Source organism: Bos javanicus, chromosome 1 (assembly GCF_032452875.1).
Source record: "Bos javanicus breed banteng chromosome 1, ARS-OSU_banteng_1.0, whole genome shotgun sequence".
Lineage (NCBI taxonomy): Eukaryota > Metazoa > Chordata > Mammalia > Artiodactyla > Bovidae > Bos > Bos javanicus.
In genome coordinates this window covers 81,346,033-81,485,784 of record NC_083868.1, presented here as the reverse complement: position 1 = coordinate 81,485,784, position 139,752 = coordinate 81,346,033, and the positions used below count along the sequence as shown (strand labels likewise).

At 43.2% G+C, this 139,752-nt stretch overlaps 1 protein-coding gene across 1 annotated transcript; it reads right to left on the bottom strand.

Annotated features, from left to right (window-relative positions):
* Nucleotides 1-56,240: 56,240 nt before the first annotated feature.
* Nucleotides 56,241-115,588, bottom strand: ETV5 (ETS variant transcription factor 5). Its single transcript, XM_061413511.1, has 13 exons — nucleotides 115,429-115,588; nucleotides 112,200-112,317; nucleotides 111,991-112,078; nucleotides 111,810-111,857; nucleotides 111,665-111,715; nucleotides 87,018-87,147; nucleotides 85,832-86,122; nucleotides 74,660-74,919; nucleotides 72,300-72,356; nucleotides 67,430-67,498; nucleotides 67,106-67,275; nucleotides 62,329-62,430; nucleotides 56,241-58,718 (listed from the first exon to the last, which is right to left on the bottom strand). The coding sequence occupies exons 2-13, from the start codon at nucleotides 112,242-112,244 to the stop codon at nucleotides 58,497-58,499; spliced, it is 1,533 nt and encodes a 510-aa protein (XP_061269495.1). The 5' UTR covers nucleotides 112,245-112,317; nucleotides 115,429-115,588; the 3' UTR covers nucleotides 56,241-58,496.
* Between the last annotated feature and the right edge of the window lie 24,164 nt (nucleotides 115,589-139,752).

Sequence of the window (139,752 nt, the reverse complement as noted above, 5' to 3'; positions counted from 1 at the left end):
GATACACATGTCTCTTTCCCTTCTGGTTTCCTCAGTGTGTATGCCCAGCAGTGGGATTGCTGGATCATAAGGCAGTTCTATTTCTAGTTTTTTAAGGAATCTCCACACTGTTCTCCACAGTGGCTGTACTAGTTTGCATTCCCACCAACAGTGTAAGAGGATTCCCTTTTCTCCACACCCTCTCCAGCATTTATTGCTTGTAGACTTTTGGATCGCAGCCATTCTGACTGGCGTGAAATGGTACCTCATAGTGGTTTTGATTTGCATTTCTCTGATAATGAGTGATGTTGAGCATTTTTTCATGTGTTTGTTAGCCATCTGTATGTCTTCTTTGGAGAAATGTCTATTTAGTTCTTTGGCCCATTTTTTGATTGGGTCGTTTATTTTTCTGGAATTGAGCTGTAGGAGTTGCTTGTATATTTTTGAGATTAGTTGTTTGTCAGTTGCTTCATTTGCTATTATTTTCTCCCATTCTGAAGTCTGTCTTTTCACCTTGCTTATAGTTTCCTTTGTTGTGCAGAAGCTTTTAAGTTTAATTCGGTCCCATTTGTTTATTTTTGCTTTTATTTCCAGTATTCTGGGAGGTGGGTCATAGAGGATCCTGCTGTGATGTATGTCGGAGAGTGTCTTGCCTATGTTCTCCTCTAGGAGTTTTATAGTTTCTGGTCTTACGTTTAGATCTTTAATCCATTTTGAGTTTATTTTTGTGTATTGTGTTAGAAAGTGCTCTAGTTTCATTCTTTTACAAGTAGTTGACCAGATTTCCCAGCACCACTTGTTAAAGAGATTGTCTTTAATCCATTGTATATTCTTGCCTCCTTTGTCAAATATAAGGTGTCCATATGTGCATGGATTACTCCAGCATTCTTATCTGGAGAATTTCATGGACAGAGGAGGCTGGTTGGTTACAGTCCATGGGGTTGCAGAGTTGGATATGACTGAGTGACTAACACTCAACCTTCTTCATATAGCACTCTGAGTTCGGGGGTACCTATGGGATACTAACCTGCCATGCACTCATGGCCTCCTGGAGTACAGATTCATCTCGCTCTCCCCGCCCTCTGCTGGAGGTCTGGCCCCTGCTGCCATCTCCCTTTACTGACCACTAGATGGCAGGACGAGTCTAGCATCTAGCATGGGAAAGGGTCCCTGCAGTCTCATCGAAGCTGGCTTCTTCACCAGCATCCATTCTCCTGCCCAGGGCACACTTCCAACTCTGATGTCCCACTAAACTGCACAAGGGGCAGAGACGATTCCCCGAAAGGAATTCGGGGCACTGTTAGGAAAAGGAAGTGTCTACTGGGCCAAACACTGTGCACTCTCCAAAGCAGCTGTTCCCTGGCAAGAGTCAGCTCCTGGAGTCCTCGCAGAAGTGAGCAGGAAGGCAAGAGCATAGACTTTAAAACTCCCCAGAGTATAAGCTGTTAGACTATTTCTGAAGGGCTATTCAGCTAACGGTTACAAGAGGACTAAAAACGTGCACACCCTTTGACTTGGCAATGCTTCTAGGAAACTATTTTAGGTAAATAAACACAAATACAGATAACAATTAAATTTTCAGGATTTTATATGAAACTGTTGCTCATGAGTGAAAAAATGGAAATAAGCTAAATGTTCAGCATTAAAGGAATGGATAATTTAATTATTGAATAGTTTTAAAGTTCCCTTAAATTTTAAATTCTTAAAAGCTAGAATTTGTAAATAATTTTACTGGAAAAAACTTATTATGTTTCAAGTGAAAAATGTTGGACTTCCCTGGTGGCCCAGTGGTTAAGTGGTTAAGTGCTTAAGCAGTGGTGGCCCATCTGCTTCTAATGCAGGGGGTCCCAGGTTTGATCCCTTTTTGGCCAATTAAGATCCCATATCTGCACAGTGTGGCAAAAAAGAAAATATTGTATGTAAAATAATGTTATACCTAGCTTAATTCCAGTTGTGTAAAGTATGCAAGTATATGGTAAAATATTGAGAGGAAAACCACCAGGACATTAAAAGTGGTTTTTGTTGAACAGTGAGATTTTGGTTGGTTTCTACTTTCTCCTTTTAAGTTTTCCCTTTTTTCCAGGTTTTCGTAATTAAAATATGTTAGACATTAAAATTTTGTGTAAAAAAGTTCCTTTTAAAGTTTAACAAATATCATAGATGATCTTAATTCTTCCTTATGTTATGACAACTATAGTAATTGTTATTTACTATATACTAGCCACTTGCCTGGAAAATCCCATGGACAGAGGAGCCTGGTAGGCTGTAGTCCATGGGGTCGCTAAGAGTCAGGCACGACTAAGCAACTTCACTTTCACTTTTCACTTTCATGCATTGGAGAAGGAAATGGCAACCCACTCCAGTGTTCTTGCCTGGAGAATCCCAAGGACAGAGGAGCCTAGTGGGCTGCCGTCTATGGGGTCACACAGAGTCGGACACGACTATAGCGACTTAGCAGAAGCAGCCACTATGATAGGAGCTGTATGAACATTCTTGCACTAAATCTTTACACAAACACTATAAACAAGATTATCTTTCTCATTTTACAGATAAAGAAACATATTTTGAAGAGTTTAGGTAATTTGCCCAAAGTCACACATTACTAGGTGGCAGAGCCAGGATTTAAATTCAGGTTTGTATGTATGCAAAGTCTGTGAGCTGTCCTGCATATCAGGACTTTGATCAATGCAATTCTCAACTTAAGAAAGAACTGGGTCATCGAATTCATTCAGAATTTAGTTGTTTGGAATTTGGGGCATATTTTTCTCTTAGAAATACTGTCACAATGCTAACCCACAACACTGTATAAAGGCCAGCCTCCAAAACCGGTGAAACCACATTACTCATTTACTGTGAAACCACAACTTTTGATAAGGTGTTTCTTGCTAACCCTTTCCCCCAAATGTGCAAGCAAGTGAGTATAGGGGTGAGGACGAGGCAGTACTTGGGGATGTCATGAAAAGGCTGTCTCAAGCTGTATGTGTGAAAAAGGAGAAAGCAGACTCAAGGTGTGACCCAGGGTACAGCAGAAGCCATGACGTCTGAATGGCTGACTGTGTGAGGCATCCAGGATAGGAGGGGTGGGCCTAAGGGACAAAGCCCAGCCTAGAAACCTGGGAACCCTCAGGAGGGCTGGCTGTGTCAAATCCAAATGTTTCCTGGAGCCAGGCAGGTAAATTTATGAAGCAGCCAGATGTAACACAATAAAGGACGCTGGGAACCACAGCAGTGAGAGCCTGGGTGACCCAACTCCATGGGTTAAGAACAGAATTTAGGAGAAACAGTGTCACCAAGCATCATTGCTTCAACTGTTCCTAACATGATGGTTTTCTGACTTTAGGGTTTAATAGCTGAATCTTCCTATTTTGTAGAAGGAGAGGTACCTGGTGAGGCTGTAAGGACAGATCATGAGAGGAAGGAGCAGAAACAAGACTCTGGGGTCCCCGCTTTGTCAATGGGGAAAATGTCAAAGGCAAGGGCTGTGGGGGTCAGGGAGGAGCTTGTTGGCAGTAACTGCTCCTGTTTGTATGTCATTACAAATGAAGCTTTCTCTCATTGCTTCCAGCAAAATTTGGCCATGGGGGAAGAGAAAGAAGAAAGGAATTAACATTTGTTGAGAGCCACACAGTTTCAAAATCATCTCTTTTAAGTCTTACTATCTCCCTGAAAAGTTGGTATACGTGGCAAAGTCTAGCTAGATGTTTACCAAACCTGTTTCCTCATCTTCCTGGGCACGCAGCTGGACCTCATTTCTAAGTGTTCTCTGCAATTCATTGCAGTGATAGATGCTAGCCTGCAAGTGGAAGGGATGCAGTGTGTTTCTAGGCCCAGCAGAAAACCTTCCACTTGCCATAGTCCTACATTTTCTCCCACCTACCTTTGGCTGGACATCTACAAGGCTGGTGACCTTGAAAGCCATGCTTAGAAAATGGTGAAGTCAGATAAAGAAAGGATGCAGGCACCTATCTCCTCTCTTGGAGAAGAGCAGCCCAGAGACCAGGAAAACCTGTTGTGGACTTTATGAGCATCAGAAATCAGTTTCTATAATGTTAGAGCCAATGAACTCTAACTGTGTGTGTGTGTGTGTGTGTGTGTGTGTGTGTGTGTGTGTATCACAGCCACTAGCATTGCTTTAACCAATACAGCATTTTAAACACCCATTTTACAGATAAGTAAAATGAAGGTCAGAGAAGCCAACTAATTTGCCTAAAGTCACAAACTGAAAATGAAAGAAGTTGAACCCAGGTTTATCCTGTTCCCAAGCCCAGGCTCTTTCTATAAAAACATACTGCTTCCAAGAGAAACGATAAATGCCACAGTCATAATTTGTGATTTCATACCTTATTTTAACCAGCACACCCACCCCCCAAATCTGATGGGTGCCTCCAAAATGCAAGCGAGTGGGAAGAAATCATGTATGACTCACCAAGATCTCGCTCTACCATCAAGTTGCAGAGGGGGCAAGGCACAGGCAGGTCCCGGGTCTTTCTCCTGAGAGCCAGGCCGGCTGCTGGCAGAGCAGCATGGGGCCTGACAATCCCGGGGAGGTTTTTCCATTCCCAATAGCGCTCTCGCTTGGTCCTCTTGTTCATTAACATCTGTGTCCCCTCCAATTTGGGCTCTGGCTTGAACTCTGTGAACTGCTCAAAGAGGCTCTTGCTACCTCTTTGTTCAGACAGACAATGGTTGCAGTAACAAAGAGGAAAATCAGATGCAGGTGAAAGTTTATTTTTAACGTTTCCGAGGCCAAATGGGGATTTCACATGAAAATCAGAGCCCTCACTTCCGCCTGCTCTCTCCGAAAGTGGCTGGGGTGCTTTGGGCTGGCCAGGACTCCAACACGCTTGGATCTTTTCCAAGCAAGTGCACCATGGATGAGGTAGATGGTTCAGTCTTTCTGGGGCCTTCGTTTGGCTAGAAATAGACATTTTGTTTGAAGATGGTGTTCAGCTTTGGCTGACAGAATGTGATAAGCCTAGGAAAGCAGGCATGCTGCTCTGGCCACCCAAATACATGAGGTTTCTTTACATTTTAGTCAAGTCAGACTGAAGCCTGAAAAAAATGTGTAATAAAGTGAAAATTCTTGGAAATCAGTAGATGAAAAGCTCCCTTCGGAGTGGGCCCCTAACTCATCCCTCCTCTGTGGCTCCCCTAGAGGCCTGCAGGGAGCAGAGGCTGGGAGGCTCCTGGGAGAAACGTGAAGGGCCATCAGAAGTAGCTCTTCAGGGCACACCCACATTGTGCAAAGAGCTTGACTGTGTTGCCTCCTCATGTCATCTCGGGAGGGAAGAGTTATTGTCAGCTGTGCTTGATCGATGAGCGGACTGGCTCTGAGAGGCGATGAGCCAGCCCAGTAGTTGCAGATCACACCTGGGATTATACGACTCCAAACTCGCACACCTTTGGGCAATCGTCTACAGCAAAGGAGGCAAGAATATAGAATGACTGCAAAAACCATCTCTTCAGCAAGTGACGGTGGGAAAGCTGGATAGCTGTGTGTTAATCAACGAAATTAGAACACACCTTCACACCATCTGCAAAAATAAACTCAAAATGGTTTAAAGACCAAAATATAAGACGTGACAACATAGAAGAGAATGTAGGCAAAACATTCCCTGAGGTAAATCTTAGCAATGTTTTCTTAGATGGGTCTCCCAAGGCAAAAAAATAAAAGCAAAAATAAACAAATGGGACCTACTCAAAAGCTTTTGCACAGCAAAGAAATCATCAATAAGTTGAAAAGATGACCTACAGATTGGGAGAAAATCTTTGCAGACAATGCAGACAATAAGGGGTTAATATTCAAACATATGAACAGCTCATACAACTCAATATAAAAAAAAAAACAAAACACAAGAAAAACAAATCCCAACAACCCAATCAAAAAATGTGCCAAAGACTTAGACTTTTTCCAAAGACGACATACAGGTGGTCAATAGGCACATAAAAAGATGTTCAACATGGCTAATTATTAGAGAAATATACATTAAAACCACAATGAGGTGTCACCTCACACCAGTCAGAATGGCCATCATCAAAAAGTCTACAAATAATAAATGCTGGAAAGGGTGTGGAGAAAAGGGAACCCTTCTACATTATTGGCAGGAATGTAAATTGGTGCAGCCACTATGGAGAACAGTATGCAGCTTCCTTAAAAAACTAAAAATAGAGTTACCATATGATCCTGGGTATATATCAAAAAGACCCAAAAACATTAATTCAAAAAGATACAGGCACACCCATGTTAACAGCAGCACTATTTACAATAGCCAAAACATGGAAGCAACCCAACTGCTTATCAACAGATGATTGGCTTAAGAAGCATGCTGTGTATATGTGTGTGTATATGTGTATATATGCATACACGTGTGTGCATGCTCAGTTGTGTCCGACTCTTTGTGACCCTATGGACTGTAGCCTGCCACGGTCCTCTTCCATGGGATTCTCCAGGCAAAAATTTTCCTTCTCCAGGGGATCTTCCCGACCACGCAGGGATTGAACCTGCTTCTCTTGTATCTCCTGCATTGGCAGGTGGATTCTTTACCAACTGCGCCACCTACTGTGTGTGTGTATATATATATGTATGTATAATGTATATACACACACAATGGCATATTGCTCAGTCATTAAAAAAAGAATGAAATATTATCACTTGCAGCAACATGGATGGACCTAGAGATTGTCATACTAAGTGAAGTCGGACAGAGAAAGACAAGTACCAAATGATATCACTCATATGTGGAATCCAAAAAATAATGCCAGTGAATCTATACACAAAACAGAAACAGACTCACAGACATAGAGAAGAAATCTATGATTACCAAAGGGAAAAGGGAGGAGGTGGAGGGATAAATTAGTAGTATGGGATTAATAGATACAAATGACTATACACACAATAGATAAGCAACGAGGATCTACTGTAGAGCACAAGGAACTATAATGTATACTTTATAATAGACTATAATGGAAAATAATCTGAAAAAAAAATAACAGAATCACTTTGCTATATACTTGAAACTAACACAATACTGTAAATCAACTATACTTCAATAAAAAAAGATTATTTGACTCCAAAGTAAATTTTCCCCATTGTCCCACAGTGAGGACAAGCATTAGCTTTTTTTTTTTAATTCTTTATTCAATTTGTTACAATATTGCTTCTGTTTTTTTTTCTGTTTTTGTGTTTGGGCTGTGAGGCATGTGGGATTTTAGTTCCCCAACCAGAGATCAAACCCGAGTCCCGAGCATGTGAAGGCAAAGTCTTAACCTCTGGACTACCAGGGAAGTCCCACTTTATTTTCTTTTCCCTGATTTTTCTACCCACCAGAAAAACATGCAGAAATGGCTCTGTGCTTGCACTCTGTGGAGCCCCAGCGGTCATAGTTTTCTTGCAGAAATGAGGAAACCAGAAGTTGTGAGTTCATAGTAGCCGTGACTGTAATAGAGTGTTTCAAGAAAACAAAACAAACGCAAAACGGCTTGGTCTTCTTTTTCACTAAATTCACTTTACATTAAACTGGCCTTCGGGTACAAACTGGCTTTCCTTTCGGATGTCATTCTTTCACTGGCAGGTCTTGGGTGGGGTGTGGATTGAGGAAGAAAGGAAGAGGAGAACAAGCAGTCCCAAGGGCTAAGAGGTGCCTTCTTTTAGGACACTCAATGAATGTGCCTTCTTCTTCTTGCTTGTATTTTTTGTTTTTCTTTGTAAGCAGGGGAAAGGTGGGGTGACCACCCAAGGAAAGGGAAGAGCAAGGATGGGCATCATGAGGAGGTAGGGTGGAAGTCCAAGTTTGGGGAGGGCCAAGTGCGTGTGTGTGTGCTGTCTCTTCAGTCATATCCGACTCGATGTGACCCTAAGGACTGTAGCCTGCCAGGCTCCTCTGTCTGTAGGATTCTCCAGGCAAGAATACTGGAGTGGGTTGCCATGTCCTCCTCCAGGGGATCTTCCCGACCCAGGGATTGAACCTGTGTCTCTGCATTGTAGGCAGATTCTTTGCTGCTGAGCCACCAGGGAAGGCTGGGTAGGGGCAAGGGTTGCCTGTAAAGCCAGCTCCATGAAGTGGGTGGGGCTGCCTGAGGCAAAGCTGACAGCTGGGGAACACTGTTACATCCACGGGGGTTATTGCCATCTACCTGCTTCCTCTCTGCTCTAAGCACCCCCGACTGTCAGTCCCACCTGCCTCCTGGTGCTAGCTCCTTTCCCAGGGAAGAGGCACTCACTGAAGGTCACCAAACTGGTTCTTCCCAAATCCCCAACTCCAGCCAGTACTTTTTTACCCCATAGTGCCCCCTATTACACCATTTTCCTCACGGGCAACTTTTGTGAAGCTCAGCAAGGGCAAAGTCACTGCTGAATCTTCTCTTACAAGCTAATTTCTCCTTCTTTTTTCCCATTTTAAAAGGGCCATTGCCAGTGACCAGGAACCCTGGAATGGAGTCCACATTGACCCTTCCTTTCCCGGGAACTCCCATAGTCTCATTCACAAAATCCTATCAGTCCTGTCTCCCCCATGCCTCTTGCATTTCTTACTTCCTTTTACTCTTTCTGCCTCCATCCCGAGCCAGCATCTTGTATCTGACTCTTGCATCTGCTCCTTGGCTGGTCTCTCTATAGACTCTTTCCTCTTCAGACTATCATCCCATATCCATTTATTATTCATTCATCAAAAGTGTATTTATTGAGCACCCACAAAGGGCCAGGTAATGTATTGGACACAAGATATATCAGGGAGTAAGACAAACATGGTCCAGTTGCAATTGTCAGGCAATTACAGTGCCTGAGGGTGAGTGTGTTGATGGAGCGGGTACAAGCTGCTAGGGAATGCCTCAGGGAGTCCAAGTCCAGATGGGGAGAAGTGTTAGGGAGGTCTGCACACTGCTGCCAGACTTATTTTCATAAAATAACAATTTTATCCTGTTTTAACCACAATGGGCCTCCAATTACTTTTGCTCCTTCAGGTCTGCAAAGGGATGAATGTTTCCTAACCCTCAAATTCATGTGTGGAAACTCTAGCCCCCAGTGTGATATTATTAGGAGGTTAGGGCCTTTGGGAAGAGATTGGGTCATGAGGGCGGAGCACTCAGGAAAGGGATTAGTGCCTTTGTAACAGAGACCCCAGAAAGCTCGTTTGCCCTTTTGCTGTCGTGTGAAGACACAAAGTCTGAAGTCAGCAGTCTACAACCCAGAAGAGGGCTCTCAGCTGAAGCTGACCCCATGGGCTTGCCAATCTCAGACTTCCAGCTTCCAGAATGGGGAGAAATAAATTTCTGTTGTTTATAAGCCACCCAGTCTTTGGTACTTTATTGCAGCAGCATGAAAAAACAAGGTTCAAACTTCGCACACTGCGATCCTAAGCCCTCCCTCTTCAGCCCAGCCTTATCCCCAGGACTCTGCTGGCAGAGGCAGCAATCATAGCCGTAGCAGAATAGAGAAGCTTCCTTGTGACTATATACGCCTCAGGTCCTCTTCTAAGTGCTTCTCCCCCGCTCACTGTCACTGCATTCTCTTGGAGGGCGACACAGTTCCTATCACTAGTGTCTCCTCATTTACAGGTGAGGAAATGGAAACATGGAGAGGGGGCTAAATGGCAGAATCTGGGTTCAAATCCTGGCCACGTGGCTCCAGGTCTGACACACGACCACAATGGCCCTGCCTGTGGAACTCGGCCCCATGGATCTTAGACTTTCTATCAGTTCAGTTCAGTCGCCCAGTCGTGTCTGACTCTTTGCAACCTCATGGACTGCAGCACACCAGGCCTCCCTGTCCATCACCAACTCCTGGAGTTCACTCAGACTCACGTCCATTGAGTCGGTGATGCCATCCAACCATCTCATCCTCTGTTGTCCTCTTCTCCTCCCGCCTTCAATCTTTCCCAGCATCAGGGTCTTTTCCAATGAGTCAGTTCTTCACGTGAGGTGCCAAAGTATTGGAGCCTCAACTTCAGCATCAGTCCTTCCAAAGAATATTCAGGACTAATTTCCTTTAGGATTTACTGGTTTGATCTCCTTGCAGTCGAAGGGACTCTCAAGAGTTTTCTCCAACACCACAGTTCAAAAGCATCAATTCTTCAGCGCTCAGCTTTCTTTAAGGTCCAGCTCTCACATCCATACATGACTACTGGAAAAACCATAGCTTTGACTAGATGGACCTTTGCTGACAAAGTAATGTCTCTGCTTTTTAATATGCTGTCTAGGTTGGTCGTAGCTTCTCTTCCAAGGAGCAAGCATCTTTTAATTTCATGACTGCAGTCACCATCTGCAGTGATTTTGGAGCCCAAGAAAATAAAGTCTCTCACTGTTTCCATTGCTTTCCCATCTATTTGCCATGAAGTGATGGGACCAGATGCCGTGATCTTAGTTTTTTGAATGTTGAGTTTCAAGCCATTTTTTTCACTCTCCTCTTTCATTTTCATCAAGAGGCTCTGTAGTTTTTTTGCTTTTTGCCATAAGGGTGGTGTCATCTGCGTATCTGAGGTTATTGATATTTCTCCCAGCAATCTTGATTCCAGCCTGTGCTTCTATGATACACCCTAAATTCCCCTTGGGGGCTTTTCCCCTGGTCCTCTCTCTCCCAGGAAAGCCCTTCTCTCTCTTAGCAACCCCCCCTGGCTTTTTCAGAACCACCCTGTATAGAAAAAGAGCTAAGTCTGGACTCAGTTCTGTGTTTCAGTCCCAGTTTCCAGCCGTCAAACCCCTTCTTCTCCCTGACTCTCAGTTTCCCCTTCTCTACAAGGGGAACATTACTGTCCTCCTCCCAGGGCCTTTCTGAGCACGATGTGAGAATAACATATGTGAGTGAGCTTTGCAAACTCTGAGCCCTATGCAAATGGAAGGGAGTTGATAGCATTTTCACCTGTTTCCCAAGGTAAGACAATTTCTGTACAGCCTGTACTTCATTATAATGACATTTGATTATATATTCCCTTGGGCACATGCCTTCATCTTTCTGAACTTCAGATGCCTCATCTGTGAAATGGGCATAATATCTTCAGCCATATTGGATGATTGTGGGAATTAAATGCAACAGTGTTGGGTTTTTTTTGCAACAGTGTTTTTAAAGGATTAGACACACAAGAATGTGCAATGTTTATCTCCCAAACCTTGACTTTTCTCCAGCTGTTGGGGCTAAATTGTTTATGTCTCTAACTAGAAGAAGGCTGTCCAAAATCATTCCTTCTCTTTCCCTCCACAATTTTTTTTTTTTTTTAAATAAAGGAAAGGCACCTGTCTCCTTGGAGCTTTGGATTTAATTCAGCATCAACATTTGGAATATTTATTTACCAAAGAAAAATACTTTCCATGCTCCTTTTGACCATGTCGCCCAGATGCACCGCCACCGGCCGCCCAAAGCCCATTCTGAAGCAAGAGCATTTTGTGAGCACAGCAGTGCTCTGTGACCCTCCAAGTGCTTGTTCAGCTGAAATCACTCGTGTCTGGCACAGACCTTCTCTTTTCATTTTGGCAGAACTTCAGGGAGTGAAAAGCTGGGTTAGTGTTAGGGCTGGGATTAGAAATTGAGACTCAACAGATCATACTGTTAACACTTCTCCTCTTTGCTAACTTTATGAAGTTCGAGAAAAGCTTTCTGGGGAACGCGACACCAGCTTATTTGCCAAAAGCTGACATGGGCCAAGGAAGATGTAGTCAGCATTTGGAATCTCCTTGCCTTAGAATATAACAGCCAAGGAGGGAAGAAGGATGCTGGGGAGCTGGGAGCCGGGGGCTGAGGGGGTAGGTGTGTGGAAAGGAATTGGAAAGATTCAGGATGCTGAGCGGGCTTGGCTCCTTGTGATTCCACCCCCACAACACAACATCTCTTAAGCCATTCCTTCCTCTCTTTCTCTAGCTCAGCCCCTGTCCTGGTCCTCATCACCCTTACCAGCAACAGCAATACTTTTTAATCTACCTCCTTGTCCCTCTTGTTCATCCTAAACACAGTTGCCTGTTTTTATTCCTCTGCTTAAAAACATTCAAGGCTCCCCAGTGCTTATTAAACAGAAGCCCCACTTTTAGGTGAGTGCTCAAGCTCCCCTGTACCCCCACCTTCAAGCAGGCCCCAAACTGTCCCCTGACCTCATCTCATCCCTCATCCTCCACAGAGCCTCAAACACCAGCTAGGTAGACACGTGGTTATCCACTGACTTGCCAGTATAGTACCTTCCAACCTTCCAACCTTTTGAGCTTTTCCCTAGGCTGGTCCTTCTGCCTGGATGGCTCAATCCTAGTTCCCACCTTCACCTGGATTCCTCTGCAGGCTCCAAGACTCAGTTCAAGGACGGCTCCTTCTACAAAGCCTGTCTCAGCTTCTCCAAGCAGAGCTGACACCAGCTCCTCTCTGCTCCATGGGACAGTGTACTGCACTTGTTCACGTGCGCCACTGCGGGGCCTTGAAACTGGACTAGACCTTGTCTGTGTCTCCCCCACCCTCACCTAGTGCCTTGTTCGGCTTATACTCTGTTACTTGGGTTTATGAAAGCTGATGAGACAAACTCCCACGATGCCAACGAGAAGCCAGAGAAGCACACTGAGTTTTTGGCTGTGTCAGGCTCATGGGTTCTGCCTGTCCTAATCTCCAGAGCAGTGCAGTGTGCTAGGGAAATGCCTTCTCGTTTACTCTGGGTTACTGCTCCCTGAGAACATGTCTCCAAGACAGTGTCCCAACTGGCAATTACTCCAGCTCAGTTAAGCTCCTGGAAGTGATCCCTAGTATGTGGCAGACCCTGTGTTTGACTCTGGGGACACACAAGTGAGTGTGATTCTGTGCCTGCCATGGGGGTCCTCACAGATAGACACATACATAATTTCAAGACAAGACAGAAGCTTGATGGTATGCTCAGTCCAGTCTGGGAGCATCAGGGTAGGCTTCTTAAAGGAGGTGCTACTGGACTGAACATTAAAGAATATACAGGAGTTCAACAGGCAAAGACAGTGAGTCTAAACAACACAGCCTCAAGCTATCATGAGCATTCAGGACTGAAGGTTTATTGGTGGCGTGGGGAAGAGGGTGACAGGCAGAGAGAGACAGTGACAGAGAAGATGATGGCATTTGAGCTGGACTTACAAAGATGAGAGTTTTGGATGTATAGAGATCTGAATAGGATAGAGGTTGAAGGACAATCTGGGCAGAGGAACAGCTTGAGCCAAAGCATGGAGCACTGATGTAACTTGCTTTAAGTGGTCAACTCCAAGAAAGTTATCACTGGAAAAGACAAAAGCTCTAATTTGAAAAGATACATGCACCCCAATGTTCACAGCAGCATTATTAATAGTAGCCAAGACATAGAATGAACCTACGAGTCTATAAACAGTTGAATGGAAAAAGAAAATGTCGTGTGTGTGTATATATATATAATGGAATATTAGTCAGCCATAAAAAGAAAGAAAGGATGCCATTTTCAGCAACATGGATGGACATAGAGATTATTATACTAAGAGAAGTAAGTCAGACAGAGAAAGACAGATATTATATAATATCATTTATGTGGAATCTAAAAAATAGCACAAATGAACTTACTGGGTGGAGAGCAGATAAGGCCTTCCCCAGTGACTCAGCGGTAAAGAATCCGTCTGCAATGCCAGAGGTGCGGCTTCAATCCCTGAGTTGGGAAGATGCCCTGGAGGAAGCCATGGCAACCCGTTCCAGTATTCTTGCCTGGAGAATTGCATGGACAGAGGAGCCTGGCAGGCTATAGTCCATAGGGTCACAAAGAGTCGAACATGACTGAAGTGACTCAGCACAATAGCAGATATATTATACATATATATACTTTACATTATATTCATCTACATTATGTACAAGAGGCCAAATAAATTTGTCATAACTTATCTAACCAATCTCCTATTATTAGAGACTTTGGATGTTTTCAATTTCTTCTATGATAAACATCTCTGGATATGAAGTACTTTCGCCCACATTTTGAGTTATTTCCTTAGAATAAATTTCCAGAAGTGGAATTACAGGGTCACAGGATACAAAGTCTTTTATGGTTCTTAATACATTTTGCCAAATTTCTTTTAAAAGATTTGTACCGATTTATACTGCCACCAGCAATGTGTGAGGGTGCCAGTTTTCCCACATCTTTGGCAGTTTTGGACATTTTAATTAAAAAAAAATTTTGTTTTGCCAGTTTAATAGGGGAAGAACTTTACGTTGCTTTAATTTGCATTTTTATTACTTTGCCTAACATTACTTAATAAATGTTTCCCATGTTGCTTCAATGGTCTTAATAAGCTCTTTTATGATCACAAAACTTTTTGATGGTTGGGATTTGATGACTGAATATAAGAATAGGGCATTCCAGTTTAGTGACCACCATGAGCCAGAGCAGAAGGTCAGAAAAGCTCCCAGATAGGGGGTCCAGAGCTAAACTCATTGTTTTCAACACTCTCTTCCTTCTGGGCTCTTCATCTTGGTGAATAGCACCACCAGCCATCATGTCATTCAAGCCAAAGTCTGAGTGTCATTGTTGACCTCTCCCTGTGTTTACTGAACCATACTTGGGTCCACTCTCCTGTATGCAGTCAAGCCAATCTACTGACCCCACGATGTAGTGAAGTAAAGTGCAGTGTTTATTGCAGGGCACCAAGAAAGAAGTCCAGGGCAGCTAGTGCTCAAAATACTCAAAACTCTCCAATTGGTTTTAGCAAAGCATTTTTAAAGGCAAGATGAGAGAGGGCTCTGTGATCAGCTTGTGCATAAGTATCTGATCGGCTGATGGTGACATAACAGGGTGGTGTCACAGGGCTTAACATTATCAATCCTCAGATCCCTATAGGCTTGAGGGTTTGTGCTCATGGTCATCAAATAGTTACTGTCTTTCTTTTGGTGGGGGTTTTTGAAGCTGTAAAACAACTCAGGAAATGTATATCAGATACTGTTATTTAGGTACCTCAGAGAGGAGCTAAGGCAAAGGATATGGTGGAGGGATTTCCCCTTCCCAAGGGCCCAAGGGGGTACTGCTCAGTTTTACTTGCCCTTCATCACCTACATTTAATCAATAACCAGCTCCTCTAAATCACTCTTGAAGCACTACTGCTATAGATACTGAGTTCAGATCATATCATCTCTATCCAAAACAATTACAGAAGCCTCCTAATTGATCTTGTTTCCCTCTAAACCATGTTCCACATTGCAGGCAAAACTATCTTTCTTACACCCGAATATGACTCAAGTGTGTTAACAAGTCCTGTTACTTTTGATGAAGTCCCCAAATTATATGCTACTTAAAACTATTTTGCAGGATTCCCAAGTGGCGCTAGTGGTAAAGAACCCGCCTGCCAGTGCAGGAGACATAAGAGATGCGGGTTTGATCCCTGGGTCGGGGAGATCTCCTGGCGGAGGGCATGGCAACCCACTCTAGTATTCTTGCCTGGAGAATCCCACGGACAGAGGAGCCTGGTGGGCTACAGTCCATAGGGTCACAAAGAGTCGGACACGACTGAAGCGACTTAGCACAACACAACACAGTCCCTTTTGCAAGCCTGCCATGATCTGAGCCCTGCCCTTTCTCAGGTGGTGCAAAGAAGCCTGTGTACTTGTCTCTCCCCTGGAGCTGTACGGAGACCATGACCTAGACCTTTGAGGACCACAACCACATCCTCAAAGTGGCTGACTGGGGCTGGGGTCAAAAGATGGGAAGCAGGACCTGGTTCAGATGAGCAGCGTTACTGACATGCCCTATATCCGGACCAACCACCAGGGTGGTGCTTTACCTGGGTCTTCTTAAAGTAGCTCCAAAATTGGTCCATGAAATATTTGTTACTGGTTCATGATGGGGTGAGTATAGGAAAGAAAGCATGCATCTAGAAATTATTATGGAAATTTATAGGGTAATTTTATGTTTGGTCTTCCTTTGGTTTGGCATCTAATCATAAAAAATTGTATTTTGTTAGTCTTTTAAAAATTTCACTTGTCTATTAATTGAATTTATTGTATTTTAAAGTTACTGGCCTACAATCTGGTGAACTGGAAATTTAAAAATAAAAGCCCTTTGACTACAGACTGTGGACTTGAATTCTCTTGGAAAAGTTCAGTCTGAAACAATCTTCCCATAAGTTTGTAAATGAACTTTCTGGAGTAAAGAGATATTTGCATGCCCAGCTGGGAGACTATGTTTCAAAGATGGAAGAAAATTCACAAAGAGAAAGAAATCACAACTTTAACTTATATCTTAACTTCGTGATTTTCATAGAGAAACTGTTTAAAAATAGAAAGTTCTGGCTTTTACCAAGTCAAGTTGTAACAGTCCTGGATATATTGAACAGGATGGTAACTTGGAACGCTTAAGGACGAGAATTGGTTTCAAGCAACTCCTCATTTTCCTGGTCTATAAGATGAGGGGGTGGGATGGAAAAACACCTTTAGTGTTTCAGCTCTAAAACCTTGTGCTTTCATGATTCTACGCTTGACTATTTAGTTTAAAACTTTGCTAATAAAGGTAACCACTGCTGTGTGACATGGAGTAACAAGAGGGCTTGATAAAAGAAGCAGATGGGTAGTAGTTATTTAATCTTCATTGACTGTCTACAAATTCACCACCTTTTTAACAGAAGAAACTGCCAAGTATCGAGGCATTTAACAGAGACCTGGGTTCTCAACCACTAACTGTGTGACTGAGGACCAGGTGGCTTCACTTATATGTACCCTGTGCTTTGTAATGAGGAAACTGGACTGTAGCCAGCATCCCTAAAGTGTCAAGAGGTCTCCCAGGGGTACAGAGGAGAAGGAGCCAAGCACGTTGGGTACTTCTTGGGGTTTTCCCCACTCTCAGCCAGATCAGCTCCTGTTTAGAGATCAGGTCTTTGTGTAAGACTTTGTTAGAAGAAATACTTCACTGCTCTAAAGAGTTTGGAAAAGCAATCAGGTGATACAATTGCTAATGTCTGTTTCAGTTTTCTGTCTGCTGATAGGCATTGTACCATTTAGTGGCCAATGCCTGACTTGCTGTCATGATGTCTAGATGGAGGGACTGAAAGCTGAAATGCATAGCAGGCAAGCTATGGAAATGAAAGGAGGAGGCTTGATGTCAGCTCAGCAGGGAACCATAGAGAGCATGGTGAGCTGGAAAGTGCACGTCTTGTCTAAATGAAACCTCAGAAATTCAGCTCCTTCCCACTGTTGCCTTGTGGGGATGTGGGCTCCTCTCTAAGCACCCAGTACATATTCTGGGAGCTAAATGTGACTCATGTGCCTCCACATTGTGGCTAACCTGAGTTTCCCAGAATTTTTTTTAATACTTGTTTTTATTTATTTATTTGGCTGTGCCAGGTCTTTGTTGCAGCATGCGGGAATCTTTCAGTTGCATCATGCAAACTCCTAATTGCAACACGTGGAATCTGGTTCCTTGACCAGGTATTGAACCCATGCTCCGTACACTGGGAGTGTGGAGTCTTAGTCACTGGACCCCAGGGAAGTTCCTCCTAGAATTTTTTTTACACTAAATAGTGGCACATATGAACAATCAGTCTGGTAGGCCTAATTATCTTCCCAATTGTTTGGCACTGTATTTGGCACTTGGTCACCAGACTATGGATGTTAGCTATCATTATTATCAACATCATCATTATTACCTAATAATGATGTAGCAGACTTGGATCTGTTAATAATTGCAATTGAATTTTAACATGATTATACAATTTTGTGCTATTCAAGTTTAATTCCTTTAAAAGCCGTATCATGAAACTGCAGTGTTTTGGAGAATTACTGACAAGAAGAAAAAGGAAATAAATGATGCTTCTCTGTGAACTTGAGTCCTGTCCAAGGTGGGTTCCACGCTACCCTGCCAAGTGTGGGCCCTTCAACCTCATCAAGGCTCCTAGTGAAGTGTGTGGGTGTCCAGTGCTACTGCACACTTGGACATGTGTGCTGTGTGTGTGTCTGAAAGTCAGACCTATTGCAGTGAAGATACAACCACAGTCACACTCGGAGAGCCCAGATTGTTGACTTCTTTATTAGTGCCGTAATTACTGTAGCTTTAAAGGTAGTTATCATCTCTACGGAGATAGGCCCATTCCTTAATTTTTTTTTTCCAAAAAAGTCTTGGATTGTTTATCAATTTATTTTTCCAGATAAGCTTGCTGGCTCATGTGGGATAGAAATGTCTAGAGGCTGATTTCTGATAGCACACTGAAACCTTGCCCAGGTAATTGGGGTTCTATCTAAAAAAAAAATTGTAAAACAAAACACAAAAGAAAGAAATTTTTAAATGCTCAGTTCTACCAGCCTAACAAAATGATTGTCATTTCTCTACATTCTCCCTCACACATATTTGTACATTGTTAAGTAAATTAGATAATCATGACTTTATTGAATTTGTTGGCGGCTGGTGAAGGGGTAGGTGGTTACAAAAATATAGGATATATAGGATATAGTTTTTACCCTCAAAGGGAGGGAGATGCAGAGGTAAAAAGAATCTTAAAATGGAATAAATCAAGCAGGGGATGACAAGAGTGGGAGGTGGCTAAGGAAGAAAGAAACATAAAAGAGAAGGGTGCATTAACTCTGACTATGAAATTATCTGTCTGAATGTTCCCTAAACCGTTTTGAAACCTGTTTTAGCTGAGGTTTTTTCCATTGTGATTTCTTTATTTTTTTAATTTAAAAAAATTGGTATTGAGGTATAATTGTTTTACAGTGTTGCATTCGTTTCTGCTGTACAATGAAGTGAGCCAGGGGTGTGTATTCATATATCCCTTCCCTCTTGGATCTCCCTCCCAGTGGAGGGTTTTTAATGCTGGAGTCCTAGCTGGGTCTGGAGGCTAGAGTTATATTTATTATTATGTACAATGTTGTGTTTTTCTTTTATTAAATTTTATATTAAGAAGAAAACCATTCCTCATGTTATGACAGAGCCTTTATAATTATTTTTTGTACTCTCCTAAAACATTCCTCTTGTATTAGGTATCTACGTTATATCCAGTTTATCCCTAATGCAAATAACAGTGACAGTAATATGTAATAACAGTAGAAGTAACAGTGGCAAACATCTTTATACATACAGCTTTTTTCTTTCATTACAATTATTGTCGTAGGATAAATTCTGTGGAATTGAGAAGCTCGGTTTTAAAAATATGATATTTTGGGGGAGGGCACACCACCCAGCCTGTGGGATCTTAGTTCCCTGATCAGGGATCGAACCAAACCCCCTTTACTGGAAGCATAGAGTCTTGACCACTGGACCACCAGGGAAGTCCCTTAAAATATAATTATTATTTTGACTTGTGTCATATTGCCCACTGTCTTCCTAGAAGTTTGCATACATTTATGTTGCTACTGGATTAAGTGAATTTCAATTTTTCTGTAGACTTCTGTGAATTGGATTTTATTCATTTTTGTTTTTATTGTTTTGATTTTTGTGTCTTTGAAGACCATTAAAGTAAAGGATCTTTTAAAACTCCTATTTATTTACTCTTGCTGTTATCATGTTAATTACCTACCTTGGTCTGCTCTCATTTGTCTAATGGGGTTGAGGTGATGTTCTTATATATATTTTATCCATTTTTATACAGTGTAAATGATAGCTCTTGGAGAATTATTTTTACAAATGGTTACACTGGCCAGCTGTTTTCCTTTTTAAATCTTAGTTTAACTGCTGCTGCTAAGTCGCTTCAGTCATGTCCGACTCTGTGCGACCCCATAGACGGCAGCCCACCAGGCTCCCCCGTCCCTGGGATTCTCCAGCCAAGAACACTGGAGTGGGTTGCCATGTCCTTCTCCAATGCATGAAAGTGAAAAGTGAAAGTGAAGTCACTCAGTCGTGTCCAACTCCTAGTGACCCCATGGACTGCAGCCTACCAGGCTCCTCCGTCCATGGGATTTGCCAGGCAAGAGTACTGGAGTGGGGTGCCATTGCCTGAGTTTGTGCCAAATTTACCCTGGGCTTCCATGTACTTTGTTTCCATTTCATTCTGGTGCCTACCAAGCTAGACTGCAATTACTGGTTTGTATGTCACTCTTCTGGTGATCCATCAGTTCCTTTCTATACCCCCAACACCTTACATAGGATTTTTTATATGATATTTGCTCAAAATTGCTTGTTGAGGTTTGGAAGAAAAAGAATGCTTGAGTGAAGGAATTAAGTGAGGGAATGCTCTGTAGTGATACTGTCCTTTTGAATTTCTAGAACTAGAGGGTGTCCCGAGTCTTTCTCCTTCAGTCAGGAAGGCAGCAGGAGACCTCTGGCTGACCCAGTGCGGAGGCCTATGAGTTGGAGTTCAGGTTTTCCTCTTTTCCTTGGGGCCTTACCCAAGACTCAGGTCCTACATGGTGAGTCCCTGGGGGTCTGGTTGGGGAGCTGCTTTCCTTTGGCATCACTTTCTGGGCAAAAAGTTCCAGTGTTTGGATTTTATTAGCCAATAAAATTAAGGGGAAAATGCTGGAAAAAAATCACAGCACACTGTTGTTACTCTTGTGAATGAATCACATAACTTGCAGCTAGACTATTCATGTCTAAATGGATTTTCTGTGCTCTAAGCCAAAACATATTTCATAAAGTTACACAGAGGTGGACAGAATCCCAGTTAATAAAAACAGTCGTGGGTGAAAGATGCATGGTCTGATGGAAAGGGAGGTGATGGATGTTAGGTTGCTGGGATTGTTATATTTAACTATGATTTTATTTATTTTTAAAGAAAAATGAAACATTTTATTAAATAGTTGAACTTCAACATTATTACCAAACCCTAATCAGTAAAGGGAATTTATTGAGTGTTTGGAGATACAAATATGCTGATGGAACTTTATGAGGCGTTTTGAATAATTTTCAATATTGTATTATCAACCAGTTTAATTCAATCCTAGTTTTTCTCTAGTCATAGTAGGAAAGTTTCTTTTCCATCCACATTTATTTGTTGATGTAATATCCCTCCCAGAATTGATGCAAAGTCCTAGAAGTTTGGTCAATACTTGAAAACAAAATAAATAACTCTACAGATTCTGACAGCTATGGATATCTTAGCTCAAAAAATTATTTCTGTGATCCTTTCCCTCCACAATATTTTGTGATGATATATTTCAGAGCTTAACTTCTTCAGAGCCTCCATCATAGCCAGAGGAGAAAAGAAAAAATGCAAGTCATTGTTCTGAAAGCTTAAAAAACCCAGGACTTTGATCTGAAAAAGGTAACTTTTCATTCTATTATTAGAAATCTTCCCTGCTCCAACAAATCTCATTATTGGTGATCCTTGGCTGCTGGCTGGTGGCTGGATTTCAGCTGAAATTACAACCACCTCTTCCAACAAGGCTATTTGTAACAATGGCTAGGAAATTTGTGGCATGGACACAGACTGCTTGGCAAAAGTAGTTACAGCCTATGTCTAACATATATCATTTTCCTTTTCTCATATATATAGTGCAGATATAATGTAGAAAAGTGAAAAATATGCAAAACAAATTTGATGTATATGCAGAATTGTACCAGATGTGAACAGTGGGTTACTTCTGGGTTGCAGAATTGAGAGTGACTTATTTATTGTTTGTTTGCTTGTATTTTTTTCTTGCAATAAGCCTGCACTTTTTAATAGTAGGGAGAAAAGAAGCTATTTTTCCTTTTTTTTTTTTTTTAAGTTTTGGAACATTTTGAACAAATATAAAAATAGCAAAACTAGATTAGTAAACCTAGACCATTACTTAGATTTGTGCACTGGGTTTCAGACTTGGCTTTGGACCCGTGAGCCACTTTTCCCCTTCCTCTTTCTCCTTTTTGGACTGGAACTATCCATACCAGGCCTGTCCTGGCCCGCCACTGTGTTTTGGAAGGACGTACTTGTTTTCTGGTTTCATGGGTTCACAGATAGAGAGGAATTTTGCTCTAGGAGGTAAAATATCCATAAGTCGTAAATGATTTAGATGATGAAATTTTTGAATTGATTTTTAGATGAGATTTTGGACTTAAGAGTTGATGCTGGAATGACTCTGGGGGGTGCTGGGATCAGGTGAATATATTTTGTACATGGGACAGATATGAATTTTAGGGGGCCAGAGGGCAGATTATACTGGATTGGCTAGTGTCCCCAAAATTCATGTCTTTCCTGGAATTTCAGAATTTGAACTTATTTTGAAATAAGGTTGTTGCATATACAGTTAAAATATAAGTTAAGATAAGCTCATGTTGGAGTAGGGTGGGCCCATACTCTAATATAACTGGTGTCCTTATAAGAAAAGATGAACACAGAGACACACAGGGAAAAGACCATGTGACAAAGGAAGCAGAGATTGGAGAGATGTGTTTAGAAGCCAAAGAATGCCAAAGACCAGACACCAGAAGACACCAAAGTCACAAAATGGGTTCTCCCCTAGAGCCTTTAAAGGGCTTCCCTGGTGACTCAGAGGGTAAAGAACCCATCTGCAGTTTTTAATTATTTTTGGGTTACATTGCACCGCATTGCAGTAACTTGGTTCCCCAACCAGGAATCGAACCTATACCCCCTGCCATGGAAGCCCAGATTCTTAACCACTGGACCACCAGGGAAGTCCCCAGGTTTTTTTTTTTTTTTTGACCACACCACGTGCCATGAGGAATAGTTCCCCTACCAGGAATCAAACCTGTGCCCACCACAGTAGAAGCTCAGAGACTTTGCCACTGGGCTGCAGGGGAAGATTCCACATCCCGCCACCCCCTCGCCAACGCCAACTCCAATATTCTTGCTTGGAGAATCCCAGACAGAGGAGCATGGTAGGTTACAGTCTATAGGGATGCAAAGAGCTGGATGTGACTGAGCAACTACACATGCATGCATTAGAGACGTTAGAGAGAGCATGCCTCTGCCCACACCTTGACTTCACACTTCTAGCATTCAGAACAGACAATAAATTTTTGTCATTTTAGGCTATGTAGTTTGTGGTGCTTTGTTACAGCAACTCCAATAAACTAATATAACTCAGATATGTGTTACTGTATTGGGATATTATGCATATTATAAAATATATATAGAAATAGGTATTTAAAATGTGTAAAAATAAAAAATATTTAAATATAATTTTATCTTGTTTATTGCATGTAAAGAGTTTGAGAGCAACAATATTGAGTATTTTCTGTTTGAAAATTAATTTATTTTGGAATGATTTTACAGAAACATTGCAAAGATGGTGCACAGAGTTCTCCAGAATCTTGCCTGGTGTGGGCCAGGTAGGAAGCGCAGTGCCCTCCAGATCAACAGGCAGCCTGACACCTTACAGCACTGACCTTGGAGTAGGAGACCAACGTGAATGGTTAATGCTGCTGTCCACCATCCTCCTGCCTCAGTTTCCTCATCTGAAAACAGAGATGATAATACTTCCCTCATAAAGTTGTGCAGATGAAGTAAATCCTAGCTTGTCCTTGCTAAACGACCCTGGAGAAGACATCTGACTCTTTAAGGCACAGCTTCCTCTTCTGTAAGTGGGGCGAGTCATACCCTCCCTACAAGGTTACAATGGGGTGTGAAATCGGTCAACTCTAGGCCACCAGGTCTTTGTTCTTCCCTTTACCCCTCAGACATGTTTTCTTGGCGTTTCCTTTAAGAGAGTACTTGGTTACAGCTGCAAACATGCCAAAAGGAAGATCAAGTAACTACATGGTCTGTTAGGACCTGCAACGAAAACTCCCTGTGAAACTTAATAGCCTGTGGCACTATCGGTATTGAGGTGCGTGCACGTCGGGGCGGGGGTGGGTGGGGGGAGAATAGCGCCCCTTTAAGGACCTTCCAGTCTTGAGTTTCTTTGTACCAAGATAAGCCAAAAATCTAGGCTTGATGCTTTTATGCTGGGAGTAGTCCTCAGCTCTGTCTGGAAAATTCCAGGAGGAGGCTTCTTCAGTACATATGTCTGAGAAGAGCTGACTTGTTCTAAAAGGAGCAAGTGCGTGGGCTGCTACGCAGGGCTGCTGCTCGGCGCCTCCCCTCGCCCCCACTTCTGTCAGCGCCAGCCCTGCTCTCAGCTGAGGAACCTCTGCCATCCCTGCTCCTTTACCCCTGAGACTCCCTCAGGGGAGGGCACACTCCCCAATGTCTGGACTTCAACCCTTTTCTCCTTTTCCATAATGACTAAGACCACAGGGTACTCATTTTAGAGCAGGTTGTTCTTAGATCATTTAGTAAACGTTTCTCAATCCTGATTATACTTTAGAATCTCTTGGGGAGCTTTTAAAGCATACACACTCCTGGGTCACACCATCAGAGAGGCTGGAGAGAGCCAAGGGATTGATATTAAAAAAAAAAAAAAAGTCTCCCCAGGTGAGTCGAAAGTCCAGCCAGGACATAGAACCAAGCAAGTGTTTTGGACCATTGCTTACTGAAGGCAGAGGTCTTGTTTCTCTTGTTTACCACTGTATCCCCTAGCAACACAAATATTTGTTGAAAGAATAATTAGACTTACTCCTTGGAGTCCTGGGCAGTCTGTTGGATGCCACTGATGGTTGGGGGAGATGAGGGCCAATTTACTGGGCACTAGGTCCTCATTTTTATCTGTTAATTTTAAAATATATACTTCCAGGTAGGATATGGAAGCTTGTCATATACTGATCAAGTCTGGTTGTTTTAGACAAATGTGTGCTGTGGTCAGTTGTGCCTACTCTTTGTGACCCCATGGACTGTAACCCTCCAGGTTCTTCTGTCCATGGAATTTTCCAGGCAAGAATATTTGGAGTGGGTTGCCACACAAAAGAACAGGAAAAATTTCTCCTGATGCAGCAAGATGGCCTAAGAACAAGTAGCCTCATGATAAAATTCCAACACATATTCATTAAGAGGAATAATTTAATTATACGTTTATGGAGTTCAGTACAACACTAGAGCCATTTTTCCTACTAGACTTTATTTTTTAGAACAGTTTTGTATTTACAGAAAAGTTAAGACAGTACAGAGTTTCCCACATACCCTGTACCCAGTTTTCCCCTTCTATTAATTTCTTACATAAATATATTTGCTATAATTCGTGAGCCAGTATTGCTACATTAACTAACTAGTTAAGTCACTCAGTTGTGTCCGACTCTGCGACCCCATGGACTGCAGCCTACCAGGCTCCTCTGTCCATGGGATTTTCCAGGCAAGAGTACTGGAGTGGGTTGCCATTTCATTCACTAAAGTTCATACTTTATTCAGATTTCCTTAGTTCTGACCTAATGTCTTTCTCTGTTTCAGGATCCCGGCCAGGACACCACGTTACATTAGGTGTCATGTATCCTTAACACTCTCTGTGGTTGTGACAGTTTCTTGAATTTTCGTTCTTTTGAAGACTTTGACCAGTACTTTGAGGGGTACTGGTCAGCTCTTCTAGGATGCCCCTCTGTTGGAATTAGTTGTTTCTCTCATGGTTAGATTGGGGTTATGAGCTGGGGGACAGAAACCACAGAGGAAAAGTGCTGTTCTCTCATGTCATATCCAGGGTATGTGCTGTCGACATTGCTTGTCACTGTTGATGCCAACCTTAATCACTGGCTGTAGTCATTTGTCACCTTTCTCCACTGTCCTCTTCCCAACACTTCCCTTTCCTACTGTACTCTTTGGAAAGGAATTTCTGTCAGGAGCCCACCCTTAAGGGATGGGGAGTTAGATAACCTTGCTTGAGGGAGTGGTAACTACATAAATTATTTGGAATTCTTTGACTTAGAAGACTTTTCTCTCCTTCCTGCCTTCCTTTCTTCTTCCCACCTCCTTTTCTTCCTTCCCTCCCCCCCCTTACTACTTATTCAATCATTTATTTATATCAGTATGGACTCTCGATATTTATACTTTGGGTTATAACCCAGTATTTTTACTTTTTTTTTTTTTAACTTTTTTGGCTATGCCCCAAGACATGTGGGATTTTACTTAGTTCCCCAACCAGAGATTGAACCCATACCCCCTTCACTGGAAGCACAGAGTCTTAATCACTGTACTGCCAGGGAAGTCCCATATAATCCAATACTTCTTTAATTTTGTTGCTCAAATTGTTCCAGCTTTGGCCATTGGTAGCTTTTCTGGTCAGCTCCTGTGTCCCTCTGACAGATGAACATCTTTTTTTTTTAGTGTGTCTTTACTTTCTGGCATAACAACATGCTACAGGCTGATTGTGCGTATTTCCTGGTCCAGACTGTAGCCATTTAAAATGTATTTGAATTGTTCTTGTGTACTCAATTTCAGATGAATGTATGTTTTTCTCAAAATAACTTAAAAATTTTTTTAAATTAGAGAAATGTGTCAGACAGATATGGATTTTGTGATGTTGGTCAGCTCTTAAGAGTTGTAACTTGTGATTTCATTCCACGGTTAAAATAAACATAATTTTTGTACCTATTTCATATTCATGATTTTGTGTATTTTTCTTTTAAGAAGTTCCCCTAATTATAAAAGTTTTAGGCCCTGGTGAGCCCATGGTATCCCTTGACTGCCTAAGTGAGCCAAGACACTTAGGAGCAGAGGGCTTCAATAGTCAGGATCAAGAGAAAGAATGACAAAATATGCATGTGGGAAAAGCTGGCCCATCCTGTGGCCAGGACAGCTGAACCTTCCCTTAAACAGACTGCTGACCACGGCTTTTGCTAAGATAAGAGGCCTACTTTCCAATAATGTAACTTTAATTGTTTATTTGTTATTGTACTAAGCACATGGTACTAGTGATCCACTCAATAAATATTCAGTGATGACACCTTCTCCGTGTTAGGCATCTTGTGGGCATAGCTGGAAATAATACAACAAAGTTTTAAACTCCAAGGAATCTACACTGCTGAGAAAGTGATAAGATAGAAAGGTATATGGATAATTACAAATGGAATGGGACAGGTGCTCTGGGCCATAAAAAAGACTAATTCTTTTTTGAGGGGTCGGAGAAGTCTCCAAAGAGCAAGGGATATTTGGATTGGGTCTTGACCTATGAGTAGAAACTTATATATAGCATCATATTTAATAATACAAATCTCAAAAGAATCTCAGAGAAGGCAATGGCACCCCACTCCAGTACTCTTGCCTGGAAAATCCCATGGACGGAGCAGCCTGGTAGGCTGCAGTCCATGGGGTTGCTAAGAGTCGGACACGACTGAGCGACTTCACTTTCACTTTTCACTTTCATGCATTGGAGAAGGAAATGGCAACCCACTCCAGTGTTCTTGCCTGGAGAATCCTAGGGACGGGGGAGCCTGGTGGGCTGCCGTCTATGGGGTCGCACAGAGTTGGACACAACTGAAGTGACTTAGCAGCAGCAGCAAAAGAATCTAAATTTCCAACTATGGTGGATTGTTTAGACAAAGCGTGGTATATTCATTAATACAATAGAATGCTATATAATGATTAATAACAATAAAATTACATTTGTGAATATGAAACAGTACTCGTAGTATATTACTGAGTAGGGATAGGAGATTACAAAAGCAAACTAAACAGTATGAGCCCAGTTTTGTAAATTATGTTTGTATTTGTGTGTGTACACATACATTCATGTATGTTTATGAAAAATTTGGAAGACTTTTTATAAATTGTAGATTATTTCAATTTTCTCCTTTTCCTTCCTAATTTCTCTATATTGCATATACATTAAATATATAAAGAGAAAAATTTTTAGAAAGCTTACATTTTGCAAAAAATGTTTTTGAAAAACCATAAAATAGCAATGAAAAGAGTTCCCTATTAAAATGCTGATATTTATGCATGTATGGGTGTATATATGTGTGTGTGTGTGTGTGTATGGTGTCAATATTTTAACATTTTGTTGTATTGTATTGAATGGTCTTTTCCTAATCATTGTCTCATTTAATCTTTAAAAGACTCTTACTCCTTGGAAGGAAAGTTATGACCAACCTAGACAGCATATTAAAAAGCAAAGACATTACTTTGCCAACAAAGGTCCGTCTAGTCAAGGCTATGGTTTTTCCAGTGGTCATGTATGGATGTGAGAGTTGGACTGTGAAGAAAGCTGAGCGCCGGAGAATTGATGCTTTTGAACTGTGGGTTTAAGAAGACTCTTGAGAGTCCCTTGGACTGCAAGGAGATCCAACCAGTCCATCCTAAAGGAGATCAGTCCTGGGTGTTCATTGGAAGGACTTATGTTGAAGCTGAAACTCCAATACTTTGGCCACCTGATGTGAACAGCTGACTCATTGGAAAAGACCCTGATGCTGGGAAAGATTGAGGGCAGGAGGAGAAGGGGACAACAGAGGATGAGATGGTTGGATGGCATCACCGACTCGATGGACATGGGTTTGGGTGGACTCCAGGAGTTGGTGATGGACAGGGAGGCCTGGCGTGCTGTGGTTCATGGGGTCACAAAGAGTCAGACACGACTGAGTGACTGAACTGAACTGAACAGTCCTGGGTTAGAGGCTAGACTGGCAGTATTGTGGGTGAAAGGCGTAAATATTCATAACTGATGCTCATAGCTTCAGTGTTACCTGTGTACACAAAGCTGGCAACTGGTTGAGCCAGAACTCACCCATAAGCCTCTTGACTACAGGAGCCAGAGCATTCTTCCCTATTATTCCAGAGATTATCCTGTGCGTCCATGCTAAGTTGCTTCAGTTGTGTCCAACTCTTTGCGACCCCATGGACAGGAGCCCACCAGGCTCCTCCGTTCTCAGGATTCTCCAGGCAAGACTACTGGAATAGGTTGCCATGCCCTCCTCCAGGGGATCTTCCCAACCCAGGGATGGATCCTGGATCTCTTTTGTTTCCTGCACTGGCAGGTGGGTTCCTTACCCCTAGCACCACCTGGGACGGGAGGCAAGAAACAGCCACATTAGTATCCCAGAGCTTTTTCCTGATGTCATAGCCCTTAAAAAATCATGCTGTAGAATATATTTACGTAAAAAAAATTCCTAAATGAAAAAAGCAAGTTACAAAAGTATGATCCTATTTTAGTAAAAAACTAGAATGTTTGCATAAACACATGGAAAAAACCTGAACTAGGATATATTGTCAAGTGCAAAACACTAGATGCAGTACATGTAATATGCTGCTTTTTATAGGAAGGAAGGTGTAAGATGAGAATTTATGTTTGTACTTGTATCTGCATTAAGAAACATAGGAAGGATACACAAATGATCAAGAAGAGTTCACTGAAGAGGGTGGGAGTCAGCTTCCCTGGCAGCTCAGACAGTAAAGAGTCTGCCTGCAATCAGGAGATGCAGGTTCAATCCCTGGGCCAGGAAGATCCCCTACAGAAGGTAATGGTCACCCACTCCAGTATTCTTGCCTGGAAAATTCCATGGGCATCGTGAGCCTGGCGGGCTGTAGTCCATAAGACTAGTGACTAACACTTCAAAAGGGTGGGAATGCACAAGAAACATGATAGATGGAGGCAGGTTAGCGACAACACTTCTTAAGGAATATCTTTTTAATACCACTTTGATTTTGAACTATTCAAAAAACTAAAATTAAAAAATATTCTAATAAACAAACCAAAACGCTAATTTTTTTGAGTGCTGGAGAAACAGGTATTTCCTCTTCTTGGTACATCTGTATTTTATGTGTGTAAGAAAAGGAGTTACTTTTAAAAGTTTTTTCCAAATTTATTAAAAGTCTTTGTACCTTTGGTTAAAAGAGGAATTGAATTTCTGGAGGGTATGGGGAGGGGGGAGGGAGGAGGGTTCAGGATGGGGAACACAGGTATACCTGTGGCGGATTCATTTCGATATTTGGCAAAACTAATACAATATTGTAAAGTTTAAAAATAAAATAAAATTTTAAAAAAATGAAAAAAAAATAAAAGATTTTGTGGAAAGGGCAGTCTGTAGGATACTGTAAATGAGAATCCTTTTTTCACCTGAAATTCTTTATGACTCCAGGCCACCAAGATACATTCTGAGCCTGGTGTCCATTATAAGAAAAGCAGTAGTCCCGGAACTCCTCTGGAAGTGTGTTCAAAACAAGGCTCCAACTGAAAGATGAAATGCATATTTCCCACCAAAGGCCAGTCCTCCCCACCCTCCACCCCCGCATGTTGATTCAGGTAATGCTTTAAAAAGAAGCCCACACCACCTACTCTCAGGGAAATGGAAGACGTCTCATCCAAAGATACTCTTTGAGCTGTTAGCATTTTTGATTGATTGTGAAGTTAATATATTTTTAACTCAATTTAAGTGCTTCTCTTTCAAGAGACTGCTCCTCTGTTTCTGGTCTGTGGTGCCTGAGTTGTAGGCAGTGAAGTTTGGCTGGGTGTTCGTGGACACGTTTTCTGGGCAAGGCAATTTGAGAGATACTGACATTTCCCCTAGCTTCCTCCTTAGGCATCAACCCAGTTTCTCTCCCCATCCCTGTTGGGTATCCTGTCTCTTTCTTGGAAGACCAGACTCTGCTTTCGTCTTCACAATCTCTCTCTGATTTTTTTTCTTTCTCTTCTCCAGACTTGTCTCTATTCCACAGCTTGGTCCTCTGCCCAGCCAGCTTCTGAACGGTGCTGTCTTCCCAAGCATAGAGGCCTCTGCTTCAAATTCGGGAAGGACCTCAGAGACCTTTAGTTTGCGAATCAGGAATTTACCACATCTTTGCTAGATAGTCCTCCGATATCTTCTTAAATACCCTTAGTGACAGAGAGCTCACTACCTTTCAAATCAGTTGGCCGTCTATTGTTCATGTCAGAAAGCTGTTTCGTAAGGAAGCTGAGAGCAGGCTTGAGGTCATTTTGTTTGTTCTTAAGTTGATTTCTGATCCAAGTGAAAGGAGTGGTCTGAGAGAAGGAGGATGGGAAAGAGAAGTACTCAGCTTGACCAAAGGGAGCAGGTTCGAGACTGGCACTTGTCCACAAGGCAATGGGGGACAGTGTGAGGGGACCTGAAAAAAGCTGTGAATTTGATTTCAGAAGACAGGGCTTCAACCCAGCTCCATCTTTAAAATGTGGGTGTGTGTTAGTTGCTCAGTCGTGCCTGACTCTTTGCGACTCCAATGGACTGTAGCCCACCAGGCTCCTCTGTCCATGAGGATTCTGCAGGCCAGAATACTGAAGTGGGTAGCCTACCCCTTCTCCAGGGTATCTTCCCAACCCAGGGATCGAACACAGGTCTCCCACGCTGCAGGCAGATTCTTTACCATACTAACCACCAGGGAAGCCCCATCTTTCAACTACTGACCCATTTACTGGGGCAGGTCATTTTGTACTCTGAACCTAGTCTCTTTCATTTATAAAATTGGACTTGTAGTAATAATGATTTCACAAGGTTAATGGGAGGATTGAATGAAATAATGCATATGAAAAGAGTTTTACAAACAAGAGAATAGTTACCACCTAAGATGCTAGATGCCTAGTTTAGTGAATCTGTGAACCATCCCAGCCCAAGGAGGCTACAAAGTGGAGGGTTTGGGGACTTAGTAATATTCTGCCTGCACCTGTGTGTCATTGGCAGAATCAGCTCATAGCCGCTGTTGGCGTTCTCTGAGGAGCCAACCGCATGTGATGACAAGTCAAAGACTGAAGGATGCGAGTTTCCTTGTACTATAAAATGCTCATTTTGAAGATGGATGAGAAGGATTGATGACTTGCCCAGTCACATAGCTCAATACTGGTGGCCTGAACCTTGACTCCAGAAGTCTGATTTCTAGGCACAACTTCTGGAAGGTTTCCTGACAGAGGGGCAGTTGGTGCTTTGGACAGTGCTCTTTTCGTTGTGCACATCTTCCTGGCTACTGTAGCAAGTTTAACATCTGTTCCCCATCCACTAAATGGCAGCAGCATCCCCTTGTCTTATGACAATCAAAAAGGTTCCCACACACTCCATGGCATCAAGGGCACAGTACCTCCCTGTTGACAAATTCAGTGATGTGCTAGTGCTAAATCGCTTCAGTCGTGTCTGACTCCTTGTGACACTACGGACTGTTGGGGGTTAGAAAATGATGTTTGCCATTAACTAGCTTTGTGATCTAAAGAATGTAATTTCATGTCTCCAAGCCTTCGTTTCCGCATCTAAGCAATGAGGGAGCAGGTCCAGAGGTCCTCTTAGGTCTCCTCTATTCCTCCGTGCTTCCAGCCTCCTGGCTTGCCTGCTCCCAAAACGCCTCCATCAGTGAGCCTTGGTGTTTAGCTCTTGACGTCATGGTTTGTATTCTTTTACAGAAGCCCTTTTGCAGCCTACATGTATTCCACATGTATTGTTTTTCATGGTCACAGCCATTGCCTTATCTTTCATTCGTTCTTTCCCTTTCTTGCTCTCATGCTCTTTCTCCCCATGTCACCAACATCTTCCTGTTTGTATTTGCCCGTGGCAGCAACATCTTCCTGTTGGTATTTAAGTGTGCTCAAGTTTCTCTCCTTCAAAAAACAAACAAAAAACAAAAACAAAAAAAAACAACCAAACCAAACTCCAAACTTTGACCAACTTATCTCTCCCCTTATCACAATCAAATCTGTTTAAAAATCACACAAATAGTACAGAGAATTCCCACATACTCTTTACCCAGATTTCCCAAATGCTTGCATTTTATAATATTTGCTTTCTCTAATATAAATGCATAAACATGTTTATATGTATATATTTATCCCTTTATTTCCTTCATTATATCTTTGACTTCTTATTTCTACTATTTTCCCCTTGTGTTTTCTAACACATGGATTTATTCATATATGTATTTTCCTGAGCTGTTGCATGTAGGGTTCTCCTTTACCCTTAAATATTAATACTTCATTTTCTATAAATGTAAGTATAATTATCAAATAAGAAAATTAATATTAACATAATATTATTTAATCTGCAGACCTTATTCAGATTGACCCACTGTCCCAATAATGTCCTTTACAGCAAAGGAAAATTCTGGATCATGCATGCTTTGTATTCATTTGTCATGTTCCTTTAGAAATTATTTTGGTTTTTGTAGTTTTTTTTTTTTTAATCTGAAACAGTCTTCAGTTTTTTCTTTGTGTTTCAAGACACTGACGTTTTAAAAACTGTAGGGACTTCCCTGGTGGTCCAGCGGCTAAGGCTCTGTGCTCCCAGTGCAGGGGATCTGGGCTGGATCTCTGGTCAGGGAACTAGATGCAGCTAGGAGCTTGCTAAAGATTCGGCATGCCTCAACGAAGGTCGAAGATCCCTCAAGCTCTAACTAGGACCCAGTGCAGCCAGATAAATAAATGTTTAAAGAAAAAAAAAAAGTAGAGGCCAGGTTTTTGTTGTTGTCGGTTTTTGTTTTTTTTTTCTTCTGTATAGGAAATCCCTTAATTTAAGTTTGTCTGATGTTTTCTCAGGATTAGAATAAGGTTATACTTCTTTGGCAGGAATACCACAGAAGTGGTATTGTGTTTTCTGCGTGTATCATACCAAGAGGCACATGATGTTGATTTGTCTTATTATCTGTGATATTAAAGTTCATTACTTCGTGGTGTTAACCACGTCTTTCCACGTTTTTCCATTGCAGTTATCTTTAAGGAGATACACTGAGGCTTTGCAAGTATCCTGTTAGTCCTCAAACATTTCATGTACTAATTTTAGCACTCTTGATGATTCTTAGCTTGAATTAATTATATTATCCTAATGATTCCCAAATGATGATTTTAGAATTTCTTCATTCCTTTTACATTTATTATGATTTAAATGCATGCTCTTTTACTTTTGTCAAATACCTTTTCAGTGTCTATGGAAATGATATTATTATTCCTCTTAGGCCTACTAATATAAATTATACTGATATAATTAATATAAATTATACTGACAGAATATGGTCCACTGGAGAAGGGAATGGCAAACCACTTCAGTATTCTTGCCTTGAGAACCCCATGAACAGTATGAAAAGGCAAAATGATAGGATACTGAAAGAGGATCTCCCCAGGTCAGTAAGTGCCCAATATGCTACTGGAGATCAGTGGAGAAATAACTCCAGAAAGAATGAAGGGATGGAGCCAAAGCAAAAACAATACCCAGCTGTGGATGTGACTGGTGATGGAAGCAAGGTCTGATGCTGTAAAGAGCAATATTGCATAGGAATCTGGAATGTTAGGTCCATGAATCAAGGCAAATTGGAAGTGGTCAAACAGGAGATGGCAAGAGTGAACATCAACATTCTAGGAATTAGTGAACTAAAATGGACTGGAATGGGTGAATTTAACTCAGATGACCATTATATCTACTACCGTGGGCAGGAATCCCTTAGAAGAAATGGAGTAGCCATCATGGTCAACAAAAGAGTCTGAAATGCAGTACTTGGATGCAATCTCAAAAACGACAGAATGACCTCTGTTCATTTCCAAGGCAAACCATTCAATATCACAGTAATCCAAGCGTATGCCCCAACTAGTAATGCTAAACTAGTAGAAGCTGAAGTTGAACAGTTCAATGAAGACCTCCAAGACCTTTTAGAACTAACACCCAAAAAAGATGTGCTTTTCATTATAGGGGACTGGAATGCAAAAGTAGGAAGTCAAGAAACACCTGGTTGCTGCTAAGTCATTTCAGTCATGTCCGACTCTGTGCGACCCCATAGGCGGCAGCCCACCAGGCTCCCCCATCCCTGGAATTCTCCAGGCAAGAACACTGGAGTGGGTTGCCATTTCCTTCTCCAATGCATGAAAGTGAAAAGTGAAAGTGAAGTCGCTCAGCTGTATCCGATTCTTAGCGACCCCATGGACTGCAGCCTACCAGGCTCCTCTGTCCATGGGATTTTCCAGGCAAGAGTACTGGAGTGGGCTGCCATTGCCAGAAACACCTGGAGTAACAGGCAAATTTGGCCTTGGAATGTGGAATGAAGCAGGGCAAAGGCTAATAGAGTTCTGCCAAGAGAATGCACTGGTCATAGCAAACACCCTCTTCCAACAACACAAGAGAAGACTCTACACATGGACATCACCAGATGGTCAACATTGAAATCAGATTGATTATATTCTTTGCAGCCAAAGATGGAGAAGCTCTATACAGTCAGCAAAAACAAGACCGGGAGCTGACTGTGGCTCAGACCATGAACTCCTTATTGCCAAATTCAGACTTAAATTGAAGAAAGTAGGGAAAACCACTAGACCGTTCAGGTATGACCTAAACCAAATCCCTTATGATTATACAGTGGAAGTGAGAAATAGATTTAAGGGACTAGATCTGAGAGATAGAGTGCCTGATGAACTATGGACGGAGGTTCATGACATTGTACAGGAAACAGGAATCAAGACCATCCCCATGGAAAAGAAATGCAAAAAAGCAAAATGGCTGTCTGAGGAGGCCTTACAAATAGCTCTGAAAAGGAGAGAAGTGAAAAGCAAAGCAGAAAGGGAAAGATATAAACATCTGAATGCAGAGTTCCAAAGAATAGCAAGGAGAGATAAGAAAGCCTTCCTCAGCGATCAATGCAAAGAAATAGAGGAAAACAACAGAATGGGAAAGCCTAGAGATCTCTTCAAGAAAATTAGAGATACCAAGGGAACATTTCATGCAAAGATGGGCTCGGTAAAGGACAGAAATGGTATGGACCTAACAGAAGCAGAAGACATTAAGAAGAGGTGGCAAGAATACACAGAAGAACTGTACAAAAAAGATCTTCACGACCAAGATAATCACGATGGTGCGATCACTGACCTAGAGCCAGATATCCTGGAATGTGAAGTCAAGTGGGCCTTAGAAAGCATCACTACGAACAAAGCTAGTGGAGGTGATGGAATTCCAGTTGAGCTATTTCAAATCCTGAAAGATGATGCTGTGAAAGTGCTGCACTCAATATGCCAGCAAATTTGGAAAACTCAGCAGTGGCCACAGGACTGGAAAAGGTCAGTTTTCATTCCAATCCCAAAGAAAGGCAATGCCAAAGAATGCTCAACCTTCCTTACAATTGCACTCATCTCACACGCTAGTAAAGTAATGCTCAAAATTCTCCAAGCCAGGCTTCAGCAACATGTGAACCGTGAACTTCCACATGTTCAAGCTGGTTTTAGAAAAGGCAGAGGAACCAGAGATCAAATTGCCAACATCCGCTGAATCATGGAAAAAGCAAGAGAATTCCAGAAAAACATCTATTTCTGCTTTTTTGACTATGCCAAAGCCTTTGACTGTGTGGATCACAATAAACTGGAAAATTCTGAAAGAGATGGGAATACCAGACCACCTGACCTGCCTCTTGAGAAATCTGTATGCAGGTCAGGAAGCAACGGTTAGAACTGGACATGGAACAACAGACTGGTTCCAAACAGGAAAAGGAGTACGTCAAGGCTGTATATTGTCACTCTGCTTATTTAACTTATATGCAATGTACATCATGAGAAATGCTGGGCTGGAAGAAGCACAGGCTGGAATCAAAATTGCCGGGAGCAATATCAATAACTTCAGATATGCAGATGATACCACCCTTATGGCAGAAAGTGAAGAGGAACTAAAAAACCTCTTGATGAAAGTGAAAGAGGAGAGTGAAAAAGTTGGCTTAAAGCTCGACATTCAGAAAACGAAGATCATGGCATTTGGTCCCATCACTTCATGGGAAATAGATAAAACAGTGGAAACAGTGTCAGACTTCATTTTTGGGGGCTCCAAAATCACTGCAGATGGTGATTGTAGCCATGAAATTAAAAGACGCGTACTCCTTAGAAGGAAAGTTATGACCAACCTAGATAGCATATTCAAAAGCAGAGACGTTACTTTGCCAACAAAGGTCCGTCTAGTCAAGGCTATGGTTTTTCCAGTAGTCATGTATGGATGTGAGAGTTGGACTGTGAAGAAAGCTGAGCACCGAAGAATTGATGCTTTTAACTGTGGTGTTGGAGAAGATCCTTGAGAGTCCCTTGGACTGCAAGGAGATCCAACCAGTCCATCCTAAAGGAGATCAGCCCTGGGTGTTCTTTGGAAGGACTGATGCTAAAGCTGAAACTCCAGTACTTTGGCCACCTCATGCGAAGAGTTGACTCATTGGAAAAGACTCTGATGCTGGGAGGGATTGGGGGCAGGAGGAGAAAGTGATGACAGAGGATGAGATGGCTGGATTGAATCACTGACTCAATGGACATGAGTTTGAGTGTACTCCAAGAGTTGGTGATGGACAGGGAGGCCTGGCGCGCTGCAACTCATGGGATCACAAAGAGTCGGACATGACTGAGCGACTGAAGTGAAGTGAAGTGAAGTGATACTGATTGGTCTGCTAGTATTGAACCATCTGTGTGTTCACAGAGTAAAAGTCACATAGGCTTTATTATTATTATTATTTTTTAAATTCTGCTGGGTGTATTTGTTAATATTTACTTATGACTTTTGCATTCATATTTATAAATTAGATTTATCTCTCTTGTGCATTCTGTCTTGGTGTATTGATATTATATTTTTATTATGAAAAACATTTACAAGTGTTCTTTTTTTCCCCGAAGCTGTGGAATAGTTTAAATAACACTGGCAGTATCAACTTGAATGGCTGGTAGTAGCTCACTGATAAATTTCTCACCTCTTTTTTGTGGAAACTGGTCTATTTTTATTTTCTACCTGTTATTGGAGTTGATTTTAGAGAATTGTATTCTCCTAGAAATGTATTCATTTCATTCACATTTTTAAAGTTATCTGCATAGAATTAACAAAGCAGTTTCATGATTTTTAAATTTTCTGTAATGCCAGGTTGGAGAAGGCAATGGCACCCCACTCCAGTACTCTTGCCTGGAAAATCCAATGGACAGAGGAGCCTGGTAGGCTGCAGTCCATGGGGTTGCTAAGAGTTGGATATGACTGAGCGATTTCATTTTGACTTTTCACTTTCATGCATTGGAGAAGGAAATGGCAACCCACCCCAGAGTTCTTGCCTGGAGAATCCCAGGGACGGCGGAGCCTGGTGGGCTGCCGTCTGTGGGGTCACACAGAGTCGGACACGACTGAAGTGACTTAGCAGTAACAATGCCAGATTTATTTCTCCCTTGTGATTTCTTACTTTGTGAAGTTTCACTTTCTCATTGAATTAGTTTTATTGTTGTTGCTGCTTTTCTGCTGTAACAAATTACCACAAGCATAGTAGCTCATCATCTTACATTTCAGTAGGTCAGAAGTCCAACTTGGTCATCACCAGCCTAAAAATCAGGATGTCCACAGGGCTGTGTCCCTTTCTGGAGGCTCTAGAAGAGAAGCCGATTATTTGCCTTTTCCAGTTTCTAGTGACCACCTGTGTTCCTTGGCTTCTGGTCTCCTCTTTCCATCTTCAAAAACCAGTAATGGCAGGACAAAGTCTCACATGTCTCTGATCCATCACTTACCTCTCTCTCTCTGTTCACAACCAGGAAAAGTCCTCTGATTTTAAGGACTCATAGATTAGGTTTAATCCACCTGGATCATCCAGAAGACTCTCTCCATCTCCAGGTCCTTCATCCTAATCATATCTGCAAAGTCTCTTTTGCCACGTAAGGTAACATAGTCACAGGTTCTAGGGGTTAGAGTGTGGGCATCTTTGGGAGGTCAGTATTCTGTCTGCCATATTCTTTTTTTCTTAAAAAGATTGGTGAAATTTTAAGCTATTTTTTATTTTTTTCTTTTATTCATTTCATCTTGATTTATTCTTATTTTTACTATTTTCCATTTCCTAACACATTGATTTGGGCTTCCCAGGTGATGTTAGTGGTAGAGAACCCACCTGGCCAATGCAGAAGGCATAAGAGATGCAGGTTCAATCCCTGGGTCGTGAAGATCCCCCGGAGGAGGGAAGACAACCCACTCCAGTATTCTTGCCTGGAGAATTCTATGGACAGAGGAGTCTGGTGGGCTACAGTCCATAGGGTCGCAAAGAGTTGGATATGACTGAGGCCACTTGGCACACATGCAACACATTGATTTATTCTTCTTCTTTCTACTTCTCTATTCTTTATCATGTTCTTTTTATAATTTTGGGGTCATATATTTAAATTGGTTTCTCTTCTATCTTATTTATCAGTACAAATAAAGATATGGAATTTCCTCTTCACATTGCTTAATTCTAGGTTCTGATATGTTGTTTTCATTATCATTTCTAGACAGAGTGCACTTTCAGTTGTTGTTCTCCCTTAAGCCCAAGAAATGTTAAAGATAGAATTTTAACATTCTTTTTTTCTGAAGGTGGAAGGATTTTTAGTTTCTCATTTTCTTATTGTTGCTGTAGTCTTTCTCTCTTTTCTTCTTTTTATTGTATATTGTTCTGAGTATGCTTTCTTACAGCCTAACACTTCATGGAATTTTGTGAATGTTTCATGGGCCCTTGGGGGAGGGAGAAAGTATTTTTTTTTTCAGCGTGCAGAGTTGAAATTTTGTCTATCAGGTTTCCTTACTAATACTTATATATATAAAGGATCTTATCCATCATTGTTTAGCCTCTTGACCTGTCATGGACTGAGAGAGGAAAATTAAAATTTCCTACTAACATGTTTGTGTTTATTTCTTCTTATATCTTTTATAATTTATGGCTGTTTTACATTACATTGTATATAGATTTTCATAACTATTATACCTTCATTGTGAATCTTATCTCATTCAGTATACTTTTGATGTACAAAAGCTTTTAAGGTTTTTTGTGGTCAACTTTTATCAGTATCCTCTATAGTTTCTGTGTTTTGTGTCATGCTTGAATAGACTGTCTTTACTCTCAGCTTTTAAAATTATTTAGTCATGTACTTCTGTGATTTTGCTTTTTACATAAAAATTTTAAAATCATCTGGAATTTATTTTGATGTAAAGAGTAAGTAGGTGCCTCTCTTTGCTCCCCGCTCCCCAACCTTGGTCTTTTCAGATGGCTTATCAGATGTATAAACATCTTTATTGAATAATCAGTTTATGGGAAACATCTGTTGTTTTTGCCTCCTGCCCAGAATCCTTTGCCTCTTTTTTTAATAGCGGCCCCTTGAGCTTCCTTGGGGAACCTCCTCTTAGTCCATATGGCTTGTTTGGAACTGACACTAGCTCCTGCTCCAGGGTTGGGTATGTAAATCAACCTTAGTATCATCTCCCTGCCCACGGATATTGATTGGTTCAGGGCTGGGGGATGACCCAAGCTAAGATGATCAGAGTCAAGATGACTCAGCGTTAAGACTTTCATTGGTATTATTTTAGAAGAGAGAGTTTTTTTCTGTTGGACTTGAAGCTGTAAAAGTGTAAACCTGGGTTTTCAGGGACTTCCACCATGTGTAGCCCAAGGATGAAACTAATACAATGAAGAAGCAGAGTCTTTATGATGGAAAGAGACTAGATACTGATGAAAATATCCTAGCCTATGGATCCAACTCTGTCTTACCCCTGGACTTTTCAGTGACCTGAGCCAATTTATACATACACAGTGACAGTTTCCATTTGTCAGCAAAAGACCCGTAACTGAAAAAATCCACTGACTTGAAATATTTTTATCATATATAAAATTATGATATGAATGTATCTCTCTAATCTTTTTCATTGACCTATTTATCTGTTCCAAGTTTCGTAAATTAGAGGAAATTTATTTTCAGGTAACTTTCGCTTAGTTGGCTCAATGTTTTAAACATTTCGAATTTGAATGTGCTGTGAGTGTTGGCTGGTAATAATTTTTAACTGCCCTCTTCTTGAGAGAATTGCTCTTGGTCAAACAGGAGAGCCCTCCTACCAGGGAGGCTATGCCCCCTGGGCCCCCCAGACTCTGCTAGTGACTGACTGTCGTATAATTGAAAAAGGGCAATTTTCTTTTCTTAAAGTAAGACTATGTTCTAGAGCAGCAGTCTCCAACCTTTTTTACAGTAGGGATGGTTTCGTGGGAGATAATTTTTCTATGGACCAGGACGGGGGTTGGGGGGTGGATGATTTGGGGATGATGCAAGCACATCGTTGGTGGCTCAGTGGTAAAGAATCTGCCTGCAATGCAGGAGACACAGGTTTGATCCTGGGTCGGGAATATCCCCTGGAGGAGGAACGGCAACCCATTCCAGATTCTTGCTGGGAAAATTCCATGGAGAGAGGAGCCTGGTGATTCCATAGGGTTGCAAAGAGTCAGACGCAACTGAGCGTGCAGTCAAGCACGTTGCGTTTATGGTGCTCTTTATTTCCATTATTATTACATCAGTTCCCCCTCAGATCATCAAGCATTAGATCCCAGAGGCTGGGGACCGCTGTTCCAGAGCATTCTTGCCTAGCCTGCCCCCTTGCCCTTTTCGACTGCTTTTACTTCTCTCCTGAGAATACTTCCCAATAAATCCCTTGCACCGAATCCCAGTCTCAGGCTCTGCTTCTGGAGGACCTGACCTAAGAGAGAGGGAATTCTTTTCAGATGTCCTCAACTCTCATTCCTAGGATCAATCACTATCTGGAAAGAGTTGCCTCTCTAACAACTGAAGCAATGCAGATTAAGGATATTAATTTTTAAAATGTATCTGCAAAGTTTTCTGGATATACTCACCTTTCAAGACACATCAGAAAATCAACATTAGGCAAAAACCAATGTGTATATTTATTTATTCAGCCAGGTTATCAGAGGATAATAACATCATTGGGTGAAATTTAGTTGAGGAACAGGCTGCTTATTAATTATGAGTAGGGAACCAAGTACTTTTATAGTTCTTTTTGTTTTGGCATCTGTGCATTAACCAAGTGACAAAACTCAGCATCACTTATATCAGGGTAAATTGACGTCATGCGTCTGTTGAGGTGATGTAGTAGGAAACACAGTAACACGTAAGTAGCGGTCCTGCCAAAAATGTTTAATCTGGATGCAACCATGAGAAAACATCAAGTTCAGCTTGTGAGACAATCTACTAGACAACAGGCTCAGAAAATGTCCATTCACTTAAGAGCTTGCACTTCATACACTTTTCACTGAAAAGTATGTAAGTAGGGAGAAGGATAGATGAATTTAAATGAAGTATTTACTTGTGTTCATTATATTATTTTTACAACTTTTCATAGACTTGAAATAAGACAAATTTGCAAAGGAAATATTTCATATAAGCCCACAAAATATATTCTTATAAAAAATCTCACGTGTTTGCAAATTTGGTGTGCATCATTCAATTAAATAGTTAAAACCTATTTTGTCAAATCATATTGTGAAATGTGCATTATGATTATAGTCAATACTCATCTTATTTCAGCTTATAATAAGATTTTCCAGCTGCTATTAACTAAAAATAAAATTATATGCTAGCTGCCAGGCCAATTAGTTTTAGCAATATATATACCTTTCTTTTTAATTAAATACATGGGAAATTTAATCATAATGTCTAATGAAGTAAATGGAGCTATTTTGGCTTTTTAATGCATTATTTTATTGCATTATCCCCAAAAACTGTCCACTAGAGTTCAACATTCACATGAACACACATTTACTGAAAGAGCACATTGCTGTCAGTAATACTCATCCCATTAATAATAACTGATAACTTTAGCCACATATTACACTAGATAATTAGAAGGTAATGAATACTACCATTATCATCCTGCTTTGATAACTCTGATATGATTAATTATATTAGCTCTGCATCAATTTGATCTTGACTTGCTTTTAGTAATCTTTCTTACATTATGTGCTACAAAACATATTCCAAGCTTTTTATATTGTTTCTTAAAATTTTTACTGACACATTGATTTGAAAAATGACATCATACTGTTTCTATTAGAAAGTAGTACGTAGTCATGTTGGCTGATAGGTTTGATCATGAGTTCCAGCTCTGCCAAAAGATGTTCTAGTAAACGTTTTTCAGAATGTCTAGTATTGAATGCGGAAAGGCAATGGCACCCCACTCCAGTACTCTTGCCTGGAGAATCCCATGGATGGAGGAGCCTGGTAGGCTGCAGTCCATGGGGTCGCTAAGAGTCGGACATGACTGAGCGACTTCACTTTCCTTTTTTACTTTCATGCACTGGAGAAGGAAATGGCAACCCACTCCAGTGTTCTTGCCTGGAGAATCCCAGGGACAGAGGAGCCTGTTGGGTACCGTCTATGGGGTCACACAGAGATACATTGAAGTTCATTTTTCAATATTGGAACCCTGTCAGAAACTGTCAGATTAAATACAAGTCCAGGTGAAAGAATCACAGACATAAGGGGCAGCTTGCATCAGAAACACCTAGAGGGCTTGTTGGTAAAACCAGATTGCTGGTAAAACACAGATCCTGCCTCCAGAGTTTCTGATTCAGCAGGCCTGGGGTGGGGCCTGAAACTGCATTTCTAATAAACTAGCCAGATGATGCTAATGTAGCTCATCTGAAATCCACATTTTTTAGAACCACTGATGCAGAAGCATTTGGTAAAACCTTTTTGGTATACGTATAAAAAAATGAAAAAATGATTAGATTCTAATAACTGGTAACTTTTACTTTTGTCAAGTTAAATTGCTTTCAATCCCTTATTTTCAACAATTGAAGGAGAGCCTAATAGAGCTGTTAGTTGTTAGATAATTTCTGATGAAAGATCAGTGTGTGAATTTTGGCATAGAATTTGGAAAGACTTCCAAGAATGGAATGGCATTTCTATTAAAACAACAACCACAACACATACACACAACCCCTTCCATTCTTCAGTACTTGTTTAAGTGACCAAGGTGTATTAATTAGGGTAAGTTAAACTGCTATTACAAATAGACTCAAACATGGTTCAAACATCATCACTGCTATTTCTTAGTTGGCAGGAGTTCTGCAGATGGTGAATCAGAGACCCTGGCTTCTCCCACCTTGTGCCTCCATCACCCTACAGTATCTTGTCATCATCTACATCCAACTGGAATAGTGCGTGGAGGAAGGACACACGCTTTCTTCATAGCCCTAGTCCAGAAATTGTTGTTTAGCTGCTAAGTCATGTCTGACTCTTTGAGGCCCCCATGGATTGTAGCCCACCAGGCTCCTCTATCCGTGGGATTTCCCAGACAAGAATACTGAAGTGGGTTGCCATTTCCTCCTCCAGGGGATCTTCCCGACCTAGGAATCAAACCTGCATCTCCTGCATTGCAGATGGATTCTTTATTGCTAAGCCACCAGGGAAGCCCAGTCCAGAAATAGCACACAGTATTTCCCCTGAGAGAGAACTAAGTAACATGACTACCGTATCTATCTGAGTCCACTCAAGAGCGAAGCCACAAAGTAATCTGAATAGGAAGAGTTTATTAACTGTGACAGGAGATTGAAATAACGAGATTGGTCATTCAGAAGTAAAGAAATAGCAGATAAAGAGCAGGTACTATTCATAGAGCTGAGATGGAGTGCCCAAGGAAGGGACCCTCCTTCTTCTCCACCCTCGGGGCTGAGTCACACTCGTTGGAGAGGTGTATTTGAAATCACACCCAGGTTCAGTGATTTGTGAGAAGGACTCAAAGAACTCAGAAAGGCTACTGTACTCTGGGTTATGGTTTATGAGAGTAAAAGGATATAGATTAAAATCAGCAAGGAAAAAGGCACTAGGCAGAGTCCAGGGGAGACCCTGTGGCAAGCTTCCGCTTGTCCTGTTCCAGGGGAGTCATATGAACAGCATTTAATTCTCCCAGCAATGATGTGTGAATATCTTTATGAAGTACTGCCAATGACAGAAGCTCACCCGAGCCTTGCTGTCTAAGGCTTACTGCCCACATGGATGACCTTGGTCGCTCAGTCTCCAGAGGTCAGTTGATACTGTGTGGTCCAAGGCCCCCCCCTACTGCCCCACTATAAGTCACATTGTTAGCACAGACCACCAGTAAGGCCCAAGGTCCTAGGTAAACAGAGTCACCCTTCTCAAGCAGAATATTCTAAGGGCTTAGAGATTATCTTCCAGAAGCCAAGCAAAGGTGAAACTTTTTTTTGGAATGTGCAGGGTTCAGACAATGTAAAACTGCAATAGAGGTCATGGCTACGGCTCACCAAAAGGCAGAGAAATGCCTGACTGGTGGAACTCGTTGGAAATCTACCTTTGCACTATGCTAACTGCCTGGGAGGGAATGATGCAAAGGAGCTGCTGGTTCCTGGGTACTGCTGACTACTGTGTATTGCAGGAACCCTCACAGGCACTGGAGAAGCTCTGAGCATAGCAGGAGTCAGAGGCACTCTGCTACAAAATCACCCAAGGTAAGTGGTACCATAGAAAGCTGCTGGAAGCTGGCTACTGTGCCCTGCAGCAGCTGGACGCTGGGGAACCTTGATCACGTCAGGAGGCTGCATACAAGAACTAGGAATTAAACCCTCTTCCCCTTTAATGTCACACCAGTGCCCTCTGTCGACAGAGATTCAGTGCCAGCTAACAAAGGAAAGATGTTTAAAGGGCCCAGATCTGTTTCACAGAGCAAACAAAAAGGATAAATTTGAGCTGAGAGGTAATACATTGATAACTGCCCTAGCCCACTACAAGGGATGCTGGGAAATGTAGTCCAGCTACTTGTCTGCCTGCAATCTTATTACCAAGGAAGAAGAAAACTTGTTTTGGTGGATAGCTAGCACTTTCTGTTATATGATATTTCTTAGCACTTACTTTAAATTGAAAATTAGAAACAGAACTGATGCTAAACCATGTCTCATTCTTGAAGTGAAGAAATGGAAAAAACAATAACACTTCTATCCCAATAAGATCACTGAGAGTTTTTCTTTTCTGACAAATTTTTACTTTTTATGTTTCATAATTACATATCAGATTTGGCTATATATTTATGCTGTTTTGATCAATTATGAACTAATAATTGTAGTAATCACTCTATACAGCATAATTTTTTAACTTGTAAAGCCTTACCACCAAAGGGAATTATTTAAAATAATGTGTCGTATACAAGGTATGATATGTGTACTCAGTTGCTCAGTTTTGTCCAACTTTTTGTGACCCCCTAGACTGTAGGCTACCAGGCTCCTCTGTCCACAGGCTTTCCCAGGCAAGAATATTGGAATGGGTTGCCATTTCCTTCTCCAGTGGATCAGATCTTCCTGACCAAGGGATTGAACCTGTGTTCAGTTCAGTTCAGTTGCTCAGTCATGTCTGACTCTTTGTGACCTCACGACTGCAGCACACCAGGCCTCCCTGTCCATCAGCAACTTCTAGAGTTTACTCAAACTCATGTCCATTGAGTCTGTGATGCCATCCAACCATCTCATCCTCTGTCGTCCCCTTCTCCTCCTGCCTTTAATCTTTCCCAGCATCAGGGTCTTTTCCAATGAGTCAGCTCTTCACATTAGGTGACCAAAGTATTGGAGTCTTAGCTTCAACATCAGTCCTTCCAATGAACACCAGGACTGATCTCCTTTAGGATGGACTGGTTGGATCTCCTTGCAGTCCAAGGGACTCTGAAGAGTCTTCTCCAACACCGAAGTTCAAAAACACCAATTCTTCAGTGCTCAGCTTTCTTTATAGTCCAACTTTCACATTCATACATGACTACTGGAAAAACCATAGCCTTAACTAGATGGACCTTTGTTGGCAAAGTAATGTCACTGCTTTTTAATATGCTGTCTAGATTGGTCATAACTTTTCTTCCAAGGAGTAAGCGTCTTTTTATTTCATGGCTACAGTCACCATCTGCAGTGATTTTGGAGCCCCCCAAATAAAGTCTGACACTGTTTCCTGTGTTTCCCCATCATTTTGCTATGAAGTGATGGGACTGGATGCCATGATCTTTGTTTTCTCAATGTTGAGCTTTAAGTCAACTTTTTCACTCTCCTCTTTCACTTTCATCAAGAGGCTCTTTAGTTCTTCTTCACTTTCTGCCATAAGGGTGGTGTCATCTGAATATCTGAAGTTATTGATATTTCTCCTGGCAATCTTGATTTCAATCTGTGCTTCATCCAGCCCAGCATTTCTTGTGATGTACTATGCATATAAGTTAAATAAGCACAGTGACGATATACAGCCTTGACATACTCCTTTTCCTATTTGGAACCAGTCTGTTGTTCCATGTCCAGTTCTAACTGTTGCTTCCTGACCTGCATACAGGTTTCTCAAGAGGTAGGTCAGGTAGTCTGATATTCCCATCTCTTTCAGAATTTTCCAGTTTATTGTGATTCATACAGTCAAAGGCTTTTGGCATAGTCAATAAAGCAGAAAAAGATGTTTTTCTGGAATTCTCTTGCTTTTTCCATGATCCAGCAGATTTTGGCAATTTGGTCTCTGGTTCCTCTGCCTTTTCTCAAACCAGCTTGAACATCAGGAAGTTCATGGTTCATGTATTGCTGAAGCCTGGCTTGGAGAATTTTGAGCATTACTTTACTAGCGTGTGAGATGAGTGCAATTGTAAGGAAGGTTGAGCATTCTTTGGCATTGCCTTTCTTTGGGATTGGAATGAAAACTGACCTTTTCCAGTCCTATGGCCACTGCTGAATTTTCCAGATTTGCTGGCATATTGAGTGCAGCACTTTCACAGCATCATCTTTTAGGATTTGAAATAGCTTAGCTAGAATTCCATCACCTCCACTAGCTTTGTATGTAGTGATGCTTCCTAAGGCCCACTTGACTTCACATTCCAGGATGTCTGGCTCTAGGTGAGTGATCACACCATCGTGATTATCTGGGTTGTGAAGATCTTTTTTGTACAGTTCTTCTGTGTATTCTTGCCACCTCTTCTTAATATCTTCTGCTTCTGTTAGGTCCATACCATTTCTATCATTTATTGTGCTCATCTTTGCATAAAATGTTCCCTTGGTATCTCTAATGTTCTTGAAGAAATCTCTAGTCTTTTCCATTCTATTGTTTTCCTCTATTTCTTTGCACTGATCACTGAGGAAGACTTTCTTATCTCTCCTTGCTATTCTTTGGAACTCTGCATTCCAATGGGTATATCTTTCCTTTTCTCCTTTGCTTTTGGCTTCTCTTCTATTCACAGCTATTTGTAAGGCCTCCTCAGACAGCCATTTAGCTTTTTTGCATTTCTTTTTCTTGGAGATGGTCTTGCTCCCTGTCTCCTGTACAACGTCATGAACCTCTGTCCATAGTTCATCAGGCACCCTGTCTATCAGATCTAGTCCCTTCAATCTATTTCTCACTTCCACTGTATAATTGTTAGGGATTTGTTAGGTCATACCTGAATGGCCTATTGGTTTCCCCTACTTTCTTCAATTTCAGTCTGGATTTGGCAATAAGGAGTTCATGATCTGAGCCACAGTCAGCTCCTGGTCTTGTTTTTGCTGACTGTATAGAGCTTCTCCATTTTTGGCTGCAAAGAATATAATCGATCTGTTTTTGGTGTTGATCACCTGGTGATGTCCATGTGTAGAGTCTTCTCTTCTGTTGTTGGAAGAGGGTGTTTGCTATGACCAGTGCGTTCTCTTGGCAAAATTCTCTTAGCCTTTGCCCTGCTTCATTCCGTATTCCAAGGCCAAATTTGCCTGTTACTCCAGGTATTTCTTGGCTTCCTACATTTGTATTCCAATCCCCTATAATGAAAAGGATATCTTTTTTGGGTGTTAATTCTGGAAAATCTTGTAGCTCTTCATAGAACCGTTCAACTTCAGCTTCTTCAGCATTACTGGTCAGGGCATAAACTTGGATTACTGTGATATTGAATGGTTTGCCTTGGAAACAAACAGAGATCATTCTGTCGTTTTTGAGATTGTGTCCAAGTACTGCATTTCGGAGTCTTTTCTTGACTATGATGGCTACTCCATTTCTTCTAAGGGATTCCTGCCCACAGTAGTAGATATAATGGTCATGGGGCATTAAATTCACCCATTCCAGTCCATTTTAGTTTACTGATTCTTAAAATGTCGACGTTCACTCTTGCCATCTCCTGTTTGATCACTTCCAATTTGCCTTGATTCATGGACCTAACATTCCTGGTTCCTATGCAATATGGCTCTTTACAGCATCTGACCTTGCTTCCATCACCAGTCACATCCACAGCTGGGTGTTGTTTTTGCTTTGTCTTCATCTTTTCATTCTTTCTGGAGTTATTTCTCCACTGATCTCCAGTAGCGTATTGGGCACCTACAGACCTAGGGAGTTTATCTTTCAGTGTCCTATCTTTTTGCCTTTTCATACTGTTCATGGGGTTCTCAAGGCAGGAATACTGAAGTGGTTTGCCATTCCCTTTTCCAGTGGACCACATTTTGTCAGAACTCTCCGCCATGATCTGTCCGTCTTGGGTGGCCCCACACAGCCTGGCTCATAGTTTCATTGAGTTAGACAAGGCTGTGTTTAAATACAAATAATTACACTTGAAAATGTCAGAACTTACAATATACTGGAAATTATGTATTTTCAACTTTTAATAATATGATGGAAATTTTCAATGTTAACTTAAAATAATGCTAAAGGCTACCTTGTTTTTCAAAATTCTTTTATAGGATGTATAAACAAAAAATATAAAAACTAGTCATCTAATTCACTCGGCTTTGTACCTGATATGTAATAGGTACTCAATAAGTAACATTTGAATAAATAATGAATAGATAAGAATGGCAAATAGACATGTAAATGTAAATAATGTCCAGTGTGGACAAATGTTGTGAGAACCAAGTAGTCTCCTACTGACACAGATACAAATTAATAATTTTTTTTTTGTGAGCCTTTTGCAGTAAATATGAAAATCCTTAAACTGTCTGTACCCTTTGCCAAAACAATCCATCTAAGAAATTATCCTGAAAGTCATAAATGAATAAAGATACACTTACAGTGCTTACTTGTTCAACAGATGTTTTAAAATCACCTATTTGGAGAGAAAGCAGCAAAACTGTATGGTCCCGCCTTCATGAAATTTACAGCCTATTGGGGAAAACAATTAACTAATTTTTCAAATAAGTGAATAATTAAGAATTGTGAGATGTGCTGTGAAAAAAAGATAATGAGTGCTGGAAAATATATAATGGGAGAAAAGAACACATCTAGGAAGGCAAGGAAATTAAACTTATTCACTTGTTTGCAGGATTAGCCAATTGCCTCTGGGGAGACCTCAGAATTGAGATTAGAGTATGTGTGGAGATTGAACTGGGCGGAGGTTAGGGATGGATGCAGAGGCAGTGTGGCTCCCCAGGTGTCTCGGTGGTAAAGAGTCTGCCTGCTAATGCAGGAAACGTGGGCTTGATCCCTAGGTCAGGAAAATACCCTTGAGGAGGAAATGTAGCTTGGCAGGCTACAGTCCAAGGGGTCGCAAAGGACTGAGCATGCAGAGATAGTGTTACATTTCAGGTCCAGGGAACAGTTTGTATCAAGGCTGGAGCAAGAAGGAGCAAGGTACAGAAGGCCAGGGCACTGGAGCATAGAGCATAAGGGAGTGAACTGGTAGTGGGTAGCTGAAGAGATAGGCAAGGACTTGTCTTGTAAGGCCAAGTTAAGGATTTTGGTTTTATCCCAAGAAATGACTACAGATATTTTTTGGGGGAAATTAGCATAAAATAAAATGCCCATCCATCCCTTGCTACCACTTATCCTTTGCTACCTTGCTACAACTAAGAATATCATGGTTCATTCTTTCTTTTTCATTGTTGAGTAGTATTTTGTGGTATGGATATGGATACCACTCCTGTTGGTGGACATTTGGGTTATTTTGGTAGCTATTGGGAATAAAGCTTACACAAATGTTCTTGCAGAGGTCATTTTGTGAACACATGTTTCTCTCTGTCTTGCATAAATACTTTAGATTGAAATTGCTGGATCACAGAGTAGAGGCATGTTTACTTTGATAAGAAATTGCCAAACATGGAAGTGCTGCCACATCACGCCATGCCATGCGGCTTTCGAGGAGGCACTAAATCTTTCTGTACCTCGAATTCCCCTTCTGTAGAATTAGGTCAATACTACTCACGGCACAGGGGTGTGTTGTGAAGACACAGAACAACAATGTCAAACGTTTTTAATACTTAGGTAAGAGAGGTGGCATAGATGAAACCAGTGCTGCCTGAGTTACACAAAAATGGATATTTGGTTTTCTGTCCCAGATACCAGAAATGCGTGTTCAAAAAACATTTTACCAACTCAAAATATTACTTGTTTCTAGAAAAAAAGGAATTATCAAACAGATATTCAGAGTGGCTGTACCATTTTACAGTCCTACCAGCATTGCATACTTGTCAACATTTCATGTGGTTAGTCTTTTTAAATTTTAGGTATTCCAGTGGGTGTCATTAAAGTCTCAAGAAAGGGAATGAGTTGGGCTAAAAAAAAATCACTCTGACTACAATATGGAGAAGAGTGGGAATGGGATAAGAGTAGATGTGGTAAGACCTGCTAAGGGGTGCCAGCAAAAGTGCAGGTGAGAGATGATGGTGAATTGATTATGACAGTGACGATGGAGATGGATTTGAGAAATATTAATAGAAGATAAAATTAATAGGAGTTGGCTGCTAATTGGGAACACTAGGAAAAGCTCAAATTATTATTTTTTGTTAATTTGATTTTGAGGGATGGACATCACTTGGCTTGATTTTGGATGTATATTTGTGGTGCCTTAATCTCCAATGAAGGGGATTGCTTAAATATGTCATGAGACTTGTGAACTTAGGGATAGCATGTGGTCAGGAATTATAAGAGAATATTTCATAATATGGAAGGATGTTTAAAATATATGGTTAAAAATAAATTTCAAAACTGTGTATAATATATGGTATAGCCACGTTTTCCATTTGAATAACATTACAGAGAAAAGCCTTCTGAAAAGATGTAAAGTGTTAGCTATGGTCTCCATGTTGAGTTTTCAGAGTAGTTTTAAATTTGGGCTATGGTTTTTTCTGTTTTTCTACAAGGAACATATGCTAATTGTGTAATATGAAAAAAAGTTATTTAAAAAAACACTTAACATTTCAGAAAAAGAAATTTAAGAGCACAAAACAAGAATAGAGTCCCATTGGGATGGGAAAGGTGTTGGTAACAGCATCTTCTTCTCTTTTATCCTCAAATGGCTCACCCTATACCTTCTGGGCAGAGTACTGGCCAGGATTCCTAAGCCTCTCAGATTTTGAGAGTTTGAGAATGGAAGGGCTTAGTGAGAGAGACTGGGCTGAACTCAAACCCAGGATTTTGGAATCCACGGAGCTTTTTTTGATCTCTGCCCCCAACTGAGACTAAATGCAAACCTCCTTTGGCTTTCTAGTAGCATCAGTCTGCTCTATTATCTCTCTTACTCCATAGAAATGGCCTGTGCAAGTAACCCATGAACTCCGTGTTATCAACTCAGTCCCCATCCTCACCCTGCCTGACACATCAGAAGCACCTGCTGTAGCTGATCTCCTGCCTCCTGGAAATACCCTCCTGGTTATCCCTACTTCACCAGCCACTCTTTTGCAGTCTCTTCTGATGGTTCTTCATTTCCCCAACCTCTTAATCTTGGAGTGTCTCCGGGAGTTCTTTTTTCTATCTAGACTTACTGCCTTAGTGATCTCATCCAGTCTCAGTTTTAAATACTCTCTCCACAATGATGGCACTTAGTTTCTCTTTCCAGTCTGGATCTCTCCCCTGGACTCCAGACTTGTATATCCAAGTCGACATTCCCATTTGGATTTCTAATAGGCGTCTCAAAGTTATTATGTCCCAAACAGAGTGCCTCTCCTCCCTCTTTCCCACCCTGCATTTGTCCTCCTCAGGCTTTCCTATCTCAGTGAACAGCGCCTCACACTTCCTTGTGCTCAGGCCCAGAGCTTTGGAGTCGTAACTGACTCCATTCTTCCTCTCACTCTACACATTCAAAACCTATCGGCTCTACCTTAAAAATAAATGCAGATTATGATCTCCATGTGCTGTGATCCAGAACATCCTCTTGCCCCATCTGGATTATTGCAACAGCCTACTCCTTGGTCTTGCTTCCTTCTTCACTCTCCTGCAATTGATTTCAACTCAGCAGCCAGTGATCCTTTAAAATATAAGTCAGATCATGTCACTTCTCTGCTCAAAGTCTCTAACAGCTAAACATTAACAGAGTAAATGCCAGAGTTCGTAAAAAACCTACAGACCCCAGATGATACCCACCACCCCAGTTACTTTTTCGACTTTCTTACCGTGCCCTGTCTCACTCCTTCTGACCCTGTTTCACAGGCCTTGTTATTCCATAAATAGTCCAAGCATGTTTAAAGTTTCGGGGTTTTGCTCTTCCCTCTGTCTACATGCTTTTCCTTCAGATAACCATCTGGCTCTTTATTGTCAAGTCTTTGCTCAACTGTGAGGTCTTCCATGATCTTCCTATTTAAAATTGCAACCCCCCCATCCCCACCACTCATCACATCCCTTTCTTTGCTTAATTTCTCTCCATAAGTTACTCAACATTATCTAAAAAATGCTATCATTTGTTTCCTTTTTTTGCTCCCTTCCCCAGATGTAAGAGCCTTGAGAGCACAGATTTTTATCCGTTTTTTTTCCCCCTCCAGTAATCCTAGAGCAGTACCTGGCATAGAATAGGCACTATGTATCGGATGGTGGTGGTTTAGTTGCTAAGTTGTGTCTGACTCTTGTGACCCCATGGACGGTAGGCCGCCAGGCTCCTCTGTCCATGGGATTCTCCAGGCAAGAACACTGGAGTGGGGTGCCATTGCCTTCTCCAAAGCATTCTACTCTCAGGTGGACAAATGTTTCCCCACTAGCCTGTGAGCTACTTAGGGGGTGCGGGTTTTCACTGGGTAGTCCCTACCCACTGGGTGGTCCCTGCACAATAGACACTTGATATATGTCCATTAATGGAATAATGGAAGCAAAGAATCACCCACCCACCTTAGGTACGACGAAACCAGGACATACTGGTGTTAAATGTCACAGATCTTGATGCCTGCTCCTGAGCCCACCTGAGTTACTGCACCCGCCATTACTGCCCACCACACTGAATACTTGCTCTTCTTCCCTTCCTGTAGGAATTAATTGAAGGGTTGGCCTCCCTGGGGATGACCCTTAACCAGTAAGGGCAGGAGTTGGTGGGTAAATGTCCCAGCCTCCTCAGGCTCTGGTATGTGGTCTGAATAAGATGATGCCAGTGGTGCTGCAATAGGAGCTAGTGAGTAGAGCACTTAAACATTTATAAGGTCAAGAATAGGGATTTATTTGAACATGTCATCCTAAACCTTTATTTTCCATATCCAGAAGTTCCTGGCATCTAGTAGGTGTTCAGGGGATGCTTAGGGAATGAACAAACATATGCCTTTAATTGTGGGGCTGAGCAACCTTCAGGGTTTGTTCAAAGATGAGATATCTGTTAAATCTGCCAACACACACACACACCCATCCTCTCAACCCCCAACCTCTGCTTTGAGTTCCCAAGGAATTCCTTTCTCCTTTACCTCCTAAGGGATCTGGGAAGTAACAATTCATTAGGGGCTTCATCGATGTAGGAGGTTAGGCCAGGATGGCCCTCTGAGATCATCTAGTCAAATCCAATCAATCTCTGAGCTGGAACCAGAACCCCTATGTTCCACCTCCGAGTGTCTAGCTCTCTTTCCATAGTAGCCACTGAGAACGTTCCAAGAACATAATTTTGGGGGCCAATAGCCATGGATATTTTCAGATTTAATTTCAGCAAAGTGTAACCATTTAAGAAAGCCTGCCAGAAAGATAATGCAGATAAAAATGTACTGTGTAAACTGTGAAGTGCTATCCAGAGGTTAGTTATCTGAGGTCCACTGCCAAGGTCAACAAGACCTGGGTGTAGGGCCAGTTCTTAAATCAGAGGAGGAAAACAAAAGTTGGTCATTCAAGGGCCCCTTCCAAATGGGACACTGGTGTCTTTGCTGGGACCAGAAGGACACAGGGGCTTGTCTCTCACCCCCACCGGCCGAGTATAATACACTCTTGCTGAGTAAGATAGTTGGATGCTTATGTATGTGTTAAAACATAATTTTAACACATGATGATTTTCTGATCTTTCCCCCGTTTTTGTGTGTTTTAGAAGCCATATACTAAGCTCCAGCCACCTGTACCACTGGGCATCGACCGGCTCTCCAAGGTTTCCGACTGTGTACGTGAGTGTTTTTCTGCCACATTGGTTTACACTGGTCCCAGCTGCACTAGAATTTAGATTCTGTGCATACCCTGGCTCTCAAAACCACATTCTTTTGCCCTCACACTACTTCTCTGTCATCTAACCACTGAAAAAGCATTGTTTTACTGGCCTGGCTCAAGAAAGGGGACCTCGATGAAGAGTACACTTCCCATTTTCTAGGCTTTCTTATCCTAGTGCTCTACAGAAGGGCGGCCCAGTGTTTGGTGACCTCCTGCATTAGGTTAACAATCTGGATCTGGGCCCAGGGGGATCATGATCCTGTGAAGAATGGGGAGCCGATTGTTAACGTCTAATCGTGGTAAAGCTGAGTGGCAGGGCTTACTTTGTCCTGGCTCCCCAGCCTTCTCCCCAAGCATCTCTTAAGCTGTTGAAGCCAATGGGTTTATGTGGCAGGCATTCATTCCTCACGAGCTCCGATTCAAGCGGCTGTGCACTGATTCAGGCTCAGATGTTTCTACACTTAGGGCTTGTAAAACAGTGAAAGAAAGATACAGATAACTCACAGAAAGCCTTTTGTTACAGACTAGAAAAAAGGATCTACTTGTTTCTCTACTGTAATAGAAGCCTTGAAAAGCCCAAATTAAGGTGCAGAAAAAGGGTGAAATAAGAGCACTAAAAGCTTAATACTGCACAGATGCACCTAAAATTGTGGGTTAAATTCATTTCACCTGCCTTCCCTAATCAAGGTTGTTTAAAGACCTGCATGTCCCCGAGCAGCATGTGGCTTAAACATGTTTGCTCTCCCACTGGGCATGCACAAGTGGGTGATCTTTTGATTTCCGAAGGCTGCAAACTCCACCCTCACAATATGCCTGTATCCTGGTTACACCTGTGCAGAATTTCCATCCCTCCTCTTTTCCCAATCATCTTTCCCCGGGCTCCCCACATCTCACTCTACCCTGATGTTTTATTCCTAAGCCTTCCAGGAGGCAGTTTTCAGGCTTGTTTTCCTGTCTCCTCTTTTTGCTGCAAACCTTGGCATTTCAGCATTTTGGCTTGCTGAGTGTCAGGCAAAATGAACCTGGTTCGGTAACAGGATTCAAACTCAGAAGAAAGGTCTTTCTTCTCTATGGCTAGAAAAAACAAAAGAGCCACGATCTTCCTAAGCTGTTATTTTTTGAGGGAACTACTAATAAAATTTTTATTTAAGGTCAAAATCTGGGGAGAAACTAGGAAAAGAGGTGGTCATCTTCTGTCTGGTTTTCCAAGAATTCATCTAAGGGGCTGAGCCAGACATCCTGGAACTCAAACTCCTAGCCTAGTTAGTGATCTTCTCACAATGAACCCAGGGCCTAAGGAAAGTGAGCTATGCTTTAAAAAAAAAAAAAACAAACTGAGTTGGCGAGTAGGTGGGTCTGACGGGAGGGATGGGATGGTGTCAGCTCCCCACTGGCTGGGAAAACCTCTCTGCTTTCTACTTTCCTTCTACTCTTTTGGATCAAATGTTTAACCAGAGTTTGAGAGATGAGATTAGAAGAGAGAAGCTGTGCGCAAGTTGACTCTCAACTCTACAGTCATAAGGCTAGATAGCTAAGAGGGGGAGAGACAGGGAGAGGAAGGTGCCAGGTGACTTCTGCTTACTTTAAGATGGGGGCAAAAAAGATGCGGGTTTCAGGCACTCGGTAAACTGAAAGCAAACTTCTTTATTGTACACAGTACAGAATATAACGCAGCTTGGCAGGATGCAAACAGCCCTGCGCAGGGGAAAAGTATTTCAAATCAACTGGCAGGTTAAAGCCTTTCTGCACTGTAGATTTTCCACACTCTGGAAAAGAAGCAAAAACGAAAAACTGAAAAACCCCAAATCATCAGGGAGGTGCATGAGTCCGATGGGAATGCAACGGTGACGCCGCCATCCTGTGTCCCGAGACCGCACGGGCCACGTGGCCGTAGCGGGGGAGGGGAGCTCAGGCTACAGACGATTCTTTTCATACTTGCTAAGACAGCATAAATCCATCAAAAAAAAAAAAAAAAAAAAATCCCAACAAAACCCAAACCCAGATAAGAAAGGAAAAAAAAATCCTATACAGCATTTACAACAAATTAACCTCTAGCCAGCTTGGGGTAAAATATGCATCTATGTATAGACTATGTGTAGGTTAGAAAGCTATAAATACCATTTGGAAAGAGTCCTTTGATTAGAATACAATGCTAATTAAGGCCCAAGCTACAGGTGCAATACCTTTGTGGGCTAATTAGCTTCCAAGAGGGAAACCTTGTATTTCCACAGCTATGAAATGCACCCCTTATCTGTGACCCTCTTCACAAATGTGCTCCTGGTCACCTGGGGGACTGTTTGAGACTGCAGAGCATTCCATCAATAGAAAAACAAAGCACTGTCCTTTGTGTATGAAGAGTAGCATAATCATTGTTTCTGTGCTCAGTGTCAGGGGAAGCACAGAACTCTCTGAACAGCAGGCACCAAGGTGCTACCACTTTCTAATGCCTTTTCCTCTACTTTGAGCTTTCATGTAGCTTTAGCTGGGTTATTTAAAACTTTTCCAATAAAATCCAGCGATCAGAGAACTCTTTTGTAAAGTGGCAGGAAACTAAGGCGCTAGCACTGTTTTACCTGTTGGTGTCGCGCATACGTCTCAAACCCTATTGAATCATATGCAGGGTTTAAAGTCCGAGGATTTAAAGAAAAAGGAAAAACAAAAATGGATGAAATGGAAATTGTCATCAGTCATGCCCAGGGAAGACTCCCTAGGGTTTCCATCAGGTGACCAGGTTTCAAATGGACATGGCATGTATTATGTACATATGCTTTCCAGAGAGGGCATGGGAGGGAACATTGGGGACTATACACATAGAATCTAAACGGTGTGTCCAGGCTGCCCTGCACACCTCAAAAATGTACAACTCAGGTGCAAATGTTCCGTCAGGCTGTCTGGTGCAGAAAGCACAAAGCAGGCAATAAAGAGGGCTTGCACTCAGCCAAGGGGACGCCCCCAGCAAAGCCCCTTTCAAGCTGCAGCGTCTTCAGAAGTCGGCACTGCCCTGTTTATAGGACACAGTGCACAGTTACCAAAAGGTTTGTTTTTTTTTGCTTTAAATACCAAAACTACAAAAATCAGTTTATAAACTGGTTTTCCAAAACAAAACAATCCCCCGAATCAAAGCAAAACAAAATACTGTCAAAAGTGTTAATCACCTTCTCCTAAAATTAAAGCCATCCACACACAGCCATGTGACTGGGAAGAGAGAGGGGGCTTGCTCTACTTGGTGACCACATGGCCAGAAGGTTCCCAAGAGTAGCAATGGTTTATTTGAGAACCGTGGAGTGGGTAACAGCTATTCATCCTTTTCCCCTTCTTTCTAGACCAAGGGGAAACATTTCAGTGAGCTGCAAGAGCTGTCCAAGTTTTAAGGTAATACTTGGCAACCCTTCGTGGTTTGAGCCTCCCCAACTTAGCCTACCTCCTGTTCTATGGGTTTTGTGACTCACTTTTTCAATAAATTGTGCAAATCAGAGCCCTTCTATGTAAAGGCATTTAGTAGTCCTTGATCAATGCAGATTGTCACATACTCTGTCCTGGTTTGCGGGTACCAACCTGAACAAGGTATTGCTTTGCATATATATTGTCCATGGGAAGGAGGCTCCATTTCAATCGCTTCCCAGAAACCTTGTCAGGATCAAGAGCTGAGGCACCAGCTTTTGGGTGGTTTTCTGCCCCTCCCTGTTCCCACTCCCCCGCCAAAGTTTCTGTCCTTAAGGGTGCCAATCCGGAGACAGATTGGATTCTCTATCTCCAGAGACAGATAATACTCAAAGGGCAAGCTTTAGGAACAGCCAGAAACACAAACAAAACCACTGTTCTCGTTTGCCTGAATGGGAACTGCTAGCTCTAAGGTTTGGCCGCTCAGCTGCTCAGAAACTTAGTAAGCAAAGCCTTCGGCGTAGGGGAGGCTGCCGCAGCGGTCCACATCCAGGAGATAAGCAGGGTTGTCCTCAAAGTGGGTCAGTGGCAGGGTGTCCTCCTCGCTGAGGTGGCACTCAGACTCTGCTTTCAGGAACGGACGCTGGTTGTCAGGGAAGGCCATGGAGAAAAGGGCATCAGGGTCGCAGACAAACTTGTAGACGTATCGTTCCCCAGCCACCTAGAGAGAAAATGTACCTTATGAGGCCCGGTTGGACCAGGGCATGGGGTGTGGGCACCAAGGGAAGAATGAGATATCTATTAAGCCACCAAGCTCCTGGGCAACCTGGGACCAGAGGCTCAATGGTAGTTGATTATCCAAATCCTTCGATTTATTTTGATAAATCATGGGTATGTGTTACCTGCTAAGTGTTTTGACACCACAGCTTAGCATCTGAAAAGAATATATGAATACCAAATTCAGGTTCTTCTTAAAAGAACATCCTCACTGTTAAAATCAATCTAGAAACAACGGTTATGCTGAGGCTGGTGTTATGAGATATAAGGATTGAAAGATGCAGGAGTCAGCCCATGTGTTCAGTTTCCTCAAGTTTACAGTCTTCACAGGACAGCTTTGTTGTCCCACAGGGCTAGGAATTCAGAAGCTATGTGGGATTTTATCAGCTTGTTCCAAAACCAAATAGAACTGCTTTTTGGCTTACCTGCAGTTGAAAATGACTAATGTCATGGTTTTGCTACACTGAAGGAACTGCAAACTACCTTTATATGAATTTTATGCATTATAACATTACTTGAACCAACTAGTCTTGATTAAGGGTGGCAGGTGTATACAATCACTCATTCCTATTTGGGTTTTTTAAAAGCCAATTTACTGTTAAATCTCTGGTTCCCTAGCCAGAGTCAGCTCACATGTGGGAGAGCTAGGCAGGAGGATACAGTGATGATAATACTAGCTCTGAAAGTTGAGCGAATGGCTTCTAGCCCTGGCTTGGTCACTGCTGCTGCTGCTGCTGCTGCTGCTGCTAAGTCGTTTCAGTCATGTCCAACTCTGTGTGACCCTAGAGACGGCAGCCTACCAGCCTCCTCGGTCCCTGGGATTCTCCAGGCAAGAACACTGGAGTGGGTTGCCGTTTCCTTCTCCAATGCATGAAGGTCAAAAGTGAAAGTTAAGTCACTTAGTCGTGTCTGACTCCTAGCGACCCTATGGACTGCAGCCCACCAGGCTCCTCCGTCCATGGGATTTGCTGGGCAAGAGTACTGGAGTGGCTTGCCATTGCCTTCTCTGGCTTGGTCACTAGCAAGTCTCAATCTCTATGAATCCCAGTTTTCCCTTTCAAAACCTGAGGGTATGGAACTAATGCTTTTCCGAGTCCCTCCCCGGATCAGTATGCTACCACTCCTCTTTCATTTAGTTTTCATTTCTTATAGGTCACATAATAAAGCAATGATCTCTTACACTGGATAGCATGTTACTATTTCTAGGACATTTTCACATATATATTACCCTTTTGAGATTAGATCAAGAATTATTAGCTACACTTTCATTGGAGACAGGCTTTGAAAGGTTGACTTTCCTTAAAGCATAAATAGGAGTGTTAGGATCTGAGCCCACCCAAGTCTCATTTCTATGCCTTCCTCTGTACTACTTTATGCTTAATTCTCAGAGTTCTCTTCTTTCTTAGAAAACCTAGGAAGTTCATAGGTGCAATTCATTGCCGTTAGTTCAAGTTAACTGTCTTGGTTACATTCCCTTGGATTGGGTCTGTATTTAGGAACCACAAAGCCAGTGGTTTCTTTTCTACTGGCCCCCCTTCCTAAGTTTCGAATTCTACCTGGTAGTGTTAACACTGAATGGGGAGAATGTGTGAAGCTTGCACTGGGGAAAGGGGTAGTGACTGCTAATGGGTTCAGGGTTTCTTTTTAGGGTGATAAATTGTTCTAATGGGCTTCCCTGGTGGCTTAGTGGTCAGGAATCCACCTGCCAGTGCAGGAGACATGGGTTCAATCCCTGATCTTGGAAGATCCCCTGAAGAGGGAAATGGCAACCCACTCCAGTATTCTTGCCTGGAAAACCATATGGACAGAGGAGCCTGGTGGGCTACAGTCCATGGGGTTGCAGAGTCAGACACGACTTAGCAACTGAACAACAAAATGTTCTAAAACTGACTGTGAGTGACAGTTGTACTACTCTGCATACATATTAAACCCCCATTGAATTGTACCTTTAAAAAAAGGGGGGGGGATAGGTAGGGTGGGGTGATAACCCATTTTAGAGTATCTATTAACTATGCCAAGCACTGAAGTCAAATTCTCAATTTTGCCCTAAAGGAGCTGATATTCCTGTGGCAGATGCTGACAAGCCAGGGAGTGATTTGCAATACAGAGAGTAGGGAAGTGATGGAGATGAACGCAGGTGCTCTCAGATGCAGATGGGACCACGTAACTCAGCTTGAGAACTTCAGATTCTTGGAGTAAAGAGGTGATTGATAAACAAGTAGGAGCTGGCCAGGTAATGCAGGTGTTAGGAATGTTCTTAAGTAGGATGGTAGTTTAATAGGTGTTTTTTCATTTTATAATACGCTTGATAACTTACATGACTGACAGTGTGTGTTCACCAAACAATACATATTAAGAGACAGATGGCTGTGGTAGTGGAAGCAGACAAGTGCAAGTAAGGAAATGATGGTTGGATGGTGCCTTAGAGCCTGCACGAAGCATGAAAGTCTGAGTTTTATCCAGAAGACCATCCATGAAAAGTTTTAATAATTTAAGGAGATGAGAGGAATATGGGGTCATATTACCACCTGCCTATGAGAAGATAAGCCTGGTTTTAGCACAAGACAAGTTCTCAGCAACAATGACCATATAATTCTGAGTGCATCTACCATGTAAAGACTGCCTAAATGTATAAATGCTAGAATCTGGGTAACAGTACAGTATAAAATCTGGTTAAGAAAAACCAAAGATTTGCCATCTTCATCTTCTGCTTATACACGGCTTTTAAGATTTTGGTCTTTCACCACCTATCACAATAAGGATTTTGTTCTGGCTTCCTCAAAATATGCTTCATCCTTTATTCTGCAGCTTGTTATCAGGCGATTCTGCTCCCATTTTGCAAATCTTGGCTTTTTAACTTGTATTTTCCAGTTTTTGAAAAAGATTTCCTTAGTCCTAACACTTAAAGAGTATTAAACCAACATATTTGGAGGTCTTGGTGTCTTAACAACTAAAGACTTCAACTAAGCTCTTGTGGGAGCAGAGACCTTTAAGTTGATTCTCTCCCTGGCTCCTTTATGGATGTAATAGTTGGCCTAAGTATCTGGACAATTAAAAAATTTTTTTCTTTGGCTGCACTGGGTCTCTGTTGCTGTATGCAGGTTTTTTCTAGTTGCGGCAGGGTGGGGGGCTACTCATTATGGTGGCTTCTCATTGCTGAAGAGCATGGGCTCTAGGCGGAGGGGCTGAGTTGCCCCACAGCATGTGGAATCTTCCTGAATCAGGGATCGAGCACTTGTCCCCTGCACTGGCAGGTGGATTCTTAATCACTGGACCACCAGGGAAGTCCTATCTGGACATTTCTGTAAGTCGAGACGGTTTATTTCTCTAAATAAAGGAGGCTAGTTTTCCTACAGAGTCTTCCACAACCTCTGGTTTTCAGGTACCCGAGAGTATTAAAGGTGCTCTTTGTATCTCATTTAAACTCATTTTTCCAAGATCTTTCCTACCACAGAATTATGAAGCTAACATTTCCTCAAAGCCATTAGTCTTATTACAGAAGCCCTGGACAGTTTCTCTGAGAGTGATCTTAATTGTCTCTCATAATTGTTCACCTTCTGCATGATGCCCTTTTCATAGTAATAGCGTAGAGATCGGCTGAGCTTGTCATAGTTCATGGCTGGCCGGTTCTTCTGAATGCCCCAACGCCGAGCGACCTGAAGAGACAGGAAAGCAATGGAAACTCATTCCTTGGGTCTAGTGGGTTTCCTCCCAATCCCAGGAGAGCGTTCTAGAACCCAACTGCTCTGGTCAGTGATCCATTTCTCTGACCTGAATGGAAAAGCACTTAATTCCCTTAAGACCAATATTCAACAAAGGTGATGATTCAGTCATAGATGCTAAGAGGTGAGACCTGGAGGTGGAAGAATCCTAGCATTTTAAGATTGCAGAGGGCTTGGCTAGCATCCCAGAGGAAGCAGGCTCTCTACTGTTTCTCCACATATGAATTATTGACCAATACCCATAGACCATTAACATGCTGCCATTAAGTGCTATGGTTTCTGTAGCAGTCAATAAGGAATAATTAGAATGGTCATTCCTGAAACATTAGAAACACACTAGTGAGTTGCTAATGGGCCAGCAGAGCAAAAGTTCAATTCTAATAAGATTGGAGAGGGGCTGGGAGATGTTTACGTATTGCAGCTCATGGAGTAAAAGGGAATCAGATCATTTCAGCCTGCTGCCATCCAATCCCCTGCTCCCAGTGGACTTGCAGAATGGACATTAAAACATGTAGCACCATTATCCATTTAATGAAAAATTAACATGGCTTCCCAAACAGTTGTGAAGTGCATTATATCTAACCCGATCCACCTGAGGTGCAGTGATGGGGGATGTAATTGGAACTCTGGGCAAAGAAGCCTTAAAGCAAGAACACTTACTAGTGGAGCTCAGCAAGACAGTCAAGCAACTCTGCTCAAGTATCCAACATCCCAAGCCCTACGTATAAGATGACTGTCAAGGCAGATTAACCTTGGAAATATGAGGCCTTTAAATGCATGCAAACCAGCGATCATATTTGGAACATTCTGGGTCAGTTTTGGAAACTTAACCAAAATAACTACATTCGTTTAAAAAAAAAGGTAAACATGGAATGAGAAGTAGGGAGACTGCAAATAGAAAGTGAAAGTGAAGTTGCTCAGTCGTGTCTGACTCTTTGCGACCCATGGACTGTAGCCCACAAAGCTCTTCCGTCCATGGGATTCTCCAGGCAAGAATACTGGAGTGGGTTGCAAATGGAAAAGTGGATCATAAAGCCACATTTCACTTAAAGTATTATTCAAAAGTATTTGGGGCAGAATGAAAGCAACATCTCAACTCAGGATTCAAGATGACCTTTAATAAATATCAGAAATGATCTGATAAGGAAGAAGTGCATCTGTCCTAATTATATTACAAAAATTCAACAGTCATGATTCCATTTTCCCTTGTAAGAAACTATGTGAAGGTTAAATTTCCATTCATTTGCTTCATGCCCCACAGCACACGATACCCTGGTTCTCTGCCTTTCTCCATATTGCACCCATTCAACTCTTTGAAATGACCAAAAAGGCAAAATTAAGCAAAAACACATCCCCTGTTTAGAGAAAAACAGTTTAAGCCAATAGAAATAGTGGTAAGAAAGAAAAGCTGGTAAATCAATACATGTCCATTTTTTTTTCCCCCAAAAGAAATAACACCATGAAGGTATTATTGAACTGCTGTTGGCCACAAGTGATGCAGGAACCCTTAAAAGAGGCCCAGCCTCACATTTGACTGTATTGCAATGGTGGAAAACAGTTCTTGACTATTTAACTTCAGCCATGGCCTTTCTTTGCTGTCACTTGCATATGCAGTAGCTGTACTGGAGAGAGGTTTTGTATATGTGTAGACTTCAAAGCAGCTCTGGTAGCCATAGTTACTGACTCATCCTCTTGGGCCAGGGCCCTGTGATTCAGTAGCCCTCACTGGGGCTGCTCCTAATGCAGTAATCATGATGCGGCACAACTGCAGAGCAGCTGGGAATAACGGCTGCCCCATTTTTGGGGGGGTGGAGGGAGCAGGCAATAGCTCGCTGCCAGCTCCTTCTTTCCTTCGTCTTTCACATTTGTTACTTTGATAGCATCTTGAGGATGGAGGCCGAAGGAGTTAAAAACAAAAACCCAAACTCACATCTCTCTTCCTCTCTTTGTAAGAGCGCAGCCACAGCACAGGGAGCGGCTCTTTCTAAGCAGCACGTCCTTTTAAACCTCCCGATGGCATCAGTTATCTGCCACATGTTCAACAAACAACCCTACCCCCCAAAATATTCATTAATGCAGATTCACAGTTAAAATGGCTCCAGATTAAAGCCGAGTCAGTCATAATTGAGAGGGTGCTAAGCTGGATGACTATCAAAAGACATTTGATTAGGGGGCCTGCCAAAACGCAGTTCTAAAACCACAATTTCCATGCACAGTGTAATGGATATTATGGATAATTACCCAGAGTGCACTACTCAGCCACACAGCTGCCTACAATTACGTCCCAAACAGCTTCCTCCTCCGCTTCACCCTTCAAGCTCCCCCCATGACAACTTCTTACAGCATTTTTCGAGGAGTTGGTATCTTCTTGACACTACCAAGAGGAGGGCCTGCCAAGTTATACAAGGATTAGAGAGTGGGGAAAAAAGTGCTGCATGTCCTGGGGCCAAAGCGCGCAGTGGAACAGAGCTCATCCTGGGGTTAAGGGAATGGAATATTTCAGAGTTCATGGAATGCTCGGGGATTTCAAGCTGCGGTGGCAAGAAGTACTTTCTGAAGAAACAGAGCTGTTTAATCAGCTGAGAGAGGCGCAAGGCCACCAGGAGACTCCCCTGTGACTGGGCAGCTTGGCATTTATGTGAGCATTCTGGATTAGCATTAGTTTCTTTAAGAAAGCCGGGGTCCTTTGCCATCTGTTCATCATTTTCTTTACCATTGGTTGGAGAGCAACAGATTCAATAACGGCTTTACAAAGGGTCATAACCAGGTTTACCTGCAGCTGTATAGCCTCTGCTTAGGCCCGAGGCAGTGGCAAAGAAGTCGTAAAAGCTCCTTTTTGTGAAATGAGATAAATCAAAAAGGGCTGCTCACATGACAGACTTGACTTTCAAAAAGCCTCAGTGAGTCTGGGCGACATGCTTTCCTCAAGCCTCATACAAACCAGGCCACATTATGAGGAAAAGAATGTGGGGTGGATGCTTTTCCATGTGGCCGGAAACATGGCTCCATTTCTACACGACTTAGCCAAAAGACACCCTCAGGAGAACACAGCAGTACCAAACTTTGGCTTTGAAGGTAGAACAAGTCTTAACAGAAATTGTATATGTATGTACATAAGTATATCTTCTCTAACGGCCTTTAATGAAGCCCGCCTTCCTCTACCAGTCAGGATTCTCCTTAAGCCTCCAATTCACACATTCTCCTTTGCTCATCTTAACTTTCAGGCCATTTTCTCCCTCCAATTTCCTGCCGTCAACCCCCATGCCCACCTGTCCCCTTGGGTGTACTAAAGTGAGCCCTGGACCTGACTGAACATCTACAACCGCAGTTCCTGTTCAGAGGCCTCCGAGAGCATTGTTCTCATTCTAATCACACCAACCCGAAGATACCTTTTTGTTCTGCTGGCTTAATGTGTAACACTCAAGTATATGCTACCAAAAGAAGCATATGTCAGACTTTCAGGGAAGTTATTTCTTTTCCATTTCTAACCTCTAGATTCTAAATCAAACAAAAATCAACCCCTTTGAAATAATGGCAAGCCCAGAGCCTGACTTAATTTGCTTTGTGATATTTAGGAAAGGGGAGATTCTATGATGTGTCCTCTCCTTTGAAGAAATGGCATTGGTTCTGTCCACTGGCCTTTCTGTCAATCTGGGCAAAAAGATGGTAACAATGTTTTTTTTCTATTAACAAAATAAGGGAGGTTTTTTCTATTAATAAAATAAGGAAGGTTGGCTATCTCATTGTAGTACTTTAAAAAAGAGATAGTAAGAACCTGATGACATTAGCTTTTTTGTGTTTCCTGTGCTGGGTCTTCATTGCTGCACCAGTTTTTCTCTAGTTGAGGTGAGCAGGGGCGACTCTAGTTACAGTGCTTGGGCTTCTCACTGCGGGGGCTTCTCTTTTGCGGAGCACAGGCTCTAGTATTCGGGCTTCAGTAGTTTTGGCCTGTGGGCTCACCAGTTATGGCTGACTCTCGAGGACAGGCTCAGTACTTGTGGTGCACAGAGCTTAGTTGCTCTGTGGCATGTGGGGATTTCCCAGACCAGGTATTGAACCTGTGTCTCCTGCATTGGCAGGTAGATTCTTTACCACTGAGCCACCAGGGAAGCTCCTGTGATATTACATTAAAACAAAACAAAACACTAGGTTTCTGAGATTGAGATTGACTCATCTCTGATAATGTTATTTCTCTAGAGCCATTTTAAATACACCATAGGACGGTTGCAACCTATATTACCAAAATGTCTTACAATCTGTTCACATAATCTCTGACACAGGGCTTGTGTCATATGAGGGCTTGCACCAAAAAAGAGTTGGTATCACTGAAAGCACACTTGAAAGACTTTCCAAGAGAGAAAGCAGACCCTTTTAGAATGTAAGTCTTCATGGCCTCCCTCCCCAGAGTTTGCAGAAGGGTTACTAATACTTTTTACATATTTTGCAGTACAGAACTTTGCCTTTCCCATTAATAGAAAAAGCACTGTCAAGCCCATTGGCCAGGCCAGAATCTGAATGAGAAGAGCATATCTGACACAGTAAAAAGGCTAGATGGAGAACTAAATAGGAACAAACATCAACAAATCAAAAATCAGCACCCAGTGCTTACCTCTTCGGGTTCTATCAGCTTGAATTCCATGCCTCGGCCTGTCCAGGCAATGAAGTGGGCGTTGGCTGGGTCGTCAAGAAGGGTAACCAGGAACTGCCACAGCTGAAGGGAACCTCGCCTCTGGTAAGGGGGCCCCTCCCGATACATGGTGGGCTCTTGTTTCACTTTGCCTGTTCGGGATAAAGATACATATGCGGTACTTTAGTCTCAAGTTTCTCACCTGATTTGGGCAAATGTTGCCAACCTGGCATCAAGACGACTGACAAAGGTGCTCTGACACGGTAAGAATTCCAGCTTTGCACAAAACCAGATGGGGCTACTTACCTTCCAGTCTCTCGGGAACGACACAAGTGTCGTCAAAGTACAACCGGGGATCCTTCTCATATGAAAAACCTGAAAGAGAATTTAGAAAGAAGATGTTGCTTAACATGGATCTCCGCTATGAGAACTCTGAAGGACTAAAACAGAATTTTCTATCATTTCAGGTCCTCAGTCCAATGAACTGCTGTATCTATGCCAGACTGAATTTGCGAGAGAACTTCACAAGAACCTAGGTGTTTGTGTTCTGATGCAACTGCGCGTTCTGCAGTCAGAACGGCATCGATTCCTGCTATTAGAGCCGAGACTGCAGGGAGGCACTGAATCACCAGAACGTTCCTGCACATCTTACTCCTGAGGTCTGCATGGATCAGTGACTAAGCCTTTATATCTGAAATGATATCTCATCTATTTCAGCTGGCCTCACTGGGGGGGATCTAATTGACCTATATGTGGTCTTGCCGTTTCCCTTTTAGCAAATATTAATTTCAATCTTTCGTACAGCTTGTCCATGCTGCCCACACACTTCATTCAATTATGAAAGAGCTTGGAAGGTAGAAAATGATGCCAAATGAGTAAAGACTGTGACAAACAATAATTTGAAAGGTAAGCTGGAGGTATCATCACCTCCAGACACTGTGAAAGGAATATGAAGAGATATTCCAGCAGTAACACTTATTGCATTGCTAAGAAAAGAGGGGAACTGACTGGGCCAACAACATATGTAAGTGGAAATGAAAGGAAGGCAGGGCAAAAAGTGGAAGGTGTCCAGGAGAAGGAAGGATGATGGCTTAGCATTCTAAACCCACTAATCTGGGACTTTCCTGGTAGCCCTGTGGTTAGGACTCCAGGGTCCCAATGCAGGGGGCACCGGTTCAGTCTCATTGGGGAACTATGCCACATGATAGTGCCAAAAAAGTAAACCCACTAACCCCTAATACGGGTTCAGTGCTGACCACCAGGTCAGCAGGCACCCTGACGAGGCCAGCAGCTCAGAGCAAAGCCAGTTAATAGACAAGCATGGTGGGACCACACCCTTGCTTGGGGTCCAGCCTATTTCAGGGGTGAGCATCCCTGTGTACTCCCTGCTAACCACATGCTTCTCAAGAGGAAACACCAGGAGCTCCTGTTTGCATGGCGGTACTCCCCACACTCAGTTCTCCAGTCAACTCGTCTGGCATGTGGACCAGGCTTATGAGTGTCAAGTATGTGGTCCCGGCAGGCAGGGGAGGCCATTTGCAGTGAAGAATGAGCACTAGATTTTTGAGAGGGATTTTCTATGACTTAAACTCCCTGGTAAAGGCTCCAAGAAATAATCTGTTCATTACAATCAGCTTGGATCAAGTTCTTCTTGGCAGGATCAGCACAATTTTAAAGAGGCCTGGGGTTGGGAAAACACTGCCCAACTTGGAAACAGATTGTTTTCAGGTTTCGTATTATTCATTTTGTTTCCTCAGCCCCAAGCATTTTTTTCTCTGCTTAACTACAAAGAAGTATATTTTTATGTAATCCAATAGATATTTATGCTGGGCACATGTTTGTGCTAGAGAAGAGGGTAGACTCGGCGCTTGCTCTAATGGAGCTCGCATCCCAACTGGTGGAGACAGATGACAAAGTAGGCAAAAAAAAAAAACAACAAAAAACATGGTGTAATGTGAAGAGCATGGGCCCTGAAGCCAGACTGACTGGATCTAGGTTAACTGTGTGGCCTAGAACAAATTAGTCTCTCAGTGCTCCATTTTTCTCATCTAAGGATTTGGAAGATAATTCTTACCTCACAGGCTTGTTAGTGAGAATTTAATGAGTTGATATATATTCTGTTCATTTACTGATTTATCCTTACAACAGAGAGCTTAAGAATAGCTCCCAGTACATAGATGTGCAATGCAGGATAGTTAAAAGAAATCAAGACAGTAAGGACTTGCACATTATGATAAATCTCTACAGTTAATCTCTTAATAGCACTTACCTTATTCTGTCATGGAATTCTAAGTTTCTAGAGGGTAAGGACCATATTCTGAATATCTTAGCATCCTTATTGCACCTAGTATGTAAGTGCTCTATAACTATTGGAATAAATATGAAGGAATCTACAGTTTTCCATTAAAAGATTTAAGAATGCAATGCTAACTTCTCAGGGACTCCTATAATTTTCCAGTTTGGTACTAGGAAACTGACTTACAACAAACTGTCACAATGTATATTAAGAATTGCATAATCCATCAGGCTTTGTATTTTCTGCCTTGGCTGTTGGGAAGCTATGTATTTCCTGACTTTCTACATGAATTTTGCTACTCTGATGTTTTAACAGCCTTAATATAAAGTCAAAAGTAAACTACAAAGTTTACACACCTGCCAAAATTTCTATGTTATATTTAGAGCTTTTCTTTGAGCATAATACACTCACAGTATATAGGGGAAAAAATGTAAACCTAGATTAAATTCTAGGTTTGGTTTTCAAACTAATCAGATGAAGCCCTGCCCATGAGTATCGTTCTGGTATATTTTGTGGTTTCTAGTCATTGCCACATGTGGTTCTCTAAAACATCTGGAAGATGCTGTTGGTTTAAGTGAATTTGTCAGTTGAATTTGCACAGCAGTTGCCATCAGTTGTGGTCACAACCATCTAGTCACTCAAAGGTGGCAGGAAGGAAGAACCTGTTTGAGGGGCAAAGTGGAAATGAAAGATTCAAAATAGTATGTAAAGATTCCAGGTGAATGCTAAGGCAGGATGGCTATCTTAGTAATCACAGATGCCAATCAGAGACACTTGTCTCACTAACTTTCACGGGCATCTGTGGTCAAGCCTGTATAAGGAGAGAAAAACTGTGTCAGAGTAATTTAGAGCAATTAAGAATGCAGATATCTTTGAAACTAACTTCTTTGATTCAGGGAAGAAGTGGGGGAAAAACACAAGCTTGCCAGATATTCTGTGTGTAGTAAGCAGCCCCAGTGCCTTACTAAAAGTATTTCCTTTAAGAGCATGCACCTCTTTAAATGTTGTAGTTATGCAAAGTGTTTTCCTCTTTCCTAGTTCACCTGCTACAGACATCAACTGCTGCAGAAACATTTGGGAACCTGGAAGAGAGCCCTACTACACATGTGTGCCCATCACAGAGGTCCAGTAGACAGCCCTTCCTTCCCAGGGCTGGACACTCACTCAGAATATCCCTGGGTGCCCGTGGCAGCCACACTTGGTCTCCCTTCCAACCAAGTCATTGGGAGACAGCCACCCATAGAAATCACTCTTGTGAACCAAATCACTCATAATAACCAGCTAGTGCTGATTTACCAGCTCTTTCAAACTAGCTCTAAAACTCTAGAACAGTGGTTGTCATCCTTGGACACAACAGAATCACCCAGGGAGATTCACAAACTACTAATGCCCGAGCCCCATCCTAGAATTTCTGATTTAGTTGCTCTGGGTGAAGCCTGGACACCAGAAGTTTTAACAGCTCCCCAGGTGATTCTAGGGATTCCCAGGTAGCGCAGCAGTAAAGAACCTGCCTATCAAAGCAGAAGATGCAAGAGATATGGGTTTGATCCCTGGCTCGGGAAGATCCCCTAAAGGAGGAAATAGCAACCCACTCCAGTATTCTTGCCTGGAGAATTCCTTGGACAGAGGAGTCCGGTGGGGTTGCAGAATCGGACATAACTTAGGGACTGAGCAATTTGCACACAGGTGATTCTAACGTGTAGCCAAACCTAAGCCTTACAACTCTAGTAGTTCTCTCATGAAATTAAAAGACGCTTACTCCTTGGAAGGAAAGTTATGACCAACCTAGATAGCATATTCAAAAGCAGAGACATTACTTTGCCAACAAATGTCTGTCTAGTCAAGGCTATGGTTTTTCCAGTGGTCATGTATGGATGTGAGAGTTGGACTGTTGAAGAAGGCTGAGCGCCGAAGAATTGATGCTTTTGAACTGTGGTGTTGGAGAAGACTCTTGAGAGTCCCTTGGACTGCAAGGAGATCCAACCAGTCCGTTCTAAAGGAGATCAGTCCTGGGTGTTCATTGGAAGGACTGATGCTAAAGCTGAAACGCCAATACTTTGGCCACCTCATGTGAAGAGTTGACTCATTGGAAAAGACTCTGATGCTGGGAGGGATTGGGGGCAGGAGGAGAAGGGGACGACAGAAGATTAGATGGCTGGATGGCATCACTGACTCGATGGACATGAGTTTGAGTGAACTCCAGGAGTTGGTGATGGACAGGGAGGCCTGGCATGCTGCGATTCATGGGGTTGTGAAGAGTCGGACATGACTGAGCGACTGAACTGAACTGAACTGAATGTGAGGGTGCATCATGGTTGCCTGGAGGGCCTGTTGGAATACAGAGCTGGGCCCTAACCCTGGAGACTGATTCAGTAGGTCTGGAGTGGGGCCTGAAAATCTGTATGTCTAGCAAGTCCCAGGTGAAGCTGATGCTGCAGGTTTGGAGAATCACACTGCTCTAGACACTTACAGAGATGTGCATGATAGGAAATAAGACATACTTCTGAGGAACCGTTCTAAGAAAGCAAGCCTTCCCTGTTTCAATGTTTAAAAGAAGCCCTGAAGGTCATGACGTGGTTCCTAAGTTCCATTTCAGATAGTGTTATCTACAGCTGTATGGCCGCCTTGCATGGAAAAGTAGAAACCAGGCAGTTCACTTTCTTTCTTAAAAGTTAGGGTCATTACTACTGAAAAGGATGGCAGCCCTCATAGGTCAGGGGCGTGCCTCAACTCTGTGTCCAAGATGACTGGGGATCACAATCAGTGAGTGCTTGTGTTCACAAGCTAAGGAAGGTTTGAACTATGATCTCAAATCTTAGCTTGGAAACTGAGCCACTTTGGGCTTCCTTGAATATTATAATTTCTTAAAGAGCTACTTACCTTCATGGCTACCGGAGAAGTAGCCCCCTCTCATGTAGGACTGGCAGTTAGGCACTTCTGAAAGAGAAACACACTCCTGTCAATGGTCTCTGCAGCTGAAACTGGCAGAGGGAAAGCCCTTAAACCTCCAGCCCTGAGGTCATGTCTTTCTGGCCTTGTCTTGGGAAAGGGGTACCACCCATTTTTTGCACCCCCCACACTAAAAAAAAATCTAAAATAAGGGGAAATAAAGAAGAGGAAGCAGAGACATTACTTTGCCAACAAAGGTCCACTAGTCAAGGATATCGTTTTTCCCTGTGGTCATGTATGGATGTGAAAGTTGGACTATGAAGAAAGCTGAGCACCGAAGAATTGATGCTTTTGAAATGTGGTGTTGGAGAAGACTCTTCAGAGTCCCTTGGACTGCAAGGAGATCCAACCAGTCCATCCTAAAGGAGATCAGTCCTGGGTGTTCTTTGGAAGGACTAATGCTAAAGCTGAAACTACAATACTTTGGCCACCTCATGTGAAGAGTTGACTCATTGGAAAAGACTCTGATGCTGGGAGGGATTGGGGGCAGGAAGAGAAGGGGACGACAGAGGATGAGACAGCTGGATGGCATCACTGACTCGATGGATGTGAGTTTGAGTGAACTCCAGGAGTTGGTGATGGACAGGGAGGCCTGGCATGCTGCGATTCATGGGGTTACAAAGAATCGGACACAACTGAGCAACTGAACTGAACTGAAAGAGGAAAGAGTTTCTAAACGTGCAAGCTGCAAAATTCCCACTCTTTCCATTAATGATCTCATTTGATAAGCTTGGCCTACAAGATGGGTAATCAGTGAATGTGTGGGTGGGGGTAAAGAGGACCCCCAAAGACAGCTGGAACTTTGTGTTTAACTTTCTAGACAAGAAGCCCAAAAGCAAACAATAGGTGTTTCAAGATGTTATACCTCTCCCTGTGTACACTGGCAGCTGAAGGACACAGGAATTTTCCCAGATGAAAGTATTGCAACAGAGTAGTGACTCCTATGAAGCAACCAACAGGACAAACTTTTCCATGGCATACCCAGATCCCATACAGCCATGACAAACCAGATACTTTCTCAGAACACTATTCAACAATAGAGTCCCGTCCTACGTGTGGACTCTCCTATACTTACATTGGGAGTTCAATGGGTCATTGTATTCAAAAAAGGTCACAAAACTAGAGGCAGGACTAACATGCAGAAATATCCTTTGTCCAGTGACTTTAAGATAACAGGCCTTAAAGGGCATTATGAGAAACGCTGGGCTGGAGGAAGCACAAGCTGGAATCAAGATTGCTGGGAGAAATTTCAATAGCCTCAGATATGCAGATGACACCACCCTTATGGCAGAAAGTGAAGAACTAAAGAGCCTCTTGATGAAAGTGAAAGAGGATAGTGAAAAAGTTGGCTTAAAGCTCAACATTCAGAAAACAAAGATCATGGCATCCGGTACCATCACTTGATAGCAAATAGATGGGGAAACAGTGGCTGACTTTATTTTTCTGGGTTCCAAAATCACTGCAGATGGTCATTGCAGCCATGAAATTAAAAGATGCTTACTCCTTGGGAGGAAAGTTATAACCAACATAGACAGTATATTAAAAAGCAGAGACATTACTTTGCCAACAAATGTCCGTCTAGTTAAGGCTATGGTTTTTCCAGTAGTCATGTATGGATGAGAGAGTTGGACTATAAAGAAAGCTGAGCACAGAAGAATTGATGCTTTTGAACTGTGGTGTTGGAGAAGACTCTTGAGAGTCCCTTGGACTGCAAAGAGATCCAACCAGTCCATCCTAAAGGAGATCAGTCCTGGGTGTTCATTGGAAGGACTGATGTTGAAGCTGAAGCTCCAATACTTTGGCCACCTGATGCGAAGAGCTGACTCATTTGAAAAGACTCTGATGCTGGGAAAGATTGAGGGCAGGAGGAGAAGGGGATGACAGAGGATGAGATGGTTGGATGCATCACCGACTCAATGGACACGGGTTTGGGTGGACTCCGGGAGTTGGTGATGGACAGGGAGGCCTGGCGTGCTGCGGTTCATGGGGTTGCAAAGAGTCGGACACGACTGAGCGACTGAACTGAAGGCTGGGTGCCAGCAATCTTCAGGTATGGACTCCGGTATACTCGGCGTGACATCTGAATGTCTATTGTGCTTCCTACCATTTGCATGACTTTTCTGTTTTGTATTAAGTTATGCATAAACATGTTTGCTTTAGTAGCTCCTAACTTCTTTGAAGGCAAACTTTAGAAAACTAGTCCCCAAAGCCCTGCATACAGAAGGCACTCAGTAACAACCAGACAAATGAATGAGATGATGAAGAAAAGAATCATATGATGTTATGCTCACCTGAATCAACGCAGTAATCCCGGGGCTCCTGCTTGATTCCCATTGGTGACTGGAACCCATGTGCTGGGGCACCAGGCATGCCTGGGACCCCATGTTCATAGAGTGGGTCATGGTATTCTTGTTTGAATCCCTGAGGGGGTGGGGGAGCTGCAGGAACAATAGGTTCTGACATTTGCCGGTGGTAATTAGGGCGATTATCTCCAGGAACTCCTGACTGAGGAGGGAAGGGGTGGCAGGGTTCAGACAGCTGTCTCTGAAATCTGCAAGAAGAAAGTAGTTACACTGTTTAAGTAAATATAGGATGAGTATCTACTATGATTTTAGCATTGAGGATTACAAATTCAAAGTACTCATTAATGCTTGCTTCTGGATATTTCATCCTTTTCTCCAAAATTATATCACACATTTTAAACCTCATGAGTCAGGGACTGGCCCCCCCCCCAAAAAAATACTACATCATAGTTTATTTTCTGTGCATGTTTACTTCATGCACAGTCTATGTGTAGAGTTGAGCCAGATTATGTATCTGAATATATAAAACCAACTATTTGCAAATATCACTAACATTAGATTATGTTTGTTCATTGATTCATTTGCTCATCTGTAGACAGAATTAATTTTTAAAGACCAAAGAGCATTTAACCAGAAATTAACCAGTTAGAAAACATAGTTCTAAAAAAAAAAAAAAAAAGCCATATGTAACAGCAATCAAAAACAAAATCCCTAAGAAAAATCACAAAATGTGTAGGCTATACAACAAAACTTAAAACTTTTCTGAGCAACAGATCTAATTAAAGATAAAATGTTTAGGACTTGGAAAGTCCTGTTTTATACCATATGCCAAAATAAATTTTATATAAAGATTTCAATGTGAAACCATGATAGTAAACATATAGGAAGAAAAAATAATCTTGGGGGGGTGGAGGAAAAACCTTTCTATATATCATACCAATAGCAGAAATCAAGATAAACATGGGTATGTATCCTTGCATAAATTTCTATAAGTCAAACAACAGAAACAAAACCTAAGGAAAAACAAACTGCGGGAGTAATTCTGTAATAGTTAGGAAATACGAGAAATAAGACCCAAATTAAACTGAAAATCTCTAGCAGCTATAGCAATGTTCATACGGTTTGATATAAGGGCCATGCTTTGTATTCTTAGTAGCCTATAGAAAGAAATTCTTTTGCTGCAAAGCAAAAGAATAAAAGAATACAGACTGCGGTGGGGGAAATTAATAAAAGATGGACATGCCAACAGAAAAAAATGGGTAAAGAACACAAATAGGAAAATCACTAAAGAAATGCAAACAGTCATAAACAAAGTTCAACTTCATCAGTAATAAAAATAAGTCTAAAAATCAACAATGTAAGCCTATAAGGTCTTACTCTCTACTTTTAGTTTGAATCCTATCAATAGCTTGAAGCAAATAACTTGATCTGAATCAATTTGTGACATCTAAGGGCCAACAGATTTCTAAAATATCAAGATTTAAAATTTTAGTGAAGAGATTCGTGTGCAGAATAAAACGTTTTAAATCAGGGCTCGCTCTCTGAGTCTTTACTGTCTTACCAGCAGCAGTACCACAAGATCCTTTATAACCGGAAGATCCCCAAACTATTTTACATACATTTATCCTTTTATACCAAAAGCTCAGGATCTGCCTGATGAAATTACTGAAACAAGTTTTATGAACTCTAAGGATCAGGGGGTACTGAACACTGTGACAGTGGACTGGCAATCAGGAAAGCTGATTTTCAAGGTTACTGCTATTTCAGGAAAGCCTTGCACATGGTCTTCGAAGTATAAATCTGAAACTTGTGTTTAGGCTTGACATTTAGAATACAGGCACCAGCAACAGGCTGCAAACCTGATTTTGTAAAGAAAATTCTGAAGTGGGCAGGAAAGTAAAGATATTCTTTAGGCTTATTTTCATTAAAGTACCCAGAGCTTATGCCAGCAAGAACAGTAACAAGGGCACCCACTGTCCATGTTTTCTCCCCTCCTGCCTCTGCAACCTTCCTAGTACCTTCCAAGGTGACCTCCCCAAATCGCTTCCTTGATGGCTCTGAGATGGCACAGAACCAACTCTGCTCTGTAACCAGAGCCAGTGCAGCTGGCAGGCCCATCACTTCACTTCCGCTCAGAGCTCATCTTCTCACTTTCCAGAATGAAACTCTAGAGTTGGCCTAGTCCGATGCCCTCAGGAAAAGGTGCTTCCATGTGGGTACCAGCCAGCAACCTTCATCCCCTCCCTGCAGCATAACTTTAAGGATGTATGAAGCTTACAGGCCTGGCATCTGTGGAACACATTCTACAACTGGGATTGGCTTGTCCTGGTTTGTTGCAAAGGGCAGCTTAAGGGTAGGTCATAAAACCAGCATATTTGGAAGAAAGATTTCTCTCCGAGCTTGCTGCCGATAACAGCTTTTATTTGCAGAGATTAGTAAAGTAACTCAGTTTTTGTCCTCAAAATACACTCTGCACTTCAACCACTGTCCTTCATTTGAACCCCCTTCCCACAATCCTTTTGAAGTAGCTTAGAATGTGTTGTATACATAGTACAGCTACGACAGAGATGCCTGTTGTTTACTGAGGCAGGCAATCATTTTCCAAGGAGGGAAGGCTTGGTTCCTAACAGACCTCTTCCTACCCCCACTAGCCACCCTGCCCTCCACCCCCACCCGTTATCCCAACAGAGCTCAGGCCATCATGAGCTCACAGTTGGTGAGCAAAAGGACACTTCTGACTACTGAGCAAGCCTATATTCAATAGGTTACAGATTAAGGCTTTCTCAGTGCCAGTTTATTTAAAGAACCAGTTATTTATTTATTTGTCAGATTTATATAGCGCCTTTCCTCCCAAGAGCTCACCCACGCTACCAACATTTGGTTTACATTATGAAAACCGTTAGATGCTTTTTCTGCATTTCCTTTTTGGTTTCTGCTGCCAACACAGAGTAAACACAATACTTAGAGAAAAAAAGGAGAAAAGTGTGGATTCAAAGAAGGCTACACAGTGGCTTTGGGTGCCCAGTGAAGGAGTGAGCAGTTCAGAGGCCAGCTGAAATGATATGGAAAACTGGCCAAGAAACCACCACCACGTACTTAATATTCCCGTTAGAGCAAAGAAAAAATTGACAGCGAAGCAGCACAGCTCAGTAAAAGAGGCTCTGGCTGCGAAGTTGGCACATCCTGGGCTGAAATCCAATCTTTATCACTTACTGACCCAAGGTCACAGAGCTAGTTACATAACTGCTCTGAACCTCAGTTTCCTCATCAGGAAAGTAAGAACAATCAGGTTACTTGTCCCATAGATCTGTTGTAAAGGTTACCTAAAACAACCCATGTAAAAGGTCCCAGCACACTGCTAGGTTCTTAGATACCATTACTCTCAAACATCAACTATCCAACCTCCTCCCCACAGCCTGCCATAAGCTAAATTCAGAAATTATGCAAAATGGTAGGGAAGATCTTAAGGAACTGGGAGACGTTCACGCACACGAGTTCCCTTGCTATCTAGACAGCCTCTAGTCTCCTTTCTCAAAAAGAGAATGCTGATTTTTATTCCAGGTGGTACCATGCCACCCAATTTCAATTAATATTTATTTTCCTGCCATATACCAAGAGCCAGGCACTGTTGCAAAAGAAAACCCAAACACTGTCCCTAAAAGCCCACCAGAGAGCTCTGAAACAGCTCTCAGAACTTTGTGTGAGGCCTGTCAGCAATTAAACTCAAATTGGCCCATCCAAACTGTGATAGAACACAGAGATGAGAAACCAAGTATGCCTTTTAAAGGCCTAGATATTTGATTTTTCAAGATCAAATATGGAAGGTGATATAAACACAAGATCTTCCCAGGAGATTAGACGGTAAAAGTATTAGTTTTTTATGTATACAACATTAATGAGTCTAAAGATGAAAAGATTAGGGGTAGAGAACTTTACATTTTTAACACTTTAAACAAAGAGCTAAAAGTGTATAGGTAATAGTATCTATATCATTTTAGGAAGATTCCTTTAGTAGTTTTCTTTATGGAACATAAAAGTGATTTTTAAAACAAGATTGTCATGGAAGCTAACATTTGAGTACTTTCCCTATGCCAATGTGATTAAGTCACCCAATGATTCTATGTGGTAAGTATCTAGTAGTCTCCCATTTTCAGATAAAGAAACCAAAGCTTGGGAAAGTTAAATGCCTCCCTGAGGTCATACAGATAGGAAGTAGCAGAGTTGGGACTCAATTTCAGATCTGTTAATCAGTTCAACTCCAGAGCCTATATTATTCATACAATTGTTTCAATAATTGCTTTTAAATACCTTCTTGATGACATTTAAATATCATACAGTCCAGGCAGCTAGAAAACTTAAGTTTGGAAATTCAGAAATATACACTTGAAGAACTCTAGGATTGAAGAAATAATAAATACTTGAAACTGAATTTTTAAAATACCACAGGTCAGAACTTGTGGGGTATAGCTAAAGCAGGACTTGGTAGGGAGATCAAATAATCGATTACTTGTAACCAGGGTATTTTGGGGAGTAAAAAGAAAAGCTATCAGGAATTACTTTCACAAGCTATGTGACCCAGGAAAAACTGAAGGTATGGTCACCCCAGCCTTAGGAGAAATCTTATTTGGTCATGTATTTAGAGTATAAAGAAGCTACAAGTTAGCCAACCAAAGAAGCTAAAACAGAATAAACAAAAAATATAGAAAATTTCAGTAGGAGCAGAAACCAATGAAATAGAAAGTATCCAATAGAACAAGCAAATCTAGAGTTGATTTACTGAAAAGACAAGTGATATAACCTGCTAAGACTAACACAGTCTAGATAAATAGAATAAAAAATGAAAAATGGATAAACAGATGATGCTATAGAGGTTGTTAAAAGGGCACTTTTGTTCAGTTGCTCAGTCACGTCTGATTCTTTGTGACCCCATGGACTGCAGCATGCTGACATTAGGAACAGCTTTACGCCAATTTTTTTTTCTTCATTTTTAATGCACATGGGCTTAGTTGTTCTGTGGCATGTGGGATCTTCCCAGATCAGGGATCGAACCCACGTCTCTTGCATTGGCAGGCGGATTCTTTACCACTGAGCCACCAGGGAACACCATGTGCCAATTTCTAAAACTTGTGAAACAAATTCCTAGAAAAATTTGTTAAATTCACTCAACTAAACAGAAATCCAGACCAAGACCATAAAAGGTGAGGATACTGAACCAGTAATTAAAAATCTTCCCACAAAGAAAATATCAGGCCCCAATGGCTGTACTGGTAAATTCTTCCAAAATTTCAAAGAATAAAAAACCCCAATTTCACACAAGCTATTTTGGAATATATAGAAAGGAAAATATCATTACTCATCTGGTGAGAATAACCTCAATGCTAAAACCCAACAGGGATAATATAAGAAAGGGAAATTATATATCATTCTCAATCATAAATACAGATGCAGGAGTCCTAAATACATGTTGGAAAACCTAGTCCAGCAATGTATATATGATTATATATAACAAAGTTTAGTTTATCACAAGAATACAAGATTGGTTTCATATAAAATCAGTGTAATTCACCACATAGAAAAATTAAAGGAGAGCTATTCATTTGATCTCAATAGAGGCAGAAGAAGCATTTGATAAGATTCAACATGTATTCATATTAAAAAAGAAAACCAACAAAACCCAGCATTCTAGGGATAGAAGGAAATTTTCTTCAGCTTAATAAAAGGTATAACAAAAACAACCCTATTTTAAACATAAGGAAATGCAGAAAATGAGCCCTCTTAAGATGCAGAACCCTAAAAACTTCCCATACTGGAACTGTTGTTGTTTTTAGTTGCTAAGTCATGTCTGACTAGAAGTACACAACTCAGTCTGCTGAAGATTCCATTAAGCATCTATGAAACTCAGTTTCGGACACTAAAGTGAATTTGTGCTGTCACACATAACACACTGTTAACAGGAGTGCATGAAAGGGATGTGTCTGACAGGCTACAAGTGTGACTCACTGTCAGGTTCTTCCCTGTCTAAAAACTAGAAAATGTGAAGGACAAAAATGAACAATTAGGGTAGACCTGAGAGAAAGGAGAAGAGAAAAACCTGCATATATTATGTCTCTTTAGCATCTTCAGGGAATAAGTAGTTTTCTACTAAATCACAATTATAGAAAATGTAAGCTCATCCTCTAAGCTCTAAAGTTTTGATCACAACCACAGAGAGAACCTTCTCAACAGGCCATTCAGACAACAGACCCTTTCTTGATGACTCTGGGGACTGGGTTCTGACTATCAATTTCAGCGTGATAGCCTATTGCAATACTAATGCCCGTAGGGAGCATCAAGAAGTAGAGGATTTTTAAAAAGGGAATTTTTTAAAAAATTGTTGTGCGAGAACCTTCTCCAGTTGTAAGTGAGCAGGGGCTACTCTCTTGCAGTGCGTGGGCTTCTCATTTCAGGGGTTTTTCTCATTGCAGAGCACAGCCTTCTAGGCACGTGGGCTTCGGTAGTTGTGGTGCATGGGGCTGAGCTGCTCCAAGGCATGTGGGACCTCCCCAGGACCAGGGATCGAATCCATGTCCCTGCACTGGCAGGTGAATTCTTTACCATTGAGCCACCATGGAAGCCCGAAGCAGACGATTTCCCCATCAGGGTTATCTTCTTAAATTTTGCTTTTTGATTTTTTGCTTCTTGCTGTCACGTGAGTGTGCAGTGGATTTCAAAATTCCTATTGAATCGCTAAGTCGTGTCTAACTTTTTGCGATCCCATGGACTACAGTACACCAGGCTTCCCTGTTCTTCACTATCTCCCGAAGTTTGCTCAAACCCATGTCCATTGAGTTGGTGATGCTATCCACCCATCTCATCCTCTGTTTCCCCCTTCTCCTCCTGCCTTCAATTCCCCAAATTTCTAGATGCTGCATTTCTTAGAGGAATCTCTTCAGTTGAACTGCGGGGACTCAACTTGAGATGGAATGACAGTTTTTCTTTATACCATATCTGGCTAGTACTATGGGCATAACATAGGAAGATTTTTGCGCACATTGTAAACAGCACAATAAACTCCTATGAGAGTGGGAAGGTTGAATGAGAAGCAGTCCTCCTTTTCAAGGAGCAGCTGGTCTTTAAGGGTAAATGAAACATGTCTGAACATGCCAAATTACATGGCATTTTTTTCCTCTTTGGGGGGAGGAAATCACGAATATAAATCATGGCTTTCAAATACAGTATTTATCTCCTAAAGCAAATTTTGAGTTGTAAAGAATTATATACTGATTATATAAAACATTAAGAATATAACTGACTAGATTATATAGTCTTAGCAAACAATCACTGTCAATAAACACATTGAAGACAAGATATTGAGCGAAATATGGTCTAAAGAAAGGGGTATACATCATGGTTTTTAAACCTCAAAAGAACTTGTTCTACTCAATTGAAGGAACAAGGCACTCAGCAAAACAAAAAATAAAGGTGTGACAACATGGGTTTAGATAAATGATGTAGGAATTAAGTGGGATTTTGTAGTTTTAAGAGAAAGTCCTGCTAGTTTAAAGAAACAGATGGATAAAATTCAAGGTTGAAATGATTTTTCAAGGTCCCTTACTTAGCTTTTAGTACATTGTCAGCAACCCCTCTCCTGTAAGCATAACCAAAGTGGGGTACTTATGTTTTTGGTTTCTAAAGGTAGGACCTGGTATTTGGCTATGTGACTTTTAGGAAGTCCTTTAGATGCTCTGAGGTCTAATTTTTTTTTTTTAATCTGTAAGATACATTTTGTTTGTTTTTATCTTGCCTTTGTTACAGAGCTATTTAGAAAATCTCAGATAAGACTAATTTCCTTCTATCCTGCAAAATACCACATTTTTGTTATGGGGCTAATTTTGAAGTAACATTCCCTCTAACTTAAAAGCACAAGAAAAACTCCAGTTACTAACTAATCTACTCCAGTTTCAAGCAGGCATAAGTTATTAAATGTGTAGTTACTAAGCTTATCATGCTGCTGCTAAGTCACTTCAGTCGTGTCCGACTCTGTGCGACCCCATAGACGGCAGCCCACCAGGCTCCCCCGTCCCTGGGATTCTCCAGGCAAGAACACTGGAGTGGGTTGCCATTCCCTTCTCCAATGCATGAAAGTGAAAGTGAAGTCGCTCAGTCGTGTCTGACTCTTAGCAACCCCATGGACTGCAGCCTACCAGGCTCCTCCATCCATGGGATTTTCCAGGCAAGAGTACTGGAGTTTATCATACCTGACTGCAATTTCTATTGTGTTGTTAGTGGCTCAGTTGTGCCCGACTCTTTGTGAGCTTATGGACTATAGACTGCCAGGCTCCTCTGTCCATGGAATTCCCTAGGCCAGAATACTGGAGTAGGTAGCCATGCCCTCCTCCAGGGGGTCTTCCCAACCCAGGGATTGAACCTGGGTCTCCCACACCACAGGCAGATTCTTTACAGTATGAGCCAGAATTGGACTACAGATCTTAGTTTGTCTCATTTTCTGTGTGCAATCCTCTATCTACAAGCATAATCACTTGTCATGTTTTTGGTGTATTTTGCATCACACAGATATCATTATCTCAATAATAGACAAGCACAATAAGAACAAAATTGAGTACTGGGCACTTGATTCTTAGGGAAAAAAAAAAGTTGTCTAGGTGTGGGGGTAGAAGACAGGGGTACACCATGATTTCCCAAAGTACGACAGTAATATTTTCAGGTCCTGCCCCAGACCCACAACTCCATCTCTGGAGTAGAGCAAGAAGTCTACACTACTAATAATCCCCCGCTGAGGACTCCTCTAGTACACCTTCAGATCTGATAATACAGTGCTCTGGTACAGAAGCCCAAGAGCCCATGTTTGTTTGTGTTTTATCTATGCAGGCACCTGCCCTTCACCTCAGTTCTGTTAAAGATCTCAGTATCACTCTGTGTGTGGGTGAGGTCTTGATTTCAGACCCACCACTCCTAAAGGCGGAGGGGTAAGGGGAGGTGAGTGCAAGATGGAAGGCAGATTTCAGGGAGGAATTGCCCCCTAAAAGAAATATCTACTTTCTGGCTCCTGCCTTTGGATACCTGAGGACAGACACTCAAATCGCAGGGATCAAATGTCCTCCTTTCGGGAGGAGGCCGGGTAGCCTGGAGACAAAGCTACTCTATCACTGAGACTAAGGCATCCTATCTTCCAGGGATGCAGGAAGATGAATAACTACCAGCAGAATTAGTAATAGGAGATTCTCCCCCAGTTCAGTGAGCCATTGATACAACCTGTTTACACAGGCTCTTTGCACATGAAATGGATTAAGGGAAAATATGAATAAGAGATTTAACACAAAGTGATTTCCCTTTACATATGGTATAACAAATTAAAGTTGGCTAATTATTTCAAATACAAAATATATACCCCACCTCAACCCGCCTCTTCAATTACTAATCTCTGCATACAATCAGAAAAGACAGTTTAAAAACACAAAACCGAAATTATTGAAATAAAAATGGTATCCAGGCCTGCGTTCACAAACTGGCAGGCCTCAGGGGTGATTCTGCCCACAGATTTTGTTTAGTCTGCAAAGTATTACTGCTGTAATACTTTACAGCAGTAAAGTTGAATTAGTTGCCAGCTTTAAAAAACAAAAACAAAACCCCTGGAATTTCTACACTAAAATTCCAAATTTCCAAATTCTCTTAAAGAAGTACAACTGTTATTACAAGCTAGTGACTAACACACACTTTGAGGTACTTGCCTCCTTCAGATGAAGCGGCTTCCTGTGGAAACTGAGGCCCACCACTGAGCCAGCCAGTGGTCAGCCAGCCAGTCAACACTCTCTCCCCTCAGGCCCTGTATACCATTGGTGTTCACGGCCCCTGGATCAGCAGGGGGATAAACACTAACCAGACAAATTATGTGGTTCTTTATGGTGACTTTCACCGCAAAGGGGGAAGGGAACTGGAACCAGACAAGAGTACTTGCTTTTTTCTGCATTTCATCTAGAAATAGCGACCTTCAATTAAATACCAGCAGGCATCTGGGTTGGACCAGGCCAGAGGAAGATAACTTATATATTCTTCCTCTCCCCCAAGCAGAGCAAGAAAGGACAAACAATAGTCATCACCTTGTAGCCATTGGTAACCACAGATAACTACCTGCATACCTTATCACTTCATTCCAGAGGGACTGAAATAAAAAAGGCCCCCAGAATATCCTGTATTACGGGAAGGCCACAAGCACGCAAAGTTCTAGAATACCACAGATAATGAACTTCAAAGGCTGGGACCTAAGAGGTTAAGTTTGGTGCTTGCAGAGTAGATTCCTTTTACATCTTAGTTTTTCTGAGAATGAATCACTTTGGACAAGTTATTCTGATGCCTCTATTTCCTTATTAAGAATGCAGAAATACCTGGAGTGAAATCAAGATCTCTATCTCAAAAGTAGAAAATTAAAAATACAGTCCAAAAAAAAAAAAAGAAAAAAACAGTCCTCAGGTAATCCCCCTACTGTGAAAATGTATTAAAATCAAATGAGTAGTAACACCTCCGATAACTCAGCAATCTTCCCTAATACGTAAGTAAAAAGGTAATAAAGTATTAATGGGTAGCATAAATCAAGGTATGATTCTAGCAGGTGGTATCCAATGAGGAGCCAGCGAAGCTGCCCTCAGCCAAGGTCAACAGACAGGATCAACATCCTGAGCAGGTCCATCTTCCTCTGCTTCTACAATGGGGAAGAGTACCAGCCACCTCTCCCTTACCTACTTCATAAGGGTGTTGCAAGGCCTATATCCCCTCTGCAGTACCTTAGGAGCAGGGTGATACGTTGTTTAGTCGTTCAGTCGTGTCTGACTCTGTGTGACCCCATCAGGCTCCTCTGTCCATGGACTTCTCCAGGCAAGAATACTGGAGTGAGTTGCCATGCCCTCCTCCAGGGGATCTTTCTGACCCAGGGATCGAACCTAGTCTCCTGCATTGCAGGGGGATTCTTTACCACTGAGCCACCAGGGAAGCCCCAAAGTGATAATATAAACAGGTCATATTCATATTATTAGTAGTCTTACCTCAAAACATGCCTCAGTGAAATGAGAGCTTTATAGGTACCTGGCAAATGACTACTACTTCCCCTCGCCCTGGGAGATAGAGGGGTGGGAGGAGGTGGTAAAGGAAGCCCAGATCAGCACCCACCTCTGTTCTGATGGATACTGGTTTTCAGGCATCATCTTTGGCATCTGCAAGGGCTGATGTGGCGGCCGGGGGACCGCAAAGGTTTGCTGCTGTGGTCCAGGTTCCGGAAGCGAATGAGGGGTGGGGGTGGGGCCCACACCTGGGACTGGGCCAGCTGCAGGGGCATGTGCCGCCGAGGTGGGCAGAGTTGCCTGAGGTGGGGGAAATAGGGAATTCTGATGGGTGGGAGACAGCGGGGTGGTAGGAGGGGTTAATGGCTTGAACCCAGAGGGAGGCTTCCTATCATAGGCACTGTAAACAGAAAAAGAGAAGGAACCATTTAGCCGCAATGAAGCCATTAGCGTGGTCACCAGGTCCAGCAGAACTCGAGGTTGCAGCCCACGGTTGCCAGGAAATGACAGCATTAACATAGTTAAATTGCTGGCAGCCCCGAGGGAATATTTGTACCTCTGAAAAGTGACAAGCACACTGCGTCACAGGGACTTGTTTAACACTTCTAGTGATTCTTCTCAAAGATAATTTTAGCCTCAGCTTCCGGTTTCCTTTTTCCCCTTTTCTAAAAGAATTCTCCATGTATGCGCGTGCAGGGGTGGATGGATGAGGGGAGAAATTAGGTCCTGGGGGAGTTTTCTGGCCCCCTCTCCCAAGAATTCCAGGGTTCCCAGGAACAAGAACCTTTGAATTTTCTGCTGTAACATCACTTAACAAAGCTTCTCCTCCCCTTTTCAGGCAGATCTATGTTTATCTTCTAGAGCAAAGAATGATTTAAAATTAAAGCTTCATTCCTGGGGCTTGGATATTCTTAAGTAAAGGGCACTGGCATGGGGATTTTCTTCATATATTCTGATGTGAAGATTACTTCTTTGGTGCTTAAAGTTCACATTAACATATGATAGACATGAAGGAGCATATAGTCCCTCCCTTGAAGCCACAGATCAAATAGCCCAGCATTCAGGGTTCTTTCCCTTGGGAGGGCTCAGGGCCCCATGAAATCAGTCCCCTGCAGGGCTGATTTAACAGTTCTGCACGTTACATGCACACAAAGCCCATTTGGACTGGCTACAGCTAGAGGATCATTATACTGCCACCAGAGACGGGTGCGCTACACTGAGCGTCTGCTGAATAATACTGGAAACAATCAACGAGCCGGCCACTTCCTGGCCAGCCTTTCTCTGGCTCCACTTACCAATAGTTGTAGAGGCACTTTTCTCCATAATTAGCACCGAGAGCCTGCTCGTGGCTACAGGACGACAGCTCAGAGGAGGGGCTGTGCAGCTCCCGTTTGATCTTGGTTGGAGGTGGGGCATGAAGCACCACTGAAATCAGAAGAGGGATGAGGGGAGGGACAGAGAGGACAGTGATTAACAGGGAGCACAATGCTTCCTTCTGCAAACCCTATACTAGCTGATTGTTCTTGGAACTCATGTCCAGTCACACGCCAGAGGAAGCCAAACACTTAACACAGAGCCTTCCATCTAAAACCAATGAAAAGTTCTTTAAAGTCAGAAATCATCATCTGACACTTTAAATTAGCCAAGGTTCCCCACCCCCACCCCCACCCCCACCCCCGCAAACTTTTTCTATGTTGGGTCCACTGCCTGGAGGCTCTGAAGCCCTTAAAGATCCTGTAGGTGATGGTGCTTCAAGAAAAACACAGGTGTGATAAGAATGCCAAGGATTGCAGACAAGAACAATTCTGTTTCGGAAAAGGACAAAACACCCAAAAATATACTGGTAGACATTACACGTTAGCTTATCTAAGGCTTCAAATTGCCATGGCAAAAAAAAAAAAAAAATAGAGGCGTATATACAAATGAAATATGACTTAAAAAATATGATTTTAAAGTCCTTCCTCAAGCAACTGTAAATATCAGCTCTGAGTAAGAAATACCCAATCTTTAGGGGCACTTCAAAAACTTTTAAATTTTATATTGGAGTACAGCAGATTCACAACATTGTGATCATTTCAAGCGCACAGCAAAGGGACTCAGCCATACATATACAGGCATCCATTCTCCCCCAACTTCCCTCCCATCCAGACTGCCACATAACATTGAGCAGACTTCCCTGTGCTACACAGTAGGTCCTTATTGGTTATCCACTTAAAATACAGCAGTGTGTACACGTCAATCTCAAATTTTCAAAAGCAAAGGAATACAACGATGGACCCCAAACCACAAATGAGGAGAGGCTAGCTGCATACGGGAGGCCTGGAAAACCTCCATGCTTGTGTCTGCTTCATGCCTTTCCAGTGCCCTACCAGGAAGGGCAGGCGCTCATAACCAATCCTTTCACAGATGGTGCCAATTACTCTTCCTAAATTGATAGTATACAGAGCTGCTGCTTTGTATGGAAGTCGATCGAACATTCCATATGTGATGCTGAGACAGCAGAGGAGTTAAGTTTTTCAAATGTATCTAGGAGCTAACTCATTTTAAAGAGGGTGCTTTACCCAAAGTAGAAGGGCAAACTCTTAGAAGACGCTGTACTGTAAGGATTGTCTTCTGGCTATGGGAGGGAGAGGGAAAGGAACGAGTTAAGCTTCTCTACCGGCTGTTATCCACTGGATTGCAGTTCTCATTAAATGGCTAACAGTGCTTAGTGCTCTGGTGACCACCGAATTTTTCTGTTGCACTCAATGTTTACTCCTGAGCCATCTTCCAGAAGCTTAGTTTTCTTAGTGATTTATATTAGGTAGAATTAGTGAAATGACAATTCTTTTCTAAGACTGAACAATCTTTCTGCCAACTGGTTTCTCAGGTGCTTCCTCCAACCCTGAATTCTGGACTCAGAAGTGAACAAATGAGACTGAAGACTTGATCACAGATGACAAGTTTATAAAAGCAAAGTCCTGCCAGTGACTGACTGGCAAGGGCAGGTTTTCATAATTCCTTTCCTACAAAACGCCAACTGCTTTTCCCAAACACACAAAATAAGTTCGGAACTGGCAGATTATATTTAGAAGTCATTAGAGTCTCTCTCGTGATTTTTTTGATGGTGACATCATGGCAGCCAACCCTCAATTGCTATCAAATGTTTTCAGACATTCAGACACAGAAAATGGCTAAGCTTGCTCTTGTTAGAATGTTGTTGGTAAACGAGAGGGAGAGTCGGGTATGCAGGGGATGTTCTAGTTCTCGGCACTGCTCCTGGGTCATTGCTTCTCCTCTTACCAGTCTTCTGTCATAAAAGTTTTGGACTGGTGATGATGCCCCAACATAAGCAGCAGTTACATGTCCTAGAAAGTACTTTTCTGACTTTATTTTAAGAAAATCATTTATAATCACTGTTTCTCTAAGTTTGGAGAGTAAACAGCAATAGCATTGTTCAATTTTCTCATTTCAGGCTTCAGAAATGTTTTGACATTTTCACGGTATTATAAAAGTTATCAGTTCTACTGACAAGATTAATACCAGAGGGTAAACCAAAGTTTTCCAGAAAGCAAACTTTTATAATGTTTTCAGAAATACCATATACCCATTTTGAAAGTCTTAAGTTTTGGCTAACTCTGATATCTGTGGGCGCTCAGTTGTGTCTGACTCTTTGAGGCCCCATGGACTATATAGCCCACGAGGTGCCTCGGCCCACGGAATTCTCCAGGCAAGAATATTGGAATGGGTTGTCATTCTCTTCTCCAGAGGATCTTCCCAACCCAGGGAAGAAACCCACGTTTCTTGCATCTCCTGCACTGGCAGGTGGATTCTTTACCACTAGTGCCACCTGGGAAGCCCGATTCTGATGTCTTAATTTCCTCACATCTACATGGCACTCCTAGTGTGTACCACACCATTTGGGCTCTACATTATATGGTACCTTCTCTCATACCATAACTGTCCTATACCTGGAATCTTATGTTCTCTATCCAAAGGAGGAGTTCAAGAAGTAAATGAGTGCTGTGGTTTGAATTGTTGTAACCTCCCAAATTCATACGCTGAAATTCTAATGTCCTATGTGATATTAGGGGGAGGGGCCTTTGGGAGATGATTAGATCACGAGGGCAGAGGTGTCTGAGGACACAAGTCAATGAAGGGGAGCCCTCACCCAGCCATGTCGGCACCATGATCTCAAACTTCTAGCTTCCAGAACAGTGAGAAATAAATTTCTGTTGTCTATTAGCTCCCCAGTCTGTAGTATACTTGTTTAGTCACTAAGTTGCATCTGACTCTCTGCGCCCCCATGGACTGTAGCACGCCAGGTTTCATTACCTCCTGGAGTTTGCTCAAACTCATGTCTATTGAGTCAGTGATGCTATCCAACCACCTCATCCTCTGCTGTCGTCTTCTCCTTTTGCCTTCAAATTCCCCCTTCAAGCTCTACTAAGATTCAGGGGTTATATTTCAAATTAATTTTTAAAATTTGATGGCAGGGTCCACATTTACCTTTGAAGGCTAGACATGATGTTAGTCATATTTTTTTTCCCCTTGGGAGTCAACCATTCGAAGGAGGGAGAAGAGAGTGCAATGTGGCAGGAATGAGATTTGGAAGTTTCACAGATAATGGACAGGAAAGCCAACAGGGGGCCGTTTGAGGGGTAAGGAAGGATGCTCAGTCTCCACAGAGAGGTTGCTGGGTCAGAGGATGTATGAAAGAGCCTGATAGTCATATGCATGTGTTTTAAGTAGGAAAGTAGAAGCCCAAGGAATGCTCGTAACTTTTAACCTGTTCCCTCTTTGTAAAATGAGATATATGATGCTGGCTTGAGAAGGTTGGACTGTGAAGAAGGCTGAGCGCCGAAGAATTGATGCTTTTGAACTGTGGTGTTGGAGAAGACTCTTGAGAGTCCCTTGGACTTCAAGGAGATCCAACCAGTCCATTCTGAAGGAGACCAGCCCTGGGATTTCTTTGGAAGGAATGATGCTAAAGCTGAAACTCCAGTACTTTGGCCACCTCATGCGAAGAGCTGACTCATTGGAAAAGACTCTGATGCTGGGAGGGATTGGGGGCAAGAGGAGAAGGGGACGACAGAGGATGAGATGGCTGGATGGCATCACTGACTCGATGGACGTGAGTCTGAGTGAACTCTGGGAGTTGGTGATGGACAGGGAGGCCTGGCGTGCTGGGATTCATGGGGTCGCAAAGAGTCAGACACGATTGAGCAGCTGATCTGATCTGATCTGAGAAATAGAGAAAATGGCACAGCATCTTGCAGATGGTGCTATGATGTTGTATAATCATACACTATGGTTTCAAAAATAGAGTACTTACCTTCACACAGGTGACTTACTAAACCATGACAGAGACTGAGGACTATAAACCATGGCAATGAATCACAATTAAAAGAGGAGCATGAACTCCTGAAGAAGTTTAAGAAAAAAAAAAAGCTGTTTGACTATTTGAATTGATAAACATTTTCTACAACAGAAAACTTGAGTTTAATTAAGCTCAGTTACAGAAGATGGACCCATAAAGCCAATGATGTCCTATGAACAATTTCTGGCAAATATGGGCCACCTTCCTTATTGTAAAGATTTCTTTCATTCATTCATCCATTGATTCATTTGTTGAGCATCTTCCATGGGTCAGGTTCCTGAAGGTGCTAGGGATATGCTGGTAAACAAAACAGACATGGTGGTCCTTTTCCTCATGGCATGCATAATTTAGTGAGGGATCTGACTTCTAGCATCTTCCGATAAATGTAATTAGAGTTGGACTAGAGTCTATCTGATAGTCCACTTAATTTAGGCCTTTACAGTTATGGATAAGGACCCTGAGGACCAAAGGAGTTGAAGGAATGGCTTGAGGTCTTGAAGCTGCTGATACTGGAGAGGAAAGGAAGGAAGAGCGCCCCCAACTGTCATCTCAGTCATCTACCACATTGGCAGAAATGGGCGACACTGCACTCACCCACTATGTTCATCAAAAAGAGGACATAAACCCTGTTTTCAATGAAAACAACAAAAATACCACATTACACCTTATTAAGAGAAAGTGTTCTAGAACAAAAGAACAATGGATAACTAATACCTCTGGAAAAGAACCAGGTAGACCAAGAAAGAGGCAACCAGACGGATCCCTTATCATTGGCCCTGGCTAGTTTACTTAACATTATTTTATCCAATCTTCCGAACCCAGTGAGAAAGCTGCTTTCATTGTCTCCATTTTAGAGATAAGAAAAATCAAGGCTCAAAAGGTAATCTGCCAAAGTCTCATAGCTCTCAGTGGTCAGTATACCCATCAGTTGTCAGTCATTCCATTATATTGCCTCCCAAATGGAACCTGAGCAAAAAGGACTAAATCAAAAAGGGATTAGAACAAATAGGGAAAGAGATGGAGAAAGAAGACAACTGCAGAGAAGCAGAGGAATGCTCTTTGCCAGTTCTCGGGGTCTGTATCCTCGAGTACTCTACTCTCCAGCTGCTGACATGCCTGACACATCTGAAGCCACTCAAGGACTTACACTTTCTCCTGTCTCTAGGTCCCCAAAACGCTCAGGTTCCCTCCCTCACTCCTACTAGCAACAAACATCTCTTGATTCTAGTTGTTTCTACTTCTTAGTCCTTGCCTCCCGTCCTAGTATTCCATCTAATGAGATCTCATTCCCCCTTCTATTGTCCAGCTAATCAAAATCTTTCCAGATAGCTGAAGGCACTGTGGAAGACCTGGCATCTACAGCCAGTCATTGACCAGTCAGATGCCACACTGTTGCTGTGGATACCCTCATGCACCCCCAAATGCCCCGCCCCTCCTGAAGCTGTTGCTTGACAATTCCCTCCTAAATGCCACCTCTGAGACAAGAACACTGTGAGCGGGCTCTCTGGACCTCTACTTGACTATCAGAACTCTGTTAAGGATCCATACACAAATGAGAGTCTCCACTTGTCAGGGGTAGGAAAGACGGGTTGGCTGGCTGATAAGATATGTCTACATCTGTGGGCATGCACTACAAAGTACAATGTGTTGCTCTGTAGACCACCATAACACCATTTAAAATTTAGATAGGATGTTCACAAATCAACCAACTTAATTTCATAGTTCCTTTTCTTACTAGGAAACTCCTTAGAAGATTTTTCTATCTGACACCATGATCAAAAATCAAGCCTGATCCTAGCCAGTGTAGTAAGTTAAGAAAAATGAATAAAAGGAAAAAAGAGAAGGAAAAATACCTCAATCACTTATTGCCAAGTGGGTACATAGAAAATATGAAAGTATCCACCAAGTATGAGAATCAATAAGCTAACTTACCAAGATCATTGGCTACAAGGCAAGTACATAAAAAGAATGACTTACATACATAGTAACCTAAACAATGTGAAATTAAAGAAATACATTTAAAATAGCAACAGATAGCATCAAATACCCAGGAACACATCTAATACCTAGGAACACATCTAATAAAAGACATGCAAGGTAGCTAAACTGAACTATAAAACCCCGAGGAAAATCAAAGAATTCTAAATAAATAGAAGAATACATCAGTTCACAGGCTGGAAGGCTTGATACTATAAAGATATTAATTCTTCTCAAATTTATCTATAGGCTCAATATCAAACAAAATCTCAGTTCAGTTCAGTCTCTCAGTCATGTCCGACTCTGCAACCCCATGAATCCCAGCACGCCAGGCCTCCCTGTCCATCACCAACTCCCGGAGTTCACTCAGACTCACGTCCACTGAGTCAGTGATGCCATCCAGCCATCTCATCCTCTGTCGTCCCCTTCTCCTCCTGCCCTCAATCCCTCCCAGCATCAGAGACTTTTCCAATGAGTCAACTCTTCGCATGAGGTGGCCAAAGTACTGGAGTTTCAGCTTTAGCATCATTCCTTCCAAAGAAATCCCAGGGCTGGTCTCCTTCAGAATGGACCGGTTGGATCTCCTTGCAGTCCAAGGGACTCTCAAGAGTCTTCTCCAACACCACAGTTCAAAAGCATCAGTTCTTCGGCACTCAGCTTTCTTCACAGTCCAACTCTCACATCCATACATGACCACTGGAAAAACCATAGCCTTGACTAGATGGACCTTTGTTGGCAAAGTAATGTCTCTGCTTTTCAATATGTTATCTAGGTTGGTCATAACTTTTCTTCCAAGGAGTAAGCGTCTTTTAATTTCATGGCTGCAGTCACCACAAAATCTCAGTACTCAGAAATGAGAATGAAGAAATTACAATCAAGCTTTAACAGGGAGTCTCACAAAAACCAAAAAAGCCAGATACTACATGACCCCATTTACAATAATATTCAAAAGGAAACAAAATTATTCTATGGTGTTTCAAGTCAGGATGGCGGTTACTCCTGTCTCTAGGGGTGATGCCTCTTTAGGGGGTACATAGAGTTTCCTCACTCTCATAAATTCTAGGTCTTGATCTAAATGCCTGTATCATTTGTGAAAATTTATCAAGCTACTCTTGTCACGCATTATTTCAGTTGTTTCTATTTAAACAAACAGCCCTGGGACTTCCCTGGTGGCCCGGTGGTCAGGACTCCACACTACATTTGATCCCTACATGCCTTGGGGCCCGGCCCCCAAAAAAGGCAGCTCCTGTCCTGGTCAAACAGCACCACTGAGTTAACACTAAGATTTCTTCAAGCTTTAGAAAATCTTTCTTCGGTGATGGTGCAGAAGCAGCCTTTCAAGAAATAACCCAATTGTTTCAAAATAGAAATAAGTAGACAAACTAACCCATTCAAGAGAAATAATAATTCCCTCTGACAAAATCTGTTTCCTGCCCACAAGTACAGGCCTGTGGCTTCTGTCCAAGGCAGCTACGATGCCAGTGCTGGCAGTGAACTTCACTATTTCAGCGCAGAGGAGCAAAACAAAGGAAAACACTTTTGTTGAATGTTACGATAAATGACAGTTGGAGTCAAAAGGAATTTTTTCAGAAAGACAAAAACCACCTTGTCTAATAAGCCTTTCCTTTGGTGCCTCATGATCGTCAAAGTTTCAATTTGCCACAGCCTTTGTTGTGAATACATACAGCATTTTTGTAATAGATACTGAATGTTAAAGAAACTGCCAATCAGTTATAGTGCGGTCTGACCGGGGAGAGACTAAGCCAGTCCTGCGTCTTTGGCTTCACACAGAGGCCTCCTTCTCTTAGGTGTTGCTGTTAAGGTTTTGTTTTGGGGTTTTCCTCTCCACCTTCTTCAGTTTCATTTTCATTACCTTCATCTAGAGCAGACTCATCTGTCCCAAATCAGCATGCAGGCCTGACCTCAGGGCAGACCTTATTTGGTTACGCCTGACAGCCATGATCTTACTGTACATGGAAGGTTGTGTCTCATGATGCAAGTTGACCAGAACACCAACATCTGCCTCCACATGGCACGTCTTGCGGCTATGCCCCAGTGCCAGCCCATGTCTCCAGAGCCTCTCATAGCGCTTGTAAACAAACGTGGTGTGGATGTACATGGCCATGGTTGAGAGACTTTTCAGGATTCCCAGAGCCATAATCCTACAAAGAAGCTTCATCCCTCAGCTTACTGCTCTTTCTGCCACCAGCGGTGGGTCACTGTTCCTTTCTCAGACCACTACCACCTCACCTCCTTCTCCGTAAGGAATACGTACTGTGTAGTTCCAAGAATGGTGGCAGGGGGAGCCCAAGACACCTGCCTGTACTGCTCTTTGGTTGTGGCGGCGAGTAGAATGCCAGGAAAGAAGACAGAGGGACATGTCAATTTAAAAATGATGTTGGCAAAATAGAGCATGTGTGGTCTCTACTCCCCTGATTACTCCTAACTTGTCAGGGTGCCACTGGCAAAGACGAGAGGGGGCTTTAAGTCACTAGATGTGGTGTCCCTTGAGTTCTGCACACAAAGAAACCCCAAAAGACCTACTTTCCAACATACTGCTGACTTTCCTTAGTCCTGGCCTTCCTTGGACAAACTCTGAGACAAAGCATAGTCAGCCAGTTAGTAAGAAAAGGATAGACAGGCTGAGGTTTATTTAAGTTCTACCATATTACTGGAAGTTGGAAATCAGTCTTTATTTTAGTTTTCTACTACTTTGTGTAGATTAGAAACCATTTCAAACATAAAACATATTCCTAATCTTGGTATTTCTTGTAATTGCTATAGCAAATGACAAGGACAGGCCATAATTCCCTGTTCTGGGAACCAAAAGAGGTTCAAGGGAGATTAAGTGGACAGGTTCTGGCACTTAAAAAATATCTGGAAAAATATCTGGATGCCTTTTGGATTTCTAAACCAAATAAGAGACATGCTCAAACCCGTTTGAATGGATGGTTAGCACTGTTTCTGCCTGGCAACAGTTTCCAAAAATAAAAATTTGAAATGTTATCAAATTTAGGGGCACAAGTTCCAAAAATAGAATTGGTGGAGATATGGGGGACTGCCATTTTCTCTAATATCTGACAGTGCTAACCTTTGTAAGCATAAATTAAAAAATTGAATGTAGCAAAAATCATCCATAAATAGTAAAAAATCAACTATTTAGTAAGCTGTGCTAAAAACTGTAAGTCCCTCAAAAGCCTTCTCTTCAAATGTGCACAAACCTCTCCATTTGACTCACTCAGTTCTTTCACCACTGTTTTAAGGTCAACAAAATAACATGGATATGAGGTGAGAAAACCCACAACATAGGGAATTTCCATGCCTAAGGTCAGCATTTCTGTATATTTGTGTTTCTACATATCCTTTAAATATGTACCCTAAAAAGTCAACTACAAAATAGCTGGCAAGGACTCTTCAAAAAAAAACAAAAACACAAAACAGTCAGTGTTACTGGGGGGAGGAGGGCAAGGTGGGCAGATTCTTGTCTGATATAAGAGATGTAACAATAAGCTTGATGTACAATTCTTAAATTCTAGATCAAAAACAATATTGATATCAGTTATAAAAGACAGCTGGGAAATTCTGAGTATTACTGAATAAAAGTTAATTTTCTTAGACTATGTAGAAGAATGTCCTCAGTCTTTTGAGATGCACACTGAAGTATCTGGGGGTGAAATGTGATAAAGCTTGCAACTTTCCAATAACTTGGGAAGAATATATAGAGAAATGAAGTAAATGCAGCAATATGTCTTGAAAAAAAAAATCAATAAAATGGCTATTATATCATCTCCTCTGAGATACTTGGAGAAAAAACCCTATCTTACGGTTGACTGAACAGGTCAGCAGACGTGCTAACAATTTCAAAACCATGCCCTTACACACGAAGGAAGTCACCCCTGGCCTATTACCAAACCTGAAGAAGACCGTCCTGTTTATCTGTACCTTTTACCATGTTTGGATAATACAGCCCCAGGAATCTAAAATTACACAAGGACAAATGTTGTCATACTCTAACATCTAAGCCAGTGGTTCTCAAATATTTTTTTGGCCCTGGCCCACTTAGAAAGGAGAAGGGAACACCTGAGAGGGAAAAATAAACTGCCACTGTTATCACCATGACGACTGTCCATGCCACCTCTACAGCTGCTGGGTAAAAAGACCGCAATTACACAAGTACAAAACAGTAACAAAAGTAAAATCAACCAGTAGTTTCGTATACACATTAATAACACATTCAACAGGAACTAAAACAGAAGCTCAACTCAAGATCACAAAGCATTTTTGGAAAAAATAAAATAGAGAATGCCCACTCCTTGTGAATGTACGTGCATAACAGGTTTAGAACACAACCAGAAGACAGGACAGCTCAGATTCCATCCCCGGAGTCCTCAGGAGGGCAGCCTGCAGCCATCACCAACCTGTGCTGGTGACAGAAGGAATGCAAGTTCTCTTCCCCAGTGTTCTCCTTCATGTTTCCTTCTAAGCAGCTGGTTTGGTTCCTTCTGCCCAAAGAGGTTAAGCACGGCCAGGGCCCAGAGAGGAGGTTGGGATTGGGTGACCTGGTCTTTTGGGGCCCTGAGCACCTGGGGGTGGGGAGAAAGGCACAAGAGTTTCTGGGGGCTCCAACTGGCCCAACCTAGCTTATTAGGATAAGTGATCAGAAAAGGGTGGAGCTTAAGACCTAAATTGTGTTAAGTTTGTTGGCTTAGAGAATCCTCTGTGCATTTGTCTTGGGAATCAAGAATGGCAGCAGGACTCTGGGCTGGAAACAAGGCTCTCCATATAACTCATGGGAAATATGACAAACGTCTGGTGCAGGCAACACCTGGGTGAGCAGACCACATCGAGGGGCTGAGATTTCCGGGTAGGTTCATTCTGAATCTCAAACAGCAAGAACAGCTATATTTGTCCTGGGCAAAGTCCTACATGGAGAAAGCAAGGTTTCTGTTCTGGGATAGAATTTAGTATCAGTAGGTATAGAAACGGAGAAGGCAATGGTACCCCACTCCAGTACTCTTGCCTGGAAAATCCCACGGATGGAGGAGCCTGGTAGGCTGCAGTCCATGGGGTCGCTGAGAGTCGGACACAACTGAGCAACTTCACTTTCACTTTTCACTTTCATGCACTGGAGAAGGAAATGGCAACCCACTCCAGTGTTCTTGCCAGAAGAATCCCAGGGACGGGGGAACCTGGTGGGCTGCCAGACGTCTATGGGGTCGCACAGAGTCGGACACGACTGAAGCGACTTAGCAGCAGCAGCAGCAGGTATAGAAAAAGATCTCTTCATGATTGTCACAGCAATAGTATTCAAGATTTTAAGTAATCTGTTTTCCATCATACTAATAAATTTACATAGTTTAAGAAATCAAATAGAACTACAAGGTTTATGGTGAGTAACAATAATATTCAGGGTTTTAGACTAGAGATTAATCATGGTGGTAGGGAATTATGGTGTTGATTATTCCAGTTTATTACTTCCTTGTTTCTCAGTGAGGACCAAAGGACTGGATATTAATTACCCTCGTGGTATATCTCAGGGCCCTAGGGTAAAGAATCAATCCTGAAGTAGCAGAATTCATCAATTAACAACTATAGAAGTCCTCCCTATATGGCCAATACCATCTTCTGTACAATAAATAACACAAGAGCCAAATTAGAAACTGATAAAGCTAGTTCCTAGAACATCTGGTGTCAGGAATCAGATTTCTTCCACGCTGCGGGAAAAACCTACAGTCAGCATAAGACAGGCTTCGGGAATTGGGGTGTGGACAAAAAAACCCAACAAAACCACTCTACTTTTCATGATTTAGAGCTAGAAATTTGGGGTAATATGGGTCAGCTTGAGAAAAATGTCTTTGAACTTATTATCGTGGTATGGACTACGGGAAAAGGCTATCAGATCCCAACAAATAGGGTCAGAATTACACAGTATTGGAACAGAAACAACCCAAGAGCAAGATTTGAATCTTGACAACTCTGCATGAAGATGGCTAGGGAATACCAGAGCGAAATAATAACCTGCAGAAGCAGAGCTAGGTCTTGCTACAGTGGAAAAAGAGGTGAGGGCAGAAGACACTTCTCTTACTCATAAGAGTAAATAAGGTTATACCAAGTATCAATACTTGGAAATTCTAGGGCAGGAACCTTTGGGGGAATATAAGTCCAGGAATACTTTGTTGGTGAGTTTATATAAAAAATGATAGGCACTTACTTGAAAGATGGTATGCATTGGGAATTTGGGATTAATGCATGTGTGTGTGTATGCATGAGTAGTCTCTCAGTCGTGTCTGACTCTTTGCGACCCCATGGACTGTAGCTGCCAGGCTCCTCTGTCCATGGGATTCTCCAGGCAAGAATACTGAAGTAGCTTGCCATTTCCGCCTCCAGGGGAATCTTCTCAACCCAGGGAACAAACCTGAGTCTCCCGCATTGCAGGTAGATTCTTTACCTGCTAAGCCACTGGGGAAACTGAGGATTGGGTGTGTATATACTGCTATATTTAAGATAGATAACCAACAAGAACCTACCATATAGCACAGGGAACTCTGTTCAGTATTCTGTAATAAGCTAAATGGGAAAAGAATTTTAAAAAGAATAGATACATGTATATGTATAACTGAATCCCTCCGCTGTACACCTGAAACTAACATTACATTGTTAGTCAATTATGCTCCAATATAAAATAAAAAGTTTTTAACACAGGTATGGAGACTGTCTCCAGAGAGACCCCTATCAGTTCACAAATGGGATGGGCAGAAAAACAGGGTTAGCAGGGACATGAGATTACTTCAGAATTCTGAAAATGGAAACCTAGAGGTCTTGAATACAAGTTTAGAAATGAAAGGGAGAAAAAGGAGCTCAAAAAGAAAAAAATGGCCCAACTTTGAAAAGGTATAAATAGCATCAGTAGAGAGCAGTATCTGAAACTCCTGAGAGGTCACCTGCAAAGGCAGTGGAATTTCTCCCGGAAGACGGGAATTAAGGGTTATTGATAGAATGTCTCCCACCTGGGTTTTAAATCAGACAACAGAATTGATACCACGAAGAAGTTAAAACCATGCTCTGTAAGCCCCTCTTCCATTTTGTTTACCAGGGATGACCCTAAATCTCTGCTATGGACTCAAGCTGACAAGAGTGATACGGGTCTAGGTTGTGTCCTAGCCAAGTACTGGGCTTGCCAAACGCTGCTGTCTCTGGGGGAAAGGCTTCACATGGGGTTGGCTTCAATGACAAGAAGCTGCGATGCTCATACTGGCTCTGGAGAGTAACATGCTGCCAACTTGTGTTTGGGCGGGACTGGTGTTACGGTATTTTATGCTCTTACTGTTCCCTGGAATGTAAAATATATGACAACATATTAGTATCTTGGAGATATTAGATATTAATATATTGGAGTTCTCAATGGAGAACTCCAGCTCTGAAGATACCAAAGCTCTAGCTTCAGGAGCCCCCAGGTTGTAGCTTCTGTTAGACCTCCAAACAAAGCCCTGCGGCTAGGGTAAAAGCAGGAAAAGATTAAGTGGCAGTTTTACTTATAAAGGGATTTTAATTTCTCTGTGGAAAAGAGGAACTGACTGGACAAGGGGGTTATACTTTATAGGAAAGGGCTTTATTGGGGGCATTTTTACTAGGATGGGATCTTATTTGAACTAGAATGTTTATATTTTCTAGAGGCTTCCCAGGTGGCGCTAGTGGTAAAGAACTTGCCTGCCAATGCAGGAGACATAAGAGACATGGGTTGGGTCTGGAAGATTCCCTGGAGGAAGGCATGGCAACCCACTCCAGTATTCTTGCCTGGAGAATCCCATGGACAGATGAGTCTGGTGGGCTACAGTTCATGGAGTTGCAAAGAAGCGACTTAGCATGCATGCACGTTTATGTTTTCTAGTAAATTCATATAATGGGGAGGAGAGGTGGGTGATTTGGAGGTTTGCTTCTGTTAGGCCCAGCTCAATGACTAATTACATCATCCCACCAAGTTTCCTTCCTCTTCCACTGCCTCTTCCTGCAACAGCAGCCGCTGGCTGAAATACCATTGGGCAAAGATGAACAACTAAATTTTGCCCGTGGAAGTCAGTTTGGCAGGTATTAATGTACGCTTGCAACCCAAAAGGTAGAACTGCACCACCCAGGCTGACCACTCAAAATGTGTGTGGGGTCCTCTAGTCTCCAGGGGGTGCTCCAGGTTCCCCCTACCTCTTTATTCCCCCCTCCAGAGAGGAAAAATCATGACCCAAGTCAAGGAAGATGCCCAAGTCCTAAAGGGTGGGCAGGGGGCATAGCTTTGGCTAGGAAGAGAAGGGGGCCTCAAGGCCGTCTATTTACCTCTTCTGCAAAGGGGCTGAAAACGCTGGGAGAAGCTGGGAAGAGGTCAAAGTGATGGGCTAAGCATAGGGAAGACTGAATGGCCAAGGAGTCCTCAAGGGGGACCTGTGGGCCAGGGGCGAGTCTGCCAGGGTAAGGAGGTTGCTGCTCATGTCCTTGGTTATCGACTAGGAGGACCAGTTTCTAACTGGAATTTAGGATATTGGCCTTATCCTTTCTTCACCTCTACTAGTACTAACAGTAATGACAGGTGATTTTTTTTTTTTTTTAAGGGTTTCTATTCTAAGTCTGGCTAAAATAGATGGGAAAAGACTCTTTAATACTTTTTTCTCCTCCCAAAAGAAGTGGTCATGTTAGTAAGAGGAACCCACCTTGGATGAATGTACTAAATCAGGAATGTCCTGACTCACAGAAGGGAATTGCAGGTCAGAAAGAGGACCTATTACTGAACAGCTACATGTGCTCAGCACAAAACTGCATCTTTCAAATAGTCATTTCTAAACACAAAACGGGTGTTCTCAAACAAGGAAGATAATCTAATGCCAATGGTAGTAGACAGGTTGATTTTTTTGACCTAGATGAACTAGTTTCAGATTGACTTCCTTCAAGTTCACACTCTTGCCACAGTTCAGCATTATTCTTGAAACAGCTTGGGTTTGTGTAGTTCCTTTTCTTCCAGCGACTCATTTATCCTAACAATTTAGGGCTGTTATTTTAGAATTCTGAAAATGGAAACCCAGAGGCCTTGAAGAGTTAGAAATGAAAGGGAGAAAAAGGAGCTTAGAAAAGAAGAGGCCCAACTCTGACTGAAGTAGGTTGCATATTAGTAGATTCGGGGCTCTGCCATCAGAGAATGTTGCACAGTACGTGTATTCTAATTGCATCAGAGTGTCACATCCGCAAACTCTGGGCTGTGGAGAAACCAATATGATAGACAACTTCTTTAACTTTCACCATCAAGAGAGAGAGGCCTAGAGACAGCCCTGTTCTCCCAGCTCTGTTGGAGGCGAAGGGCTGGCCTCCCTCACTGTAGGCTTTCCGTCAGCCACAGCAGACTCTACCATGAGGGGCTGCTCAAGATGGAACACACAGTCAGGAAAGAGGGAAACAGGGCAATCCTCCTGCATAGAGAAAAAATGCAAAACAAGCCTTCTTTAACAGTCCTTCTATAATTTATTCCCAATTCATTTGATTCTCATCCAAACTGGCATTAAAGCAGCAACAATACTTGAAGTGGGATTTAATCACTGTGGAAAATTTTACCTTCAAGTTTAAAATTCATCTTAAAAATGTAACAGGAGGAAACTCAAACCCTAAGGAAAGTGGCTTCCCCTCCGAGAGAATCATTCCTCTTTATCTACAGCTTTGCTGCTCCTAAACGCAGAAACGCATCAAGTGTGTGAAGAGGGCCTACAGTGTGACTTGACCCCTCGCACAGAGTCTTACTGGGGTACAGCGTTAGCTGCACAAAATCTAGAGGCAGCCTGGGAAGACTTGGGTAGAGTTTGCATTTTAACAGAATCAGAAAATGAAAAATGGCCCTAGCTCGTTTTTTTCCTATTCACCCCTTAGGTCACCCCAAGGACTCTTAGAACTAATGTTACAGACTTACCTCCCTGCAGGCTGGAGGCTGGTGTTGGGGGCTGCTGAACAGGGTAGGGAGGCAAGAGAATGGAGTGGTGGTGAGCAAAATACATTTCCCCAAGGGTTGGCTGCGTGCAGAGAAGGATGCCGTGGCTCAGACAGAGGTGAAGAAACAAAAGACAGGGGTTCTCTGCTTTTGGACACTGAGAGCCTAAGAGAAACTGGTTGCTTCTTGCTTCAACAGGAATGTGAATTGAGAAGCGGGGACTATGTTTAATATGTCAAAATACAGACTACATTAAAGCCCTATGTTGCTATTTCCTTATTCCCCAAGAAATAAAGATTTCAAGGCTGGTGGGGAAGGAAAGAAAAGGAAGCTGGGGAGAAGCAGAAATGTTCTGACTCTGAGGGTACCCCCAGCACAGTGACGTGATCACCACTGAATTATTCTCTACTAAAATTCAGATTAGGAAACGTGGGGTAGGCCTTCCAGGATCTGGTCTTTACAGTGGGCAGCTGAGTGGAGGAGACATCCCCCCTCTCCTTCTATTCTACCTTTTCTATGGGAAAAGTATAAAAGACCCTCATTAAGTGCCCTTTCAGGCAATTACAAAGCATTTCCAGGCACTCAGCTGAAAAGTGTTTATGTAAGCTAAGTCCTCCTCAGCCCCTCTGGAGAAGCAGCACAAACATCAGCATCCTCTTACACAGCAGATATCTAGGGTTACCTCCTGAGAGGTTTCAAACTCTCACAAAAGGACAATCTGCCCAGGCCTGTTCTTTTTTTTAATAGGGAAAGGATGACATCCTTGGAAAACCAATTTATAGCAAGGGAAATATTTCAGAAAAAAAATCCTTAGAGCAAAACACAAATGCAAATAGCCTCGTTAGGAAGAGCAGGAACTAAGAGATCTCAGTTGAAAACCCTGAGAAAATGGCACCGGATCATTACTATCAAGTTTTGTTTTGGTTTTTAATGGACTGTCCTTTATGCTTATCAAGCCCAGCCATGGTCTAGCCCACACAGTCCTTTTTGGGGTGGGGGCTGTCTGTGAGCTGTTAGCCAAGAGCCTGGGAGATGTTTAGGGTGGGCAATACTGAGGCAAGTGTACCCCTAGAAGCTGGCCTAGTTTTGGAGTGAGGAGGCCACTCTGATTTGGGGGTTCATCAGAGGCTGGGTTCATTCTAGCACTTCCTGAGATGTTCATTTGACGAGGCAAGGCATTTGAGTGCCCAGTGGGAGAATATACCTGAGGAGCAGTCTGGGAAGGGTCACTTTAAAATGATATGTTTCTGGCCACAGTGGGAAATTAAATGGGGGAGAGACTGCCAAGGAGTAGAGAAGTTATAGCTGGGTCCTCCCATGTTAAAAGGTACATGTGAGTGCTGTGGCAGGCAAACACCCCACCAGTTCTTCAGGACTGGAATAAAGACTGGAGAAGAGGAGGCAGGAATCTTCAGTGGAGAGATAAAGCCTCAGCCCCAAGGGAACCAAGAGATAAAAGGGTAATATTCTCAGATCAAGTCTCAACACCTCTCTCCAGGGAAGCTAAACCACCCTCTCCCATTATCACTCCCTTTAGACAGCTTCAGTCTAAAATGAGAGACAAAGGGGTGGGGGCAGATCGGAGGGTGGGCAGCAGCCCTTCCGCCTAAGCCCAGGCCACCAGCCTGGAAGTTGGAGGGTTAAAAATCAGCACTTAAAAGAAAACTCAAACCCTATTAAGCCCAGGCTTGGAGAACAGGGAGCAGCAGGGAAGCCAAAGGAAACTAATTTTGGAGGTTCTCCAAACTGCCAATCACAAGCATATTTCTAACAGTCCCAGTGTTGTTTGAGTTGGTTGTTTTTCCACAGGCTGCACAATGGGGTCTGGTTATTCATTGAAAAAGTCTGCAAGGGAGCCCCGCCCTCCATTCACAACCAATTTGGAATGCTCCATTCAGGCAAGGGGGGGTGGGGAACTCAGCAGCTCAGCTCGCTGGGGCAGACGGAGCAGAGCCCAGCTGTCGCCGCAGGGACGCTTGCTCGCCCAGCGCGCAGTGTTTATGTAAGAAATTCAGACACTGCAGGCGCCTGCCTGCTCCACACTCTCCCTAAGACTCAGATGGCCGAGACCCTGGCTGAAATCCGCAAGGGTGTGCAAGTCAGCTCCAAGTGAGGTCGGCAAGTGCCCTCTGGCAAAAGGAATCTATCTCGCGCTGCCCACTTCAGAAACTGACTGTAGCTACCAGCTGAAACAGACTTCAGCGGTATTTCTCCTGCCCCCAGGGGTGAGCTGGTTTGCATTAGAGGGCAGCTCTCTCTGGAAGCCAGCCTTTCCAGACTCCTTGCTTTTCCATTCCTATAACAGTATTGGGAGCCACCTCCCCAAGGGAGTGGGTCTCTGGAGACACTACAGGAGTCTGGCTGCAAAGGGGGGAGGGGTCAAGCTATCTATTATGAACAGTTTCACAGTTCCTTTTCCTGGCTTTGCATCCGGCCTGAAAGGTTTATAATACTCCCCCTGAATGCTCATGAGACATCAAAAGAGAAGAGAAGATCTATCGTCTGTGGGTGAAACCTACTCCAAGGGCAACACAAAGTACAAGGCTAAAAACTGGTTGGGTTTCTACTCTTTTCAAACCTTCAATAATCACCCTAAGGAAGATGTTATGAAGCCAGTCTAGTGTAGACTTCGTTTCAAGGGAAGAATATGCTACTTCAGGAAAACCAGATCCAGGGGATAAATGTTAGCACGTGGGTTTTCCCTCTTTTTCAAAACATATTGGACTATTTTCAAATGTCTTATGTGGACCGCTTCTCACTGCCTGCCCCCACTGCCACAAGCCAGTGAACTCAGATGGTTGACCACTGGAAGCATTTCTCTGAATATAACTAACCAGACTCTCCATTCAGTGCCTTGGCTACTCTGCAGAACAGTCTGAAACTCCTGGCTAGATCTTATCCTGCTCCCTGGAATCTTCACCCTCAGCTGCAGCTTTCGTCTAGATGCCTCCTCCTGTTAGGCAGGTGTACCTCTTTGCTAGGCAGGGCCCCTTTATGAAGGGACTCTTCTCAAGTGTAACATCTGAGTTTCTGAGTTGCTAGTCCACGGTCATTTACCTGCCAAACTCAAAGGTGGACTTAACCTTTTGGTTACACACACACACTCGTGTGCGCACCCACTCAGACACACTAGGGGCCTAGTGTCTTTGTGTCTCCTTTATTTTAAGCTGAGTCTTTTACAGGAATGGGACAATGATAGAAACTGACGACCAAAGCCTCTGTTAAATGAGCTTGATGAGTTCACAAAATGGATTTTTAAAAAAGAAACCTAATCCGGTAGTGGCATCAGCATGCCTGGCGCTTGTCCAAGAGCTGGGAGCTGCAACATGACAAGACTCTGAGCTCCTTGGACTGCAAGTGGAGAAGCGCTATGTGCCAGGGCACAGATGGGGCCCAGGCTGCCTCAAGGGCAGCCATGTGCCCAAGGGGGGGCTGTCAGCCTCTGAGCCCAGATGAGCTTTATCACAATTAAAACCCCAGAAACATGTGGAGGAACAGTCTCTGGGTAGAGGATTACACATCCGACCCTACCCCACCCCACCAGTGGTAATGTTTTTTCTAGGACTGAAGTTAAAACAGTGATACTAGGTAGGTGAAATGGCAGATAATAGAAATTCTCAGCTTTATCAGACTACCCACATCTTAATCTTAAGGCAGAAGAATGCTGAAAAACAGGGGACAGACTGTAATTTCGTGATGCTGGGATTTTGTTACCTCTGGAATCTACAAAAGTGATCTGCCCAGCAGACACAGGTGTAATTTTCTATCCCAAGTCTTTTGCACCAAACATGGGAGACTGGAAGGGTTACTGGGTTTTATTAGAGGACTGAGAGCAGAGAGACATAGAAGAGGAAGAGAAAAAGTCTGTTGTTTTTAATAAGCCTAACTGAATTAAAGTTAGATGAAAACAGATTTTGTGTAAACACATGGCTCTGTTCAATAAATGGGAATGCTAGGGCTTTGGTTCTTAGGAGTCCTGCATTACAGGGATTTTGGAGGCTATCAAGGAGAGGATTTCAAATCATTTAGCCCTTTCTCAGTGGTAAGGTAGGGAGTGGACTAGCTAACAAAGACATTGAAAGGTTTCTAAAACTTGGAGTCAAATAACCTCTAGCTTTCCTGCTCCTGCTTTAGCTCTCGTTTCTCCCACCTTCAGAGCTATAGGCTCTGGCAAAGGATTAAGTAAGAGCCTCAACTCCCTCAAGCCTCTTATTTTTAAAGTGCCTACTGTTGTCTTTTTCACCTTGTGCTAAGAAAGACTTTAGGATGCTCCTTTCATATACAAATGGCCCAAGAACAGAAAGCAAGTAAACGGAGAGTTTGCTACAGTGTGTCTGGGGCCAAAATGACTGCTCTCTCCCAAAGGAAGTCACCCCTCCCCCCACCATATCAACCTCCTGAGCAGTTAAAAAAAAAAAAATCCAGATGAATAATCTCATATTGAAATGGGATTAAGATCAATATACTTTAGGTTCAAGGGCTGCCGTAACAGTTAATCCTATTTCCCAGCCATCTATTGCAAATGTCTTTATGAAAAGTTGATTTTATCAGTTAATTAGCCAGTCTTAGGAAATTACCCTTACTTCCTCCAGTCAGTCCATTCTTTTTGAAGCACAGATCTAAAAAGAACACTTCAAGGGGAAAACATGGCCATTTGGATTTTAAAACCATTCTTTAAACTATATTTGTTTAGAGATCATGTTTTAAAATAAGATTTTACCGTGTCTTCTCCTCAACGTAAAATATTTTAGTTCTTCAAAATGCTGACAGGTATAACAGTCACAGTATCACACTGAAACGAGTGAAATTTTAAAAACTCAAAACTTAAATCTGCATTTAAAAACACTATGTATATATGCTAGAACCTAGTAATACCCTAGGTTTCCCTGAGGGCTCAGCGGTAAAGAATCCACCTGCGATGCAGGAGACACGGGTTCAATCCCTGGGTCAGGAAGACTCGCTGGAGGAAGAAATGACAACGCACTTCAATATTTTTGCCTGGGAAATCCTATGGACAGAGGAGACTGGTGGGCTACAGTCCACGGGTCCCAAAGAACCAGATTGAGAAAAGAGACTAATACCCTAAGATGCCCAAACAATCAGTTAAGAAAACTGAATATTAAGGTGTCCAAACAAACAGTTCAGAACACTGAATTATCAACTCCCACCCCTAACCCAACACTAAGCACTTTGATTTTCCATTATTATCCTCGGTTTCGATTTGCAGCTAATTCTGTAAAATGTAGTACACACTTATTTACTGGCCCAGATTCCGTGGCTTGGTAGCTCTGTGTGTTACTGCACACGTAGCTAAACACATTTGTAAAACACAGGATACATAGTGTGTACACACACAAACGTCTTTTGGAAAACATGTCAGTTTTCTGATTTTTCTGTTTTATCATTTCTCTTTCTTTCAAACCCTATGCAAAAAACTCAAAGCACCAAGGTACTGAGCAAGTTTCTTGGGACTGTAGGATGAAGAGAACTATGGATTAGACTGGGCAGCCCACCCTCAACCAGGCTTTCCTGAAGGCCAGCTCCAGGCATCTGAAATCATGAGGGAGCCTCTGAGTGTGACAGTGCCCTTGGCTCTGCAGCTTTGTGACAGCTTCTTTAAGGACAGGATTTTATATACTTTTCCTCCCTCATTTTACTTAGCCCCTCCCATTTGCCCCTAATCACCAGTGTATCTCCAGCTGTCTGGACCTTATATTATCCCCTTAATAAAATGAAAGGGTTAGGCAAGACCATCTCTAAAAGGGACTTGTAGCTCAAACAATCTGGGATCTTCAGGGTTATTTATCAGGATCAAGGGACAATGGGTGGCAAAGGCAGAACCCCTATGTCTATAGGCGGCACTTTTTATTCCCTTGAACATGACCTTTAAGAGATTCTAGGGGGGATACTTAATTAACTTCTGTATCTGTGAAGTAAAGGGAAATCTATACAACTAGAAGTAGGCTGGGCGTTTCTTTAAGACTTAAGAAATGTCTCACCTCTCTTTTAACTCTTAAGAACAGTGGTTTCATTTATTAAAAAAAAAATTTATGAATGGATGCCTATGGGTAGGAACCAAAATCTGGAAAATATAGAAAAATCTCTTTAGAAGCTGAGCTGATAGCGTTTACCAAAAAAAGTAAGCCATCATTTTCAAACCTGACCTTCTAAAATAAGTTACCCACATTACTTGGTATTTCTTTTTCTCTCACATACATACCAAAACTCTCACATTCAACATGGAAAACTAGTCAAGTCAACAGTAACAAAAAAGGTAGACTACTACTCATGGCAGGTCACATAAGAGTATTTGTTACAAATGTTTCAGCCACCCTAGGGGAGAGATTTGCTTTACCCGGCAAGTGCAAGTTTGGTTTCCAGTTCATTGATCCAGTGATTTAAACCAGTTCGTAAGATTTTATTAAATTTGCATGAGCTTCTCCTACTTCCCTGGAACAGTCAGGGCTCTTCCAGAAGGGGGCTGGAGTGGAAGCTGATCCTCAATAGGAGACTGTGAGAGGTACTCACAGAGAAAGGGTCTGCCCAGCCCTGGGCTCTGCCAGCTCCCGTGAGTCTATACTGCCTGTCTCAACTGCAGTGAAAAGTCACACATATAACAGCAAAGAGACATAGTTCAAGAATACACCTCCCCACATCTGTATTCCTGCCTAACCTCTGTCTGAATCTATCCTTCTTTCGGCTCCATCTCTAGAAAGAAGAGTCGGGGGTGGGTGGGGGGAATTCTCAAAGACTCTCTGAGGCTACTCAAACATCTGCTTTATCCTTAAAGACAGAAAACCCCAACCTTAAGAAGTTAAAGCAAAAAGCAAACAAAGAAACACATCACACTTGGTAAGCAGAAACATCTCCCAAAGCAGCTCCATTTTAGGTATGGCACTTTAAAGAACTTAGCACGTTCTATTTGCCGAGCAGGAATTATTTCTAAGAAGCCAGAACACATTTATTGATTCCTTTACTGAAGCCTCTTCCTGCAGATAAATATCTATCCAAATATCCTGTCTGCTGACATCTTTCTCTAAGGAACCTACCTCTGCTTCAGCACATGAAATCTATCTGAATGCAGTCATCTCACCTCCCTTCTAACTCTTTTGGGTTATAGAGAAACAAACAAAAGTGTCATAAAAGCATTTCAAAGAACCTCTGCCAAGAAAGCCTCCCAAACAGACTGCAGTTTATGCTGCTCTGAGCAAGAACTGGAAAGGCTGGGCCAAACTGTCAACACAGAACAAAGTAGGATTACAATCCTGTCTTTTATCTTGCAAACACATGCGCGAGCGTGCACACACACACACACACACACTCACACACTTTAGGTTATCTTTCTTTAGCCTTTCAGTGGCAAGTTTCCCAATCATTTGAAAGCAATCAGAGGGCAATAATTAACATGCATTTACTTTCCTATAGAAAACATCCACACCAAGCTGTGACAAAGCTAAGGTAACCCTGCATCTGTGAGTTACACTTTGTTCCCTTTTCACATTTCCTAGCATCTCCCCATGAATATGAGGCCTATCATTAAAGAATGTTTAGTTAGTACCTCTGGCCTTTCATGTATTGATTTAGAACACACAGCTTTTACTTAGATCCAAAGATATCCTCTCTCCCAGTGGCATTTTTACATACACACATACAAGATAAAACAAAGCTCGGAAAAATGTGTTGGTGCAAAATGAGAAATCAAATCCTTGCCTGGCTCAGGTGCTTGCTATTATAAACTATGACTAAGACACAAATTTTTCTATGATGCAACTCTCAAGAGGCAGCATTTTCTCCAGGCCTCTCTTCTAAACCTGCTCATTCGCCAGTGACTAATGCTCTCTAGAGCTGCCCTGTGCTGCTCAAATTTCATCAGCCAGCTTTGTCCTTGATAGCTCTGCCTGGACCATAAAAGCTCCCAAACCTGTTGAGGACAGCCCCCAAAGATCAGTGCAAAGCTAACTGTGCCCTTGCCAGTACCCTAGAGCTGCTTTCTGAGCTTCCACAGCATTTGTTATCTCAGTGATATGAGCACTTAAAGACCATTTTAAGTAAAGGTTTTTACTCTTTGAATGATAGTCTTGACAACTACATGAAAAATAAGTGTAAATCAGGTCACTTCTGTGACCATTTTTGGGTCAACTTTGAGCTAGAAAAGAAATTGACAACATGTTGGGTGAAGCCACAATTAACTGGAATCTTTCATTAACTATTTTCTGCACCTTTAAAAGAAAAAAAAAATGTCAGGCTCATGATTTCTATCAAGGACCTAATTTATAAAAACCAAAAAAAACCACTGGAAGAGAATGTCTGATTAATGGATGCTTGGTCCAGTAACTTATATATAACTTTAGTTAACTTGAGAATTAGGATTTTTTGAGCTTGAAGTTTTGCAAAATTCTTTAGGCACAAATTTTAAGATAAAATCATGTTTGGTAAATCTTACCCGCAATAAAATAAAAGCACTTTAGAAATAACTTCAGTAAGGAACGAAACAAGAGTTTGGGGAGGGGGTTAACTCTGAATTATTAAAAGAAACCAAACACATACCACTGTCCAAAGAGGCTGGCTACAGCTGAAAAGTATTCTAGACACGGATGATCAAGGACCAAACACTCTCAGAACACATGTGCCACCACCAGAAAGGTACTTACAGTTATCAGACTGAAAATCTGGGACAAACTGTTCGTCATCAGGAACTTGTGCTAGAAAAGAGATTTTTTATTTTAGATCTTTAAGTTTTATTAAAAAGCACAGTAAAATGTTTTATGTGGAAAACAGAACAGCCAAGAAACTTGCCTTCAGCTAACCAAGCCTCTTGAAGTTGACTGAGATCCTGAAACAACTCTGGAATTGAAAACAGAAGACACCAGAATGAGGAGAATTCTCCTAGGGGGAAGAGGGAAGAAGCTGGCTGTGTGCTGCAGTTTTCACAGGGAGCCATATGAACAAGCCACAGCAGAGGGGAGAGCTGCACTACCTTCAGAATCATGAGCCAGATCTGTGTCCAAAAACTTCCTCTTTCTGTCAATCACAGGCCGCCCTCTACTCTCCTCTGACCGAGATTTCTGAAAGAGGCCAATAGACAGTTAAGACGTAAGTGTAGTAAAGGGGTCCAAAGGGGGCTGTGCCATAAGACTCACGTTCGAAGAAGGAAGACAAAACAAACCAAAAGCCACATAAACTTACCCCTGGGACCATAAAAGGGACTTGTTGATCATAAAACCCATCCATGGTGCTTCCAGCGTCTCTAATATCACTTTGGAAGTTCTCAGCATTGAGCAATTTCTGGGGGGAAGGGGTCCTCCTGTAATAGGAATTTGGGAGATTTTAGCCCAGGTGAGGGGAAAGAAATGAAGTGATTTTATATTGCTTGTTCTTTTAGCAATGTTCTTTTCTGTGGGAAATCATTCACTTTCTCTGAGGTACTTAAAGACCACCACTCAAGGTGTAAGCTTTATAGACTAACCTGGGCTTGATTAAGGGCATCAAAGATGCATGGTACACTTAGTGCCAAATCCACTCACCTAGTCATTCTTTTAATCTTTTTTATTTAATTATTAAGATTATAGGTTTACTATCATCTGTCTCCTACCAAAAAAAAAAAAAAAAGGACCTTATTTTCATCTAAAAAGATGATTTCAAGATTCTTTCTGTAAAAAGATTCCCCAGGGTGTTTGTAGTGTTAGGGTTTTTTTTTTTTTTTAAGACAATTTAATTTTTGATAATACAGTGACAGGAAGTAAAGAAACTGGGTTTAAGCATACCAAATTATTTGCAATTAAGAATCTGACATACATAGTGCTTCTAAAAGTATTTTGTAGGTCAGTTGTAAAGAACTATATATAGTTCCAAGAATACAAGGATCCAGAGATATACTTATCTTCAGATACAACTCTTAATTAAAACTTAAATCTTTTGTCCAAACAGATATAGTGTTGGTAATGTCACAGATCTCTCCATGGCAACTCACAAAGAAAGCTATAACATTTCCAACTTTTAAAAGAATAAAATAGCTAAGAAAACTAATGCATAAAGTTAACTAAATCCATTATACATATTTTAAATGCATGTCTACCACAGATCTTTAAAAATCATTAAAAGTAAAAGTTTCATGGAAAGAAAAATCTGTTTATTATAGTGAAATCAATTTTTCTTACATGATTTAGAAAATTAAACTGTTTCAGCACTGTCAAGTATTGGGTTTTGGAAAGAGAGGCTGGGGATCCAAATGGACAGGAGAGAACTGTTTCTAATTTGGGAGGTATAAAGTAACAATGTCAGGAAGGTACCATTCTTCAAATAAAAATGAAGTTAGGTCAATAAAATGGGAGAAATATTAATTTCACTCACCCCAGCTCTAAGCAATTCAAAATAATTAAGGATAAATCTTTTTAACTAGTATACAAATTTTAAATAGGGAACCTTTTCTCAGTGGGCAATGGCACCCAATTTGCTTTTCATACTATGTGAAGCATATCAAATTTTTGTATGTTAGTATACAAGGAAACCCTTCACAGCCAGCCTCCCCTCCACACCTTAGTCCAAGTAATAAAATATTTTCAAAGTCAGAGGGAGAGAAGCAAAACTACACACTTCGTAACTTCCTAGAAAAACACTCCAGGTAGCTTGCCTGAATGCCTTTCAAACAAGCGCTAAAAAGTTCAACATAAAGTTTTCTTCCCAAATGTCACCAACCCGTAAACAAAATCAGAGAGGGCATCAGCAGCGAGTTGAAGGGCAAGAAAACGAGTTCTCTGTAGCCTTCAAAAATTTGTCAGTTTAAATAAATCATGGCCTTAGAAAGTCTATAAACGTCTATAGGAGAAGTGGACAACGGGTAGGAGATCGGAGGGGGAGATATTTTCAGAGACTCACAATGAAATACGACGCAAAAATACTTCACCATGAAGAGCAAAAATTGTTTTTAAAAAATTAAAAAAGCTGTTATAAGCAAACCCAAAAGAAGAGGTATCGAAGGTCTTTAAAGCAGCTCTCAAAGTTCAAGGGCTAGAAAAATCGCGTTCAAAGTATACATATTTTTTTAAGCTTGAAGGGAAAGCTCGAATTCATCCAGGAGTTTAGACCACTTCCTTTGTGCCCCCCCCCACCCCCACCTCCCGGTACCCCCAGGAAAAACTTTAACACAGCTTAGCGGCGCGATCGAGGCCCCTCCCCCGCGGCGCGCAGCGAGCCCGGTTTTATGAATGAGAGAGCGAGCCGCAGCCGCCACATCAGGTAAAGGCTGTAACTGGATCCCTCGCACTGGGCCCCATTCACAAAACAAGACACACTTCCACCCAATTCCCAGCCTTCTCCATTCATGAAAACTCCTTCTGATGAGCCCCCGCCCCCACTCCCAACGCAAGCCCTGCCTCCGACGCAGGCCCCTCACCCCAGCGTTTTAGGAAGAAAGCTCAATGCTTCATTCACAAAAAAAAAAAAAAAAGGAAAAAAAAAAAAAAGCCGCAGGGAGCAGCGAGCCAACGAAAGAAACCCGCTTCATTCATAAAGTCACCCACATTCATAAAAACGAGCTGCGGCGCCGGGAGCTACCAACCGCCTCCAATCCTTCCCCCACCCCCAAAACCCTTCCAAACATCTCTCTTTGGCACCCCTCCTCAATCAGGAGTTCGGCTCCCCCCTAGAGGTCCCCTCCCCTCTGAAAATTCGGTCAGATCCCTAATCCAGCTCGAAGCTCCATCGTCTCTCCATCCCCCTCCGCACCCATCTTTTTCTTTTCCACCATCCCCAGGCCGCGGTTCTTATGTTCCCCGATTTCTCCAGAATCGCCGGCAACCTGACGCCCTCAGTCTGCTGGGGGTGGGATGGGGGGGATTGGGTGTCCGCTTTCCACAACCTGAAACTTGCAAGGCCTGCATAAGTTCCTGGCCGACCCCTAACGCCACACGCTGCACATGCCTATGTCACTTAACCCTTCCTGGTACTGGGGTGGGGGTGCATCACCTCTCAAACATTCCCCCTAAGCTGCTTTCTCCCTCATCCTCCCCACTGCAAAGATCGGCGGAGTGCCTCTTCTCGCGAGCCTCCAAGTCCCCTCGAGGTTCTCAGATCTCCAGAGACTGTAAAGACCGCAACTCCGCACCCCTCCATCCCCACCCGGGAGCCCCCGCACCTCGCGTTCCCACCGGCCTCCCCCGCGACGTGCGGAAACCCGTTCTCCTCGCGCTCCGGAACCGTTAGCCGCCCCCGTCCGACGCCTCCCAGGAACCGAACCGGACCGGGCCCCGGGAGGGGAGGGGGGAGGTGAGCTCCGCGAGGGAGGGGGGCCCAACCTCGATTTAAAAAGTGCACCCCGACTTTGAGGATTCTGAATCAGCCAGTGAACTCTAGGCAGCTGGGCCCTTCCTGGACACCCCCCTCAGAAGCCCCGGTTGTCCACTTGACGCCCCCTCACCTGAGGCGGCGGCTCTCCTCCCCTTGCAGCGGCCCCGGGGCGCAGGCGCGCTCACGCACGCGCGCACCGGGCCTGGGAGCCTAGGCTAATGGCTGGGCCGAACCGCTCCGGGGACACTGAACCGCTCCGCGCACCAGCGGCTGGACTCTGCGCCGCAGCTGCCAACCAGGCTGGAGCGCTGGCCCGGCCCCCAGCGGCCTGCCGCTCCGCCCTCTGCTATTGGCCCGCGGCTGTAGCCCAGCCGCGTTCCCATTGGCCCGAGGCCGCTCCAGCGGCTGTCCATCGCTTCTTGTTTACCCTGTCTGCGGGCAAATCCAGCCAAGCCGCCCCATCAACTCCGGTTCCCATTGGTCAACAGCGCGTCCCTCCCTACCCCTCAGGAGTCTGTTTTGCATAATTTATGCAGTGGGGGACCATTGACCAATCAGCTCAGGCTTGTTTATATAATGAATATAAGGACGTTTTTCATTCATAAAAAACGCGACCTGAGGGGGAAGCTTAGCTGAGTCAGTGAAGCACTTAAAGGGGCAGAGAGCCTCGAGGAGCCGCCGTTCCTTCCTCGCAGCTCTCTCTCAACTTTTTAGCGAGGTTTGGCTCTTTCCCCTTTCCCATTCACTCCTACTTCTCTCCCCCAATACCCCCCACTCCCAGCAACACCCCCGCCAGGATAGGGCTACTGGGCGCCAGTCGTTCGCAGCTGCAGAACCAAGAGAAGCTATCATTTTAGGATTCAGGCGAGAGGAATCCGTCATTCCACCCAGAAAGAAACTCGCTGACCGACCTGGGCGTTCGGCCCACAGAAACACAGAAAACGGAAACCGAGCTCTCTAATCTTAGTTACCTTTAAGAGAGGCCTTAATTTCCTTTAACTAGGTTTCCAGTGGGGGAAGAATAAGCAGTATCTTCCTTTTAAAATCTGAGCTCTCAAACAGATTTTAGTTACTATTTTATGCTGGCAGGCCAAGGCCCAACCAAATCTCGATTTCTCTCCACGTTTAATTGCAGTTTATAACCGCCAGAGTGGGTTTTAGGACCCGAGATGAGAGAGGGTCGGCGCTCAAAGAAATCCTCTCCAGAGACGACGCCAGTCAGTCAGCCGACCTAGAAACATAAATCCCTCCGAAAGGGGCTTACAGAGGTAGATCGCCTGCCTCCCTCCTGGGGCTGCTGTTTTCCATTTAAGTGTTGAATGCAAGATGGTGTATTTGCGAATTAGATCCCGTGCAGCTGGGAACGAGGAGAAGCTACTCTGCTTGCCAAACGACCGGGCACTAACTGCAATTGCTGAGATTCTTAACACAGTGTTCCAGGAAACAAATAAGCAATCCTCTCCCCTCTCCGCCCCCTCTGTCCCCTCCTGTGAAGGCCGTGGGGCAGCTCTCTATTCTCCCAGGATCCTGGGGCTTGTGAGGGAGTTCTTCTGTTCTCGTTTGTGTGCCCTGCCATTCACCCCATGTGCCAGGGGTGGAGAGGGAAGAAGCCAAATATCAAGAGAGAGCCCCTAATAAAAGGGGGCCCTAGTCAACTCTGGTGCTGCCTCCTACCACCATGGGCCTGGAGTGTGGATTTTAGAGAAAAAAAAATTTTTTTTAAGTCAAAATTTGCCTACTTTCTTTTCTGCTTCCACTTAGGGTTCTTGTCAGTCACTCAGTCAGGTCCCACTCTTTGAGGCCCTGTGGATTGTAGCCCACCAGGCTCTGCTGTCCATGGGATTCTCCACATAAGAACACTGGAGTGGGTTGCCATGCTTTCCTCCAGGGGATCTTCCTGACCCAGGGACCAAACCCAGGTCTCCTGCATTGCAGGCAGATTCTTTACCATCCGAACCACCAGGGAAGCCTTGGTCTGTTGTTTATAGCCGAGAAAGATCGAATTTCACCAAGGGAAACCTGGAATTCCTAGGCCCAGTGCTGACAAGGCATGAACCTTTGCAAAAGAATGGGATGGGCATGTGGGTGGGTGGGAAAGTGCTCTGAACTTTTAGCAAGCAGTTGCATGATATCTAAGTATTCCCTGATAGCTCGGCTTGTAAAAAATCCACCTGCAATGCAGGAGACCCTGGTTCGATTCCTGGGTCGGGAAGAAGAGCTAGGCTACCCACTCTAGTATTCTTGGGCTCCCCTTGTGGCTCAGTTGGTAAAGAATCTGCCTGCAATGCAGGAGACCTGAGTTCAACCCCTAGGTTGGAAAGATCCCCTGGAGAAAGGAAAGGCTACCCGCACTAGTATTCTGGCCTGGAGAATTCCATGGACTATACAGTCCATGGGTCACAAAGAGTCAGACTCCACTGAGCAACTTTCACTTCACTTCACTTCCATGATATCTAGTGTCCTAAGTAAGTGAAAGTAAGTAAGTGAAGTCGCTCAGTCGTGTCCAACTCTTTGTGACCCCGTGAACTGTAGCCCACCAGGCTCCTCCGCCCATGGGATTCTCCCGGCAAGAGTACTGGAGTGGGTTGCCATTTCCTTCTCCAGGGAATCTTCCCGACCCAGGGATCAAACCCAGGCCTCCCGAATTGCAGGCAGGTGCTTTAACCTCTGAGCTACCGGGGAAGCCCATCTAGTGTCCTAGGAGAGCAATATGCTACCCACCCCAGCTGCAGTGAAGTTTTTCCCTAGAGAGCACAGCCCTAGAGCAGTTGTGCTCCCTATGTTTTGCTGAGGGCTGTCTCCCTCCCTAGACTCAAGGCCCAGATAGTTCCAGGTTCCAGTCCTCCTCCTCCCCAGCTTGTCTGCCCTCCTCCTGCCCCATTTCATCCCATCTTGTACTGCCCTTTGATCTAGTTTCTCCAGAAGAGCTTCAGAACTCCTCTTCAATCTGTCTTCAGGCCCCAACCTTTGGGTAGGCCTGCAGCCCATGGGGCCACATGTCCTTTACCATAAAAGTCTTGGCACATCAATCACACTCGCTACAGGGAAACTATACAGGACACTTCAGTGAATTCCTCCATGGGGTTGGACTTGAAGCCTAAAGTATAACTTGGATGACCTATGCCTCAAGCCAAGGCTCTCCATCCCACCTTGGGAAGAAAAGCTGGGTGTTTAAGTGGTAATGATGCATGTGTGCTTAGTCACATCTGACTCTTTGTGACCCCCATGGACTGTAGCCCATCCTGGCAGAAATACTGGAGTGGGTTGCCATTTCCTCCTTCAGAGGATCTGAGTCTCCTGCTTTGGCAGGCAGATTCTTTACCACTGTACCATCTGGGAAGCCCAAGTGGTAATAGCAGCTAGACTGGGGGCAAGGAAGGAGTTGGAGGATGGATTTTTAGGAGAAGATTGTCATTGACAGAAGATCAGGGAGGGATTTGCACCAGAGCAGAGCTCTTGCCAACTAATTAGTCATTCAGTAAACATTTATTTTGTACCCAATACTCAGCCAAACCCTGTGTGCAGCAAAAATGTTAGCAATGAGTAAGATCCAGTCCTTGTCTTGGAGGAGCCCACCATCTATTGTACCATTCAACGACTTGAATTTACCTAGTGTAAAACCTGTGCATGCCATGTACAATTCTCTACAGATTCTCTCATTTAATCCTCATAAGAATAGAATTGAAGTGGTCTCTATAAAGTACAGATATTAACAATAGACAACAAACAAAGGCACAGATTAACTAATCTGCCAATAGTTGCACAGTTTGTAGGTTTGTGAATCTGGATAGCGCTAAGGCAAGTAGGCTTCAGACCCCATGTGTGGCAGACATAGCATGTGTCTCTGCTCAGAAAATCACCAGGAAACATAATTTGAACCCCAAATTGTAAAGGGCAGAACTGGTTGAAGTCATAAGGAGTCAGGTTTGTAACTCAGTATAGGGTTAGGAAGGACTTTGGAATGTGTGCAGTGGCTCCAAAAGGAATACTGCTGCTAGTAACGAGTCTCCTGTCACAAGAGGCATTAGGGCAGAAAGATTCAGTGCAGAGAGACTATTACACTGGGTGGGCTAGACGAACTTAAAGGATTGCTCCAGATCGAAGAATATGACTCTGAGGATTAGGAGCTTGTGTTAGATGGGGATCAGGCCCTGGGCTTAGGCATCTTGGCTCTGCTGTGAAATGTGAGGGTATAACTCATGATGAACTTGCCCGACTGACTCCTGGGCCCAGAGTTGGTTCCTTACTGATAAGTGTTTATCATGTCTCTTGTCTTCACTTCTTTCTCCTGCTTCTCCTTCTTAATGACTTACCTCCTCAGCTCCCATCCCCATCCCACCCTCATCTGCTTGAATGAACTTTACTTTAAAAAAGAGTTGTGTTGTGTGCACGCTCAGACGTGTCTGACTCTATGGACTGTAGCCCACTAAGCTCCTCTGTGCATGACGTTTCCCAGGGAGGAACACTGAAGTGGGTTGCCCTTTCCTACTCCAGGGGATCTTCCAGACCCAGGGATCGAACCTGTGTCACTTGGCATCTCCTGCATCCCCTTCCTCTCTTGGAAGTAGTGTCAAGGAACTTCCCTGGTGGTCCAGTGGTTAAGAATCCACTTTCCAGTGCAGGGGGTAAGGGTTTGATCTCTGTGGGGGAACTAAGATCTCACACGCCTTGTGGCCAAAAAAAACAAAGCATAAAACAGAAACAATATTACAATACACTCAATAAAGACTGTAAAAATGGTCCACATGAAAAAAAAATCTTAAAAAAAATGCTGTGAGGAGTGTAACCCTGTCTGAAGGTGACGGTGTGGGCTTCACGACCCTGGGTTGTGGGGAGTCCTTTTCCATTTTTGTTCAGGATGGTTGAAGGAACTTGAGGACTACATCTGAAAGGTACAGCAATGTGTTTCTTGTCCTCATGGCATAAAGAATTCTTTCTAGCTGGCACACCTTCCTCTGTAGAATTCAGATATAAATACCCTAAAAACTGAGGCAAGAAAAGAAAATCTTTTAGATTTTTAATTTCTCTTTAAACAGCTAGGTGCCATATTGTCTTCAGGGTTCTTTGTAGTCAGGGAATAATAATAGCTGACATTTACTGAGTGCTTCATATGAGCCAGACACTTTTCTAAACACTTCACACATATTAGCACATTTAGTCCCAACAACAACCTTCTGAGGGAGGTACTATTATTATCACCTCCACTTTTCACAGAGGAGGAAGGTTAGGTACAGGGAGGTTACGTAAATTGCTATGTGGCTAGCACATGTTCAGAGGGTGAGGGTACCCACTGGGCCCCCTCTGGAGCCCAGCCAGTAACCATTCTGCTAGGCCATCTCAGCTCCAGGGAAGGCACGCATGCTTAGTGACAATAGCTGTCACAGAAAGATCTTTTTCTGTGCCAGGCCATTTAGAGGCTTTGCCTATACTTACCCCTAGCCACCCTGTGATGTAGATAACCATTATTGTCCTTATTTCATACATGACAAAACCGAGGCACAGAGCGGTAACTTGCTGAAGATCACACAGCCAGGAAGAGCTGGAGTCAGGAGCCCAGTTCAGATCGTGAGCAGCCCTTGCTAGGCGCCACTTTACCATACGGTCTTCACTCCAGCCATCTCCCACTCTGTCGGTTTTCCTCATCTTGCCTTTGGGGCTCGGGCTGCTTCCTGGGCTCTCCCACGAGAGTTGCTCTGCTTCCTTAGGAACATGCTCCAGCAATCCCAGGCAGACTTCTGCATTGTTATTCTGGGCCAGCTAGAATTTGTCTTTATCAGTCACAGAAGAAAGACTGGAAATTCCCTGTACTAAGGATGCCCTAGATGCCAGGCTCTGGGCTAAGACCCTTCACGTACATGGTCACTTAGTGCTCCCGTTCCTCCTCAAAGGTGGTGATTGAGCCCAATTTGCAGATGTGAAAACAAAGCAAGAAGTTAAAAGCTGATGTCTGAGTCTTCACACTTAGGAGCAAGCAGGGCCTCTGACCCAACAGGTTGACCCTGTGACCCATGGCCTAGTGGTACCTTGTTCTTCTCCTGGCTCATTTTCTGAGCTCGAGGACACCTTCTCTCCTACCTCCTTCTCCCAACTGTCAATTCTTGGACTTTATAAAACATCCACTGTCAAGAAAACCTGGGGGCACATGACATATTTAGATTTTCTGATGACTGGGGAATTTCTTCCTTAAGACTCAAACCTTCTCAAAACAGTGGGTGTCAATATTTGGAGCTTTCCTGTGTCTTCCTGTTGCCTTCCGAAAGGAGTCCAGCCCAGCAGCAGGACCTTTACTGCACCCTGGGGGCCCTGCAGTCACTCCTGAGGCTCCTGGGCCCTTGGGTCTGGCCATGCAGGACACAGCTGCCAGTCACCTGTCAGCATCTACTGTACCTCTGAGGCCTGTGAAGGGTTCCTGTGTGAAGCAGCCTCAGGTTAATGGGCTTCTGGGGAATCCTGTGTCTGATCTTGAGAGTCTTCCTGCTCCTTTTCCATGATAGGTTGTCAATCAGAACTTGTCAGTATGTTAAGAACATGCTTTTCCAGCAACTCTTCATATTTGCCAGGATTTTCAGCCTCAGATGGACCATGACCTTGGAAACCCGCAACCCAAGGGAGTTTGAAACTGCGCCCGTGGGTTCTGAGTGAGAGCAAAAGGGCCCCCTCCAATGAGGAAGTGAATGAACTTGAATGTGTAGACTTGACAAAAACTATTTTGACCTTTCGAAATTCGCCTTTTGCTTCTTTCTGTGCCCTTAATGGAGAGTTTCCTTTGGCCAAAAGTTAACCCTTGCTTGGGCGGGCTCAGACTTGAGACTCTGAAGTCTGCTCTGGCTGTGCTGGGTGAGCAGGCTGAGTGAATGGCGGGCTGAGAGGCCCATCCTCTCATGGACCTGCTTCACCATGGCAGTGGACAGCGGGTGGTGAGGAGGACGGTTTTTTTGGCTCTTGGCTTGTTTTGTGAGTGCCTGCCCTGGCTCTGTCAGGCCTGTGGAGGGGGGGTTGTATTTATTTTGAGTTGGACAAAGAGATCAACTGTGCCTGACTGGTAATAGAGCCCGCAGGTGAAATACTCCCCCACTGTGCATTCCATCCCAAGGCTTCACATCAGGCGTCCAGCAGTCTTCCTGCCTGTTGTCACCTGAAGCCAAACAGAGTGTTTAAAAACACGGAGGTGGCCTCTGGGGCTTCCCAGGTGGCTCAGTGGTAAAGACGACTCCTGCAATGTAGGAGACATGGGTTCAATCCCTGGGTCGGGAAGATCCTCTGGAAAAGAAAATGGAAACCCACTCCAGTGTTCTTGCCTGGGAAATCCAATGGACACAGGAGCCTGGCAGGCTAGAGTCCATGGGCTCTGGATTTGTAAAAGATTCAAGCACGGTTTAGCGACTGCACAACTAACAGATGGGCTCTGCTAATGTTTCCCCATCTCGATTCTTACTAATAGTCTGTCTCTGACACCTAATCTCTGGGATGTGAGACAGCTTCCATTTAAACCAGAGCCCACCTGAAAACCTCTCCTTACCCCTGCTCCTCTCCCTTTTTGCCCATCAAAAACCCTGTGCTTGCATGCTAAGTCACTTGAGTCTTCTCTTCTCGGCCCAGGGATTGAACCTCTGTCTCTTGAGTCTCCCGCACTGGCAGGCAGGTTCTTTACCACTAGTGCAGCCTGGGAAGCCCTTAAAAAGCCAAACTACTTGGTTAGAAAGGCGAAGTATGAGAATAGTCTCTCCTTCCAGGAAACTCGGGCTGCTCTGTGTCTTGGAGGTGCTCAGGTGCTCTGTACTTTTCCCTTGTGTGGTGCATAGGTGCTCCTAAAACCATTAGGGAACTACGGTTTAGATCCCATTTCCCACTGCTATGCCATCAACCGGACGTCTAGGAAGCTAGAAGTTCAGTGTCTGACTCCCAGGGGGACTGTCAGCTTGATGTAATGGAATGCTCAGGCATCTCGTTTGCGGCCTATTTCATGCGTTTGTTTGCTTTTCACTGACGTATAATGTACATATAGGAAAGTACACAGATTGTAAGTGTGGAACTTAATGAATTTTCACAAAGCAAACACTTCTGTGCATCTAGGACCCAGATTACAAAACATTTCAGCTCACCCCTCCCAAAAGACCCCCTCAATCCCCCTTCTAGTCACTAACATAACCCTGACCCCGATGAGGGTAGCTACTGTCCTGGCTTCTAGCATCACAGATCAGTCTTGCCTGGTTTTGTACATTATAAAAGTGGAATCCTACAGTACAGACTCTTTTGTATCTGGCTTCTTTTCTTCAACATGATGTTTGGAAAAGCCATTCATTCTGTAGCGTGTACTTGTGCTTTGTTCATTCTCTTTGCTGTATGTATTCCATGGTATGAATACATTACAACTGATTTTTCCATTCAACTGTTAATAGACACTTGAGTGGTTTCCAGATTTTTTGTTGTTGTTATTAATGACGTTGCTGTGAACACTCTGTGTGTTAGTCACTCAGCTGTATCCAACTCTTTGCAACCCCATGGACTATATAGCCTGCCAGGATTTTCTATCTGTGAAATTCTCCAGGCAAGAATACTGGAGTGGATTGCCATTCTTTTTTTCCAGGGGAATCTTTCTGATCCAGGGATCAAACCCGGGTCTCCTGCATTGCAGGCAGTTTTTTTTTTTTTTTCAAAACCATCTGAGCCACCAGGGAAGCCCATGAAGACTCCAGTGAGACTCTAGTGTATGTTCTTTGGTAAACCACCACCTAATTTTCATTGTTTATTTAAGATATAGTCACAGGATTCATTTTCATGTCTTATTTGTTTGAAAAGTGACAGAGACTCATGACAAATCTCAACATCACAGAAAGGTACAGAATGGAAAATCCCCCTACGTCATCTCCTAGCCTGTACTCCTTCTCCAAAATCGTACACTAGTAACACTTTCTAGGTATGCTCTATTGCCTAGACAATCATACCTAAGTATATGCATTTTAGCCTTTAAAAAACACAAGTTGGACTTTACCACCCTCTATTTCTGCCCCCTGCCCTTTCTCACCCCCGTACACCCTCCCCCTGACCCCAGCACTATGGAGGCTCAGCAATAAGTAGGTCAGAGTGTTTGGCCGTGAAGGTGAACGGCACTTCCCATCTGTTAGACAAGGCTGGGCTATCACTTTTAATGGGCCCTTACCTTATTAAGGTAAGACACACAGGGGTTTACCCAGCCGTAAACTTCATTTCCACGTCCATAAACATTTATTGACTGACCAGTGTCCTCCGCGTGGGGCTTGTCTGCTGAGAAGAGCTCCCAGTCTGGTGGGAGGTGGGTGAAAGGCACAGGAACAAATAGCTATTATACAATGTTTACAGGCGTCATAACTGAGGCCTGTAAATGGATTCGGGAGTACAAACGAAGGAGCAGTGAGTACTTCCTGTTAGGGTCAAGGAAGAACCAGAGAAGCTTGACATTTGGGCCAACCTTTGAGTGATTAATTACTAGAACTTTGCTGGGCTGAGCCAGGAGGGAAGAGCCTTCCAAGGCAGAGAGAACAGTGCACACACATGGAGGCCTGGTGGTCTCTGGTGGGTGTGGCTAAACTGTAGATGGTCCGTCCGGGAGATGTGACTGAGAGGGGAGCTAGAATGGGTACTTGGGGACAGGGCATCAGGGATCCTATATAGTCATTAAAGGGGGATCATTCACATTTTGAAATCACAGGATACACATAGGTGCTTTCAGATATCAACCAAAAGGCACACAAAGACAACTTCTCCTGTGTTGTCCTCCATGAGAGTGTCTATCAATCACATTGTCTGTGTGGCTGTGTTGCCCAAGGGAAAAATTCCTCTAATAGGGACCCTCCTGGATGCCTGTGAATTACCCAGCCCCAAACGCAGCACCTGTGGCTTAGCAGGAGGTCACTAAAAATGAATGACTATGTGAAGGTGCGAGTGACTTCTTGTGTAAGTGTGCTCAGCCATGTCCGACTCTTTGTGACCCCATGGACTGTAGCCTGCCAGACTCCTCTGTCCATACTGTATTCTAGGCAAGAATACTGGAGTGGGTTGCCATTTCCTTCTCCAGGGGATCTTCCCAACTCAGGGATCGAACCTGCAGCTCCTGAGTTGGCAGGTGGATTCTTTTTTAAATTAATTAATTTTTTAATTGAAGGATAATTGCTTTACAGAATTTCGTTGTTTTCTGTCAAACCTCAACATGAATCAGCCATCAGATCAGATCAGATCAGTGGCTCAGTCGTGTCCAACTCTTTGCGACCCCATGAATCGCAGCATGCCAGGCCTCCCTGTCCATCACCAACTCCCAGAGTTCTCTGAGACTCACGTCCATCGAGTCAGTGATGCCATCCAGCCATCTTATCCTCTGTCATCCCCTTCTCCTCTTGCCCCCAATCCCTCCCAGCATCAGAGTCTTTTCCAGTGAGTCAACTCTTCACATGAGGTGGCCAAAGTACTGGAGTTTCAGCTTTAGCATCATTCCTTCCAAAGAACACCCAGGGCTGATCTCCTTCAGAATGAACTGGTTGGATCTCCTTGCAGTCCAAGGGACTCTCAAGAGTCTTCTCCAACACCACAGTTCAAAAGCATCAATTCTTTGGCGCTCAGCCTTCTTCACAGTCCAACTCTCACATCCATACATGACCACAGGAAAAACCATAGCCTTGACTAGACAGACATTTGTTGGCAAAGTAATGTCTCTGCTTTTGAATATGCTATATATATATATCCTCCCCCTCTTGAATCTCCCTCCCATCTTCCACCTCTCTAGGTTGATGTAGAGCCCCTATTTGAGTTTCCTGAGACATACAGCAAATTCCCTGTTGGCTATCTCTTTTATATATGGTAATGTAAGTTTCCATGTTACTCTCTCCATACATCTCACACTCTCTACCCCTCTCCCCATGTACATAAGTCTGTTCTCTATGTCTTTCTCCATTGCTGCCCTGCAAATACATTCTTTGGTACCATCTTTCATATATTTTGTATATATGTGTTAGTATATGATATTTGTTTTTCTCTTTCTGACTTACTTCACTCTGTATAATAGGCTCTAGGTTCATCCACCTCATTAGAACTGACTCAAATGCATCCCTTTTTATGGCTGAGTAATATTTTGTTGTGTATATGTACCACAACTTCTTTATCCATTCATCTGTCGATGGACAACTAGGTTTCTTCCATGTTCTATCTATTGTAAATAGCGCTGGCAGTTGGATTCTTTACCACTGAGCCACCTCTACTGCAGACCAAAGCCCTGTGCTCAAGAAAGGGGGTGCCTGAGTTACCCTCTCTTCATGGATTTGTTTCATGCATGGCCAGCTTCAGCCTGCCTACTTGGTGGCGAAGAACGAGGAGTAGATGACCTGGGCTCTGTGATAGCTCAGAGTGTGGGCTGAGGGAGGCCCTGCATTTTCTTAGCAGCAGCACCTGGGCCCTGGGACGCTGGGTTTCCTTTTATCCAGATCTGGGGTGGCATGGAGCGTGGTGGGAACCTTATCTTGGCCCTTAGCAACCCAGAGCAAATCATGTTCCTGAATACCCCAATCTCCCATTTGTATTTTGAAAGTCCAGACCTTGTTTAGAAGGAGGGGAATCGACATCCTTATCAACTTGTTCAACCCAGATGCTCCCCGACAGGCACCCCCTTGCCCACTGGGTGGGCAATCTTGAACAACTTGGAAGAACCACATTCCTTTTCTCCTTGGGCCTCAGTGTGGCCAGCTTCCTGGGATAAACCCCCCAGGGCACCTTGTCTGTCTCCTTTAGGCACCCAAGAATGATGAACATTTCAGCCTGACCACTGAGGAATTTCCTTTACCAGGTAGCATCCTGGTTGGGAGGATTTCATGTACCCTTTGACTTGAACTGCTTTTGAAATCTTTCCTCACTCTCCTTGCTCCTTTCTCCATAACCTAATTGCTTTGGATATTTATCTGGGTTTCATCTGGACCTTCCCACCTAGGAATATTCATCTTGAACTGGAAACTGACCTCAGGGCCTGTCCCGACAGGGTAGTCTCAGCTATAGCAGTATATCAAAACTAAATATGGTTTTCCTCTTCCTCCCTGTATGTTAAATTTCCTTCAAAGACAAGATGTAATTTCTCCTTACGGAATCCATGTTTTACCCTTTCCAACCCACACATCCTGACTGGAATGAGGGCAGCATTCATTTACAACTGTGTGTACACCTTGCAAATGTAAATGGTAACGAGGTAATCCATATGGTAATAGCTCTATAGACTCCTGTCTGGAAGCAGTTTTTGATTTATTCAAAGATTTTCAGTGGGTTAAATTACCTCCCCCTGCTCCCCAGATTCATTGCCTTCACTTGCAGTTACTAAGTTATACCTGTACTCTTTGCCTGGTGAATCAAGGGTGGACATGAAGTTAAATGCCCATTTCCTAGCTCACCTCCATCACTACTAACTGACACAGGCTGGGACCTGGGACCCTTCCCTGCCGTGCTTGCACTTGGACAAATGTCTTTTATAGCAACAACATACAAGGAAACCATAAGAGACTAAAAATAATTGCGTGCATACGTGGTTGGGGCAAATTTTGGACAGCAAAATACAAAAAGACCACCCCCACCCCCCGCCCCACTTGCCACTTCTGAAGAGCTGGGAGCAAAAAGAGGATGTCGGGAGCAAAAAAGCAGGGTACTGTGCATGCCCCCTGCACTCAATATCACCAAAGTGAAGTGAAGTCGCTCAGTCGTGTCCGACTCTTTGCGACCCTATGGACTGTAGCCTACCAGACTTCTCTGTCCATGGGATTTTCCAGGCAAGAATACTGGAGTGGGTTGCCATTTCCTTCTCCAGGGTATCTTCCCGACCCAGGGATTGAACCCAGGTAATGCAAGCAGACGCTTTACGGACAAAATACGTAGGCCACACCTTTGGCCTGACCCCTGAATCCACCCCTACCCTCACCCCATGTAAGGAAACAGCTTGTCCATGTTAGGGAATGAACAAGGGAGCCTGCTACTTGTTTTTGCTACTGGTTTTTCTCCTCTTCTGCTGCAGCAGGGGCCCCAGTCAAGCCTTGTCTGAATTTCTTGTCTGACCTCTAGTAGAAGTAATATTAGTTGCTCAGTTGTATCCGACTCTTTGGAACCTCATGGACTTTAGCCCACCAGGGATTCTGTCTGTGGGATTCCCCAGGCAAACATACTGGAGTGGGTTGTCATTTCCTTCTCCATGTCTGATCGCTAGTCAATTTCTATTGATTAGGAAAGGCCAAGAACCCTGGTCGCCATCATAACTACGTGACTGTCATCAGACCATTTCAATTCTCTGTACTCTAGTCTCCTTGAAAAAATGGGAATCACAGCTCCCGACTCATAGAGCTGTTGGATTGTTCAGTGAGAGCATGAGTGAATATCCAGTGCCTAGTAGGTGTGGGCAGTGGACCTGCGTGTCCCTCATGGCTCTGCCACTTGCTAAGTGGGTGACTTTGAGCAACCTCAACCTTGCTGAGACACAGTCATATCATTCGTAGAATAGAGAGGATCATGCAAATCTTAAGATTTCTGAGGAGGGATAAATATTCAAAAAGCACCTAACAATGCCTGGCATAGAGTGAAAACACACTACATCTTCTCCCTCCCCTCTTCTCTGTATGAATGCAGGCACTAGGTGCTAACCTTTCGTGACCATTACTGATGCTTTCAGTATCTGCCCCCCTACCCCACGACCTCAGTAAATTAAAGAGTTCCCAACATTTTACTTCTCAGTGTATTATTTCCTCTTTTGTAGATTTCACTTAGTATTTTCTTAACTACTTGTCTCTGATGTCTAGTGTTTTTTCTTCATGGATTTCTAGAGGAACTAAAGGAGTTCTGTTGGGTCTCAGGACAGGGCAGAAAGCCTTCATGAAGGCTGTGCAATGGGACCTTGCAGAATGCAGCGGGGTTCAAAGATCATAGCATGACAAAGGCACAAATGTGTCTGTGTGTGTGATATGTTGGAAAAGGGGCATCGTGTGTTCGAAGCAGTGGTTTGTAAAGTCACCCAGTGTCCTGGCTTACAGCAAACATAATTTTCTTAGCAGACCATGAAGATTAAAAAAAAAAAAGACCATCATAAAAGTACATGAGACATAATTCTATCACATGAACCAATGACAATTTTATTAGCAGAAAATGGAAATTTATTTTATGTGTACATATAAAACCACAAGCATGAGCACATGTCTGTGAAATAAACAAGCTGTTAAAGACACGTGATGGGCTGCTCCTGAGGCTTTTCCATGAATTTTCACCAGGGACTTGTTTTTTCATTTTGCCATCTGTAGGCTCTCACTAGCGCTAGGCAGAGCTGCTGGTGCCAAAGGTTTAACAGAAGTTGATGGGAGAAAACTTAACATGGGGGAAAATTGTATCTTTGAGCACAGTTTGGACAAGACTCCATTATTCTATTTTAGTAAAGGAACATTTCTTTCCACTGGATGGGACTTTGGAAGGCCACTGATGTGCAGCCTGCCAGATGGGAGGGCTGGGCTGGATGCTGGGGTGGGTGGTAGGGCGGGTGGGGGAGGTGGAGGTCAGAGAAAGATGAGTTTGGAGAGGGTTGAGTAGGGATTGTGTCTTGGAGATCTAAGGAGTCTGGATCTGATTCCTTGAGCAAGAGGGAACCAGGGGAAGTTCTGGAGTAAGGGAGGGACAAGTGGAAAGAACTGCAGAATATCAATCAAAATGGGTGAAGGGTGGCTTCAAGTGCCTCAGAGCAGAGAGGTGAGAGAAAAACTGTGCAGTTTCCAGATGAAAATATAAGGTCAGCAAAGCGTCTGTTAGGTGCCTTCTCATCCTAGGTCAGATCACCCCGAAGTGCAAATAAACAGGACAGAGTCCACAGTCAGGATGGGGAAGGCTGTCTATGGGCTGCTAGTGTTCTGAGAGCCTCAGAATGATTGGCATCAACCCAGCATGTCCTGCTGCTGCTGCGGCTTTCTGCCTCTGCTGGCTGGCAGAGAAGTGGGGAGAACCGGTCTAAATTCTTTCAGTGAGTGAGTGACTAAGCTCACAGCAGGCTGGGGAGGAGGCTCAGGCTTGCTTGTCTCCCACCCCCACCTCCTTTCCACCCCCCACACACCAGAGATTTCTTTCAGGAGCTCTTCATCAAGCCTGGCCATGAATGGTAGAGGTCAGTTCAAACTATTTTCCACCCAAGTCCATGGTTGACAAGTAACAGATTCCTGCATGTTGTTACATTTGTTATTTTAAAAGACTTGGTACATTATTACTTGGAAGGGAGTAGGATCGGAAGTAGAAGTTGTTCTTTTTAACAGGCAAGCATTAATATCTATCGTGATACTCAAAAAATTTTTTTAAATTTATGGCCTAATTCCAATCAGAATTTTCAGATATTTAATACATTTTTGTAGTTTCTCCCAAGTTTTAAATTTTTAAAATCACACTTCTTAAAATTTTAAAAATATTTCAGACTATAAAATCATTATATATGCATAGTGTACTATTGCATGCATGCGTGCTAAGTCACTTCAGTCATGTCTGAATCTTCGTGACCCCATGGACTATAGCCCTCCAGGCTCCTCTGTCCATGGGATTCTCTGGGCAAGAATACTGGAGTGGGTTGCCATTTCCTTCTCCAATAGTGTACAATTAGGAAAATACAAAAACCAAAAATGAACAGGCACCCATAATTCTATAAATGAATACTGTTGACGTTTAAACATATTTCTTCCCTGTCTTTTTTTGGGGGGGAGGTCTGTTTTGTATATTAGAGATATTTTTTAAACATAACTTTTAATTTGCCTAGCATTATATCATAGACATGTACCCCAGGGCATTAAACACTCTCCATGAGTTCCATTTTAAAGGTTTGTCTAATATACCTTCTTACAGCTATAACATCTACTTAATTCCCTGCTATTGGATATTAGGCTGTTTCCAGTTTTTTGAAGTTAAAAACAGCACTAGCATGAACAATGTGTGTGTGTGCATTAGTGTAGATCAGACTGTTGGAGATCTGGCTAGACTTCGTTGCTTATTTCAGATGAGGGTCAAAGGCTCCCTTTCATTGTGAATGACAGCTGTCAGGCAAAGGGAGGACTGCGTCAGAGGCATCCATCTGGCTCCTGGGAGAGGCAGTAAGACTCAGAGCATTGGGGTGTTGTCAACACATCACTTTGTAATGGGGGAATGTAAAAGACAGTTTTCAAAAGAAATATAGAGATTTTCAAAAAGTCTGAATTTTTGAAATTCAGTTTGAATTGATCAGGTTATTATTGTGTAGCTTTTAAATTGTATTACATATATTAAAAGATAGAGAATTTAATGAATAGAGAATAACAGTTGCTTTGAAAAACAACTGGTAGGAATAGGCAGACCTTGGCTTTTGTGCAGACTGGCTCCCTTGGTGAAGTGGTCGCCTGGGAAGGAGCTTTAAAGTCAGCAAATTGGACTTCTGACTTGAGCTGGGCTATCTCAGGCAAGTTGCTTGGCCTCTCTGAGTCTCAGATTCTCCACTTACAAAATGAGGTGGATGAGGACACCATCAAGGCTCACCTGCAGTTTGTTGAAAGGATTTGAACACCAAGTAAGGGGAGGGAAATGGTAGCTGAGTTGTGCCCTAAGGAGTGGCTGAGGCGTGATCAGCCCAGAATTCTAAATAGATATGCCTATCTCCAGGATAGCCAATCTAGAAGATTCACACTTACAAGACATGGAAATGAAGGGGGTATTCTGGGTTATATTTTCAGAGTCCACTGCTGCTGCGTTGCTTCAGTCGTGCCCTACTCTGTGGGACCCCGTAGACGGCAGCCCACCAGGCTCCTCTGTCCATGGGACTTTCCAGGCAAGAGCACTGGAGTGGGATGCCATTGCCTTATCCGCTGCAGGGGTCTTAAATGATCTCTCTTCAGGTGTTTAATAAATGGTTTAATTTGCACACATTAGGTTTCCTTAACTGATAGTTCAATGCTGTGCTTCCCCACCCCCACCTCCCAGCCTGTAATAGGGGCAGGGCTGGCTAAGAGAACACTGAAGCATCGCATTCCTCGGTCAGACACTTTAAAACCCTGCAATCAAACCTGAGGCCGTATTCGGAAACAACTGTATCGTATGACAGCTTATTATGGAAGGTTCTGAACTTCTAAGAATTCCTTAGTAGGAAACAAACAAACTACAAAGATCTCTTTCGAATTTTCTGTCAGGAGGAATTTTTTATTTTTCTGATGTTTCCAACTGTGCTGCATCTTTGCTAAAATATAGGTACACAGATACAGGGCACATGATGCTTGGGTGGGCAGAAGGATAGTTCCAGCAGACCGGAGAGCTGGAGAGAGTTTTGGTCAACTCCCACACATTCCTGGGAGGTAGATTTCTCCATTAGCTCACCATGGACATCAAGTAGAGGTTTCTGGTGTGTGTGTGTTGGTGTGGTTTCAGATCACAGGCACTTCTGAATCTGTAGAATGTTAGGAAAGAAAATGTTGATCACCGATCACGTCTAGGATGCTGATACCCCCCCTCCCCCACCCCCAGAAGTTTCATTGAGAGCTATTCCAAGGAGAATTTATCACCCTGGCTTCATCTCCTCTCTCTGGGGAGGAAAGAGTTACACTTTTCCTGTTCCCTGCCTGGCCATTTTATTTTCACAGTTCTTTGAAGTGGCCTCAGAAAGCTAAGTGTCATACTGAAGGCTCTGTGTATCTTTGCAACAGATTAGAACATATTCACATTTTATGTGTTCCCAGAGCAAATATTTCCTTTGGAATGAAACCGAGGCAGCGGAACAGGATCAGGCAGGACCGGCCACCAAAAACAGAACCCCCGGCCCCCAGGGCCTACATGGTGGTTCTCCCCTATCTGCTCACTTAGGCCAGAGAGACCCACATTGATTCACTGATTCATTCAGAAATAATCACTGAGTCTCAGCCATGAACCAAGTACTGTGCAGGTTACAGAAATAAACAGAGAAACAGATCCTGTCCTCAAGGGTTCATAGTCAAGTAGGGGAGATAAGAGGTGTTTGCGTATGAATGACTCTTAAGTCTTCAGAACTGGGGAGATCAAACATTCTGAGGTGGGTCATTATTCTGTGTGTGTGTGTGTGTGTGTGTGTGTGTAAGGGTGGGGGGACTAGCAGAAGGTGTGTGGTACACTCAGTTGTGATGCGTATGTGCCTCTATGCGTGGGGGTGGTGGTGTTCAGTTGCTCAGTCAGATCCGACTCTTTGCAGCCCTGAGTGTGTGCATGTTAACAGGAGTAAGCATATTAAATGGTGGTGGTAAACGTGGGTGTGAATGTGGTCGTGGAGGGGGTGTGTGTGTGATAGCGGCAGAGTGTGTGTGTGTATTGATCATGGTGGTGGTGGAAATGAGGCAGGGAAGACTTAGGCAAAGGAGGACGGGTAGGAAAAAGATGGGGTGTGTGTGTGTGCGCGCGCACACATACGCACACGGGGTTCCCTGTGGAGGGTGGTTGTAGGAGAGGGAGAGCGAAGGCCTACAGGCAAGTGCAGATGGAGGAGGGGGCCCAGCGGGCAGGGAACTGTGCCAGCAAGGCATGCAGGTGGGACAACTCTGGCTCGGTGGGGCGGGGGGCATGTACAAGGGGAGGGTGGGTGGTAAGAGTTAAGCTAGGATGGAGTGTTTAACTTTGATAAGTGTTTTCGGATCAAGACAAAGGCCGTTTGGCATTCACCAGCTGTCCCTCTTCTTAGGTTCCTGCCACGACCTTGGGTAAAACGAGCTTTTTCTTTCCCTGAGGGTCAGACCCAGCAAGAAGTCAGGCTCCTGTCCGATGCTCTCAGCGTTGACTGGGCCCCTTCTCTACCTGTGCTGTGGTATCAGGTGTGTTTCTCAGTTTCCAGCCTCCTGAGGTCTTAGGGTGGTGAAGGTGGATTCGACTGGGCAAATGCCTGAGTGAAGGTCGGAAGGACATGCTGTGTGTAAGCTACCTGCCAGCAGGGCATGGGGCTCTCCAGCACTCTCACAAGTCAGGGCTGCCCTGGCTGGATCTGCATTTTGTGGTGCTCTTTAAAGAACAAACAAGGAGGCAGATGGTAGGAGCTGGCTCCCTTTCTCAAATTTTGGTTTGCTTTTCATTACTTTCCCCTCTCTAGATAGGGTCAAAGCTGCTGCGTGATTAAACCTTGGCCAGATAAGAGTGTTTTATTTCCGTTTAATCAGACAAGGAAAAGAAACTAACATTGATAGAGAGTCTAATGTTTGCAAGATACATGTCCTCTTCACAGTTCTCTGAGAGGTAAATATTATCATCTTATTTTACAGGTAAGGAAATTAGGGCTAAGAGAAGTAGGGTAACTAACACAAAATGGCTCTGATAACATCTGTAGTGAGTTCCCCACTGCTGGTCTCCTCACTGAAGCTTGAATGCAATTCTGCTTGGCATTAAAGACCATGCTTTTTTCATAACACTTCCTAAAGTTTAGGAGGTAGCATGATATAGTGAGGGGATGGTGTATTTTATCATCAGATGGACATAGTTTCAAACCCAAGCTCTTCCCCGTACTGACTGGGTATGACAGCTTGAATTCCTCTCTTCCTTGCTTTCTTGGCAAATATTCGTCAAGGGTCTATTTTATTCACTCCAAGCACTGAGCTGGGAACATATCAGTGAACTGCACTGTCCCTGGCCTTCCAGAACTCCAGTCTGGTGGATCATGCAGACCATGAAGCAGGCAGTTGCGGTGTAGGTTGAGAAGTGCTCTGATGGGGAAGCACCAGATACTATGGGAGCTTCTCTGTCTGATATGGTAGCCACTGAGCCCAGGCTAGTTGCTGATGTAAATTAAATACTAGCTTTTGAAGACTTAATATGAAAAAACAATGTTAAGTAACTCATTTTTGGAGGACTTCCCTGGTGGCTCAGATGGTAAAGCGTCTGCCTACAATGCCGGCGACCCGGGTTCGATCCCTGGGTCAGGAAGATCCCCGGGAGAAGGAAATGGCAACCCACTCCAGTTCTCTTGCCTGGAAAATCCCATGGACGGAGGAGCGTGGTAGGCTACAGTCCATGGGGTGGCAAAGAGTCGGACATGACTGAGCGACTTCACTTCAACTCATTTTTATATGAGTACAGGTTGAAATTATAACATTTGAAATATGCTGAGTTAAATATTTGATTAAAGTTAATTTCACCTGTTCCTTTTTACTCCTTTTGTGTGCCTACTAGGAAATTTAAACTTACATATGTGGCTCACATTATAATTGTATTGAACAGCTCTAGTCTGGAAGAATAAAGACATGGATAATGTTTCCTATCTTAATGCAATGATCTGAGATCATTTATCATGTGACTGCCCCAGAAAGGCACACAAGAGTTGCTTAACTAGTAAGGGTTTCCTTTCCCACATCATCTAAGTGGTCACAGTGGAAGGTTGTTCTTTGTGGGGCCCTCAGTGCCCTGTGAAGAGGGTGTCAGGTGACAGCCACAGAGCCTCTTGTTTAGCCTCCTTGAGGATTCCTTAGTCTTGGGGTCCTACTTCTTGAGAGGTAGCTGTTGTAATCCTTTTCTCCTCCTCCCCCCACAAAACCCAGGACTGGAAATCAGGTGAAATAAACATTGCTTATTGCCATAACCCCTAGCCAATTTGCTTTCCTTTATTTTAGCAAAAGAAATTCATGAGCAATATCTGATGTTCAATATCTTCATTGAGTTGAAATAAAAAGAACTGTTGAATTAACAATAAAGTCTTTTCAACCTGGGCTTCACCTGCCAAACAGGAGACTTGGGTTCAATCTCTGGGTCAGGAAGATCCCCTGGAGAAGGAAATGGCAACCCACTCTAGTATTCTTGCCTGGGAAATTCCATGGACAGGTGGGCTACAGTCTATGGGGTCGCAAAGAGTCAGACACAACTTTCTACCTATTAGATTCACAGAACTGAGAAAGGTCTTGGAAGTGGACTAGTCTCACTGAGATGCCCGCCCCTCAAAGTGAGACTCTGATAGGCTGGGTGGCTTGCCTTGGTGTCAGGACCAGCCAAGGTGAATGGGACATGGAACGCACTCCCGCAAACCCCCTGTGGAACACACATATGCCACCTCACCTTGCCGATTCTAAGAGGCTTTCTTCCAGCTCCGCCCTCCCAAAGGCTTCTCTGGCACTTTGTCCTTTTCTGCTGCCTTTCCTCTCTGATGTGGTGTCTTCCTTTTAAGCTGAGGGGCAGTAGAAATGGGAGTCAAAAGATGGAGATAGGGTGAAGGTGGGAAGAAATTAACAAGACAAAATGGAACAGAAAAGATGATTTTGAATAGACACTAACAGATGATGTCAGGTAGACTTTCTTGGGCTAAACAGAGGTTCAAGCGAAAAGACAAACATGGGTGTGTTTGGAGGAGCATGGATTTGGCTTGAGCCTGGCAATGTGGCCTTGGAAAAACCTTAGTTTCTTCATTTTTAATCAACTTCACTGGCTTGTAGTGAAGAGTAAAAGGGACTGTGTTTCTGAAAGGACTTTGTGATCTGTGAAGCACTGCACCAGTGGTCATTATTAGCACGCATTAGAGGCTAGGAGAGGTTGGCTGTGAGAGCAAGATGAATTAGCAAGGTGGCACAGGTGCCAAAGAAAGCTAGCGTGGCATCCAGAGCAAGCATGCAGCTCTGTACTTGTCCACCCGATCCTGTGCTGTGCTCAGTTCTGGGAACCACAGTTTAGGAGGGACGTGGACAAACTGCTGTCATTCCAGAGAAAGCTGCAAGAATAGATTAGGGTCTGAGAGTCATGATCCTATATGAGGGATGACCCTATCTAAGGGTATGACCCATACAAGGGATGATTTAAGGATTTAGAGAATGTTTAGTTTGGAGGTGGAAAAAAAATCAGGACAGATGTTTCCGAACATCTGAAAGCTGTCCTGCAGAAGGGAGGAGAGATTTATTTTGTGTTTCTAGTGACCAAGTCAGGGCCCACCAACGGGAGTGAATGGCAGGCAGATATGGGTGCAAGAGGCACCTAAGGCTCAGAAAACCACTCTTCCTGGGAAGGTGGTGGGCCGCGCACCAGCAGAAGTCCTCAAGCAGAGGTGGCCGCATGCAGAGAGGTATGGTCCTGGGGAGTCCAGCTCTGGCTGGAGGGTAGGCTAAGTGTTCTCTGAGAGGCCTCTGATGCTGAGACCGTGACCATATCCATCTGATCTCACTGATCTTTCCTAGCTGCTTCTATCACCACTTCTTGCTGCTCTCTGACTTTTTATAAGTTTATTTGTTTTTGGCTGTGCTGGGTCTTTGTTGCTGTGCGGGCTTTTCTCTGCTTGGGCTGAGCAGGGGCTGCTCTCTAGTTCTGGTGCTTGGGCTTCTCACTGCAGCGGCTGCTCTTGTGGAGCACGGGCTCTAGGGAGTGTGGGCTTCAGTAGTGACGGCATGTGAGCTCAATAATTGTGGTTCCCAGGCTCTAGAGCACAGACTCAATACTTGTGATGCACAGGCTTAGTTGCTCTGTTGCGTGTGGGATCTTCCTGGACCAGGCAAACCTGTGTCTCCTGGACTGGCAGACAGATTCTTTACCACTGAGCCACCAGGGAAGCCCTGCTTTCTGACTTTTTCTCCCACTGTGAATGGTTTTAGGATTTTAGATTCAGAAATATGTCTGTAATAAGTGATAGTTTGGGTTAATGGAAAGTGGGAGGGAAGAACATTTAAAAACAAAGACAGAGATTCAAGAAAACTCTACAATAAGAGTTCAGTATTATAAATGACTTTCCATATTCATAATTTCAGTGTTTTGCTGATTTGGCAACTTCAAATTCTGTACCAGACGGGTTTTCTTGAATTCTTGCCTCTAGAAAAGCCATTTTCTTGAGGAAAATATTTTTCATGCATAGTTAGTGTTTCAGCTGGGAGGGTGATAGCTAAATCTCCCCAGAGTTGAGTGGGCAGCTGAGCTATTTCCAGAACTTTCTTCTGCCCTCAAGTAGCAATTACACATCTGTCTCAGTGGCCCCACCTCAAACATCCCAACCAACATTTCAGAAACCTCTACCTAGACTCAGGGGCACAAAATAGAACTCGGCAGATCCAGGTGGATGGGGAAGGGAATGGGTGGGAGTGAGTAACATTTTGGGAAGGCTCCCTGAGGTTAGAGTCCTTGCCCAGCCCTGAGGATGATGGCAGGGACATGGAGAAGACTTGAGGGTTCCAGGAGTGAGTTCTGGGGCTGTTGGAACCTTGTCAGTCAGTTGTGACAGAAAGAGCCTGGAGAGTAGACACTGATGGCTTTTTAAATACCAAGGAGTGGCCAGTCAGTCTGGGCTGGGCCACAAGGTGGGGCTGAGAAGGCCACAGGAGCCCGCCAGCAGTGGCCAAGTGCCCAGGGCCCCGCCCTCCGGGGCTGCTGCCCCACGGCAGGGCCCGGCCCCGAGGCTCCTGTGTTGGGCCCACACCTCCTTGCCCAGCCCCACCCGGGTACGACCCTGGACCCTTGTGGCTCAGGACAGCCTCCACCTAGAGCCTAGCTGAAGATCTTGTTTTTGGGGTCTAAATTCTGGGGTGAGGGGCAGCCTACCCTGATGTGAATCCATGGCCTCACTTCCTTTCGCCCTGTCAGTGAAGACCAGCTTTCTCTCTGGGACTCTTCTGTCTAAGGATGCTCTTCTTCAATCTCCTCCTAGAGTGGCCCTGCCCTCTAGCAGGTGTGGAACGGTGGTTCTCAAGCTTTCGGGGGCACAAAGATCTATCAATAGTCCCAGGTTATATGATGAAAATACATTGGAACTAGAGGTGGTGGTTGTACAACATTGTCATTGTACCAAATTCCACCCAAAAAACACTTAAAATGGTTCATTTTATATTATGTAAATTTCACTTCAGTAAAAATATTTCTCAAACAGACAAATGATGCCAGTTTATAAAATATCAGATTTCAGGGTCCCAGTCTCAGAGATCATGATTCAGGAGAATGTTTTTGATGTAAGCAGTCCATGGTTCATACTTGGAGAAACACTAGAGAAGAGAACATGAATCTGGGGGTATGCAAGAGACAGAACTAGGATACTTATGTGTTAATTACTGAGCAAGCTCATTCCTTTTTCTGTGCCTTTGTTTCCTCATCTACAAAATGCTAACCAATTCATAAGGGACTCTTCAGATGTCCGTGAGATTGTTTACATAAAACATCTAACAGGTGCTTATTTAACAGAATTTTTGGCTTCCTCTTTCCCTCCTTCAGTATCAGGCAAGTGGCACCTAGAGTTTCCATTCTTCCTGGTCCTGGCATTTCAGTGGTACCCACCTACCCTGGCAGTGCGTAACTGTGGAGAGGCTACAGAATAGTCTAGAGAACCATGCACATCTCCAGTGCTCCTCACTGACCAGACAATCCTGATTTCTCAAGGCATGGCATGGAAAAAACCTGCCAGGAGGTCAGAGGCCAGCCAGCTGTCATTTTTATTTACAGTAAACCACAGAATCAGACACACACACACACGGTATGCTATAGAACAAGTCCACGGCACTCTGGGCTGGCAGACAGGCAGGCT

Bases quoted from the DNA above. Each gene is read 5' to 3' on its own strand.
- ETV5 (XM_061413511.1), bottom strand. From the start codon at position 112,244: ATGGATGGGTTTTATGATCAACAAGTCCCTTTTATGGTCCCAGGG. The intron at 74,920-85,831 runs GTGGGTGCTGAT...TTCTTCTTGCAG, and splicing joins CAGTATCCATCAGAACAGAG to ATTTCAGAGACAGCTGTCTG. The intron at 67,276-67,429 runs GTAAGTAGCCCC...TATCCCGAACAG, and splicing joins CGTTCCCGAGAGACTGGAAG to GCAAAGTGAAACAAGAGCCC.